General features: G+C 43.0%; 2 protein-coding genes and 1 pseudogene across 4 annotated transcripts in view; all 3 read right to left on the bottom strand.

Annotated features, from left to right (window-relative positions):
* Positions 1 to 26,355: 26,355 nt before the first annotated feature.
* LOC135546866 (rab3 GTPase-activating protein catalytic subunit-like) lies at positions 26,356 to 101,659 on the bottom strand (annotated as a pseudogene).
* An 18,545-nt stretch (positions 101,660 to 120,204) lies between these two features.
* Positions 120,205 to 129,887, bottom strand: LOC135547644 (cyclin-T2-like). 2 transcript variants are annotated; one of them, XM_064976825.1, is made up of 10 exons: positions 129,649 to 129,880; positions 128,922 to 129,003; positions 128,706 to 128,834; positions 128,325 to 128,385; positions 126,420 to 126,482; positions 125,724 to 125,769; positions 123,524 to 123,687; positions 123,274 to 123,344; positions 121,967 to 123,122; positions 120,205 to 121,860 (listed from the first exon to the last, which is right to left on the bottom strand). In XM_064976825.1, exons 1-10 carry the CDS (start codon positions 129,804 to 129,806, stop codon positions 121,793 to 121,795), a joined length of 1,998 nt encoding a protein of 665 aa, XP_064832897.1. In that variant the 5' UTR covers positions 129,807 to 129,880; the 3' UTR covers positions 120,205 to 121,792. The 2 variants fall into 2 exon arrangements, with proteins under 2 accessions (XP_064832897.1, XP_064832898.1); XM_064976826.1 differs by lacking the exon at positions 120,205 to 121,860 and having other exon boundaries at positions 122,744 to 123,122; positions 123,274 to 123,321; positions 129,649 to 129,887.
* Positions 129,888 to 135,099: 5,212 nt separating this feature from the next.
* The window catches only part of acmsd (aminocarboxymuconate semialdehyde decarboxylase), an 11,699-nt gene continuing 2,619 nt past the window's right edge, over positions 135,100 to 144,179 (bottom strand). Inside the window, exons 3-10 of one of the 2 annotated variants that reach the window (XM_064976823.1) lie at positions 139,186 to 139,282; positions 138,987 to 139,036; positions 136,656 to 136,892; positions 136,305 to 136,398; positions 136,099 to 136,194; positions 135,805 to 135,977; positions 135,534 to 135,632; positions 135,100 to 135,417 (exon numbers count right to left, since the gene is read on the bottom strand). In XM_064976823.1, coding sequence (XP_064832895.1) covers positions 135,355 to 135,417; positions 135,534 to 135,632; positions 135,805 to 135,977; positions 136,099 to 136,194; positions 136,305 to 136,398; positions 136,656 to 136,892; positions 138,987 to 139,036; positions 139,186 to 139,282 — 909 coding nt within the window. In that variant the 3' untranslated portion in view covers positions 135,100 to 135,354. The remainder of the gene's footprint in view (positions 135,418 to 135,533; positions 135,633 to 135,804; positions 135,978 to 136,098; positions 136,195 to 136,304; positions 136,399 to 136,655; positions 136,893 to 138,986; positions 139,037 to 139,185; positions 139,283 to 144,179) is intronic. The other variant, XM_064976824.1, reaches the window with a different exon arrangement.

The following is a 144,179-nucleotide window of genomic DNA, read 5'->3' as shown; positions in this document are numbered from 1 at the left end:
TTGACATCACCATAAACAACTTCAATGATGGCCGCCTCAGACTGAAGTATGTAGCGAATGATAGAGCGGTGGAAGAATTCTGCTTGAGGCGTCAGACAAGCGTATAAGTTAAAATACTACATAAGTAATTTTTTGGGGTATCTGTACTTTACTATTTATATTTTTGACTAGTTTTACTTTTACTACACAACCTTCCTGAAGTAAATACTGTACTTTTTACTCCATACATTTTCCCTGACACCTAAAAGTACTCCGTTACATTTTGAATGCGTAGCAGGACAGGAAAATTGTCTAATTCACGCACTTGTCAAGAGGACATCCCTGGTCATCTACTGACTCTCGATCTGACGGACTCACTAAACACAAATGCTTCCTTTGTAAATGATGTCTGAGTGTTGGAGTGTGCCCCTGGCTATCCTTTAAAATAACGGTGCCACCTGGTTTGCGTAATATAAGGAATGTGAAATTATTTATACTTTTACATTTACTTTTGATACTTAAATATATTTAAAACCAAATACTTTCCGACTTTTACTTATTTTTTAACAACTTTTACTTTTAAAGTAGGATTTTACTAGATGACTTTCACTTTCTCTTCAGTCATTTTCTAATAAGCTATCTTTACTTTTACTCATGTAAGACAATTGGGTACTTTTTCAACCACTACCTAAATGTCACATTTTTTTTTACATATTCTAGTGAAACCATGTTGCAACCATGAGTCAGGAAGACAAAAAGCATATATTTTTTTATCCTGTAGAGTGATATTCAGCATGCTGCCAAGTTAGAAAGTCAGGTAGTTTTTTATTTTCTTCATCTGTTCCTTAACAACCTGGCAGCTGAGAGACATCTGATTGGACAGTTCTTATCGCTGTGCTGATGCTGCAGCTGCGATATATTTTTAACCTAGCTACCTACACTGTGCTGAGACACCGAACGGAACCTGCGTGTGTGTCAATCACAAAGTTTTCCCTGTAGGGGTGTGATGAGGTGCCCTGAGCCCCAGCTAGTGCTACATTGTCTGTCTCTCTGTCACACCAACAGCCCTGTCAAGACACACCCTAATGAGCCAGGCTGAGCCTTACCGTTCACCACCAGTGAAAGCCCCTCATCCCTTATCTCACATATTGATGCAGAAGCGAGACTAACACTGAAAGTTGAATGATTTTATGAAAAACTCTAAGCCATCACGACACCTTGACACACATGACAGTGAGGCCCAAAGTTATACGTTTCAATTAAACTTCCTTTTCAAGACATCATTGTGTTGAACTATTCTCCCAGCTTTAATAACCAAGGTTGGAAAAGCCCCAAGGCATGTTTGCCAATAAAAAATGACAGGACGGATTTTGACACTCTGTAAAGTGAGGGGTGATTCCATACATGTCTCGCTCCCAGAAGATTACTCAAACAGCTACAGGAATAGAGAGAGACCTGTAGCCTAATGAACAAATGTAAGTCACCTTGGCTTAGGTGAGTGAATAATGGAATTGATAGCGGGCCTCGTTGGAACGTTATCTGTGGGTGTGTCTGAAATGATACTGTATTCCTTATAGTGTACTATTTTAGACCAGGGCCCATAAAGTTATGCTCAAAAATAGTGTGATATATTATAGATTGCTGTTTGGGCCGCAGGCTATGTGAGGCTGAACGTGGGGAGGACGTCTCCAGCTTATAGACAGACCTCCCGGGTGGTTTTGTCTGAAACAGGATCTCACACACGGCTCGGCTCTCACATGAAAGTGACCTTTGCATATCTCATGAACAGCTATCTGAGATGTTAATACAACTATTACTAGTATTTGGATGTTATGATATCTGGGAAATAGTGTATGTCTGTCTTTCATAAGACTGTATAGACTGGGGAATGCAAGGCTTATGGAATGGAACATTACATAGCTACTTGCGGTTGCTGGCCCGCCCTCTCTAACCTCTAGGCTACCTGTTGTCCATAAATCAAGTTTTATAACAATAGATATGATACAACCGGTCTGCAAACTATTCACTTAATGGGAGTGACTAATACATTACAGGGGTTAAAGTCTCTTAATTCTAACGGAACGTTACACACACAGGCCTAAATATAGAAAAAATAACGAAGGGCAATCTTTCTATTCTTCTAATCAATCAAAAATGTAAATTCTGAAAGATTTTTCAGTACTTTTGTATCTATTTTTACCAGTAATTCTGAAAAGTGGTCCCTGAAATTGAAAGAAGGATTTTTAGGTCTTGAGACATGGATTGTGTATGTGTGCCATTCAGAGGGTGAATGGGCAAGACAACATGTTTAAGTGCCTTTGAACGTTGTATGGTAGTAGGTGCCAGGCGCATCTCTTTGTGTCATCTCTTTTGTGTCAACAACAGCTCAGCTGTGTTTTTCACGCTCAACAGTTTCCCGTGTGTATCAAGAATGCTCCACCACCCAAAGGGCATCCAGTCAACTTGACACAACTGTCAGAAACATTGGCGTCAACATGGGCCAGCATCCCTGTGGAATGTTTTCGACACCTTGTAGAGTCCATGCCCCAACGAATTGAGGACGTTCTGAGGGCAAAGGGGGGGTGCAACTCAATACTAGGTAGATGTTCCTAATGTTTTGTACAGTCAGTGTATGTGCAGATATAGTTTATAAATAAAACATGTTTTATTTTCTATTTAATGTAACCTTTATTTCACCAGGTATAACTGAAAACATCTTCTAACTTACTCAGTTTCCTCCCCATCACTAGATAAGTTCTGAGGACAAGCATCCGTTCACTCTCTCAACACATGTTGGTGTTGCCGCGGCAGCGAGCGCTGGCAGAACTAATACTTGGATGTGAAGTTGCCGTCATGTTACTGAAGAAGAAGACAGTGGCAGAACAGAGCAGAGACGGCAGCCAGCTGTTACACCCTACTAACAACTCTCAACGGGCAACGCTCTTCTCCGCTACACCGTGTAGGTCAGGGAACTGAGGGTGCGTCACGTCTCAACTGACACCTATTCTACTGGCCCTGGTCAAAATTAGCGGACTATATAGGAAATAGGTTAACCATTTGGGTTTAACCATAGGTTAGCCAGCTCAATGTGATTGAAAAAACAGGCATCACTCAAGATTCACAGGTCTGATGTGTGTCGGCACGGTGATGACGCACAACATAGAAACAAACGACAGCAGGTGCTTCATAGCTGTAGGCATCATCACTTTGTGTAAATGTTCAGGCGTTAACTTGACTATATGCTTATTTTCACAGACGTAAGAACGTGGTATTGTTCACAGAAGGTGGTGTTTAGACTCATGATCACAAATCAATCAATCAAGCTGTGCACTTTGTTCAACTTTCTTACAGTCTCCTAGATTTCCACTTGCCATAGATGAATTGGCAGGCTAATTGTCTCCAGTTGTTTCTCACAATAGACAACCTTTAGTAACATCTTAGTAATCATACAGCTACCTATACATCCAGAGACAAGAGAAGTAACCTATTAAAGGGTTGAAAATAGAACCATTTGATATACCACATGAGTGAGTCATGTACCGCGGTCTCATGTTAAGTGTGAGTGAGAGAATGGATTTGTATAAAGAATATGATTCTTAGATTTCTTGGTAAAAGGCATGTCTTTGGAGGTTTCATCAGCCCAGGACTTGACAAATTCCTCCGATAATGAGTCCTTTTGTCTGCGGCTGATACGGCTATATAAATGAAAAAAAATGAGGGGCCAAGCGTTCCTGTATCAGCATCGTATCAGGCACTAGCTGGCGAAAGTGGTGGCTGGCTGGCACTAGGGAATGTAGAGGGGGGGACCCAAAACTCAGATGACATTTCATAAAATCCATATGAGTCCCTGGCCTTTTGAGAGACGGCTAGACGGCTTCTCGGGGTGGAAAAGACAATTAGCAGCATTTCAGAGGCGCAGCGCAGAAGAAAGGCACGGCGTGATTCTTTTGATTTCACATTGACCTCTGGAGGAAAATGTCCCCAGCCACTTAAAAGTCTGTAAGACATTACAGGGGTCATTGTCGGCCATGAGGGCTTGCTTCTTATAGGAACACCTACCATGAGAAGTCCCCACTTAGACCTATATTGTCAAATAATTAAAACGATGTTCATTTTTTAGACATATTTGCACATAAAGTGTTTAACCTCGACAGCTGAGTTACGTCATTATCTACAGTAAATCCTCCATGTTGTGAAAAGGTATATGAAAGCCAAATCTACTGTCTGTGTGTCTCTCTGTACATGAAGCTTGCATCTGCATAGACCTGTGTTATGGGCATGTTACAGCCATCCATCCACGCTGAATTGTCACACTGCTGTCAATCATCAATGAGAAAAACTGTCAATATTCCATCACACTTTGGGTCGTTATCTTTTGAAGGATATCACCTGTCTCCTCATCTCTCTCTCTCCCTGCAGACCAAATTAAGATATCTCTGCAGAACAAATTAAGATTTCTTCAAATATGGATTTCCACCGTCTCCCTCTCTTATTTACTATTCCATCCCTCCTCTTTCATTTCATCTGATGGTTACTGCAGGGTTTCATCACTACAGGCTAATAAAACAGAAAAGCTGTTCACAGAGCATACATCTATTTTTATGCATTACATCCATGCAATCAATTTCTGCCTGCATCCCAGATGGCATCCTATTCCCTACATGGTGCACTACATTTGACCAGAGCTTATGGGCCCTGGTCAAAAGTAGTGCACTATATAGGGATTAGGGTGCCATTTGGGACAAATCTCCGGACAGGAAGCAGGAAGCCTAGGAGTTGTATTTGATCATTTGATGCGATTGAGCAGAGAGGTGTCCTGATGGGTTTATGGATTGGTCTAGGAGCTAGGGCTAGCGTTTAATTCACAATCACACCTGAGGCATATGTCACTCCTTAATTACTGATTCCTGCTAACTGCTCCTTGTGGAGCAGCAGGCCGCAAATGACTCCATGTATTACCCATCTTGATTTTCCATTTGAGGAGGGGGAATCTTGATTTTCCATTAATTTGTACAAATATAAAAAATGGTACCAAGATATCCATCAAACTACTCATCAATAACATGATCACATTTCTAAGTAAACACAGTACAAAATAAATTATGGTAATTGAATTGCATGTGCAAGACATTTACTCCACAACATCAACACAGTTAGTAAAATTGGATGCAAATGAAGGAGGAAGCCTAGATTGTCCAGGGTCTCTTCATACGCACGGTGCTGAGGGGATAGGAACCATATGCTGCTCACCACAGCAGCTCGAGGTCAGGGTAGGTTGAGGAAAACAAGTTGGCAGTGAACCATCGAGTCAGCCTCATCCATACACCAACCACCATCAAAGACCCAGTGTCAACCCAGGAGAGAGACAGAGAATGAGAGAGAGAGATAGAGACAGAGAGAGAATCATAGCTTTCCGCATACCCCACCAGGAGCAGTGTAACACACCAATCAACACCCCAGAACCCCCTCCAGAATCCTCAACCCTCCTCCCTCTGGATGCCCTCTGAAACCTGATGATTTCTTTCTGGATGTTTTTGATCCTTGAAAGGAGCCAAAAAAAAAACTGGCAGCAATCAAACAGAGATCATTGGAATGGCAAAGGCTTGTTTATTTCTTTCATTTCTCTGCCTGCCTCCACTTCATCTCCGTGGAGAAAGAGGTCGGCGTGCCCTCTGAGAGCAGCTCTTAATGGCTGTTGATGGGGCTGTGTGATTACTGAGGCAGTACTGGTGCTTGCGTTCCTATAGGCCACTCTCCTGTACCAGTGCTTAATTCTCATAGGTTGTCAGTATCAATGCTACATTCTTATTGGCGGTCTCTCTACTCGCCAGCGGTGGCATGTCGGGGGTTAAATCTCAGGGCACAGCAGTGAGTCAGTTAGACTGGAGGGGGTCTGAAGGTTTTGAAACACTAGCTTGTTCACTAATTTGACCAGGGTCCCAACAAACGCTGTCCGTGAAAAAAAGGAGTGTTAGCAACACAACTTCCATTTTTAGCAACCTAGCAACGCCAACGTGGCATGGCAGCTCATTGGCTGCTTTCTCAATGTGTTGATTGGTCCTAAGGGTCCCTCGCTCATTTGTCTGGTCCTTCCATGGCTATTTCACATGTAGTGCACTACTTTTGACAGTAGCCCACTGGGTACACACCCTAGTTGAATCAACGTTGTTTCAACGTAATTTGTCAATGTATTTTGATGTGGAATCAATGTGGAAAATACATTGGATTTGAAAAAAGTCATCAACCAGGCATGTTTTCATCTAATTTCAAGCAATGTTGTAAACATTGAAATTAGGGTAAGACTTTGACTAACAGGTCATTACATCAATCTAATTTCAACATAATCATCAGAACTATTTATACCTTGACATTGCACTGAACAATCCACACACAAACTTAAAACATATTTTTCATCTTATATTCAATTTATTTGGGGTTGCGGAAATTATGTGAAATTTTAGATTGATTAGACATATTTAATTTGACCTGGTTTCAATGTTGATAGTTAAAAAAGTTTTAATCAACGTCATTGTTTAAACTTAATGCAGTCAACCTAAATAAAGAGGTATATTGAAATAAAATGTGAAGCCACAGTCCAACGATTTCTGTCTGAACAGTGACTCCTACTGGAATAGGAGGGGTGATGCACTTCAGTGTCTCATCCAGATGCTTAGCTTTGGAAACAAGCTGTGTTCATTTTAGCTGAGCTATCATGTCAATACATTTAGAAGGTGATCAGCTTACATACTAATTTGCATACACTACCAAAATAACATTGAATAATTAAAAGAAACTCCTCAAAGTTTTCTTACACAAGCAGTATGTGAAAGTAAATTAGGAGCGAGGTTGGGTTTATGTATGCTACATTGACATCTGATTTGCACAACAAAGAACACCATCATTTCAACGTGTAGCTAGTTATACTATCATTCATCTATGGTTGATTGGATCTCTGGAACTTTAGAAGTAGTTACTATTATCCCTATAAATTGAATGCCAAATTCATAATAATAATACACTTTGACCTTTGGATATTGTCTTGTATTTTTTATTTAACTAGGCAAGTCAGTTAAGAACTAATAATTATCTTACAATGATGGCCTACCCCCCCGGCCAATCCCTCCCCTAACCCGGGACGACGCTGAGCCAATTGTGCACCGCCCTATGGGACTTGTATATGAAGGATGGTTGGTTGTTTCAAATATTATTTACGAAACTCTTTGAAGAGGTAGGGTTTCAGACATTTGTGGAAGATGGGTAGGGACTCTGTCCTAGCTTCAGGGGCAAGCTCGTTCCACCATTGGGGTTCCAGGACAGAGAAGACCTTTGACTGGGCTGAGCGGGAACTGCCCTCCAGTAGTGGTGAGAGGGACAAGAGAACAGAGGTGGTAGAATGGAGTGCTCGGGTTGGGAAGTAGGGTTTGAGCATACCCAGAAGGTAGGGAGGGGTAGTTCCTCTTGATACTCCGTAGGCAAGTACCATGGTCTTGTAGTGGATAGTAATATACACTGTATCAAATCAAAGTTTATTTGTCATGTGGCCCCGAATACAACCTTACAGTGAAATGCTTACTTACAGACTCTAACCAACAGTGCAAAATAAGGTATGATGCCCCACGAGGTGAGATCTTGCATGGAGCCCCAGACCGAGGGTGATTGACCGTCATCTTGAACTTCTTCCATTTTCTAATAATTGCGCCAACAGTTGTTGCCTTCTCACCAAGCTGCTTGCCTATTGTCCTGTAGCCCATCCCAGCCTTGTGCAGGTCTACAATTTTATCCCTGATGTCCTTACAGAGCTCTCTGGTCTTGGCCATTGTGGAGAGGTTGGAGTCTGTTTGATTGAGTGTGTGGACAGGTGTCTTTTATACAGGTAACGAGTTCAAACAGGTGCAGTGTAAAAAAAGAGGATTTGGGGGGAGGCACACAATGTAAATAGCCATTTGATTACCTGTTCAGGAGTCTTATGGCTTGGGGGTAAAAAACTGTTGAGAAGCCTTTTTGTCCTAGACTTGGAACTCCGGTACCACTTGCCATGCGGGATTAGAGAGAACCGTCTATGACTGGGGTGGCTGGAATCTTCGAAAATGTTTAGGGTCTTCCTCTGACACTGCCAGGTGTAGAGGTCCTGGACGGCAGGCAGCTTAGCCCCAGTGATGTACTGGGCCATACGCACTACCCTCTGTAGTGCCTTGCAGTCAGAGGCTGAGCAATTGCCGTACCAGGCAGTGATGAAACCAGTCAGGACGCCCTCGATGTTGCAGCTGTAGAACCTTTTGAGGATCTCAGGAACCTTGCCAAATCTTTTTAGTTTCCCGAGGGGGAATAGGCTTTGTCGTTCCCTCTTCACGACTGTCTTGGTGTGTTTGGACCATTCTAGTTTGTTGTTGATGTGGAAACCAAGGAACTTGAAGCTCTCAACCTGCTCCACTACAGCCCCGTCGATGAGAATGGGGGCGTGCTCGGTCCTCCTTTTCCTGTAGTCCACAATCATATCCTTAGTCTTGGTTACGTTGAGGGATAGGTTGTAATTCTGGCACCACCCGGCCAGGTCTCTGACCTCCTCCCGGTGGGCTGTCTCGTCATTGTCGGTGATCAGGCCACTGTTGTGTCGTCTGCAAACTTAATGATGGTGTTGGAGTCGTGCCTGGCCATGCAGTCGTGGGTGAACAGGGAGTACAGGAGGGGACTGAGCACGCACCCCTGTGGACCTCCAGTGTTGAGGATCAGCGTGGCAGATGTGCTGCTACCTACCCCCACCACCTGGGGGCGGCCCGTCAGGAAGTCCAGGATCCAGTTGCAGAGGGAGGTGTTTAGTCCCAGGATCCTTAGCTTAGTGATGAGCTTTGAGGGCACTATGTTGTTGAACGCTGAGCTGTAGTCAATGAATAGCATTCTCACATAAGTGTTCCTTTTTTCCATGTGGGAAAGGGCAGTGTGGAGTGTAATCGAGATTGCATCATCTGTGGATCTTTTGGGCGGTATGCAAATTGGAGTCGGTCTAGGGTTTCTGGGATAATAGTGTTGATGTGAGCCATTACCAACCTTTCAAAGCATGGTGGTCTACTTGAAACATGTTGGTATGTTGACCCCGCAGCCTTGTATATGTTGACCAGTTTAAAGGTCTTACTTACGTCGGCTACGGAGAGTGTGATCACACAGTCGTCCGGAACAGCTGATGCTCTCATGCATGCCTCGAAGCAAGCATAGAAGTGATTTAGCTTGTCTGGTAGGCTCGTGTCACTGGTTTTGGTAGTGTCACTTATTTAGGTAGTGTATGAAAGCTGATCAAATGTGTTGACATGATAGCTCAGCTGAAACAAACACAGCTTGCTTCCAAAGCTAAGTACGGTACGTTGAGTCTGATATCTGGATGGTACATCACCCCTCATACACCGGTAGGAGTCAATGTTCAGGAAGTGTTAGACCATGGATTAAAACTGTGTATTTTTTGGGGGGGGGGATTTAAGGCATGAGGTTGATTCAAACATACCATTTAACTATTAACATTGAAACAATGTCAAATAAAATGTGTCTAATTAAACATGAATTTCAACTACCCAATACTCTCTAAATTGAATATAGGATGAAAATGTTTAAATTTCTACGTGGAATTATGTATACATAATAGAATTTAGATCAATGTAACAACCTGTTAGTCAGATTAAGTCAATGTATTTACAGTATGTTGAAATGTTACCCTAATTTCAATGTTTACAACGCTAGTTGAAATTAGTACTGGTTGACTTTTTTTTAAATCCAATGTATTTTCCAAGTTCATTCCATGAAATAATATGTCAACAATTTATGTTGAAACAACATTGATTCAACCAGCGTGTTCACAGTGGGAGGGTGCAATTTGACAGAAAAACCATGACATTTCTCCCTGGATTCAAATAGTACTCTGTTATTTTATTCAGGAGTCAATGGGTTGAATAACCAGGTTATAATCACATTCACTCACTATGGTCTCATGGAAATGTATGGTTGGAAGTTAACATGCACTATAAACAGGCGGTGGGTATAGGAAGCTACATCATGGCCAAACTAGAGAGAGATTGATCTTCACAGCTTTCTCTGTCACCTACTGGCCTTTTCTCTCACAGCTCCTGGTATTATTATGTGGAGGCTCTGTGACAGACATTAATGAACACCACCCCCATTCCCTCAGCACTACTTTCCTCTACAGCGGTGACAGGGAGCGGGTGGCGGGTAGGTCTTCTGCTGATGCCACCCTTCCCTCCCTGATTCGCCTCAGGCTCTGATGCCAGCAGGAAAACTGACAGGATCGGGTCTTTAGAATAGCAAGGTGGCAACGAACGGTGGAGGGGTCTGTGTTGCTGACACACAAATGCAAGAACGTACACTCACCCAAAGCAATCACTAATTTACCTACAGTATACGCACATGTAGTGAGCAAACACCGACACATGCAGCTACTGACATTAACACAGTCCTTCACAAATGCCAACATAAAACCATCAAGTACTTTGAAGAGTGAGAGACAGACGCAGTCAGAAGAGATATTTAGAATCTCTTGTATCCAACTAAATTGGGTTGATTCTGTGTCTGTCCTTATCTGGCACCCTGCAGATAGGAGAGGAGAGGAAGAGGGGACACGGTCCTCTAGCTAAAGCACTTAGCTGAAACTGAAACAAGCCGCTCAGCTCAGAAGAGACCTGATTTACACTGTGTCAGATTATCTTAATCCCGGGGGTATTGTTCAAGCCCCCTCTCACTCAGGGTTTATGTTTTCAGAGGGGATCTGTTTAAATCTGTAATGAGATTAGGGTTGATGAATGGAAAGGAAGATGATGCCAGGATAGGGTCTGGCGAAGCAGAGGAGAGAGCGAGAGAGGTATCAATATACAGTATGTCCTCTTCCCCCAGTCAATCATGTCAACCTCCATCACCTATTGATCGCCAAACTGCCAAACCATGCGCTATCATCCTGATTCCTGTCTCTAGACAAAATGCCTGCTCCTGCGCACTCTCTCTCTCTCAATACAATTTCAATTCAAGGGGGCTTTATTGGCATGGGAAACATATGTGAACAAAAGTGAAATAAACAATAAAAAGTGAACAGTAAATATTACACTCACACAAGTTCCAAAAGAATAAAGACATTTCAAATGTCATATTATGTCTATATACAGTGTTGTAATGATGTGAAAATAGTCTCTCTCTCTCTCCCCCCCTCTCAACCAACTTCAGTCAAGATTTTTTTAAAGCGTTAAAACCTGGTGGTTGGAAAACCCCAGTGAGTCAGAAACATCCATCCATTGATTGGCCATTTGATTAGCCATTTGATTGGCTAATTGATTGGCCATTTGATTGGCTAATTGATTGGCCATTTGTAAGTGATAGAAGGTAGGATAGCTTATATTCCTGTCAGGATGGAATTGGTTTTGGCTTCTGTGTGGGAGTGTGTATCATTAGGGGGTTTACTCGTTCTCCTCGCCCACCCGCTCGCCCGCCCACGCGCCGAAGGGGAGGGCAGAGCGGCTGAGTAGAGCTTTTATCCCTATGGATGAGCCGGTAGAGGCACTGTGGGAGGATGGAGAGAGAGAAGAGAAAGAGAAGTCTGACCTCCACCAGATCAGTGCACATGAAGTGGAGGATGAGCATTCATAGTTGTTGTTCTGAGTGTGTGTGTGTGTGTGTGTGTGTGTGTGTGTGTGTGTGTGTGTGTGTGTGTGTGTGTGTGTGTGTGTGTGTGTGTGTGTGTGTGTGTGTGTGTGTGTGTGTGTGTGTGTGAGTGAGTGAGTGAGTGAGTGAGTGAGTGAGTGAGTGAGTGAGTGAGTGAGTGAGTGAGAGTGATTCTGCGTGTGTTAAGCTTGCTGCTGTGAAAGAGTGCGCTCACAGCTTTCATGAGGAGGCCGCATCTACACCCAAGGCAGTGTGGGGTTTTAAGGAACACAACGGTTTCCACTTTCCACATATGATCTCTTTCAGCTTCGGCTCGATACAAAAACAACTGCAGGAGACAACGGTGAACCTTACAAGGAAACAGTGAAGAATTTAAAAACACTTCTGAAGTTCACACTCTTTTCAGTTGCCTTGGAGACATACAGCACCCCTTCCAAGATAACATGCTACTTATATACCCTTGTAAAGAACATGATATCCTTGTCTTTTACAGAAGTTTGAAAGCAGTTCAACAGAGTTGAGTGACCCTTAAACACGTGTGGAGTGTAGCTGTCTTTAGTCACACAACCTTATGTTTGGCTTCCCACTATTTCCCTGAAGGTACTGCCTTCCAGGTAGATAATAGGAGGAGGCCCCAGTGTCTCTTCACTCCATTAGTGACAGCATTGAGGGGGGAAACATGGCCATTAAAAGGTGTGAATGCTTGGAGGAACCAGCTCCATATGCAAACCTCCAGAGAGGTCACCTCTCAGTCCCCTACTGTTCATGTACGCAGGTGTCTCCCAAAATCTATTTGCACATTGCCCACCACCCCTCAACAAACACACACACCTCCTCCTATGACCCGATCCAAACCAAACTCTGTCAGGGTGGGACGAACCTTTCATGTGGTCCTTTTCATCCTCTCATCCATTCTTCCATCCCGCCACTTCACTGCTCTGTGCTGCTCTCTGCCACACACACACACACACGCACATACACACACACACACACGCACGCACACGCACACGCGCACACGCACACGCACACGCACACACACACACACACACACACACACACACACACACACACAGTCTTTGAAGAGGAGGCCTCCCTTTCATGCAGATGTTCTGGATAAAACGACGTGAACTGTCACACTGCCCCTTTTGATGTTGTTTCCCTTCATTTATTCACCCTCCATGAACTATGCATCCATACACACACACTGTCTCTCTCTCTCTCTCTCTCTCTCTCTCTCTCTCTCTCTCTCTCTCTCTCTCTCTCTCTCTCTCTCTCTCTCTCTCTCTCTCTCTCTCTCTCTCTCTCTCTCTCTCTCTCTGTGTCAGTATCTCTTTCCATCTCCCTCTCTCTCTGTCAACATCTCTTTCCCTCTCTCTTTTTGTCAGTCTCTCTCTCTCTGTTTCACACCTGGAAGTTTGGTGGATGGGACTACCAGCTCTGTAACCTTTGTAATGGTTTGTTTGTTTGTCAATTTGGGTGTGCAGGGTGAATACGTGGTCTGTCGTACGGTAATTTGGTAAAAAAACAATTTGATATTTGCAAGGGACATTGTTTTCACTTAGGAAATGTACGAGACTGCTGTTAATGATAATGCAGAAGATTTTCCCAAGGTTGCTGTTGACGCATATCACACAGTAGTTATTGGGTTCAAATGGATAGGTTTCTCAATTTCTTTCTTAGGTTTTTGCATTCTTCATCAAACCATTTGTCATGGTTGTTAATATTCTTTGGTTTTCTGTATGAAATGTTTAAATGTGATAGGGAAGCTGAGAGGTCAAATATACTGTTTAGGTTTTCTTTTTTCTTGTTGTTCTTTTTTGCGTGAATTTTACCCCCTTTTTCTCCCCAGTTTCGTGGTTTCCAATTGTTAGTAGCTACTATCTTGTCTCATCGCTACAAATCCCATACGGGTTCGGGAGAGACGAGGTTGAAAGTCATGTGTCCTCCGATACACAACCCAACCAAGCCACACTGCTTCTTAACACAGTGCTCATCCAACCCGAATCCAGCCGCACCAATGTGTCAGAGGAAACACCGTGCACCTGGCAACCTTGGTTAGCGTGCACTGCGCCCGGCCCGCCACAGGAGTTGCTGGTGCACGATGAGACAAGGATTTCCCTACCGGCCAAACCCTCCCTAACCCGGAAAACACTAGGCCAATTGTGCGTCGCCCCACGGACCTCCCGGTTGTGGCCTGTTAAGACAAAGCCTGGGCGCGAACCCAGAGTCTCTGGTGGCATAGCTGGCGCTGCAGTACAGCGCCCTTAACCACTGCACCACCCTGGAGGCTTTGTTTAGGTTTTCAACTGCCAAGTTTACACCTTCACCAATACAGTGAAACTTCCTGTCCAGGAAGTTGTCTAAAAGGGATTGAATTTGTTGTTGCCGAATTGTTTTTTGGTAGGTTTCTACACTACTTTCCTTCCATCTATGGCATTTCTTATTAATATTCACTTCGTTTGGCTTTGAAGCCTCATGATTGAGTATTGCTCTGTTCAAGCAGACTGTGATTTTGCTGTGATCTGATAGAGGTGTCAGTGGACTGACTGTGAACGCTCTGAGACACTGGGTTGAGGTCAGTGATAAAGTAATCCACAGTACCACTGCCAAGAGATGAGCAGTAGGCGTACCTACCGTAAGAGTCCCCTCGAAGCCTAACATTGACTATGTACAGAACAAACCCCATGTGTGACAGAGCTGCAGGAGTTGTGAACCTTTTTTGTTGGTTGTTTTGTCATAGTTGTGTCTAGGGGGGCACATTTGGGAGGGAATGCTGTCACCTCCAGGTAGGTGTTTGTCCCCCTGTGTGGTAAGAGTGTCAGGTGCTTGTCCAGTTCTGGCATTTAGATCGCCACAGACGAGTACATGTTCCTGTTTTGACTAATTTAATAGAGTGGGTTAGGTCTGGTCGATACCAAATTAGCATACCCCCTGAGTCTCTTCCCTGTTTCACACCTTTGTTGGATGGGATTACCAGCTCTCTGTAACCTAGAGGGCAACCAGTGGGTCCACTCCTATACACCATGTTTTTGAAGGATGACAATGTCTATATTTACAATTTCTATGATGAAGTCTGGGTTCCTGTTCTTTAGGCCAAAGGCAGATGACCTCAGACCTTGTATATTCCAGGACAGAAACAGTTGAAGTAAAGCAGTTGAAGTTTACATACACCTTAGCCAAATACATTTAAACTCAGTTTTTCACAATTGACATTTAATCCTAGTAAAAAATTCCCTGTTTTAGGTCAGTTAGGATCACCACTTTATTTTAAGAATGTGAAATGTCAGAATAACAGTAGAGAGAATGATTTATTTCAGCTTTTATTTCTTTCATCACATTCCCAGTGGGTCAGAAGTTTACATACACTCAATTAGTATTTGGTAGCATTGCCTTTAAATTGTTTAACTTTGGTCAAACATTTCAGGTAGCCTTCCACAAGCTTCCCACAATAAGTTGGGTGAATTTTTGGCCCATTCCTCCTAACAGAGCTGGTGTAACTGAGTCAGGTTTGTAGGCCTCCTTGCTCACACACACTTTTTCAGTTCTGCCCACAAATGTTCTATAGGATTGAGGTCAGGGCTTTGTGATGGCAACTCCAATACCTTGACTTTGTTGTCCTTAAGCCATTTTGCCACAACTTTGGAAGTGTGCTTGTGGTCATTGTCCATTTGGAAGACCCATTTGCGACCAAGCTTTAACTTCCTGACTGATGTCTTGAGATGTTGCTTCAATATATCCACAAAAATTTCCTCCCTCATGATGCCATCTATTATGTGAAATGCACCAGACCCTTCTGCAGCAAAGCACCCCCACAACATGATGCTGCCACCCACGTGCTTCACAGTTGGGATGGTGTTCTTCGGCTTGCAAGCCTCCCCTTTTTCCTCCAAACATAACAATTGTCATTATGTACCTGTTTCCTCCAGCATCATCACAAGGTCCTTTGCTGTTGTTCTGGGATTGATTTGCACATTTCGTACCAAAGTACATTCATCTCTAGGAGACAGAACATGTCTCCTTCCGGAGCGGTATGACGGCTGCATGGTCCCATGGTGTTTATACTTGCGTACTATTGTTTGTACAGATGAACGTGGTACCTTCAGGCATTGGAAATTGCTCCCAAGGATGAACCAGACTTGCAGATGTCAACAATTTTTTTTCTGAGGTCTTGGCAGATTTCTTTTGTTTTTTCCATGATGTCAAGCAAAGAAGCACTGAGTTTTGAAGGTAGGCCTTGAAATACATCCACAGGTGCACCTCCAATTGACTCAAATGATGTCTATTAGCCTACCAGAAGCTTCTAAAGCCATGACATTATTTTGGGGAATTTTCTGTTTAATGCTGTTTAAAGGCACAGTCAACTTAGTGTAAACTTCTGACCCACTGGAATTGTGATACAGTGAATTATAAGTGAAATAATCTGTCTGTAAACAATTGTTAGAAAAATTACTTGTGTCATACACAAAGTAGATGTCCTAACCGACTTGCCAAAACTATAGTTTGTTCTCAAGAAATTTGTGGAGTGGTTGAAAAATTAAATGTCCGACTCCAACTGTATATACACACACAACAGACACCTCTGGGGAGGGCTGTAGGTGGGAAGGAACGGACCCTAGGGGACATGGGGTCTGACCATAGGACCGATGGGAAGGATAATCGAGCTGCTACCCAGCTAAGTAAAGTCCACCTACTGTCCAATGTCCATCCACTTGCTTCAAGATACACAGGGTTTGACTCTGTAAACGGGTGGACGTATCAGAGCAGCATTCGGGAAGATTGTAATTATAAATCACGGTGACGTACACTGACGTTAACTGTCATCATCAAAAATGTAAACCACAGGAAAGATATGTTACGCGTCTGTCTACTGTGGGCTGTCATGCCAACAAAATAACTTTTATGTATCTGCATTTGGCAAATCAAATCACAGATCTTAACATCAATCACTGAGGTTGACTGCTTAAACAAGACTGACGGGAAACAACAATTGTGAGTGAAGGGTTCAGTAATTGTTTAACCAGGCTATCATTTAGGTGGAGCACAGAGAACATCTAAACAGCCGAGATATTAACTCACAATATATGCAAGCTGTGTTATCAACATAACATGAACTACGGAGGCCACCAAGGATCAACATTAATCACATAACATATCTTTACAAAGACCAATCATCTAAGACAACAAACCAAGTACCTACAATACCAAGTTTATATCCTGTGGCGCTCAATCTACTCTCTAATGGAAGGTAAATGCTGGTGGTCATAGTGACCATGGTTACAGAGCACTAAGAATAGACCTGATAAATAGAGAGATGACCCCATCTGCAATCTGCAGATAGAGAGCGGCTCTGCTGTCAAATCAAAACATTATCACCACCAGAGAATAGATATATTGTAATAATAATGAAATGTGAAACCAATGCTCCCTTCTCCAATATCATAGTGTTTGCTGAAGCAATTCCCCCTCCTCTCCCCCTGGTTCCCTCTCTCTGGGGGTTGTTCAGCTGGGTCTCCATATGGGTTTAGGACTCAAAGCAGAGGATACGATATCGCCTACAGACTGTTTGCTCTCCTGAGCCTTGCGGCGTTTAAAAAAACAATGTCGGGCGGGCAGCTCAGCTCCTGGAAGAAGAGTGGGTGAATGTTTGGCTCTGTGGGGGATGAGGACTTAATCCACTGTCCGAGAGCTGAGGCAGGTGGAGCTGGAACCTCATTGGCTGGTTGGTGTGGACGTTGCCTTGGGAACAGCGGTGGGCTTTGCATTGAGCGAAGAAGGTCCCGGTGAAGAGCAGCTGGGGCTTCTGGGTAGAGCAGGATCCCTTGGCGGGCGAAGCACGGGTCAACAGGCTCTTACTGGTGCACCATGTGATATGTCCTCCCCTCCACAGAGAAACAAGGCAGAGAGAGCCATGCAGATAGAGCTACTTGATGCCAGCTTAAGCGTCAACTTCTGCGGTGTGTGCGGTGTGTTAGTCGGCATTCCAATTCATCCCAAAGGTGTTTGATGGGGTTGATGTCAGGTCTCTGTGCAGGCCATTCAAGTTCTTCCACACCGATCTCAACAAACCATTTCTGAATGAACCTCGCTTTGTGCCCTGGGGCATTGTCATGTTGAAACAGGAAAGGGCCTTCCCCAAACTGTTGTCAGGAAGTTGGAAGCACAGAATCGACTAGAATGTCATTGTATGCTGTATCGTTAAGATTTCCCTTTACTGGAACTAAGGGAACTAGCCAGAACCATGAAAAACAGCCCCAGACCATAATTCCTGCTCTACCAAACTTTACAGTTAGCACTATGCATTGGGGCAGGTAATGTTCTCCTGGCATCTGCCAAAACCAGATTAGTCTGTCGGACTGCCAGATGGTGATGCGCAATTCATCACTCCAGAGAACCCGTTTCCACTGCACCAGAGTCCAATGATCGACGAGCTTTATACCACTCCAGCCGAGGCTTAGCATTGCGCATCTTAGGCTTGTGTGCGGCTGCTCGGACATGGAAACCCATTTCATGAAGCCCTTGACAAACAGTTTTTTTTGCTGACATTGCTTCCAGAGGCAGTTTGGAACTCAATAGTGAGTGTTGCAACCGAGTACAGACAAATTTTACGCACTTCAACACTTGGCAGTCCTGTTCTGTGAGCTTGTGTGGCCTACCACTTCGCGGCTGAGCTGTTGTTGCTCCTAGATGTCTCTACTTCACAATAACAGCACATTCATTGGACCGGGGCAGCACCAGCAGGGCAGAAATTTGACGAACTGACTTGCTGTGTGGTCGAGTTTATACACCAGTCAGCAGCGGATGTGGCTGAAATAGCCGGATCTAATCATTTGAAGAAGGGTGTTCACATATTTGGGATTTTGATACTGTTCACCTCCTTATCATATTGAACTCTGTCAATGTAATCTTCACGTTAACATAGAAATTACAATTATTATTTTTTAAAGCTGTGTAACAAAACTAAAAAAACTTTGGGTTGTACAACCGTTGAAACGCAGATTTACATAAGTATTACTCAAACCAACCAAGTAACTGAAAATAACAAGACTGAAACTTATTCATACAGCATGTCCATCACCACTCCAATGCTGTGGATGTTATGGAACAGCTAGCATGACTCATAGTTGAGACGAGGGTTAGCCTACATGTATTCTCTGCAATATCTGATGTCAAGAGTGAACTTCATAAAGCTACAGCTCTGTTCTACAGTTCTACTAAGCCTTTACAATACCCTACAAGCACCTGGGTGAAAAGAAAAGAACATATTCCAACCCCTCAGTTCCGCTGTAGCTTCTCTGTCCGCGGCAAAGCGTTACCTCATAAAGCGCCAGGAGAAAGACAAGGGCCGTCTCTGAAGCTGTCAAACAGTGCCATGGAGAGGGAGGGGGATGCGACACCAACACAGCCTGTCCCCCTCTCTCTCTCTCTCTCTCTCTCTCTCTCATCCCCTGCGATCTGTGGCTTTGTGCTGGGAGAAGATAAACGATTTGGAGCAGCGTGGGATACACTCACCCTGGAAGAGAGCAACAATGCCAAGATGCCGGCGGAGAGATGGCGGTGGTGGGGGTGCGATGGAGGGAGGGAGCGAAGGAGGGAGGTAGAAAGGGTGAGAGGAGGGTGGAGGAGAGGGGGTGGTGAGGGAGGGTTGGTGTCTAAGGGATGTGCAGATGCCTGTGGGCCTGTGAGATGCTTAGAGGAAATAGAATCCAGTCGCCGGGCGGAACTGGCATTGATTTCCCCCCGCAGCTCAGTGCCTGCCTTCAGCCACCACCCCAGCCCAGTGGCCCTCTAATACGGTTTGCCATTTTCCCACAGGAGCCCCTAGAGACCACTTCTCACAAATCAATGGCTGGCTTTTTGGCTGGCTAGACCTTCACCGTGACACAGAGGAAATAGCCAGGATAATAAATACTATCAGCAGCAAACATGATAAGTCCAATACAGTGGAGGTTCAGACCTCTTCTCCCTATAGAGTGGTGTACAGGGAGGGGACTGTCCAGATGTGTTAGTATTGGTCCCTGTTTAGGGGTAGGGTGTGTGTCTGTTTGTGTGTGTGTGTGTGTGTGTGTGTGTGTGTGTGTGTGTGTGTGTGTGTGTGTGTGTGTGTGTGTGTGTGTGTGTGTGTGTGTGTGTGTGTGTGTGTGTGTGTGTGTGTGTGTGTGTGTGTGTGTGTGTGTGTGTGTGTGTGTGTGTGTGTGTGTGTGTGCTTTCAGGTTGTTGGTCACTCATTTAACCAGTTAAATGTAATATACATAATCCCAAAAAGTAATTATTTATCATGAGATGGCCATAAACAATAACTAGTAGTGCTGCATACTCCAAAAAAGGTTACAATCTCATCTTCCAGGTAAAATAGTTATAAATGAATGAGGTGTAGTCACTTTGAGGACACAAGCTCAAGTACACAGTATAAATATGATACAAATACAAAATATTTGATATGATGTATTTTCTATTAAACAAAACTGTATGAATAAGGATTGAAATGACTATGCTTTCTAAATATAGTTTAGCAAACTATAAAATGACAAACTATAAGATTTCACCCTCCTTATAACTGTAAAATACATATTTGTATGTTTAGTGAAAATGTGCATATGTTCTTAAGGTCTCTCTTGCCCCCATCACGGTGAACGTTTAATAGAGTTTCATGAACTCGTTATAATCTCGCCTTTCATCTCATATTAATAATATCCGTCTATGACAACCTGGACGTGTTTTTTTTGTTCAAAATCTATTAATTATTTTAGATTAATGGCTATAAATTGATCACTGAATGTGCTACCGTGATGAAACCACTCTCTCCCACTGTGCTACGTTTTAATGATTGCAGGCATGTGCTTTGTCAGGAGTTGGTGGACATTCAGAAGAGCAAAATAAATGGTCGGAGGGACATCCCAGCTTCAAGTGGTTTCAGATTTCACTACATCACACAGGCTCAAAAAATATGAAACTGTGTACATCGTAACCAGGGCTATCGCTCAATGCAAGCCATCTCGATCTACGGTGTCCATAGATAGATTTCTAAGTGAAAATGACGGTCGGAACCGGTACCTGAACCGGTACCTGAACCGGTACCTGAACCACGCAGGTCTCCTAAATGTATTTACTTTGCCACCATGGGCTTTTTTTTTGCCTTTACCTCCCTTATCTCACTTCCCTTATCTCACCTCCCTTATCTCACCTCCCTTATCTCACCTCACTAGCTCACATCGTATATAGACTTGTTTATACTGTATTATTGACTGTATGTTTGTTTTACTCCATGTGTAACTCTGTGTCGTTGTATGTGTCAAACTGCTTTGCTTTATCTTGGCCAGGTCGCAATTGTAAATGAGAACTTGTTCTCAACTTGCCTACCTGGTTAAATAAAGGTGAAATAAAAAATAAAATAGGGGACTTTACATTAAGTGTCCTCTGGTTGTTCTCCAGTGCTGCTCAGCCCAGATTATTACTGTAGATGCACACTGAAATGGAGATGGATTTCTATGGCCAGACTCCCCCATGGGTGTCTCCACCTAAAGAGTCCAGAGGGCCCTCCAGGACTAGTCTGTGATTTTAAATACCAACATTTAACCTCATAAGCCACTTTGGGATTCTCTCTCTTTTTCTCTCCTGCTCAATCTCTCCCTAGAGTCCCTTGCCGTTTCTTTTTACTCAATATGCAACTGTTGTTTCATTTCGTGCCCTCCCTCTCTGAAATGTGGCATCTATTGAATCAATTATTATTACTATGCTGAGGGAACATTATTTGTTAAGCCAAGTCAATGCTGCCCTTCAGAAAGAAAGAGATTAGATCCTAACTTCAGACCAGACAGCATCTGCAATACATCATCAACAATCAAGGCAGTCATCACTAGCTAAAGGGTTAGCCCTCCGGAATAGAATATCGGAATAGAATGTCGGAATAGAGCGCTGTCTCAAACAGAGAAGAGGAGGACAGGTTATCTGAGGCCACTAAAGTTCTATGTACGCAGAGACAGAGAGAGAAAAGCTCCTTGCATGGTTTTCTTCTGTGAAATAATAGAGATTACAAAGACAGACTGACAATCCTCTGCAACAGACCTGAGACTTTATCCACATGACTGAATGAAATGGTCGCTCTGACTGGTGGACAGCATGTCAATAGAATGTTAGAAATAACTAACACAGAGGAAGGGCAACACTTGTCAAAAACTAGTGGCAACAAGAACCATGTGGGCTGTGTGAGTAAATAAAGAATAAAGAAATGCTATCCAAGTTCCCAATGACTTGACACAGAATATAAAGCAAGCGTCACAGTGAACTACAAGCAGATTCCATTAAAGTGGCCTTAAGCTGAATAAACAAGAGAACGTATTTAAATCACACATTAGGATTTTCTACACATAGAAACTGTTTTGATGGATCGATCAGCAAACTTTGGCAAAACAAATGGCACCAGTATTTTAGGAGCACAGCACACAATCCTTTCATAGAAGGGTTGTATAATAGTTTCATATTTACAGCGGTTGTATAACGGAGAGCATTTTGCTCCTCAGTTCAACACACTCCTATTTCACTGGAGGTGTTGTAACAAAATCCATAGCATTGCTTGCTTTCCCTGTTTAGAAGGAGCATCTATCCACCACCCACTCTGTCCTATCTCTCCCCATTCAGAAATCACTTTAATCCAGATCAGCCAGCCACACCGCACAGAGACACTAATCTGACTGTCTGCTTTTCACCACGGCCGGCAGGAAAGCAAGCTCAAGCTGCAGAATCTCTTAAACACAGTCAATCTAAATATCTAAACAAGAGTGTCAGGTAGAGGTAGATACAGGATACCAGTAAGGCCCTTTGCACCAAACACAACCTTCTCATCCTCATTCGTCAAGAGAGAAAAGTCTATTATTACCATTCTGTTGCCAAGCAAACATCGCCATCAGTGTAACTGTCAGAGTGCACCGTGTTGATTAGCCTATCATCTCCCATTCACACAGAAGAATCTGGTGGAAAGTGTGGAGAGCTACTTGAGACAGGAGAGCAGAAGAGCTACGACCCCAAAACGAACACCTCAACATTGATTGATACATTAATTAATATATCTTTCTGTTTTAAAGCTACTTTATACAGCTAATCTGAACCTTGGGGTGACAGCTATTTCAAGAGGTAGCTTGCTACATGCCCTCTGCCTTAGAGAGGTAATATGAAGAAAGAGAAGCAAGTTCCCCTAAAGTACTGAAACATGGATGTGGATAATCCACAGTTATCCGCCCTGTATTTAATTTCTACTCCCAGAACTGCAGCATAGTCGAGTCAGATTTGATTTATGACAAGATTATCTGGCTCAAGGAGGGAGAGAGGGGAGGGGTGGTGTAGGGGGGTAGGAGGGAAGGAGTGAGTGAAGGATGGGAGGGAGACAGGTGGGAGGGGGGAGGGGACGTTTAAAAGTGCCACAGCTATTTTAAGTGGTGCGAAACTTTGTGAAAAATGCCAGATGCGATGTCTTCTCGCTGCATATTCAAGTGTGCTCTCAAGTTTCACAAGAAAGTTCTCCTAACATCTCGTCTGTTTGGCTTTGTCACATTTGCGTGGAGGGAAAGGAAGCAGCCTTCACTATTAACACACCAAAAAGTCCCTCGTCTTCTCTTCTGCGCTCCAGCCGACCCTTTTATCTGTGCCATTTGAGCTTGTGAACTTCACAACATACAGTATTCATACCAAGGTATCTGCTCCATTGGGCTGCCATTGAAACAGAACAAAGGGGCATCAGAATTCTCAGGTGTGTGTGAAATATATTGTTCCCGTCTCAAAGATTAATACAGAAGTGTGTGTGAGTGTGTTTGCGTATCGCTGCTCACATAACAACCCATCCGAACTGTACTTTTGTGTTTGTGGCTGTATTACAGACAGAGTCCGTCGAGGTTGGGGGCAGGGGCTGGAACCAAAGTGCTGTGCGTCGCCATGGAAACAGCGACTGAGTGATAAGCTGCACTGCACTTGGAGTGTGAAAACGCTTCACAGCCATATTTCTGTTTATGGAAACGCTACGGAACCAGCTAGCAGCCACCGATCAAGCTGTGAACAGCTCTCCCACTGAACAGATCTCATTGTGCCATATCTCAAGCTGTCTCACACGCTCACACATTTAGCCGAGCAAGAATGAGACGAAGGAAAGAAATACCAGCAACTTGATAGGAAAACGTCTGGGAAAGAAAGTTGTGGCTTTCCTTTCAATCAGTCAGGGATGAGGCGTTTGAACAAGTTACAAGCTAAAAGCGCTTAGAAAGGAGGCGTCATTATCCTGTTCGTGTAGGGGAAAACTCCCTAAAACACTTAGAAACTGCGTATCATTATGTGGCTCAGTTATAATGTCCTTTGTGGTTGCTCATTGTAATATATTTTAGAACAGTGACTTGATCTAGTCAAGTTATCCCATTAATCTCTACTCCACAAGAAAGAATCCTACAGCTTTCATCAAAGAGATTCTTCATAGCCCAGAATTTCTTCAAAGTAAAAGCCTCTTTTCAGTGTAACAGATCAAATTAGAGCAAGGTCTGTCATTAATGTAGAGGAAGTCATGTTGCCCGGAATAATAACATGTTAATGGGGGAACACTTCAGTTGGCTAAAGGACATTAGGCGTACTAAAGAGACAGAAAGGAAGCCATTACAGCGAGGCTCGAGTAGTTACATCCCTCTTCTGAATGATGCACCAGCAGTGCATTGATGTGATAATGATTTTCACAGTCTGCTATTTACCTGCTGTTTACTTAGAAACCGCATTGTAAAATTGTTACCTAATAATCTTACTTAATAACTGCAGTTTAGTATCTTTGAGATTCAGTGGGAAAAAAGCACCTTTAGTACCGGAATCGTAAGGTGTGAGTTGAACACAACACATCAACACACCAATTAAATTATACATTTTTATTTTGTGTTGAATTAAAACTTTATTTATATATATATATAAATATATTTTTTACCAAAGTAACAGTACTAAACTTTGAGACATTTAGAACCGACATTGATTTGAACAGACTTTCGCTCCACATGTTGAATCATTCAAATACTGACAAAGTAGAAAAATATGTCCGCATTACTGAACAAGTCAAAGTTACTCAGTAATTTGACAACGAATAGCACTTGACATCATTCTTCATAGAAACAGCACTAACACCGTCAGCTAAGACACTGGTCTTTCTGCTGCTATTTGAAAGGCTGTGTCTTTACAATATACAAGATCTTTCAAAAGTTTTAGAACACCTACTCATTCAAGAGTTTTTCTTTTTCTACATTGTAGAATAATAGTGGAGACATCAAAACTATGAAACAACACATATGGAATCATGTAGCAACCAAAAAAGTGTTAAACAAATCAAAATATATTTTATATTTGAGATTCTTCAAAGTAGAATTGCCTTGATGACAGCTTTGCACACTCTTGGAATTCTCTCAACCAACTTCATCTGGAATAATTTTCCAACAGTCTTGAAGGAGTTCCCACATATGCTGAGCACTTGTTGGCTGCTTTTCCTCCGGACTCTGTGGTCCGACTCATCCCAAACCATCTCAATTTGGTTGAGTTCAGGGGACTGTGGAGGCCAACTGGAGGTCAACTGATGCAGCACTTCATCACTCTCCGTCTTGGTAAAATAGCCCTTACACAGCCTGGAGGTTAGTTGGGTTGTTGTCCTGTTGAAAAACAAATGATAGTCCGACTAAGCTCAAACAAGATCGGATGGCGTATTGCTGCAGAATGTTGTGGTAGCCATGTTGTTTAAGTGTGCCTTGAATTCTAAATATATATCACAGACAGTGTTACCAGCAAAGCTCCCCCACACCATTACACCTTCTCCTCCATGCTTAAAGGTGGGAAAAACACATGCAGAGATAATCCATTTACCCAGAATTTGGCTAATGTTCACCTCCGTCTCACAAACACATGCTGTTGGAACCAAAAATCTCCAATTTGGACTCCAGACCAAAGGACAGATTTCCACCAGTCTCATGTGCATTGCTCATGTTTCTTGGCCCAAGCAAGTCTCTTCTTATTATTGGTGTTATTTAGTAGTGGTTTCTTTGCAGCAAAATTGACCATGAAGGCCATTCACACAGTCTCCTCTGAACAGTTGATGTTAAGATGTGTCTGTTACTTAAACTCTGTGAAGCATTTATTTGGGCTGCAATTTCTGAGGCTAGTAACTCTAATGAACTTATCCTCTGCAGAAGGTAACTCTGGGTCTTCCTTTCCTGTGGTGGTCCTCTTGAGAGCCAGTTTCATCATAGCGCTTGACAGTTTTTTTGAATGCACTTTAAGAAACATTCAAAGTTTTTGAAATGTTCCGTATTGACTGACCTATATGTCTTTAAGTAACAACGGACTGTCTTTTCTCTTTGCTTATTTGAGCTGTTCTTGCCATAATATGGACTTGGTCTTTTACCACATAGGGATATCTGCTGTAAACCCACCCTACCTTGTCACAACACAACTGATTGGCTCAAATGCATTAAGAAGGAAAGAAATTCAACAAATTAACAGGTGTGCCTTGTTAAAAGTTAATTGAAGTGCATTCCAGGTGACTACCTCATGAAGCTGGTTGAGAGATTGCCAAGAGTGTGCAAAGCTGTCATCAAGGCAAAGGGTGGCTAATCAAAGAATGTATTTTGATTTGTTAACACTTTTTTGGTTACTACATGATTCCATGTGATATTTCATTGTTTTGATGTCTTCACTATTATTCTACAATGGTGAAAATAGTCACACACACACACAAAACAACTTTGAATGTGTAGGTGCTCTAAAACTTTTGACCGGTAGTGTATAATTGCACTTTCCACCAGGATTCAATACATTTAAGTGACAAGGGAAAACCTACAGTAATTGCATGTATATCAATAAGCATTGATATGGTGAGAAATTCTTTAAAGTGGCAATCAGCAGTTGAAACAATAATGTGTTTTCCCCGCCACTGTTTTGCTAAAAAGCTGAAGGATGGTGCTGGAGAAATGGAACCACTCTCACATTCATAGACAGAGCTATGAAAGTAAGAAAGTAAACAGATACAATTCAAGGGATTCCAAATAAGTGAAAATGTTCACAACACAGATATCAGACCAATACTTTCCTCTCGCTCACCAAACTGAACTACAATTAACTCAATTGGGGGAGAGACTTAAACCAGCATAGACAGTAGCCCTCTGGGAACCAACCAACAGTCTGATATGAGTTGTCTCACAGAGTGATAATGTCATGAGTATGGGCCACTCGCCGGCCTCCGTTCTGTTTCTCTGATGTTCCCAGGAGACCACTGAGATGGTGCGAGAGCCCTGAGATGGGTGGAGCTTTCAGTTTTGAACCAATCAAACCACATATTATCCCATAGCTCCACCCATAATGCAATGCAGCACACACAGCCTTACTTCAGTCACTGACCACAGAGCCCAAATGCACATCTGACCTACCAACAAAACCCCCTGGTTCATCTTCCAGACCAGTCCCTATCCCTCTCAGAAAAAGGAGGTGTCGGATGAGAAGGCCCCAACCAGTCTGAATTCGTCTCTCATCAGGACACAGATGAGGCATTGGATGAGGGCCTTGGAGTAGGGAGGGGGCCGCGGGACACATGTATGCAGCAGGATCTCACGCCCTGCAGGGGGAGGGATATCTGGCACACTGGCACCTCCCAATGGCTTTCTGTCATCAGTGCCACCCCCACGTCCTGTGTCTTCTTCCAATGGAGCCAATAAAGTAGCCTGTGAGGATGGGGCAAACAGAAGGGGGAAGTCAAGGTGGCTAACATTCAGGTTGACACAAAATGGAGAATGCAGAGCCCAATACACAGTAGACTTTCCATAGAAAAAGCCAAATAAAAATGTGGAACTGGGCCACAATATATTTTTAGGCAGCCTAAGCATGACCTTAGTAACATACTACACTCCACCAATGAGAGTATGACACCTGAGACTAAGGAAAACATACAACTCATTCTATTGCTCCATATTCTAAGTCATGGGGGAATGAAACAACCTTGACAGCGATCAGATCAGCGCAAGAGAAAGCGACTCTACTGGAAAACGACAGCGGCAAATTAACACAATCTATTTTTACTGAGCAGCAACAAATTACATAAATTAACAAGCTGATTACAAATTAACAAATGCCTGCTCACATCTCCCAAAATCTCGTTTAAGGCGAGGAAAGGTAAGGAGACATTTAGTGGGCTGGAGCGATGCGGTGCTTGCTTCCAGATCAATGTTTGCATTTGTTTCGGTTATCAAACACAACAAAGCCACACTATGCGAATATCTAAAGCCAACTGGTATCAAACACAACAAAGCCACACTATGCTAATATCTAAAGCCACTAGTATCAAACACAACATAGCCACACTATGCGAATATCTAAAGCCAACTGGTATCAAACACAACAAAGCCACACTATGCTACTATCTAAAGCCACTAGTATCAAACACAACAAAGCCACACTATGCTAATATCTAAAGCCAACTGGTATCAAACACAACAAAGCCACACTATGCTAATATCTAAAGCCAACTGGTATCAAACACAACAAAGCCACACTATGCTAATATCTAAAGCCACTAGTATCAAACACAACAAAGCCACACTATGCGAATATCTAAAGCCAACTGGTATCAAACACAACAAAGCCACACTATGCTAATATCTAAAGCCACTAGTATCAAACACAACAAAGCCACACTATGCTAATATCTAAAGCCAACTGGTATCAAACACAACAAAGCCACACTATGCTAATATCTAAAGCCACTAGTATCAAACACAACAAAGCCACACTATGCTAATATCTAAAGCCACTAGTATCAAACACAACAAAGCCACACTATGCTAATATCTAAAGCCAACTGGTATCAAACACAACAAAGCCACACTATGCGAATATCTAAAGCCAACTGGTATCAAACACAACAAAGCCACACTATGCTAATATCTAAAGCCACTAGTATCAAACACAACAAAGCCACACTATGCTAATATCTAAAGCCAACTGGTATCAAACACAACAAAGCCACACTATGCTAATATCTAAAGCCAACTGGTATCAAACACAACAAAGCCACACTATGCTAATATCTAAAGCCAACTGGTATCAAACACAACAAAGCTACACTATGCTAATATCTAAAGCCACTAGTATCAAACACAACAAAGCCACACTATGCAATATCTAAAGCCAACTGGTATCAAACACAACAAAGCCACACTACGCTAATATCTAAAGCCAACTGGTATCAAACACAACAAAGCCACACTATGCTAATATCTAAAGCCAACTGGTATCAAACACAACAAAGCCACACTATGCTAATATCTAAAGCCAACTGGTATCAAACACAACAAAGCCACACTATGCTAATATCTAAAGCCAACTGGTTTCAAACACAACAACCTACCAAAACACTTAACCAGCAGGCTAAAACTAGTATATACAGTGCATTTGGAAAGAATTCATACCCCTAGATCTTTTCCACATTTTTGTTCTAAAATGGATTAAATTATTTCCCCCCTCATCAATCTACACACAATACCCCATAATGACAAAGCAAAAACATTTTTATTTAAAATTTTGGCAAATTTAAAATAAATAAAAAATGAAATATCACATTCACATAAGAATTCAGACCCTTTACTCAGTACTTTGTTGAAGCACCTTGGACAGCGATTACAGCCATGATTCTTCTTGGGAATGACGATGCAAGCTTGGCACACCTGTATTTGGGGAGTTTCTCCCATTCTTCTCTGCTTATCCTCTCAAGCTCTGTCAGGTTGGATGACAAGCTTCGATACACAGCTATTTTCAGGTCTCTCAGGAAATGTTAGACGCTTGGCATTCAGGTCAAAGAGTTCAATCTTGGTTTTTTATCAGACCGGAGAATCTTGTTTCTCATAGTCCGAGAGTCCTTTAGGTGGCTTTTGGAAAACTCCAAGTGGGCTGTCATGTGCCTTTTACTGAAGAGTGGCTTCCCTCTGGCCACTCTACAATAAAGGCCTGATTGGTGGAGTGCTGCAGAGATAGTTGTCCTTCTGGAAGGTTCTCCAATCTCCACAGAGGAACTCTGTCAGAGTTACTATCAGGTTCTTGGTCACCTTCTTGGTCATGACATTGTCCTCATCCCGTCAGTAGAGGATGGCTGGTTATTCTTTAAAAGTTCCTTCCTCACCATCTTAAATAAGCATGCTCCATTCAAAAAATGTAGAACCAGGAATAGAAATAGCTCTTGGTTCACTCCAGACCTGTCTGCCCTTGACCAGCACAAAAACATCCTGTGGCGTTCTGCATTAGCATCGAATAACCCCCGTGATATGCAACTTTTCAGGGAAGTTAGGAACCAATATACACAGGCAGTTAGGAAAGCTAAGGCTAGCTTTTCAAACAGAAATTTGCATCCTGTAGTACAAACTCAAAAAAGTTCTGGGGCACTGTAAAGTCCATGGAGAATAAGAGCACCTCCTTCCAGCTGCCCACTGCACTGAGGCTAGGAAACACTGTCACTACCGATAAATCCACAATAATTGAGAATTTCAATAAGCATTTCTCTACGGCTGGCCACGCTTTTCACCTGGCTACCCCTACCCCGGTCAACTGCCCGGCACCCTCCACAGCAACCCGCCCAAGCCCCCACCATTTCTCCTTCACCGTTTCTCCTTCACCGTCATCGTCTGATATTTCCAAAGATTGGAAAGCTGCCGCAGTCATCACCCTCTTCAAAAGGGGGAGACGCTCTAGACCCAAACTGCTACAGACCTATATCTATCCTACCCTGTCTTTCTAAGGTCTTCGAAAGCCAAGTTAACAGATTACCGACCATTTCGAATCCCGCCGTACCTTCTCCGCTATGCAATCTGGTTTCAGAGCTGGTCATATACTTGACTGTGCCTTTAAACAGCTTGGAAAATTCCAGAAAATGTCATGGCTTTAGAAGCTTCTGATAGGCTATAGACCTCAGAAAAAAAATTGTAGACCTCCACAACTCTGGTTCATCCTTGGGAGCAATTTCCAAATGCCTGAAGGTACCATCTTTATCTGTACAAACAATACAATACAAGTATAAACACCACGGGACCATGCAGCCATCATACCGCTCAGGAAGGAGACGCGTTCTCTCCTAGAGATGAATGTACTTTGGTGTGAAAAGTGCAAATCAATCCCAGAACAACAGCAAAAGACCTTGTGAAGATGCTGGAGGAAACAGGTACAAAAGTGTCTATATCCACAGTAAAACGAGTCCTATATCGACATAACCTGAAAGGCCGCTCAGCAAGGAAGAAGCCACTGCTCCAAAACCACCATAAAAAAGCCAGACTACGGTTTGCAACTGCACATGGGGATAAAGATCATAATTTTAGGAGAAATGTCCTCTGGTCTGATGAAACAAAAATAGAACTGTTTGGCCATAATGACAATCGTCATGTTTGGAGGAAAAAGGGGGAGGCTTGCAAGCCGAAGAACAACATCTCAACCGTGAAGCACGGGGTGGAAGCATCATGTTGTGGGGGTGCTTTGCTGCTGGAGGGACTGGTGCACTTCACAAAATAGATGGCATCATGAGGTAGAAAAATGATGTGGATATATTGAAGCAACATCTCAAGACATCAGTCAAGAAGTAAAAGCTTGGTCGCAAATAGGTCTTCCAAATGGACAATGACCCCAAACATACTTCCAAAGTTGTGGCAAAATTGCTTAAGGACAACAAAGTCAAGGTATTGGAGTGGCCATCACAAAGCCCTGACCTCAATCCCATAGAAATGTGTGGGCAGAACTGAAAAAGCGTGTGTGAGCAAGGAGGTCTCCAAACCTGACTCAGTTACACCAGCTCTGTCAGGAAGAATGGGCCAAAATTAACCCAACTTATTGTGGGAAACTTGTGGAAGGCTACCCAAAACATTTGACCCAAGTTAAACAATTTAAAGGTAATGCTACCAAATACTAATTGAGTGTATGTAAACTTCTGACCCGCTGGGAATGTGATGAAAGAAATAAAAGCTCAAATAAATCATTCTCTCTGCTATTATTCTGACATTTCACATTCTTAAAGTGAAGTGGTGATCCTAACTGACCTAAGACAGGGAATTTTTACTCTGATTAAATGTCAGGAATTGTGAAAAAACTGACTTCACTGTATGTCACAACAATAGACAAACACAGTCTGCTTACGCTAATAACACACAAACAATTATACGTTTTCATGTCTTTATTGAACACACCGTGTAAACATTCACAGTGCAGGGTGGGAAAAGTATGTGAACCCTTGCATTTAATAACTGGTTGACGCTTTTTTTGGCAGCAATAAACTCGTTTTCTGTAGTTGCGGATCAGACCAGGAGGAATTTTGGACCATTCATCTTTACAAAACTGTTTCAGTTCAGTAATATTCTTAGGATGTCTGGGGTGAACCACACTCGAGGTCATGCCACAGCACTTTAAATCGGGTTGAGGTCAGGTCTCTAACTGGGCCACTCCAGAAGGCGTATTTTCTTCTGTTGAAGCCATTCATTGTTGATTTTCTTCTGTGTTTTGGGTTGTAGTCCAGTTGCATTACCCAACTTCTTTTGAGCTTCAATTTGCAGACAGATAGCCTTACATTCTCCTGCAAAATGTCTTGATAAAGTTGGGAATTCATTTTCTGTCGATGATAGCAAGCTGTCCAGGCCCTGAGGCAGCAAAGCAGCCCCAAACCATGACACTCCATCCACCATACTTTACAGTTGGGATGAGGTTTTGATGTTGGTGTGCTGTGCCTTTTTTTCTCTCCACACATAGTGTTGTCTGTTCCTTCTGTCATGATGTTGCCCTCTTTGGGTACAGCGACTACCCCTCCAGCGACCACCCCTCCCTCCATCCCCCTACCCCCTGTTGCTCTCAATTACAAGAGGACAAAAGGATGAAGACCAGACTGCTGAATCTTTTAATCATCCCATGTGGTTAAACTCTTAGACTATCGATACCGACAGAATAAGAACACGTCTTTGATATTAATTACTAGTCTGCAGCTAGGAATTCGGTATCATTGAATGCGAAGACCGACAACTGCCAAAACATCTATCCATGACAACATGAATGAATGTCACTCTGAACTATCAAATCAAATCAAATCAAATTTATTTATATAGCCCTTCGTACATCAGCTGATATCTCAAAGTGCTGTACAGAAACCCAGCCTAAAACCCCAAACAGCAAGCAATGCATGTCACGGTGGCTAGGAAAAACTCCCTCCAAAACCTAGGAAGAAACCTAGAGAGGAACCAGGCTATGTGGGGTGGCCAGTCCTCTTCTGGCTGTGCCGGGTAGAGATTATAACAGAACATGGCCAAGATGTTCAAATGTTCATAAATGACCAGCATGGTCGAATAATAATAAGGCAGAACAGTTGAAACTGGAGCAGCAGCACGGCCAGGTGGACTGGGGACAGCAAGGAGTCATCATGTCAAGTAGTCCTGGGGCATCCTAGGGCTCAGGTCAGTTGAAACTGGAGCAGCAGCACGGCCAGGTGGACTGGGGACAGCAAGGAGTCATCATGTCAGGTAGTCCTGGGGCATGGTCCTAGGGCTCAGGTCCTCCGAGAGAGAGAAGGAGAGAATTAGAGAACGCACACTTAGATTCACACAGGACACCGAATTGGACAGGAGAAGTACTCCAGATATAACAAACTGACCCCAGCCCCCGACACATAAACTACTGAGCATAAATACTGGAGGCTGAGACAGGAGGGGTCAGGAGACACTGTGGCCCCACCCGAGGACACCCCCGGACAGGGCCAAACAGGAAGGATATAACCCCACCCACTTTGCCAAAGCACAGCCCCCACACCACTGGAGGGATATCTTCAACCACCAACTTACCATCCTGAGACAAAGCTGAGTATAGCCCGCAATCTCCGCCACGGCACAACCCAAGGGGGGGGCGCCAACCCAGACAGGATGACCACATCAGTGAATCAACCCACTCAGGTGACGCACCCCCTCCAGGGACGGCATGAGAGAGCCCCAGCAAGCCAGTGACTCAGCCCCTGTAATAGGGTTAGAGGCAGAGAATCCCAGTGGAAAGAGGGGAACCGGCCAGGCAGAGACAGCAAGGGTGGTTCGTTGCTCCAGAGCCTTTCCGTTCACCTTCCCACTCCTGGGCCAGACTACACTCAATCATATGACCCACTGAAGAGATGAGTCTTCAGTAAAGACTTAAAGGTTGAGACCGAGTTTGACATGGGTAGGCAGACCGTGGAGCTCTATAGGAGAAAGCCCTGCCTCCAGCTGTTTGCTTAGAAATTCTAGGGACAATTAGGAGGCCTGCGTCTTGTGACCGTAGCGTACGTGTAGGTATGTACGGCAGGACCAAATCAGAGAGATAGGTAGGAGCAAGCCCATGCAATGCTTTGTAGGTTAGCAGTAAAACCTTGAAATCAGCCCTTGCTTTGACAGGAAGCCAGTGTAGGGAGGCTAGCACTGGAGTAATATGATCAAATTTTTGGTTCTAGTCAGGATTCTAGCAGCCGTATTTAGCACTAACTGAAGTTTATTTAGTGCTTTATCCGGAGAAAGTAGAGCATTGCAGTAGTCTAACCTAGAAGTGACAAAAGCATGGATTAATTTTTCTGCATCATTTTTGGACAGAAAGTTTCTGATTTTTGCAATGTTACGTAGATGGAAAAAAGCTGTCCTTGAAATGGTCTTGATATGTTCTTCAAAAGAGAGATCAGGGTCCAGAGTAACGCCGAGGTCCTTCACAGTTTTATTTGAGATGACTGTACAACCATTAAGATTAATTGTCAGATTCAACAGAAGATCTCTTTGTTTCTTGGGACCTAGAACAAGCATCTCTGTTTTATCCGAGTCTATCCATTCTAACCACGACAGAGAGGGTGGACAAACTCTCCAACAGAAACAAACTTTCAACAGAGACCCTGACGACACTCGTAGATGGAAAAAAGCTGTCCTTGAAATGGTCTTGATATGTTCTTCAAAAGATCAGGGTCCAGAGTAACGTCCTTCACAGAGCGATTCAACAGAAGATCTCTAAATATCCGATATATTGATTGCAATTGTTCCAGAGACCCTGACGAATGCGTGAGCGTTCCCGATGTGCAAAGGAAAGGATTAGCATTTCAATTGTTATAATTATCAACTGTGTGTTGTCTTATCTCAGTCGACCCCCACTTCCCTTTTGTACACCAAGCCTCCATGCCGGTTTAGCCCACTAGGGCACATTCCCCTATCATTTCGTGTAACCATATATACTTTGTTTGTTTGTGTGTGCACTTCTGTGATTGTTTAGTTAGTTAATAAATAAATAAATGATTTAAGAAAATTAATGTATGGATGACTCAGTGAATACTGGGTTTGTGCAGTTAACCAACCATTTACGACGTTTGGAATAAGAGTAATGTGAGGTAAAGAAGAATTCATTAATATGAAAATATCTGAAAAGTTATACACTGCTCAGAAAAATAAAGGGAACACTAAAATAACACATCCTAGATCTGAATGAATGAAATATTCTTATTAAATACTTTTTTCTTTACATCGTTGAATGTGCTGACAACAAAATCACGCAAAAATTATCAAAATTATCAACCCATGGAGGTCTGGATTTGGAGTCACACTCAAAATTAAAGTGGAAAACCACACTATAGGCTGATCCAACTTTGATGTAATGTCCTTAAAACAAGTCCAAATGAGGCTCAGTAGTGTGTGTGGCCTCCACGTGCCTGTATGAGCTCCCTAAAACGGCTAGGCATGCTCCTGATGAGGTCGCGAATGGTCTCCTGAGGGATCTCCTCCCAGACCTGGACTAAAGCATCCGCCAACTCCTGGACAGTCTGTGGTGCAACGTGGCGTTGGTGGATGGAGCGAGACATGATGTCCCAGATGTGCTCAATTGGATTCAGGTCTGGGGAACGGGCAGGCCAGTCCATAGCATCAATGCCTTCCTCTTGCAGGAACTGCTGACACACTCCAGCCACATGAGGTCTAGCATTGTCTTGCATTAGGAGGAACCCAGGGCCAACCGCACCAGCATATGGTCTCACAAGGGGTCTGAGGATCTCATCTCGGTACCTAATGGCAGTCAGGCTACCTCTGGCGAGCACATGGAGGGCTGTACGGCCCCCCAAAGAAATGCCACCCCACACCATGACTGACCCACCGCCAAACCAGTCATGCTGGAGGATGTTGCAGGCAGCAGAACGTCCTCCAACGCGTCTCCAGACTGTCGCGTCTGTCACATGTGCTCCGTGTGAACCTGTTTTCATCTGTGAAGAGTACAGGGCGCCAGTGGCGAATTTGCCAATCTTGGTGTTCTCTGGCAAATGCCAAACGCCCTGCACGGTGTTGGGCTGTAAGCACAACCCCCACCTGTGGACCCCGGGCCCTCATACCACCCTCATGGAGTCTGTTTCTGACCGTTTGAGCAGACACATGCGAATGGCCATTTGTGGCCTGCTGGACGTTATTTTGCAGGCCTCTGGCAGTGCTCCTCCTGCTCCTCCTTGCACAAAGGCGGAGGTAGCGGTCCTGCTGCTGGGTTGTTGCCCTCCTACGGCCTCCTCCACGTCTCCTGATGTACTGGCCTGTCTCCTGGTAGGGCCTCCATGCTCTGGACAATACGCTGACAGACACAGCAAACCTTGCCACAGCTCACATTGATGTGCCATCCTGGATGAGCTGCACTACCTGAGCCACTTGTGTGGGTTGTAGACTCCGCCTCATGCTACCACTAGAGTGAAAGCACCACCAGCATTCAAAAGTGACCAAAACATCAGCCAGGAAGCATAGGAACTGAGAAGTGGTCTGTGGTCCCCACCTGCAGAACCACTCCTTTATTGGGGGTGTCTTGCTAATTGCCTATAATTTCCACACGTTGTCTATTCGATTTGCACAACAGCATGTGAAATTTATTGTCAATCAGTGTTGCTTCCTAAGTGGACAGTTTGATTTCACAGAAGTGTGATTGACTTGGAGTTACATTGTGTTGTTTAAAACCTCTTGAAACTCCCCATCCCGGATCCGGGATCGTGAATAAAGCCTCAGGCTCATTAGCATAACGCAACGTTAACGATTTCTGAAAATCGCAAATAAAATGAAAATAATGCGCCTGCTCTCAAGCTTAGCCTTTTCTTAACATCACTGTCATCTCAGATTTTCAAAATATGCTTTTGAACCATAGCAAATCACTAATTTGTGTAAGAGTAGCATTTAGCACGCAACATTTTCACAAAAACCAGATAACCAAATAAATAAAATAATTTACCTTTGAAGAGCTTCAGATGTTTTCAATGAGGAGACTCTCAGTTACATAGCAAATGTTCAGTTTTTCCTGAAAGAATCTTTGTGTAGGAGAAATCGCTCCGTTTTGTACATCACATTTGGCTACCGAAACGAACCGAAAATTCAGTCACCAAAACGTCAAACTTTTTCCGAATTAACTCCATAATATCGACCGAAACATGGCAAACGTTGTTTAGAATCAATCCTCAAGGTGTTTTTTCACATATCTCTTCATTGATATGCAGTTCGTGGAAGCCTGCTGTCCCCTCAGAATCGCATGGAAAAATACCCGCAGCTGAAAAAGACGCACCAATTTCGACGGAGGACACCGGGCGGACACCTGGAAAATGTAGTCTCTTATGGTCAATCTTCCAATGATATGCCTACAAATACGTCACAATGCTGCAGACACCTTGGGGAAACGACAGAAAGGGCAGGCTCATTCCTCTCGCATTCACAGCCATATAAGGAGACAATGGAAAACGGAGCCTCAAAAATCCTGCTGGTTTCCTGGTTGCCGTTTCATCTTGGTTTTGCCTGTAGCTCCCGTTCTAGGGCACTCACAGACAATATCTTTGCAGTTCTGGAAAATTCAGTGTTTTCTTTCCACAGCTATCAATTATATGCATAGTCGAGCATCTTTTTGTGACAAAATATCTTGTTTAAAACGGGAACGTTTTTCATCCAAAAATGAAATTGCGCCCCTAGAGTTTCAAGAGGTTAAGTGTTCCCTTTATTTTTTTGAGCAGTGTATTAGGAAAATGATAACTTTGTAATCTGAATAGTTTCCTTGTTGCCCTGACTTCCTAGTTAAGTGCAGTTACATGATTAATTAGTTAACTTCTTGAAACTCCCCATCCCGGATCCGGGTTTGTGACTAAAGCCTCAGGCTCATTAGCATAACGCAACGTTAACGATTTCTGAAAATCGCAAATAAAATGAAAATAATGCGTCTGCTCTCAAGCTTAGCCTTTTCTTAACAACACTGTCATCTCAGATTTTCAAAATATGCTTTTGAACCATAGAAATTGACTAATTTGTGTAAGAGTATGCAAAGCTAGCATAGCATTTTGAGTAGCATTTAGCATGCAACATTTTCACAAAAACCAGATAACCAAATAAATAAAATCATTTACCTTTGAAGAGCTTCTGATGTTTTCAATGAGGAGACTCTCAGTTACATACCAAATGCGCAGTTTTTCCTGAAAGCGTCTGTGTGTAGGAGAAATCGTTCCGTTTTCTACATTGCGTCTGGCTACCGAAACGAACCGAAAATTCAGTCACCTACAACGTAAAACTTTTTCCGGATTAACTACATAATATCGACCGAAACATGGCAAACGTTGTTTGGAATCAATCCTCAAGGTGTTTTTTCACATATCTCTTCATTGATATTCGTGGAAGCTTGCTTTCCTCTCTGTATCGCATGGAAAAATACTGGCAGGTGACTTTTGCGCACCAATTTCGGCGCAGGACACCGGGCGGACACCTGGTAAATGTGGTCTCTTATGGTCAATCTTCCAATGATCTGCCCACAAATACGTCACAATGCTGCAGACACATTGGGGAAACGACAGAAAGGGTTGACTCACTCCTCTCGCATTCACAGCCATATAAGGAGACAATGGAAAACAGAGCCTCAAAAATCCTTGTCATTTCCTGGATGCCATCTCATCTTGGTTTTGCCTGAAGCTCACGTTCTAGGGCACGCACAGAGAATATCTTGGTATTTCTGGACACGTCAGAGTGTTTTCTTTCGAATGGTATCAATTATATGCATAGTCGAGCATCTTTTTGTGACAAAATATCTTGTTTAAAACGGGAACGTTTTTCATCCAAAAATGAAATAGCGCCCCCATAGATGTAAGAGGTTAATCATGAAATGCTAAATACAGAGAATCTTTGATAACAACTAAAAGTCTTAATGATAGTAAAGACACAACACTTCCAAACAACTCAACTTCAGTTTAATCTGTCCACAGAATATTTTGCTAGATGTGCTGTGGAACATCCAGGTGCTCTTTTGTGAACTTCAGACATGCAGCAATGTTTTTTTTAGAGTGCAGTTTCTTCTTCAGTGATTTCTTCCCATGAACACCATTCTTGTTTAGTGTTTGACATATCGTAGACTCGTCAACTGAGATGTTAACATGTTCCATGGATTTCTGTAAGTTTTTAGCTGACACTCTGGGATTCTTCTTAAACCTCATTGATCATTCTGCACTGAGCTCTTACAGTCATCATTGCAGGACGGACACTCCTAGGGAGAGGAGCAACAGTGCTGAACTTTCTCCATTTATAGACAATTTGTCTTACCGTGGACTGATGAACATCAAGGTAGAGATTTTTGTAACCCTTTCTAGCTTTTTGCAAGTCAACAATTCTTAATCTTAGGTCTTCTGAGATCTCTTTTGTTTGAAGCATGGTTCACATTAGGCAATGCTTCTTGTGAATAGCAAGCTCAAATTTTGAGAGTGTTTTTGTTTGGCAGGGCTTCTCTAACCAACACCTCCAATCTCGTCTCATTGATTGGACTCCAGGTTAGCTGACTCCTGACTCCAATTAGCTTTTGGGGTTCACATACGTTTGCCAACCTACACTGTGAATGTTTAAATGATGTATTCAATATAGACAAGAAAAATACAATAATTTGTGTGTTATTAGTTTAAGCACTCTGTTTGTCTATTGTTGTAAGATGAAGATCAGATCAAATTTTATGACAAATTTTTGCAGATATCCAGGTAATTCCAAAGGGTTCACATACCTTTTCTTGCCACTGTACATAACAAATCAGACAACAATCAAACCAGCAGTCGAGTGTTGTACTGTCAACATGGGTCAGATCATTCAAGGGGATGTGGGGAAGGACATTTCTCCTCCCTTCTGTCTCCCTCTCCCTCTTTTCCTATAAACTCACCTCATTTGATTGGCTGATGATTTTAACTGATTTACATATGCTGGGGATAATTACTAGCTTTCTATTTAGAGCTTGGCAACACACAGGCTATAATTTAACACTCAGACATCTTGACGGAATAAAAAGAAAGTGAGAGAGTTTCCTGAAATCCAACTCTTTTTCGCACAGTTTTTTCTTCCAACACACGGCACAGGGAAAGGAGCCAAGACAAACATTCATTCCCTGTTTGAGTTTCAATTATTCTAAGAATCAGATCTGGGTCTGGGGCCAAGGACTGAATCTGTTGATGAACTCTCAGCTCTCATCTCCGGAAGAAAACACATAAACACATTATTGGCTTTAAACTAACTTGAATGTTGAACAAAAAAAAGAAATGTGTGGTTGGATGTGCCAAGGTCAAAGCAGGCAGTATATTTCAATGTGTTACAGCCAAGCATACACTTACTTTCAGAACCAAGACAGGTGCAATTATACAGCACAATGCATGCAAGGGGTAATCTATCATCGCAAGTGCCTTTTAACTGATCATCTCAGACTATTCAGAACGGCATGAAGCACAGAATAGATAGACAGTAATTTAGTCCAGGTGTCCCTTTCTTTCCGTCATATCAAATCAGACTGAATAAAACAAAGACAACTGTTTTATTGTCTTTTTGCTTCTCATAACAGAGAGGACAGAAAACAGATTTCCATGTCTCTGTCTGGTGAATACAGTTTGTTTTATCTTTAAAACTACAGTGACTGGACCTTTGTCTGTCAAAGCCATTCTTTGACAGACGTTTTTCTTATACTCGGTATGAGTTGCATTATGTGATGGGCAAAAATATGGTTTGACTTAAACCCTTTTACTCTTTGAGGAAGAAGCAAGAAGAAAGTAATGATAAGTAAACACACTAGAAGACAGATTAGCAGCAGCATGCTTCTTCTTACTCAGGCAGGCAGGATGTCCAGGAGCCTCTCAGGGCCTGGAACAAGGGTGGGGGTGTAGGAGGGGATCAGTAGGGGGGAACATAACATCTCCTGCCTGGACTGTTAGGCCGACAGCAGGTGTCATGACTCTCTCTCCTTGGTGAGGATCAAAAGGACCCATCAGCTAGCCAAATGTTTGAGGATGACCAGACCCCCCTCTCTCTCCCACAGGAGAGGAGGGGGAGTTTAGCCTGTTTTGTAAATAATTACTTTGGAGAAACTCTCCCCAACTCTGCAGAAATGGAAGGCTGAAAATCCTTTGTTATAGAGAGACTTTGCCGTCAAAACTCCAACATCCAAAAGTGGATAATGAAACAATATTTCTAACATAAAGAATGTCTGAAATGGTCAGTGGGGATTTAAGGAGAAGTCTATCTTTAATTCTGTGAATAACACTAGTATCTTTTATCAATGTTTATTGTGATAAAATCACTGTTTTGGAATCAAAACATTACTGTATCTGAGATTTTTGTATATAAATATGCACATTATCGTTTATTGTGATGTCCTATTTCATCTGATAAAGATCATCAAATTAGGGATTCATTTTATCTATATTTCTGCTTTTTGTGACTCCTATCTTTGGCTGGAAAATGGCTTTTTTTTCGGAAACAAAATCATATGTTGTGCTTTAGCTGTAAAGCATTTTTTAAATCAGACACGATGAGTAGATTAACAAGAGGTTTATATTTCATTTGTTGTATTGGACTTGTTAATTTCTTATGGCTGGGGGGCAGTATTGAGTCGCTTGGATGAATAAGTTGCCCAAAGTAAACGGCCTGCTCCTCAGTCTCAGTTGCTAATATATGCAAATTATTATTAGTATTGGATAGAAAAAACTCTAAAGTTTCCAAAACGGTCAAAATATTGTCGGTGAGTATAACAGAACTGATATTGCAGGCGAATCCCTGAGGAAAATCAAACCTGGAAGTGGCTTCTATTTTGAAAACTCCATGTTCCATAGGCTGCCTTTGCTCCATTTTTAAAGGGATATCAACCAGATTCCTTTTCCCAGAGCTTCCTCAAGGTCTCAACAATCTTCAGACATAGTTTCAGGCTTTTATTTAAAAAAATGAGTGAGAAAGATGACATTGCATCATTGTTTGGCTGGGTGCCAGCAACGTTTTGTATGGGCAACAGAGTTTGGGCAGCCATTGCCTTTCTCTCTCCTACTTAAAAAGACAGTTGCGGTTGGTATATTATCGATTATATATTTTAAAAACAACCTGAGGATTGATTATAAAAAACGTTTGACATGTTTCTGTGGACATTACGGATACTATTTGGAATTTGTCTGCGTTGTCATGACCGCTCTTTCCTGTGGATTTCTGAACATAATGCGCTAAACAAACTGAGGTATTTTGGATATAAAAATAATCTTTATGGAACAAAAGGAACATTTATTGTGTAACTGTGAGTCTTGTGAGTGAAAACATCCGAAGATCATCAAAGGTAAACGATTCATTTGATTGCTTTTCTGATTTTCGTGAACAAGCTACTTTGATGCTAAGTGTTCATAATGTTTTGTCGAGCGACCGATAAACTTACACAAATGCTTGGATTGCTTTCGCTGTAAAGTATATTTTCAAAATCTGACACGACAGGTGGATTAACAAAAGGCTAAGCTGTGTTTTGCTATATTGCACTTGTGATTTCATGAATATAAATATTTTTAGTAATATTATTTGAATGTGGCGCTATGCAATTCAGCGGTTGTCGATGAAAATGATCCCGTTAACGGGATTGCAGCTATAAGAAGTTAATGTGTGAAAGTTACATATTTCTAAAAATATTTTGGAATTTCATGCGCTGCCCTTTCAGCGGAATGTTGTCAAGGGGTTCCGCCAGCGGAACGCCTGCCCTAGAAAGGTTCAAGAACAATCCTGTCAGAAGTGTATTATTTTGTGATATCATTAAGGATGGTATAACTAAATAACTGTATCTCTGAGGGTGTACACATTCTGGTTGTCAGGTTTGCATCTAAATGTTGAATAAAATATATGATGAAGTATGACAATATTTAAAAAAAAATAGAAATGGGATTTTAGCCTTCTAAATGAGATAATGGCTGTTCGTATAAAACTGGGCCCAGTCAGTAACCACGCCCACGTGAGCACAGACATTGTGTCGGCGTGTTGGAATGCCCCTAAGACCAGAGTGCTTAAATGGACTTGCTAACGAAATTGACATCAGACCAAAACATGCCGGGTTGCTGTCGCAATGTAAAGTGGTTTTAGCTGTACTCTGAATAATCAACCATTGAGACCAGAGAATGTGAGGATGTGGTCCACTTGTTGAAATGGTTAAAACTAAAAGACCAGAAAATGGTAAGACCCTCTGAAACTCTCAACGAGTAAAGAAGGTGAAGACTAGAAGACCAAATATTCACAGTCTGCAGCTGGGTAGGTGAAGTAGTCTAGGACAATTGACCAAAGACGTGAGGGAAGAACAGATCCCTCTCACCACTGTGGGGTACACCTGGAGGTATCCATTCTAAGAACACTCCAAGACATAGAAGCCTGCAACTAAGAAGGACATTGTGACCTCTGGTGGATAACTAGAGACTTACATCGAACTTCTCCCCATAGACGGATCGAGTGGTTTCAACAGAGAGACGACAGAGAAAGATATCTACGCGTAAATATATGTTGCATTTCTAATCCGAATGAGCGGTTGTTAGGGTGCTAAATATTCATATTTAGGGTGAGCGTAGTTTCCAAATGTATGTACGATAAGTCCACTCTATTTGTCTCTCCCAAGCTTTATCTTTCCCCACCCCCTATCCAATGTGTCAGTCCACTAGGGACCTGTTTTCATCGCATTATGTTAGTAATCAATAACCTATACCGTGTGTGTGTGTTTATGTATTTCTGTGTGATTATTTAGTTAGTTATTAAATAAATAATTTAGCCAATTTGTGCATCGCTGATTCATCACAGATTTATGAAGTCAACAACGTTCAGAATGAGACTGATATGAGGATATAATTAATAGTTGACTGTTATTGATGTAAGAGATATTCAGATAAACTCTAAATATTAAGTCGGGAGATAGTAAGTCGCTTAACAACTTTTCCCATGGTGCCCCAAATTCCTAATGAGTTAATTGTTACATGATTGATTTAATCAAGTAATACTTAAACGTAGCAGGTAATTAATCGTGAAATAGCAGTCATCAGATTAATGATAGTCATGACACAGGTAAGCTGATAGTGGCATGACAGCGTTTAGGACAGGCCCCTGTGGGAGACGGTGTGAGTTTGTCTGTTTCCCTGGGTGGTGGTGACAGTGTGTTTAACCCTCTGAGCGCTGACAAACAGCTTGTGAATGATGCTGCTGGCTGGACCGCACCCTGCACTGATCACAGACACCTCAGGTTCCTCCAGCAAAGATCTCACGAACCTGAGAGAGAGAAAAGAGAGAGAAAGAGAGGGACATAGAGAGAAATGCACAGAGATGAGGGAAGTGAGGGTCATTTCAGGGGAACATTGTCAGAAAACACACAGGTCAAAAACATTCTATTGAAAACATTATATATTTACTTTGGGAACAACAAGATGTTGGAAAACTACCTGCACAGTAAAGGTCTTCACAGGTTCAACAGACCCGACATTCTGAGATGCGACCTGGGACCCGAACGGGTCTCAGGTACTGTATGTGCAATTAAAATGAATTTACCTACTGGATCTGTCCTCTGTTAATTTACTGTTTGTGTGATGAGAACTGTGCAAACGTGTTATGTATGTCAGCCAAATGCAACAAAATAAAACACATAGCTTATGTCCAGCTGAAACTGGATCCAGCTGCTCACCTCACATGCCCCTGCTGCTTTATTTATTTTTAATTTTTATTTGTTATCAATTGTTTAGCCATTAATAATAATATTTATTATTATTATAGGCATGTTGTAAAATAAATAGCATTAGCCTATTACTGTCACAATACGGTAGGCAATCACACTTGTTGGTAATAGCTGCATAGGCTGTCACGTCTAATCAAGGTGGGTGGAATCAGGCGCAGAGAGCAGATAGCGATATAAAGTTTATTCTCCGGTGAACAAAAACAAACAACGGTCAACCCAAATACAGACAAGGTGAATATATCCAACACAGGATAAAGACTAACCGGAGAATAACAAACAGCAAACACCGACAGACAAAACGAAATTACAAAATAAACAATCCCGCACAAAACAAGGGCGGGACAACCTACATTAAATACAGACACTAATTAACTAAACAACACACAGGTGAAACCAATTAGACAAAACCAACAGATACACAAAAAAGGGATCGGTAGTGGCTAATAGGACGGTGACGACGACCGCCGAGCACCGCCCGAATGGGCAGGAGAGCCAACTTCGGCGGAAGTCGTGACATAGGCTTAGCCTTCTGTTGAGCCATTTTCATTGGCCAAATTAAGTTCCAGCTGTAATGTTGTGTTTGCCGCAATATAATAGAATTACCAGTAGGCCTTCTATGCTACTAGTGCTCAAACAATGAAAAGGAAACCCCAAAGAGGGCAAGATTTTTTTACTTATTTTCTTATTTAGTTTTGTACAGTTACATAATTTTTCATACTTACATTGTCCCATTGCTGCAACTCCTGTATGGCTCGGGAGAATCTTAGGTCGGGAGCCAGTCGTCCTCTGAAACACGACCCTGCCACGCCACATTGTTTGCTTAACCTTGGAAGCCAGCCACACCAATGTGTCGGAAGTAATACCGTACAGCTGGCGACCGAAGTCAGCGGCCCAACACAAGAATTCTCTAGAGAGCGATGGGACAAGGAAATCCCGGCCGGCCAAACCCTCCCCTAACCCGGACGATGCTGGGCCAATTGTGCACCGCATCATGGGTCTCCCAGTCACAGCCGGCTGTGACACAGCCTGGGATTGAACCCGGGGCTGTAGTGACACCTCAAGCAGTGCGAAGTAGTGCTTTTGACCGCTGCGACACTCGGGAGTTCCCACAAATATTAATTTCATGCCAAAATAACCTGTTCGTATTATCCCTATAAACAAGGAATTGACTTACTTTTGATGTTACCCTAATAAAGTTAAGGAACTTTTGTGAAGGTTTGGTGTGGTATGGCTATTATTAGGATTAGCTAAGCCTACCGCAGGCCTATGAAGGCAGCGCACACTGACTCCAACAGTTGAACTTGAGGTGAGGAAGAATGTTTAAGGCCTACCGGAGTTACTCCTTTAATATAACGCTTATCGTTGAAGACCTCTACTGCACAGTACTGTACACAAAATGTGAAGAGTGAAGACAACAGCCCTCTCCCCTGACACAACATCTCAGATACAAGACAGGACAAGCCGTTGGTTGTTAGACAGAGAAAGGACAGTTAGTGACTGGTGGCTGCATGGTGCTTCAGGCCAGCCCTGGGTGTCCTCTTAATGAGGCCTGACTGGCTCTCTAGCCTGGCTGCCCAGACCCTCAGAGGCCCCTAGAACTAATGAAGACTGGGGTCCTCCCTGATATAACCCCCATCTGTCTGTATCTCTGTTTCTCTCTTCATGCACCTGAGCCTATAACACTATATGCCAAAACCTTTACACATCTACACACACTGACTCCCTCAAATCACTCACTAACACACGTGGTCCATTCAAAACATGTCCCTTCCCAGTGTTCGCACACGCGTGTGTGTTTGCCTTACCTTTATTACCTTACAAAAAAGTATATGTTGTGGCAAATTTGCTGCAAACTAAATAGTGTGCCACAAAAAAATGTTTGCCATTAGTTATGAATCTGCAGCAACCATTGGCAACAATAATATTTATTGCCACTGGTGGCAAACAGTTCATAAGTTATTTTTTTTAAAGTAATCTGTGGCAACAATATTTATTCCCACTAGTGGAAAACAGTTTACGAGAAGCCGTTTCTGGTGAAAACATGTGTTCAAAGACCAGTAACTGTTGACAACCAGTCAGGTGGGGAAGAAAAATCAGTTGCAAATGCAAACAAAGTGATCTAGCTAACTAAATACCTAACTTAATAATTACACTTCACAATACACTTTAAAATCATGTTAGCTAATGGATGGTGGTAAGCAATGTCATTTTTTATGGGATAGAGTGAAACACATTTTGTTGCTATAGCAGTTTCAAACTGTCAGCACCACTAACTGGTTAGCTAGCTAGCGGCTAGTGCTTAGCTAACGTTAGCTATGATATTTTTCACAATTGATGTGATAGCTAGCTAGCTAACTAATGATCAAATCAAATTGTATTTGTCACATGCGCCGAATACAACAGATTAAATGTTTACTTCAAGCACTTAACCAACAATGCTGTTTTAAGAAAAATACCCCAAAAAACTAACAAATAATTAAAGAGCAGCAGAAAAATAACAATAGCGAGGCTATATACAGGGGGTACCTGTACAGAGTCAATGTGTGGGGGCACCGGTTAGTCGAGGTAATTGAAGTAATATATACATGTGGGTGGAGGTATTAAAGTGACTTATCATAGATAATAACAGAGAGTAGTAGCAGCGTAAAGGGGTGGGGGGCAATGCAAATACTCTGGGTAGCCATTAGATGTTCAGTAGTCATAAGGCTTGGGGGTAGAAGCTGTTTAGACGCCTCTTGGACCTAGACTTGGCGTTCCGGTACCGTTTGTCGTGCGGTAGCAGAGAGAACAGTCTATGACTAGGGTGGCTGGAGTCTGACAATTTGTCGGGCCTTCCTCTGACACCGCATGGCATAGAGGTCCTGGATGGCAGGAAGCTTGGCCCCAGTAATATACTGGGCCATACGCACTACCCTCTGTAGTGTCTTGCGGCCGATGTAGTGTCTTACCAGGCAGGATGAAATAAATAAAAGCTGAAATAAATCTCTACTATTATTCTGACATTTCACATTCTTAAAATAAAATTGTGATCCTAACTGACCTAAGACAGGGAATTTTACTAGGATTAAATGTCAGGAATTGTGAAAAACTGCGTTTAAATGTATTTGGCTAAGGTGTATGTAAACTTCTGACATCAACTGTATTATTCTCCTAAATATTAGGCATAACTAGGGCTGTGTCGGTCATGAAATTTCGTCAGCCGGTGATTGTCAAGAAATAACTGTCGGTTATTAATTAACAAACACATTCAGCATCCCCTGGCTTCCAAATCAAATCAAATGAAATTTTATTTGTCACATACACATGGTTAGCAGATGTTAATGCGAGTGTAGCGAAATGCTTGTGCTTCTAGTTCCGACAATGCAGTAATAACCAACAAGTAATCTAACTAACAATTCCTAAACTACTGACTTATACACAGTGTAAGGGGATGAAGAATATGTACATAAGGATATATGAATGAGTGATGGTACAGAGCAGCATAGGCAAGATACAGTAGATGGTATCGAGTACAGTATATACATATGAGATGAGTATGTAAACAAAGTGGCATAGTTAAAGTGGCTAGTGATATATGTATTACATAAGGATGCAGTCGATGATATAGAGTACAGTATATACGTATGCATATGAGATGAATAATGTAGGGTAAGTAACATTATATAAGGTAGCATTGTTTAAAGTGGCTAGTGATATATTTACATCATTTCCCATCAATTCCCATTATTAAAGTGGCTGGAGTTGAGTCAGTGTCAGTGTGTTGGCAGCAGCCACTCAATGTTAGTGGTGGCTGTTTAACAGTCTGATGGCCTTGAGATAGAAGCTGTTTTTCAGTCTCTCGGTCCCAGCTTTGATGCACCTGTACTGACCTCGCCTTCTGGATGATAGCGGGGTGAACAGGCAGTGGCTCGGGTGGTTGATGTCCTTGATGATCTTTATGGCCTTCCTGTAACATCGGGTGGTGTAGGTGTCCTGGAGGGCAGGTAGTTTGCCCCCGGTGATGCGTTTGTCAGACCTCACTACCCTCTGGAGAGCCTTACGGTTGAGGGCGGAGCAGTTGCCGTACCAGGCGGTGATACAGCCCGCCAGGATGCTCTCGATTGTGCATCTGTAGAAGTTTGTGAGTGCTTTTGGTGACAAGCCGAATTTCTTCAGCCTCCTGAGGTTGAAGAGGCGCTGCTGCGCCTTCTTCACGATGCTGTCTGTGTGAGTGGACCAATTCAGTTTGTCTGTGATGTGTATGCCGAGGAACTTAAAACTTGCTACTCTCTCCACTACTGTTCCATCGATGTGGATAGGGGGGTGTTCCCTCTGCTGTTTCCTGAAGTCCACAATCATCTCCTTAGTTTTGTTGATGTTGAGTGTGAGGTTATTTTCCTGACACCACACTCCGAGGGCCCTCACCTCCTCCCTGTAGGCCGTCTCGTCGTTGTTGGTAATCAAGCCTACCACTGTTGTGTCGTCCGCAAACTTGATGATTGAGTTGGAGGCATGCGTGGCCACGCAGTCGTGGGTGAACAGGGAGTACAGGAGAGGGCTCAGAACGCACCCTTGTGGGGCCCCAGTGTTGAGGATCAGCGGGGAGGAGATGTTGTTACCTACCCTCACCACCTGGAGGCGGCCCGTCAGGAAGTCCAGTACCCAGTTGCACAGGGCGGGGTCGAGACCCAGGGTCTCGGGCTTGATGACGAGCTTGGAGGGTACTATGGTGTTGAATGCCGAGCTGTAGTCGATGAACAGCATTCTCACATAGGTATTCCTCTTGTCCAGATGGGTTAGGTGTGCAGTGTGCAGTGTGGTTGAGATTGCATCGTCTGTGGATCTATTTGGGCGGTAAGCAAATTGGAGTGGGTCTAGGGTGTCAGGTAGGGTGGAGGTGATATGGTCCTTGACTAGTCTCTCAAAGCACTTCATGATGACGGAAGTGAGTGCTACGGGGCGGTAGTCGTTTAGCTCAGTTACCTTAGCTTTCTTGGGAACAGGAACAATGGTGGCCCTCTTGAAGCATGTGGGAACAGCAGACTGGTATAGGGATTGATTGAATATGTCCGTAAACTCACCAGCCAGCTGGTCTGCGCATGCTCTGAGGGCGCGGCTGGGGATGCCGTCTGGGCCTGCAGCCTTGCGAGGGTTAACACGTTTAAATGTTTTACTCACCTCGGCTGCAGTGAAGGAGAGACCGCATGTTTCCGTTGCAGGCCGTGTCAGTGGCACTGTATTGTCCTCAAAGCGGGCAAAAAAGTTATTTAGTCTGCCTGGGAGCAAGACATCCTGGTCCGTGACTGGGCTGGATTTCTTCCTGTAGTCCGTGATTGACTGTAGACCCTGCCACATGCCTCTTGTGTCTGAGCCGTTGAATTGAGATTCTACTTTGTCTCTGTACTGACGCTTAGCTTGTTTGATAGCCTTACGGAGGGAATAGCTGCACTGTTTGTATTCAGTCATGTTACCAGACACCTTGCCCTGATTAAAAGCAGTGGTTTGAGCTTTCAGTTTCACGCGAATGCTGCCATCAATCCACGGTTTCTGGTTAGGGAATGTTTTAATCGTTGCTATGGGAACGACATCTTCAACGCACGTTCTAATGAATTCGCACACCGAATCAGCGTATTCGTCAATGTTGTTATCTGACGCAATACGAAACATGTCCCAGTCCACGTGATGGAAGCAGTCTTGGAGTGTGGAGTCAGCTTGGTTGGACAGACCTCAGCGTGGGAGCTTCTGTTTTAAATTTTTGTCTGGAGGCAGGTATCAGCAAAATGGAGTCGTGGTCAGCTTTTCCGAAAGGGGCTCGGGGCAGGGCCTTATATGCGTCGCGGAAGTTAGAGTAACAGTGATCCAAGGTTTTTCCACCCCTGGTTGCGCAATCGATATGCTGATAAAATTTAGGGAGTCTTGTTTTCAGATTAGCCTTGTTAAAATCCCCAGCAACAATGAATGCAGCCTCCGGATAAATGGTTTCCAGTTTGCAAAGAGTTAAATAAAGTTCGTTCAGAGCCATCGATGTGTCTGCTTGGGGGGGATATATACGGCTGTGATTATAATCGAAGAGAATTCTCTTGGTAGATAATGCGGTCTACATTTGATTGTGAGCAATTCTAAATCAGGTGAACAGAAGGATTTGAGTTTCTGTATGTTTCTTTCATCGCACCATGCCTCGTTAGCCATAAGGCATACACCCCCACCCCTCTTCTTACCAGAAAGGTGTTTGTTTCAGTCGGCGCGATGCGTGGACAAACCCGTTGGCTGCACCGCTTCGGATAGCGTCTCTCCAGTGAGCCATGTTTCCGTGAAGCACAGAACGTTACAGTCTCTGATGTCCCTCTGGAATGCTACCCTTGCTCGGATTTCATCAACCTTGTTGTCAAGAGACTGGACATTGGCAAGAAGAATGCTAGGAAGTGGGGCACGATGTGTCCGTCTCCGTAGTCTGACCAGAAGACCGCCGCCGTTTCCCTCTTTTTCGGAGTCGTTTTTGGGTCGCTGCATGCGATCCATTCCTTTGTCCTGTTTGTAAGGCAGAACACAGGATCCGCGTCGCGAAAAACATATTCTTGGTCGTACTGATGGTGAGTTGACGCTGATCTTATATACAGTAGTTCTTCTCGACTGTATGTAATGAAACCTAAGATGACCTGGGGTACTAATGTAAGAAATAACACGTAAAAAAAACAAAAAACTGCATAGTTTCCTAGGAACGCGAAGCGAGGCGGCCATCTCTGTCGGCGCCGGAAATAAAAAAAACATCATCCACACATCCACTGATGCAGACCTTTGGAACATCTACATTTTTATAAAGCCTAATAAATCCATATAATATAGCCTATACCTTCACAATAAATCCATTATTTATTTTAGACAGGCCTAAAGAAGCACGATATGAAGAAAATGTAGTCTATTTCAGAACAGAATAGCTTACTTTGAGTTGTCCTTATGTTAGGTCCTGTCGTTCGTTTCATGACTATCTAAGGATAGAAGTCAGGCTGTTAGAGCCGATGGCATCCAGTCGGAGCCATTGGAGTTGGTTAAAGGGGTTCCACACGGTTCTCTACTTGGTCCATTACTGTTCACACTCTACATAAACAATATCGGTGATGAGATAAGAAAGTGTCAAATTCATGTATATGCTGATGACACTTACGTATGTACTCTATCGCTTCAATGGCTGACCAAGCATTATCATTATTGGAGATTGATTTTAAGATATTACAAGGGTCTTTTATACAGCTGAAACTAGTTTTAAATGCAAAGAAAACACATTTTATGATTTTTAATAGGTTCAAAAAGTTTGTTGAAAATACACTTGCACTTATGAGCTTAGATGGTTCTCAAATTAATCCGGTCTGCATATAAATACTTAGGGATAAGGTTGAATGATAAACTGTCTTTTAAAATGCATATTGACCAACTTTGTAAACGGCAAAACATCAAGCTAGGCTTCCTCTATAGAAACAGGACATGTTTGTCCTCTACAAATAGAAGACAAATTGTGCAAACTACTTTTATGTCTGTTATAGATTATGGGGATATTATTTACATGCATGCTACGGCATCAACACTTAAATCGCTGCATGCTACTTATCATTGCGCACTTAGGTTTATTATTACGGGTTCTAGCTACAGAACTCACCACTGTGTTTTATATCAAAATGTGGGTTGGACTTCGTTGTCCGTGAGACGAGAACAACATGCTCTCGTGTTTGTCTATAAAGCACTTCTGAATAAGCTACCTTCTTATTTATCATCACTCATCAATATTAGAATTAGAATTCCTAAAACCAGGTCTCAAGCATGGATTACACTTGAGGTCCATGTGATTTCAACAGAGTTGGGTATGGCTGCCTTTTCCTGTTACGCTCCTTGCCTATGGAATAGCCTGCAGACTAAACTTCAACTTGAGACTCTTGTCCCCCTGTCGCCCATTTGAAATATTTATTGGAGCATTTTTATTTTTGAATTGGGGCGGCAGAGTAGCCTAGTAAAGCGTTGGACTAGCAGCCGAAAGGTTGCAAGTTCAAATCCCCGAGCTGACAAGGTACAAATCAAGGTACAAATCTGTCGTTCTGCCCCTGAACAGGCAGTTAACCCACTGTTCCTAGGCCGTCATTGAAAATAAGAATTTGTTCTTAACTGACTTGCCTAGTTAAATAAAGGTTACATTTTATTTTATTTTATTGCTTGTAACTGTTTCGGGTAATGCAAGTTCTTGTGCTGTTAGGGGAATAACCTGTTAGGGAATAACCTGTTAGGGGAATAACCTGTTAGGGGAATAACCTGTTAGGGGAATAACCTGTTAGGGGAGTAACCTGTTAGGGGAATAACCTGTTAGTAGAATAACCTGTTAGGGGAATAACCTGTTAGGGGAATAACCTGTTAGGGGAATAACCTGTTAGGGGAATAACCTGTGTGTAAATGTAACAATCTGTTGCTGTATTTTTGTGTGTTATCTGTGATGGTTTTGTTTGTCTTGTGTAGTTTCTTAATCATTGTAGCTAAACTGTATGTGTAAACATGTATACGCAGGGCCCAGCTGTTAAAGAGACCGTGGTCTCAGTCTGTGTTCCTTGTTGAAATAAAGGTAGTATAACAATAATCTGTCTATGCCAAATGGCTGTGGGCTCCATTAGTTCATTTAGCAGACAGGATTTGCTTAGAATTCCGTGGCATTATTTTATAGTATGAAGAATACAAAATGAACAAAGCTGAATTAAATAGATGTCACACCCTGACCATAGTTTGCTTTGTATGTTTCTATGTTTTGTTTGGTCAGGGTGTGATATGAGTGGGCATTCTATGTTTCATGTCTAGTTTGTCTAGTTCTATGTTTGGCCTGATATGGTTCTCAATCAGAGGCAGGTGTGAGTCATTGTCTCTGATTGGGAACCATATTTAGGTAGCCTGTTTGGTGTTGGGTTTTGTGGGTGATTGTTCCTGTCCCTGTGTTACCCAGTATAGGCTGTTTCGGTTTTCGTTTATTTTTTTTATTTTTTTTTATTGATTCGTGTTTCCTTTGTTTTATTAAACATGAATCTAAATAGCCACGCCGCATTTTGGTCCGACTCTCCTTCACATAAAGAAAGCCGTTACAATAGAAAGGATCTTTTCTCCAAATAATGAGAAATTGCGCACATATGGCTATTCTGTGTTGAGAGGATAACAAAGAAATGGATATTATTAATGTAACTTTAGTTGTTCCATAAATGTTGGGATACATGTTTAGATGTTTAATTTGTACGGCTGCATGATGCAACTCTAACGATGATGAGAAAAAAGTAGCTTGAAAAAAAGGCATGAGCTCTGCTTTGTTTTTTTTGCGCAGGCTGTACACACTACATCGGTAACTCATTCACAATTTAATGCCTAGAATTTCACGGCGGCATCCCCTTTGTATGGCCGTAATGCACCCTAAAAAAAATCCATGCCTTCTGCGGCCAGTGGACATTGTGCCCTTCTCCCAGAGTGCTGAGCGCTCCAAATCACTGCTCACTTACACCACTCTCCATCAGCCTGTTTCTCACAGGCTACAAATGAAGACAGGCACATCGGGGACGCAACTGTGCGCGTCCTTATCCAATTCTGAGGTGCATATTGAAGATATTTGAAGAACTGTCCAGATTTAATTTTCATCAGCCAACAAGATGAGTAGGCCTAACAAACAGCAAAAGCACTAGCCTATGTCAATCAACTATCCCCATCGTACAAAAGTTTGAGATTGAAACATGGCACCCTTGGGATATGTTGTCGGACTCGGTACAGCCACAGGGTTCTTCATAGGTCGCGCCGACAGAAATAAACATCTCAAGATCATTGGCCACATTAATAAATGGATCAGTAGTCACTTTAATAATGTCACTTTAATAAAGATGTTTACATACTCATCTCATGTATATATACTGTATTTTATACTATCTATTGCATATTGCCTATGCCACGCTCAGTTATCGCACATCCATATATTTATTTATATGTACATATTCATGTTCCATCCCTTTAGATTTGTGTGTATTAGGTAGTTGTTGTGGAATTGTAAGATTACGTGTTAGATATTACTGCACTGTCGGAACTAGATCACAAGCATTTCGCTAAACCCCCGGTAACATCTGCTAACCATGTGTATGTGACCAATATGATTTGATTTGATTAGGCAAAAGGAATGGCAAATAAGTCGGGCTGCACAACCAATTGGCAAACCTACTGCAAATTTAGAAATCATGTGACTAAATGAAATAAAAAGAAAAGGAAACGACACTATTAAACAAAGGTAAATGACAATGGATGAGAGTAAAAAGCTTTGGAGCACCTTCAATGACATTTTGGGAAAAAAGGCAAACTCAGCTCCATCATTCATTGAATCAGATGGCTCATTCATAACAAAATTGACTGATATTGCCAACTACTTTAATGATTTTTTCATTGGCAAGATTAGCAAATTTAGGGATGACATGCCAGCAACAAATGCTGACACTACACATCCAAGTATATCTGACCAAATTATGAAAGACAATCATTTTAATTTTGAACTCCGTAAAGTGAGTGTGGAAGAGGTTAAAAAAGTATTGTTGTCTACCAATAATGACAAGTCACCAAAGTCTGACAACTTGGATGGAAAATGACTGAGGATAGTAGCGGACGATATTGCCACTCCTATTTGCTATATCGTCAATCTAAGCCCACTAGAAAGTGTGTGCCCTCAGGCCTGGAGGGAAGAAAAAGTCATTCCGCTACCTAAGAATAGGTAAGACCCCTTTACTGGCTCAAATAGTCAACGAATCAGCTTGTTACCAACCCTTAGTAAAATTTTAGAAAAAATTGTATTTGACCAGATACGAAAGTATTCACGCCCTTGGCATTTTTCCTATTTTGTTGCCTTACAACCTCTTTTTTTAATCATTTGATTTACACAACATGCCTACCACTTTGAAGATGCAAAATACTTTTCATTGTGAAACAGACAAGAAATAAGACAAAAAAACTGAAAACTTGAGCGTGTATAACTATTCACTCCCCCAAAGTCAATACTTTGTAGGAGAACCTTTTACAGCAATTACAGCTGCAAGTCTCTTGGGGTATGTCTATATAAGCTTAGCACATCTAGCCACTGGGATTTTTGCCCATTCTTCATGGCAAAACTTCTCCAGCTCCTTCAAGTTGGATGGGTTCCGCTGGTGTACAGCAAATCTTTAAGTCATACCACAGATTCTCAATTGGATTGAGGTCTGGGCTTTGAGGTCAGGCCATTCCAAGACATTTAAATGTTTCCCTTTCAACCACTTGAGTGTTGCTTTAGCGGTATGCTTATGGTCATTGTCCTGTTGGAAGGTGAACCTCCGTCCCAGTCTCAAATCTCTGGAAGACAAACAGGTTTCCCTCAAAAATTTCCCTGTATTTAGCGCCATCCATCATTCCTTCAATTCTGACCAGTTACCCAGTCCCTGCCAATGAAAAACACCCCCACAGCGTGATGTTGCCACTACCATGCTTCACTGTGGGGATAGTGTTCTTAGGGTGATGAGAGCTGTTGGGTTTATCCCAGACATAGCGTTTTCCTTGATGGCCAAAAAGCTCAATTTCAGTCTCATCTGACCAGAGTACCTTCTTCCATATGTTTGGGGAGTCTCCCACATGCCTTTTGGCGAACACCAAACGTGTTTACTTATTTTTTTCTTTAATCAATGGCTTTTTTCTGGCCACACATCCGTAAAGCCCAGCTCTGCGGAGTGTATGGCTTAAAGTGGTCCTATGGACAGATACTCCAATCTCCGCTATGGAGCTTTGCAGCTCCTTCAGGGTTATCTTTGGTCTCTTTGTTGCCTCTTTGATGAATGCCCTCCTTGCCTGGTCTGTGAGTTTTGGTGGGCGGCCCTCTCTTGGCAGGTTTGCTGTGGTGCCATATTCTTTCCATTCTTTAATAATGGATTTAATGGTGCTCAGTGGGATGTTCAAAGTTACAGATATTTTTTTATAACCCAACCCTGATCTGTACTTCTCCACAACGTTGTCCCTGACTTGTTTGAAGAGCTCCTTGGTCTTCATGGTGCCGCTTGCTTGGTGGTGCCCCTTGCTTAGTGGTGTTGCAGACTCTGGGGCCTTTCAGAACAGGTATATATATATATACTGATATCATGTGACAGATCATGTGACACAGATGGACTTTATTTAACTAATTATGTGACTTATGAAAATAATTGGTTGCACCAGATCTTATTTAAGGCATAATAGCAAAGGGGGTTAATACATATGCACGTACCACTTTTCCGTTTTACATTCTTTTCATTTAACTTTTGCAAGGCACTGTACAATGCTATTTTACACAGTACACAAATTGACAAGACTTTCAGCACCCTTATAGGGAACTACAATCAACAAGCACAGCAGTTATGACTGATGATTGACAGAGAAATTGATGATAAAAAGATTGTGGGGGCTGTTTTGATAGACTTTAGTGTAGCTTTTGACATTATTGTTCATAATCTGTTGGTGGAAAAACGTATATGTTATGGCTTTACACCCCCTGCTACATTGCGGATAAAGAGTTTCCTGTCTAACAGAACACAGAGGGTGTTCTTTAATGGAAGCCTCTCCAATATAATCCAGGTAGAATCAGGAATTCCCCAGGGCAGCTGTCTAGGTCCCTTACTTTTTTCAATCTTTAATAACAACATGCCACTGGCTTTAAGTAAAGCCAGTGTGTCTATGTATGCGGATGACTAAACACTATACATGTCAGCTACTACAGAAACTGAAATGACTGCAATACTTAACAAAGAGCTGCAGTTAGTTTCAGAATGGGTGGCAAGGAATAAATTTGTCCTAAATATTTCAAAAACTAAAAGCATTGTATTTGGGACAAATCATTCACTAAACCCTAAATCTCAACTAAATCTTCTAATATTGAGCAAGTTGAGGTGACTAAACTGCTTGGAGTAACCCTGGATTGTAAATGGTCATGGTCAAAATATATTGATACAACAGTAGCTAAGATGATGAGAAGTCTGTCCATAATTAAGCACTGCTCTACCATTTTAACAGCACGATCAACAAGGCAGGTCCTACAGGCTCTAGTTTTGTCGTGGTCAGGTGCCACAAAAGAGGAACTTAGGAAAATTGCAATTGGCTCAGAACAGGGCAGCACGGGCCTCCCGGGTGGCGCAGTGGTCTAAGGCACTGCATCACATTGCTAGCTGTGCCACCAGAGACTCTGGGCTTGAGCCCCCGGGAGGTCCATGGGGCGACACACAAATGGCCTAGCGTCGTCCGGGTTAGGGAGAGTTTGGCCGGTAGGGATATCCTTGTCTCATCGTGCACTAGCGACTCCTGTGGCAGACCAGGCGCAGTGCACGCTAACTAGGTCGCCAGGTGCATGGTGTTTCCTCCGACATATTGGTGCAGCTGGCTTCCGGGTTGGATGCGCGCTGTGTTAAGAAGCAGTGCGGCTTGGTTGGGTTGTGTTTTGGAGGACGACTGGCTTTCGACCTTCGTCTCTCCCAAACCCGTACGGGAGTTGCAGCGATGAGACAAGATAGTAACTACTAACAATTGGAAACCACGAATTTGGGGAGAAAAAGGGGAGGTAAAAAAAAGAACAGGGCAGCACAGCCTTTGGATGTACAATAACATTAATAATATGCATGTTAATCTCTCCTGGCTCAAAGTAGAAATTGACTTGTTGAAAGCACAGATCTGTCTGTTTAAATGACTAGCACACAGCTCAGACACCCATGCATACCCCACAAGACATGCCACCTGAGGTCTCTTTACAGAACAGACTATGGGAGGCGCACAGTACTACATGGAGCTATGACTACATGGAACTCTATTCCACATCAGGTAACTGATGCAAGCAGTGGAATCAGATTTTAAAAAACAGATAAAAATACACCTTATGGAACAGCGGGGTCTGTGAAGCAACACAAACATAGGCGCAATTTTAACATTTAATCCTAGTAAAAATGTTGTGATGTGCATCAGTCCTTCCTGCAGCAAAGCACCCCCACAACATGATGCTTCACGGTTGCGATGGGGTTCTTTGGCTTGCAAGCCTCCCCCTTTTTCTTCCAAACATAACGATGGTCATTATGACCAAACAGTTCTATTTTTGTTTCATCAGACCAGAGGACATTTCTCCAAAAAGTATGATCTTTTTCCCCATGTGCAGTTGAAAACCGTAGTCTGGATTTTTTTAATGGCGGTTTTGTAGCAGTGGCTTCTTCCTTGCTGAGCAGCCTTTCAGGTTATGTCGATATAGGACTCATTTTACTGTGGATATAAATACTTTTGTACCCGTTTACTCCATTATCTTCACAGGGTCCTTTGCTGTTGTTCTGGGATTGATTTGCACTTTTCGCACCAAAGTACGTTCATCTCCAGGAGACAGAACGTGTCTCCTTCATGAGTGGTATGACGCTGTGTGGTCCCGTGGTGTTTGTACTTGCATACTGTTTGTACAGATGAACATGGTACCTTCAAGCATTTGGAAATTGCTCCCAAGGATGAAGCAGAGTTTTCTGAGGTCTTGCCTGATTTCTTTTGATTTTCCCATGATGTCAAGCAAAGGCGAACTGAGTTTGAAGTTAGGCCTTGAAATACATCCACAGGTACACCTCCAATTGACTCAAATTATGTCAATTAGCCTATCAGAAGCTTCCAAAGCCATGACGTCATTATCTGGAATTTTCCAAGCTGTTTAAAAGGCACAGTAAACTTAGTGTATGTAAACTTCTGACCCACTGGAATTGTGATACAGTGAATTATAAGTGAAATAATCTGTCTGTAAATAATTTTGGGAAAAATTACTTGTGTCATGCACAATGTAGATGTCCTAACCAATTTGCCAAAACTATAGTTTGTTAACAAGAAATTTGTGGTGGTTGAAAAACGAGTTTTAATGACTCCAACATAAGTGTATGTAAACCTCCGACATTCAACTGTATCGAAATGTTGTTAATACACAAAGTAAGCAAAAAACGTATCTAATTTGCATATTCATAATGAGTTTGCAGCAAAATTGGCACAACAAAACAAATTTTTACGTGAAAATATGAGATTGTTCAGAAAATTGGCCAAAGAATTACCACAACTGTCTGACAGAAGCCTGATTTTTTTCGGTAAGGGTTAGCATTCCTACACATGCCCCTCCGAGCAGGGTGTATGATGAAATGAGAGCAGGCGTGTCATAGTTAGTGATAATTTTATTCATTTTAAACTTATTTTTATTCTTATTGTTGTCACATAGTTGACAGGTGTACCTGCAAGTAAGCATTTCATTGCACCGGGTACACCATGTGTATATGAAAAATAAACTTGATTCTATTTTGGATCCTATTTTGATATTAATGAAGAGAGAATGACGGAAGGTACACATGAGAGGACACAACCGAGGATTGGTGCCATGGAGGGATGGTTAAAATATGTCGGCTGGTTCTATGGGCTGTAGAGAAACTACAGGGGAGTTCTCTTACCAATACCTTAAGAGCACTGTCTGCATACCTGTCAATAACACTTAAGCAATTCATGTTTTCAATAGGTCTAACTTGCTAAAAGATAACTCAATTGGGCTAACCTGAATAGAAATTGATAGGTTTGAAGCAGTTGGATAGATTTACTTAAAATCTACAGGTATTTTTGTATCTCTACAGAGGTCTCTGGCCATACTGGTTAACATTACATTATTTCTCTCAGGGCATGCTGTTGTGTCCTACTGTACCTCTCCAGATCCTCTGTGTCTTTGCCCGGTTCTGCCTTCCCGATGCCAAACTTAGACTTCAGAGAGCGGGAGCGGGCAATGACCATCTCCACCGCAATCAGCTAGCTGATCACGTCCTGTTGGAGACAAATACAGTCACTGAGCACTGGGGTGGGTGGTAGGGGTTTGGGGTGCAGGATTGGAAAGGCATATCAACTTCAGGTGGACAGATCTTTGCCACTCACCTCCAGTTTCTTGAAGTCTGGGCTGGGGTGGTGCAACAGCTTATCAGCATGAGAGGTGGCCTGTTGGATAGCCTTTCTTGCAGATAGGATGTCCTCTTCGGACTCTGGACAGGATGGAGAGAATGAGAGAATGAGAGAGAGCGAGAGAGAGAGGGACCGAAAAAGAGAGAGGAAGATGGACATGGGGAAAGAGGGAGAGAGATGTTCAGCAGCTGTCACCCATCCTCCTCCTTTTCCTTGAGGATTGCAGCGTGGAGGATGCAAGGCAGGGGATGGCAGGTCAGGTCTGCTGGCTTCTGTACTGCCAAGTAGTGCAGCACCTAGGGGAGAGGAGGAATATAGAAAACAAACACTCTCTCGCTTACAGCCATTATGATTGCAGAGGTTGTCAGGGCAAGGTACTGGACATTTCAAAAGGCATTGCTCTATTATGGAACTGGTTCATCCGCTTCTTTTGACTTATAGAGGCTGCCTGCCATATAAATGCAACTGACCCATCGCTAAGCCCCGCTCCATAATTACGGACAACTAATCGCAGCTCTTGAATGGATAGCAACTGTCATAGAGTCCAACACCTCGGACAAGCTCACGTTTGAAACACATCAAAGGCATTACAAAAATGAATACTTTTCATCCAAAAACAAATTGTTTGAATGGCTAAATAATTGAACAGTGCAACAGGGGTACTTCCTGCTGTGATTGTTTAAAATGCAGAGCCTATACTTTTGTTATATTGTTTGCTAGCTCTTGACCACCCAACGTTGCTAATGCTAGCTAGCCAGTTAATATAACTAGCTTTTTCAAAATGTTAGCTAGCTAGCAATTTTGTCATGTTATGAATACAACTCTAGTCTGCTGTCGACATCAGAATGCGATTTCAGAGCACTAGTTAGATCCAAAAGTGTTTAGTAACTTTGGCTGCATGCTGACAGTGCATTCAGAGCCATCCAGTGGCTAGCCACACTTTAACCTTCATTTTACCAGGTTCCCGTGAAGCAATTGTAATGACAATGTCGTGTCTTTGGCTATGCCGGATTAAGTGATATGACATGCTATTCTATAAAATCATTTCTCTGTAATTAATATTACCTGATTGAGCTAATCATGTAAATAAAATTAAATAGAAAGTCGGGGCACCACAAAATAATATTTATAGAGCAGTTATCTTCCGAATAAACTCTTAAAGACCTAGTAATATTTTACATAAATAGCAGTCAATATTAATCGTCACCTTATTATTTCAGTCTCATCTGAAAGTTGTAAATTCTTGGATATCTTCACAAACCCTGGCTAACAAGTTGAATCAGCAATACAAAATTGGGTTTAATTATTTATTTACTAAATACCTAACTAATCACACAGAATTACATATACACAGAATGAATCATACCTTGATTACAAATGAAGTCATAAAGGAAATTTTCCCTAGCGGGCGGAACAGATATGACAAAGAAAAGGGGGCTGGGTTTGAATGAAAGAGCGGGAAGACTTGAGGAACAAAGGGAGAAGCGATGATTACCGCCCATTTGGAAAAGGAAAATGCAATAAATATTTACTTTGAGCTGCATTTCAGTAGGTTGGTGGTAGATGGAAGGCCTTTGAAGAATGTACCTGCTGTTAAATTGGTTACGTTGTAGTAACGTCGTTGTGTGGTAGACGGGATACTCTGTCTGTTCTTTCCTAGCCCACGTTTGCAGCTGCTGTTGCTAACTCAACGGCTAGGAGGTATCACTTCTGCAGTGAATAAGAGTTCAAAGTTCATACCATTCGCAACCAAATCTCTCATTTGGAAGCTAAAATTACATTTAATCTTTTCACCAATAATTTTATATTCAAACATTTAAATTGAACAACAATTCCATGTGAATCCGATAACTACAATGTGCAGATTTTCCACTGTAGAGTTTATGGGGGGAGAGGTATTTATGACTGTCATAAACCTACCCCCAGGCCAACGTCATGACAACGGTCCATTATAACATACCTGAGCATCTCCTGATAAGCAATCACTTTTGACCTAAATCTCATTTAAATTATACAATTTAACTACGACATTGTCTTGTCACCAGTCTGAAGTTTAGCCGTATCTAATGTCGTACATTTATAATTAGTAGGTTTTATTATCTGTTTTAACAAACCTTATTTATTTTTGTACTTAAGAATTGTATATCGCTTTTTCCTGGTGTGGTTTTCATATAAGCCCTTGTGCTTCCAGCCACACTTACACACCGTTTATATATTTATTTGTTTCGCTGTTTATCAACTGTTTTTCTTTAGCTCAAATAAATTAAACAACATTTTTATTAAAACAAAAAGTAGTCTGTATTTAATTTCATTATGTATTAAAACCACAGGATTTCGTCAGTGGTTAGAAGGGAGAATTGGGCTTCCCGGGAAAATGTTGTCGGAGGTTGCAACAGTAAAAAAGGGAGGCGGGGCTTGACGAAGGGTCAAATGTGTTGGTTAGAGGCAACTCTGCATTTTAATCCAACGCAGGGTCATTCGTTATTTTTTGTGTGAGTCGGTGATGAGATTCCAGAAACGCAATCTGATTTGGTATACCCTAATGACACACAACCATTCAGGCTCTGTTGCACTGGGATAGAACAAACGGCACAGTGTCACACTCTTAAGATATCGCAGAGTGACTTCCTTGTGGTGATGATCCTGACTGCAATCAGAGGAGTGTGGAATATAGAAGCACTCCTGTCATCTACCTACCTAAGAGGACAACTTAGTGGAGCAGCAAAAAAAGTGTCAATCAGAAAATTAATTCCAAACTAAATCGGTGCACCTGGAGTTTACCCAAAAGAGCCGGCTGGCTGGCGGCAGACGGATGAAGGACGCAGTGCTATAGGCTTGATGATGACCGACCTTCCAAGGCCCAGCAAGGTTCCCCTGAACTCAGTTTAAACTCTCAGCGAGGGTACCCGTGGCAGGGAGGGGAGGGACACCTGTGTGTGTGTGTGTGTGTGTGTCTCATAGCAGGGACACCTTGTGTTCTGACCTACTTCTACCAGCGCTGCGTGGTGATTGGCTGAAACAGGGACAAACAGGCAGAGTGTGTAGTGAACCTGGGAGGGGTCAGTTCTCTGAGCTGGCAGTCCTGAGCTTCAGGACAGGCGGAGCTGACATTCACTGAGTCTCAGTCGAGCAGCTCAAAATGGAAAAGTATTACCTGTCACAGTCAGAAGCCTTTTTCACCTGGTGACATAAAAAGATGATTGCCCCTAAAAAACAACAAATCCCTTTGAAAAAACGGCCTGTGGCATCAAAATGAGTCAGAAACATTTATTCTAGTGTAAAAATGTACTACAAAGTCAGTCAGTTTTGTCTAAAACAGAATTTGTAACCTGAGTGCATCACAATGAGTACATGAAGGTTGGGTTTGGATTACAGTTATGTCAGCAATTCATGCCCCTTTTTGCCTATTAACACGTGGTGGCAACGAGCTTTCTGGGAAAAGACTGGGTGAGTTCGCTTTGCGTGGCCCAGTGATAGTCTAGTATCATAGCAGCATAGCCAATGATACTGTGACGTAACTAGTTAAATACATAGCCTCTACGTAACACGTTATGTAAGAAGAAGATTTGCATAGCTAACGTTGCACCTGAAGACAAGTTTGATTCCTGATGTTAGCGAACTGGCTTATAATCAATCAAACCTGATGACATGCTTGATGCACGCTACCAGCTTCCATTCAATAATGTTTCAACACGAACTGGCTGACTATTGTTTGTTGTGATTGAATGGCAAAGACACACCCAAGAAACACCGACATCAAACCACACCCCCAAGACAACCCTTGTTTGCCTTCTGTCATGGCCGCTAGCAATTCATAATGAGAATTGATGGAAAAACAAGGCCAAATCAGGAAGTGCAGTTGACGTTTACATCATAGTCAGTGATTGACAATGCACGAGGGCTTTGGATAGAAGCTGCCCTTAGGCACAGCTCATCCTACCCAAACCCTAACCCTGGGGGGGGGGGGTCCAAACTGAACTTATCCTACCCTAACCCTGGGGGGATCCAAACTGAACTTATCCTACCCAAACCCTAACCCTGGGGGAGAATCCAAACTGAACTTATCCTACCCAAATTCTACTGCCTGACAACTCAAAGTGAATTAATCCACTGCTCTAAGTTCACTACATACTTCCGTCTGAGACTGCAATCGTTGAAGTCATTTGTGGTGATGTCAAAATGAGGGGTGTTGTACAAAACAAATTCATCAACGATTGGATCATCTCTAACCAATCAAAGTAACAAAACAAATGTCAAAACGCCGCTTTACCCACGTGTGTTCTGGCTCTGGTCCAACCCATCGGTTTCTGGGACCATTCAAAACAGTTAGAATGTGTTTGTATTCTAGAAATCGCCAGGGAGGTACTGAAATCCAGACTCATTGCAGAGAAAACTAACATCAGTGGGCATAGCATAGCGTTTGGCCGGAGCAAGGAGTTTGGGTAGCCAGGCAACAAATCCCAACCTTGGGGGGAAAACCCCAAACACAGCTTTTCCTCCCCAAACACAGCTTATCTTCCCCAAATCCTAACCTTTGTTGGAAAAATTGCAAACTCAGTTTATCCTCCCCAAATTCTTGGTGGGAAAAACACCAAACTGAACTCAAGTTAATATTGAGGGGCAACTTCATCCAAATCAAATTAATTTATATAGCCCTTCGTACATCAGCTGATATCTCAAAGTGCTGTACAGAAACCCAGCCTAAAACCGCAAACAGTAAGCAATGTAGGTGTAGAAGCACGGTGGCAAGGAAAAACTCCCTAGAAAGGCCAAAACCTAGGAAGAAACCTAGAGAGGAACCAGGCTATGAGGGGTGGCCAGTCCTCTTCTGGCTGCGCCGGGTAGAGATTATAACAGAACATGGCCAAGATGTTCAAATGTTCATAAATGACCAGCATGGTCAAATAATTATAATCACAGTAGTTGTTGAGGGTGCAGCAAGTCAGCACCTCAGGAGTAAATGTCAGTTGGCTTTTCATAGCCAATCATTAAGAGTATCTCTACCACTCCTGCTGTCTCTAGAGGGTTGAAAACAGCAGGTCTGGGACAGGTAGCACATCTGGTGAACAGGTCAGGATTCCATAGCCACAGGCAGAACAGTTTTGAAACTGGAGCAGCAGTACGGATAGGTGGACTGGGGACAGCAAGGAGTCATCATGCCAGGTAGTCCTGAGGCATGGTCCTAGGGCTCAGGCCCTCAGAGAGAGAGAAAGAAAGAGAGAAAGAGAGAGCATACTTAAATTCACACAGGACACCGGATAAGACAGGAGTACTCCAGATATAACAAACTGACCCTAGCCCCCCAACACATAAACTACTGCAGCATAAATACTGGAGGCTGAGACAGGAGGGGTCAGGAGACACTGTGGCCCCATCCGAGGACACCCCCGGACAGGGCCAAACAGGAAGGATATAACCCCACCCACTTTGCCAAAGCACAGCCCCCACACCACTAGAGGGATATCTTCAACCACCAACTTACCATCCTGAGACAAAGCCGAGTATAGCCCACAAAGATCTCCGCCACGGCACAACCCAGACAGGAAGATCACATCAGTGACTCAACCCACTCAAGTGACGCACCCCTCCTAGGGACGGCATGAAAGAGCACCAGTAAGCCAGGGACTCAGCCCCTGTAATAGGGTTAGAGGCAGAGAATCCCAGTGGAAAGAGGGGAAGCGGCCAGGCAGAGACAGCAAGGGAGGTTCGTTGCTCCAGAGCCTTTACATTCACCTTCGCACTCCTGGGCCAGACTATACTCAATCATACTGTATGACCCACTGAAGAGATGAGTCTTCAGTAAAGACTTAAAGGTTGAGACCGAGTCTTTATTTATGTATTTATATTTATTTTACCTTTATTTAACTAGGCAAGTCAGTTAAGAACAAATTCTTATTTTCCATGACGGCCTAGGAACAGTGGGTTAACTGCCTGTTCATTATGTTTTCGAATGACATCCCCAAGAGGTAAAATATATAGTGAATCCTACTTCTGTTCGGTGCTCATCGATGCCTACCTTCTAAGCCTACTAGACAATGCTTTCTCTGTTCATTAAGTTACAATGGACAATACTATTCTAAATGCTCCTATGTCCATACCTTCTCAGCTTCCTTGGTGTCGTCAAACAGGCGAGCAGGGGTGGTCTGTGAGCAGGGGTGGTCTTGGCTGTGGCACACGCCTCCATCCACATGTTCCCGGGGATCTTCATCCTGGCACTCAGGTCACCCCTGACCACCGTGTCCCCGCTCTCATCCACCACCTCCTCCTCAAAGTAGTCCCTGGGGGAGTACCACCGCACAAAGTCCTCCAGGGTACAGCCCGGATTCGCTGCCTGACACAGAATCAGACACAGGCAGGCATGTCAATGTTTCATTATGTTTCTGAGCTCTACACAGTCAATACGGTGCCTTCAGAAAGTATTCATACCCCTAGACGTATTCCACATTTTTGTTGGGTTACAGCCTGAATTCAAAAGGGATTAAATATTTGTTTTCTTCTTACCCATCTACACACAATAACCATAATGACAAAGTGAAAACATGTTTTTTGAAATGTAATGCACATTTACTGAAAATGAAATCCAGAAACATCTAATTTATATAAGTTTTCACACCCCAGAGTCACTACTTTGTAGAAGAACCTTTGGCAGTGATTACAGCTGTCAGTCTTACTGGGTAAGCCTCTAAGAGCTTTGGATTGTGCAACATTTGCCCATTATATTCTTCACAATTCTTCAAGCTCTGTCAAATTGGTGGTTGATCATTGCTAGACAACCAATTCTTAGGTCTTACCTTAGATTTCTAAGTAGATTTAAGTCAAAACTGTAACTCAGTAACATTCACTGTGTTCTTGGTAAGCAAATACAGTGTAGATTTGGACTTGTGTTTTAGGTTATTGTCCTGATGAAAGGTTAATTCATCTCTGTGTCAGATGAAAAAGTAGACAACCAGGTTTTTATCCTGAAAAACTCTCTAGTCCTTAACGATTACAAGCATACCCATAACATGATGCAGCCACCACTATGCTTGAAAATATGGAAAGTGGTATTCCGTAATGTGTTTTAATGCCCATGCAACTTATGTGACTTTTTAGGATACTTATTGAGTCAAGACATTTCAGGTTTTTATTTTGTATTAGTTTGTAAAAAAATCTAAAAACATAATTCCACTTTGGCATTATGGGGAATTGTGTGTAGGCCAGTGACACAAAATCTCAACTTAATCCATTTTAAAATCAGGCTGTAACACAACAAAATGTGGAACAAGTCAAGCGGTGTGAATACTTTCTGAAGTCACTATAAGATTGGTACAGAGGAGACCACTCAATCTCAGTGAAGCAACAGTAGATGGATTGATGACAATGAGGCTAAAGCATGAATAACTTGAGACAGGAGCTCTCCGCAGTAGCCTGGGGGCCCAGGACAGGACAAACAGAGACACAGACAGACAGGAGACTTCTCCTCTGCTGCTGTCCCCCTGCGGAATAAGTGTGTGTCTGTGTTTGTGTGTGCATGTGACGCGTGTGTGTGCACAACACACTGAGTTGAGGAGGGGGCTGGTATGTGCTGCATGGCTGTCATATTACCCAAAATTCATTAGCGGTCAATCCTCCCTGCTCTGCACCGTCAGGGACTGGGATAATTAAAGCTAAAATGCCAGATTATGCTTGGCTAAGCACAATTGCACACAGAGCCGGTTGGCCCCGGCCCCGAGACAGCTCACACTAAATTTAGAGGCCATTCTAACTCAACTAATCGCTATACCTGAGTACACAACATTCTTCTTCCTCTAGTTTATAACCTCCCTCCCTCCCTCCCTCTCTTGTCAGCTGTTGTTGGAGCTCAGAGAGGACAGAAGAAGAAGAGGTTGAGAAGAACATACTCCAAAGTAGAGCATTTAGTGGGCCAGTTAAAAACAGACCGGGGTAATGCGTCAAAAAGTTGCGACTGTGCCCCTCCGACGGAACACTATTTGTCAGCGTTTGTTACCGTTGGGAACAAAGGGGGTGGAGCCGGAAGTCCCATCAGAGACGTTTAAAGATGGTGACCTGATGTTCCGAACCTCTTGGGTCCAATAGCAAGTTAGCAGGTGAGGCTGAATGCTACTCAGCAGAAAAATGCGGTATGGTGACAACAGAGATTAATTCAGCTTTTTTTGGCCTGTTCCTATAACTTTAAGGGAGCTATTAAATGTAACTTGGCTAAATTCATTCAAGATGCATACATAGTGGGATTGTAAAGAGCTGTTTTGAAGATTTGTACTCATGACAAAGGAAGGAAATTGACTTTAATTTTCAAAAGCATTTTCAGTACCAGTCAAAAGTTTGGACACACCTACTCATTCAAGGGTTTTGTAGGATAATAGTGAAGACATGTAGTAACCAAAAAAAGTGTTAAACAAATCAAAAAGTATTTTATGAGTAGGCACCCTTTGCCTTGATGATAGATTTGCACACTCTTGGCATTTTCTCAACAAGCTTCATGAGGAATGCTTTCCCAACCGTCTTGAAGGAGTTCCCACATATACTGAGCACTTGTTGGCTGCTTTTCCTTCACTATGCAGTCCAACTAATCCCAAACAATCTCAATTGGGTTGAGGTTTGCTGATTGTGGAGGCCAGGTTATCTGATGCAGCACTCCATCACTTTCCATCTTGATCAAATAGCGTATACACAGCCTAGAGGTGTGTTTTGGGTGATTGTCCTGTTGAAAAACAATTTATTATCTCACTAAGCATTTATAGTCTCACTAATCACAAACCAGATGGGATGGTGTATCGCTGCAGAATGCTGTGGTAGCCATGCTGGTTAAGTGTCACCAGCAAAGCACCATCACACCTCCTCCTCCATGCTTTACGTGGGAACCACACATGCGTAGATAATTTGTTCACCTACTCTGCGTCTCACAAACACACAGCGGTTGGAACCAAAAATCTAAAATTCGGGCTCATCAGACCAAAGGACAGATTTCCACCAGTCTAATGTCCATAGCTTGTGTTTCTTGGCCCAAGCAAGTCTCTTCTTATTATTGGTGTCCTTTAGTAGTGGTTTCTTTGCAGCAATTTTACCATGAATGCCTGATTCACGCAGTCTCCTCTGAACAGTTGATGTTGAGATGTGTCTGTTACTTGAATACTGTGAAGCATTTATTTTGGCTGCAATTTCTGAGGCTGGTAACTTTAATGAACTTATCCTCTGCTGCAGGTAACTCTGGGTCTTCCTTTCCTGTGGCGGTCCTCATGAGAGCCAGTTTCATCATAGAGCTTGATGGTTTTTGAGACTGCACATGAAGAAACTTTCAACGTTTAACTTTTAACAAGGCACACCTGAAATGCATTCGAGGTGACTACCTCATGAAACTGGTTGAGAGAATGCCAAGAGTGTGCAAACCTGTCATCAAGGCAAAGCGTGGCTACTTTGAAGAATCTCAAATATATTTTAATTTGTTTCTCAATTTTGGTTACTACATGATTCCATATGTGTCATTATATAGTTTTGATATCTTCACTATTATGCTACAATGTAGAAAATAGTAAAAATAAAGAAAAACCCCTGAATGAGTAGGTGTTTACATGTTTTACTGGTACTGTATGTGTTGAGTTTTCTAGGTACCGTGTGGCTCAGTTGATAGAGCATGGTGCTCGCAATGCCTTCGATTCCCACGGGGTACCAGTATGAAAAAGTACCTAAATGTATACACTCACTAATGCAAGTCGCTCTGGATAAGAGTGTCTAGTAAATTGTAAAATGTATTAATCCTAATACGGTTACTGACATAACATCCACCACTATTATTCAACACTACGGAGGCTTCACATGGAGATACTTCCAAAATGAAATTATTTTAAGTGCATTTAGTACTAAAACAGACATCGCTACAGTACATCAGCTAAATAAGACCTCAATCAAATTTTCAATTGCACACCCAACATAATATCTAATACGAAGCATTTCATTGATATTGATAACACAATTAGCATGCCCTCCACTGTGCCACTGTGAGAGATGAGGGAGATTGTGAGAATCTAATCAAACGCCCCCCCGGTCTGACACACTGACTGACCGAGAGGTCTGAGACCACTAATAGGCTCCTGTGCCACTCACCCAGTCTGGGTGGCAGTGAGTGTGTGTGTTTGTGTGCCTCTCTGTGTGTGTGTGTGTGTGTGTGTTTGTGTGTGTGTGTGTGTGTGTGTGTGTGTGTGTGTGTGTGTGTGTGTGTGTGTGTGTGTGTGTGTGTGTGTGTGTGTGTGTGTTTGTGTCTCTCTCTTTGTGTGTGTGTGTGTGTGTGTGTGTGTGTGTGTGTGTGTGTGTGTGTGTGTGTGTGTGTGTGTGTGTGTGTGTGTGTGTGTGTGTGTGTGTGTGTGTGTGTGTGTGTGTGTGTGTGTGTGTGTGCCAGCGTTAATGTCAGGGTGTGTGTACTGTATTGTCGGTCTAGTTGTCAGTGTGGGTGTGTGAGGAGTTGTCTAGTTGTCAGGGTGTGGGTGTGTGAGTGTCCTCACCTTAAAAGACTCCATGTCTGAGAGCAGACAGGCACTCTGCATGCGAGCGCGGAGGTGGGCACCCTCGGCTGACGTGCCCAGTTTGGCCAACACCTCCGACTGCTCCTCCAGCAGGTCCTCTGTCATGGGCGCTTGGCTCCTATGGAGTGGGAAAGAGAACATTCAGTGTTTCAGTGTGTTTTAGGGGGTTAAGTGTATGTATGAAGTAGCATGGGTGTGTGTGTGTGTGTTGCTTTTCAAGACACGGAAGCCAGAAAACCAACCCTAAACATTTGACTATATGTGCCAGGAAATACAATACAGTACTTATTAGTGTGTGAGTGTGACACTAGGTTTGGCCCTGTCAGTTACTCTGAGCAGGACAGAGGACAGACTGACAGCTTGTCAGATTCATTAGGGCCCTGTGGAACACTGGAACACCTGAGGCACCTACAACCCTCTGCCAGAACACCCACAACCCCCTACCAAACCCCCATCAGCCCTGGCTAATGAACACTGCTTCTGTCTGGTAGAGCCATGTCCACAGTCCACAGTCCTGTCTGGTCTCCATGTTCCTAAAGGGCAACTGAACACTGCACAATGTTCTCTAAAGTCTGCCTCGGTTCCACAACTGGTAAGGCAAGTCATGATCACAGCCACTCAGGTTCATAAATCAAATGGTTATTTGAATTAACACAAAATACTGACTGTAGAGGGGGTCGGCCGAACTTGCTTGATGAGTTCCCTTGCTTGATGAGTTCCCTTGTTCTTGTGAGTCACACAGAAAACACAGGTTCAATCCCCAGAGAGTTATGTACAAGATTCACTAGTTCAGATAAAGCTGCTAAAAGAAAAGTCCCTCATTTCATAGAGAATAAAAATGGATTCTGATTCTGCACCCTGGCAAGGTCCCACTAATCACCCCAAACAGGCACCCAAAACAATGACAGCAAAAATAATCTAAGGACCAAAACAACCCCAAACAGGCACCCAAAACAATGACAGCAAAAATAATCTAAGGACCAAAAACAACCCCAAACAGGCACCCAAAACAATGACAGCAAAAATAATCTAAGGACCAAAACAACCCCAAACAGGCACCCAAAACAATGACAGCAAAAATAATCTAAGGACCAAAAACAACCCCAAACAGGCACCCAAAACAATGACAGCAAAAATAATCTAAGGACCAAAAACAACCCCAAACAGGCACCCAAAACAATGACAGCAAAAATAATCTAAGGACCCAAAACAACCCCAAACAGGCACCCAAAACAATGACAGCAAAAATAATCTAAGGACCCAAAACAACCCCAAACAGGCACCCAAAACAATGACAGCAAAAAATAATCTAAGGACCAAAAACAACCCCAAACAGGCACCCAAAACAATGACAGCAAAAAATAATCTAAGGACCAAAAACAACCCCAAACAGGCACCCAAAACAATGACAGCAAAAAATAATCTAAGGACCCAAAACAACCACAAACAGGTACCCAAAACAATGACAGCAAAAAAATAATCTAAGGACCCAAAACAACCACAAACAGGCACCCAAAACAATGACAGAAAAAATAATCTAAGGACCAAAAACAACCCCAAACAGGCACCCAAAACAATGACAGAAAAAATAATCTAAGGACCAAAAACAACCCCAAACAGGCACCCAAAACAATGACAGCAAAAATAATCTAAGGACCAAAAACAACCCCAAACAGGCACCCAAAACAATGACAGAAAAAATAATCTAAGGACCAAAAACAACCCCAAACAGGCACCCAAAACAATGACAGCAAAAATAATCTAAGGACCCAAAACAACCCCAAACAGGCACCCAAAACAATGACAGCAAAAATAATCTAAGGACCCAAAACAACCCCAAACAGGCACCCAAAACAATGACAGCAAAAATAATCTAAGGACCCAAAACAACCCCAAACAGGCACCCAAAACAATGACAGCAAAAATAATCTAAGGACCCAAAACAACCCCAAACAATGAGCACCCAAAACAATGACAGCAAAAATAATCTAAGGACCCAAAACAACCCCAAACAGGCACCCAAAACAATGACAGCAAAAAATAATCTAAGGACCAAAAACAACCCCAAACAGGCACCCAAAACAATGACAGCAAAAAATAATCTAAGGACCAAAAACAACCCCAAACAGGCACCCAAAACAATGACAGCAAAAAATAATCTAAGGACCAAAAACAACCCCAAACAGGCACCCAAAACAATGACAGCAAAAAATAATCTAAGGACCAAAAACAACCCCAAACAGGCACCCAAAACAATGACAGCAAAAAATAATCTAAGGACCAAAAACAACCCCAAACAGGCACCCAAAACAATGACAGCAAAAATAATCTAAGGACCAAAAACAACCCCAAACAGGCACCCAAAACAATGACAGAAAAAAACCCCAAACAGGCACCCAAAACAATGACAGAAAAAATAATCTAAGGACCAAAAACAACCCCAAACAGGCACCCAAAACAATGACAGCAAAAATAATCTAAGGACCCAAAACAACCCCAAACAGGCACCCAAAACAATGACAGCAAAAATAATCTAAGGACCCAAAACAACCCCAAACAGGCACCCAAAACAATGACAGCAAAAATAATCTAAGGACCCAAAACAACCCCAAACAGGCACCCAAAACAATGACAGCAAAAATAATCTAAGGACCCAAAACAACCCCAAACAGGCACCCAAAACAATGACAGCAAAAATAATCTAAGGACCCAAAACAACCCCAAACAGGCACCCAAAACAATGACAGCAAAAAATAATCTAAGGACCAAAAACAACCCCAAACAGGCACCCAAAACAATGACAGCAAAAAATAATCTAAGGACCAAAAACAACCCCAAACAGGCACCCAAAACAATGACAGCAAAAAATAATCTAAGGACCAAAAACAACCCCAAACAGGCACCCAAAACAATGACAGAAAAAATAATCTAAGGACCAAAAACAACCCCAAACAGGCACCCAAAACAATGACAGAAAAAATAATCTAAGGACCAAAAACAACCCCAAACAGGCACCCAAAACAATGACAGCAAAAATAATCTAAGGACCAAAAACAACCACAAACAGGCACCCAAAACAATGACAGCAAAAATAATCTAAGGACCAAAAACAACCCCAAACAGGCACCCAAAACAATGACAGAAAAAATAATCTAAGGACCAAAAACAACCCCAAACAGGCACCCAAAACAATGACAGAAAAAATAATCTAAGGACCAAAAACAACCACAAACAGGCACCCAAAACAATGACAGCAAAAATAATCTAAGGACCCAAAACAACCCCAAACAGGCACCCAAAACAATGACAGAAAAAAATAATCTAAGGACCCAAAACAACCCCAAACAGGCACCCAAAACAATGACAGAAAAAAATAATCTAAGGACCCAAAACAACCCCAAACAGGCACCCAAAACAATGACAGCAAAAAATAATCTAAGGACCAAAAACAACCCCAAACAGGCACCCAAAACAATGACAGCAAAAAATAATCTAAGGACCAAAAACAACCCCAAACAGGCACCCAAAACAATGACAGCAAAAAATAATCTAAGGACCAAAAACAACCCCAAACAGGCACCCAAAACAATGACAGCAAAAAATAATCTAAGGACCAAAAACAACCCCAAACAGGCACCCAAAACAATGACAGAAAAAAATAATCTAAGGACCAAAAACAACCCCAAACAGGCACCCAAAACAATGACAGAAAAAAATAATCTAAGGACCAAAAACAACCCCAAACAGGCACCCAAAACAATGACAGCAAAAATAATCTAAGGACCAAAAACAACCCCAAACAGGCACCCAAAACAATGACAGCAAAAATAATCTAAGGACCAAAAACAACCACAAACAGGTACCCAAAACAATGACAGCAAAAATAATCTAAGGACCAAAAACAACCCCAAACAGGCACCCAAAACAATGACAGAAAAAAATAATCTAAGGACCAAAACAACCACAAACAGGCACCCAAAACAATGACAGCAAAAATAATCTAAGGACCAAAAACAACCACAAACAGGTACCCAAAACAATGACAGAAAAAATAATCTAAGGACCAAAAACAACCCCAAACAGGCACCCAAAACAATGACAGAAAAAATAATCTAAGGACCAAAAACAACCCCAAACAGGCACCCAAAACAATGACAGCAAAAATAATCTAAGGACCAAAAACAACCCCAAACAGGCACCCAAAACAATGACAGCAAAAAATAATCTAAGGACCAAAAACAACCCCAAACAGGCACCCAAAACAATGACAGCAAAAAATAATCTAAGGACCAAAAACAACCCCAAACAGGCACCCAAAACAATGACAGCAAAAAATAATCTAAGGACCAAAAACAACCCCAAACAGGCACCCAAAACAATGACAGCAAAAATAATCTAAGGACCAAAAACAACCCCAAACAGGCACCCAAAACAATGACAGCAAAAAATAATCTAAGGACCAAAAACAACCCCAAACAGGCACCCAAAACAATGACAGCAAAAAATAATCTAAGGACCAAAAACAACCCCAAACAGGCACCCAAAACAATGACAGCAAAAATAATCTAAGGACCAAAAACAACCCCAAACAGGCACCCAAAACAATGACAGAAAAAATAATCTAAGGACCAAAAACAACCCCAAACAGGCACCCAAAACAATGACAGCAAAAAATAATCTAAGGACCAAAAACAACCACAAACAGGCACCCAAAACAATGACAGCAAAAATAATCTAAGGACCCCAAAACAACAACCAAAACAAACAGGCACCCAAAACAATGACAGAAAAAATAATCTAAGGACCAAAAACAACCCCAAACAGGCACCCAAAACAATGACAGAAAAAAATAATCTAAGGACCAAAAACAACCCCAAACAGGCACCCAAAACAATGACAGAAAAAAATAATCTAAGGACCAAAAACAACCCCAAACAGGCACCCAAAACAATGACAGCAAAAAATAATCTAAGGACCAAAAACAACCACAAACAGGTACCCCCAAACAACAAAAGCATCTAAAACAGTGGCCAAAAACAACCAGACCGCAGATTTTTCACACAGTCGGCCCGGGGATTTGAACCAGCAACCTTTAATTTACTGGCCCAACCGCTGGGCTACCTGGCACCCCACTATTATCACATTGTGATTCTTTGTGGTTGTTTTAGGTACTTTTGGGTATCCGTTTATGGTTGGTTATGGTTGTTTTGGGGTACTTTTGGGTTGTTTCGGGGTACCTGTTCGTGGTTGTTTTGGGTACTTTTGGATTGTTTTGGGTACCTGTTTGTGGTTGTTTCGGGTACCTGTTTGTGGTTGTTTTGGGTACCTGTTCGTGGTTGTTTTGGGGTACTTTTGGGTTGTTTTGGGTACCTGTTTGTGGTTGTTTTGCGTACCTGTTCGTTGTTGTTTTAGGTACCTGTTCGTGGTTGTTTTGGGGTACTTTTGTGTTGTTTTGGGTACCTGTTTGTGTTGGGTACTTTTAGGTTGTTTTGGGTACCTGTTTGTGGTTGTTTTGCGTACCTGTTCGTTGTTGTTTTGGGTACCTGTTCGTGGTTGTTTTGGGTACCTGTTCCTGGTTGTTTTGGGTACCTGTTTGTGGTTGTTTTGGGTAACTGTTCGCTGTTGTTTTGGGTACCTGTTTGTGGTTGTTTTGGGTACCTGTTCATGGTTGTTTTGGGTACCTGTTTGTGGTTGTTTTGGGTACCTGTTTGTGGTTGTTTTGAAAATTACAGGCCTCTCTCATCTTTTTAAGTGGGAGAACTCGCACAATTGGTGGCTGACTAAATACTTTTTTGCCCCACTGTACATACATACAGTACCAGTCAAAAGTTTGGACACACCTACTCATTACAGGGTTTCTTTATTTGTACTATTTTCTACATTGTAGAATAATAGTGAAGACATCAGAACTATTAAATAACACATATGGATTCATGTTGTAAAGCTTTTTCATTATTTGTCATCTCTTGCTCTGATATAAACTAGACTGTTTTTCAGGACTTCGAGCTTGGCTTAGTTTGATGAAATCGTTCATATTATACCTGTGTTTTGAAGGGATAGTTCACCCAACAACCGTATTCCCTATTTAGTGCACTACTTTTGACCTGAGAGCCCTATGGGCCCTGGTGAAATGTGTGCACTGTATAAGGTATAGGGTGCTATTTAGTACGCAGAAGAGTTTGGAGGTATAAATAGTGGAGAGGAGAGGCGGCCAAACACTTTACCCACTGAAGACTAATTCAACTCAGGGAAGGAAGGTGTGACTGCCGAGCAGAGCAAGTTTGTGTGAGCAGTGTGAAGCAGAGCCAATCCGCCTCATTACAAATGAAGTGGCATCGCCATGAATCTAAAACACCTATCTCTGCCTGCCCCCACTCTTCCCCTACCCTATCCCTGCTGTTTAAAAGACAGAGGGAGGGAGGAGGAGTGTGAGAGGAGAGAGGAAGATGGATAGGGAGAAAGAGAAAATGTGTTAGAGAAACAGAGAGAGCGAGGAAATGTCTGAAAGGGACTAGAAGAAAAAGCGGAGATGGAGACAGATTCAGACAGAGACATACAGACATACAGATAATGGATAGATGGATGTAGGAAGAGAGAGAGAGACAGATTCAGACAGAGACATACAGACATACAGATAATGGATAGATGGATGTAGGAAGAGGGACAGATTCAGACAGAGACACACAGACAATGGATAGATGGATGTAGGAAGAGAGAGAGACAGATTCAGACAGAGACACACAGACATACAGATAATGGATAGATGGATGTAGGAAGAGAGAGAGATTCAGACAGAGACATACAGACATACAGATAATGGATAGATGGATGTGGGAAGAGAGAGAGAGACAGATTCAGACAGAGACATACAGACATACAGATAATGGATAGATGGATGTAGGAAGAGAGAGAGAGACAGATTCAGACAGAGACACACAGACATACAGATAATGGATAGATGGATGTAGGAAGAGAGAGAGAGACAGATTCAGACAGAGACATACAGACATACAGATAATGGATAGATGGATGTAGGAAGAGAGAGAGACAGAGACACACAGACAATGGATAGATGGATGTACAGATTCAGACAGAGACACACAGACAATGGAAGATTCAGACAGAGACATACAGACATACAGATAATGGATAGATGGATGTAGGAAGAGAGAGACAGACAGACAGAGACACACAGACAATGGATAGATGGATGTAGGAAGAGAGAGACAGATTCAGACAGAGACACACAGACAATGGATAGATGGATGTAGGAAGAGAGAGAGAGACAGATTCAGACAGAGACATACAGACATACAGATAATGGATAGATGGATGTAGGAAGAGAGAGAGAGACAGATTCAGACAGAGACACACAGACAATGGATAGATGGATGTAGGAAGAGAGAGAGAGACAGATTCAGACAGAGACACACAGACAATGGATAGATGGATGTAGGAAGAGAGAGAGAGACAGATTCAGACAGAGACATACAGACACAGATAATGGATAGATGGATGTAGGAAGAGAGAGAGAGAGAGAGAGAGAGACAGCAGAGGAGAGAAAGTGTCATGGAGAGGACAGACAGCAAGAGAAAGACAAAAGAGAGGAAACAGACGTATTAAGGGATAGTGGGTGTGATATATGACTGATAGAGACACGTTTGGAGAAAGGTGTGTGGATGAGAGGGAGAGAGACAGATGAAGAAAAGACGAGTACAAAACTCTCCACATGATACACCAGCGTGTGTGTGTGTGTGTGTGTGTGTGTGTGTGTGTTTGTGTGTCTGGAGACGCCCATGCCCAGCCCACTAGAGGATCAGTCTTCTTGCCCTCTATTTCCTGTGTTTGAGGGGTGCAAAATCCACTTAAATATCACTGGGTTGATTGCTTTCATTTTACTCCTGCTCGTGCCTGTCTTGCTCGTGCCTGTAGTTTTTCCCCGATAACGTTACGACCGCGGAAGTGACCTGCCAAACACACCCCGGTAACGGCTGAAATGGGCTCAATGGAATACATTGTCTTTCCGTTGCATCTATAAGAACGCTAAAGCTTCGTCAGTGAATAAACACATCGTCCCGACACTTACATCACAAGGAGAAGAAAAATGACTTTATTTTCACGCACATTTATTTTTTTGTGGAATAGAAAAAATTGAATTTAATACAGTTAAAATGTTTAATAAATTAGATGAGCTGAAATGAAAGTAACTTCCGAAAATGAACACTCAGATTATAGTGATATATCTGACCTTGCAAACATTGTAAAGTATAGGTGTAATCTAGAGCCAATCGCGTTGATTTTTAACCCGAAGGTAATCTGCTATTGACACACTTGTCGAATTACGCAACAGAACGTGACAACGGTAATTTATGAGGCAGTCTAGACAGATCAGGTTAGTGCAGGTAGGCATGGACCGAGCACATTTTTGGTGGTTAACAGCCCTTTTCCACCCCTTTATGTTAATCTATCCCTATATATAGTCTACCATTATATTTATGCAAATTAGGCACATCTAACTTTCATTATTTTAATACAAAATATGTTTTACAAATACCTCATTTCATTACAAAATGTATATATAATCTAAGAAAAAAAAGTAAAATCTGATAATAAATGGAATACCCGAACTGTTATTATTTGTCTGTGCCATTAAAATGTTTTATGTGTCATAATTCAGTCAATACAGTATCTGATTCATTTTAGTTTGGAGTATCTTCATCCATTGTCCAACTGTTCTTTTTATTACAATTCTGTGTGCGTGTGTGTGTGTGTGTGTGTGTGTGTGTGTGTGTGTGTGTGTGTGTGTGTGTGTGTGATGGAGATTGTGCACGGCCCAGACAGCCACCGCAGCTGCAGCCTCAGAGCTTGTGTGAAGCCGTCGGCCCGTTCTGGAAGAAGTGCTGACACTCATCTATTTTACACTCACACCCTTCATCCATCTCTCCCTCACCGCTCCACACAGCACATGATCGTTCCGCTCTCTTAACTAGGCAAGGCATCCATCCTCGCCTCGCCTTTTTCCAACATCTGCTGTGTGTGTCCGGGGTCGTCTTTGTGTGTGTGGATAGAAACTGACATCAGACAGCCTGGGCCACACTCTCCCCTCCTCAGTGACCGGCTATCGCCTCGTGTTAATCATTGACGAGGGTCAGCCTCAACCCATTGCATTAATTAGCTCTACTTTTCAGCCCCATCTATAATTGATGAGGAGGAGAGGAGCTACAAATCACTCCAGGAGCTGGGCTCTGAGTTCACTCAAACAGCAGGGAGAGAGGGAGGGACGGAGGGACGGAGGGGGGGGGACACAGAGGGACGGAGACACGGAGGGAGGGGGGGAGACACAGAGAGGGAGACACGGAGGGAGGGGGGGACAAAGGGAGGGAGACACGGAGGGAGGGAGACACAGAGGGAGGGGGGGAGACACAGAGGGAGGGAGACACGGAGGGAGGGGGGGGGCAAAAGGAGGGAGTACACAGAAGGGAAGGACGCGGGTTGGGAGGGAGGAGACAGAAGGGAAGGACGCGGGTTGGGAGGGAGGAGACAGAAGGGAAGGACGCGGGTTGGGAGGGAGGAGACACTCACAGCATAGAGGCTAAATCAGTGGTGGTCACCACATTTGAGAAGACATTGCCTTTATAATAAGATGTATTATAGTAGCTATCTGCCCCCAAAAGCCTTTGAAAATTAGAGGCTGAGCACTAATGCTTTTGTGGAGTTGATTCTGTCAGTCTCGGTGTCACGTCATGCTTCTCATTACCATACTTATTAAGATCAACCCTTTATCTGTGACTTTTAAAGATAATTAGGGGTTTTATATTACAACTATGATTTATTACAAGTCTGTGAAAAATGAAATATGCACTGTGTGCATGTACTGAATTCGTCAGGTATTGCGTTAAAGTGATTTATGGTACCACAGTAACAATGAGTTACTGGATCGTTACAATATAGTAATGAATAGATCAATGTGTTAGACTGGTGCAGATTGTACAGTAATCAACAATGGCTGGCTGTGTGTCTAAACAGTGCCATTGATAACGATATGGTAGGTATTTGAACATACACTATATATACAAAAGTATGTGGACACTCCTTCAAATTAGTGGATTCCACTATTTCAGACGCGCCCGTTGCTGACAGGTGTATAAAATCAAGCACACAGCCATGTATTCTCCATAGACAAACATTGGAAGTATAATGGCCTTACTGAAGAACTCAGTGCCTTTCAACGTGGCACCGCCACAGAATTCCTTTCCAACAAGTCATTTTGTCACATTTCTGCCCTGCTAGAGCTTCCCCTGGTCAACTGTAAGTGTTGTTATTGTGAAGTGGAAACATCTAGGAGCAACAACGGCTCAGCCGCAAAGTGGTAGACCACACAAGCTCACAGAACGGGACCGCTGAGTACTGAAGCGCATGGCACATAACATTGTCTGTCCTCAGTTGCAACACTCACTACCGAGTTCCAAACTACCTCGGGAACCAACGTCAGCACAATAACTGTTCGTTGGGAGCTTCATGAAATGGGTTTCCATGACTGAGCAGCTGCACACAAGCCTAAGATCGCCATGTACAATGCCCAGAGTCGGCTGGGAGTGCTGTAAATCTCACCACCATTGGACTCTGGAGCTGTGGAAACGCGTTCTCTGGATTGATGAATTACACTTCACCATCTGGCAGTCCCACGGATAAATCTAGGTTTGGCAGATGCCAGGAGAACGCTACCTGCTCCAATGCATAGTACTAACTGTAAAGTTTGGTGGAGGAGGAATAATGGTCTGGGGCTGTTTTTCATGGTTTGGGCCACGCCCCTTAGTTCCAGTGAAGGGAAATATTAACACTACAGCATACAAGACATTCTAGATGTTTCGGTGTTTCCAACTTTCTGGAAACAGGTTTTTAGTGTTTCATCATGACTACAGTTTTTTTATTTATTTAATCTTTAATTAACTAGGCAAGTCAGCTAAGAACAAATTCTAACTTACAATGACGGCCTAGGAACAGTGGGTTAACTGCCTTGTTAGGAGGCAGATGACGGAGTTTTACCTTGCCAGCTCGGGGATTCGATCTTGCAACCTTTTGGTTACTGGCCCAACACTCTAACCACTAGGCTACCTGTGCACATGTTCCCCGTGCACAAATATCGAGGTCCATACAGAAATGGTTTGTTGCGATCGGTGTGGAAGAACTTGACTGGCCTGCACAGAGCCCTGACCTCAACCCCATCGAACACCTTTGGGATGAATTGGAACACGCCCAACATCAGTGCCCAACCACCCTAATGCTCTTGTGGCTGAATGGAAGTAAGTCCCCGCAGCAATGTTCCAACATCTAGTAGAAAGCCTTCCCAGAAGAGTGGAGGCTGTTATAGCAGCAAAGGGGGGACCAACTCCAACTTGCTTACCGCCCCAATAGGTCCATAGACGACGCAATCGCAACCACACTGCCCTAACCCATCTGGACAAGTGGAATACCTATGTGAGAATGCTGTTCATCGACTACAGCTCAGCATTTAACACCATAGTACCCTCCAAACTCGTCATCAAGCTCGAAATCCTGGGTCTCGACCCCGCCCTGTGTAACTGGGTACTGGACTTCCTGAAGGGCCGCCCCCAGGTGGTGAGGGTAGGTAACAACTTCTCCACCCCGCTGGTCCTCAACACTGGGGCCCCACAAGGGTGCGTTCTGAGCCCTCTCCTGTACTCCCTGTTCACCCACGGCTGAATGGCCACGCACGCCTCCAACTCAATCATCAAGTTGCAGAAGACACTACAGTGGTAGGCTTGATTACCAACAACGACGAGACGGCCTACAGGGAGGAGGTGAGGGCCCTCGGAGGGTGGTGTCAGGGAAATAACCTCACACTTAATGTCAACAAAACAAAGGAGATGATTGTGGACTTCAGGAAACAGCAGAGGGAGCACCCCCCTATCCACAATGAGGGGACAGTAGTGGAGAGGGTAGTAAGTTTTAAGTTCCTCGGCGTACACATCACGGACAAACTTAATTGGTCCACCCACACAGACAGTGTGGTGAAGAAGGCACAGCAGCGCCTCTTCAACCTCAGGAGACTGAAGAAATTTGGCTTGTCACCAAAAGCACTCAAACTTTTACAGATGCACAATCAAGAGCATCCTGTCGGCTGTATCACTGCCTGGTACAACACCTGCTCCGCCCAAAACCGTAAGGCTCTCCAGAGGGTAGTGAGGTCTGCACAACGCATCACTGGGGAAAACTACCTGCCCTCCAGGACACCTACACCACCCGATGTCACAGAAATGCCAAAAAGATCATCAAGGACAACAACCACCCGAGCCACTGCCTGTTCACCCCGTTATCATCCAGAAGGCGAGGTCAGTACAGGTGCATCAAAGCAGGGACCGAGAGACTGAAAAACAACTTCTATCTCAAGGTCATCAGACTGTTAAACAGCCACCACTAACATTGAGTGGCTGCTGCCAACATACTGACTCAACTCCAGCCACTTTAATATTGGAAAAATTGATGTAAGAAATGTATCACTATTCACTTTAAACAATGCCACTTAATATAATGTTTACATACCCTACATTATTCATCTCATATGTATATACTGTACTCAATACCATCTACTGCATCTTGCCTATGCCGTTCTGTACCATCACTCATTCATATATCTTTTTGTACATATTATTCATCCCTTTACACTTGTGTGTATAAGGTAGATGTTGTGAAATTGTTAGGTTAGATTACTCATTGGTTATTACTGCATTGTCGGAACTTGAAGCACAAGCATTTTGCAACACTCGCATTAACATCTGCTAACCATGTGTATGTGACAAATAAAATTAGATTTGATTTCATAGTTTTGATGTCTTCACTATTATTTTACAATGTAAAAAATAGTAAAAATTAAGAAAAACCCTTGAATGAGTAGGTGTCCCCAAACTTTTGACTGGTACTGTACATAATATACCCAAGTGACATGGGTGTACAGGGGTGTGGTGCTTGTATTACAGTGTATACGGTAATATACCTGAGAGAAAGAGATATATAGGGGTGTGCACTACATTATATAGAGTATTATAAACTGGGTGGTTCAAGCCCTGAATGCTGATTGGCTGATAAGCCGTGGAATATCAGACCGTATACCACGGGTATGACAAAACATATATTTTTACTGCTTTGACTACGTTGGTTTATAATAGCAATAAGTCACCTCAGGGGGTGTGGTATATGGCCAATATACCACGGCTAAGGGCTGTATCCAGGCACTCTGCGTTGCGCTGTGGTATATTGGCCATATACCACACCCCCTCTGGCCTTATTGCTTAAATATACCTGAGTGACAGGGATGTACAGGGGTTCCTTGGAGTTGAGCAGGGTCAACTTCCCGTGTGGGTGGAGCCGACCCTCCGGCTTGCCCGCCTTGGCCCCGTCCTCTTTAGCTCCGCCCTTCTTGCCGTCTGTAGAGGGATCGTCCTTCACCACCTCTGTGTCGCTCAGACACTCAGGGCCAATCTCTTTCTCTCAGGTATATTACCGTATATACTGTAATACAAGCACCACACCCCTGTACACCCATGTCACTTGGGTATATTATGTACAGTACCAGTCAAAAGTTTGGGGACACCTACTCATTCAAGGGTTTTTCTTAATTTTTACTATTTTCTACATTGTAAAATAATAGTGAAGACATCAAAACTATGAAATCAAATCTAATTTTATTTGTCACATACACATGGTTAGCAGATAATGTTAATGCGAGTGTAGCGAAATGCTTGTGCTTCTAGTTCCGACAATGCAGTAATAACCAATGAGTAATCTAACCTAACAATTTCACAACAACTACCTTATACACATAAGTGTAAAGGGATGAAGAATATGTACAAAAAGATATATGAATGAGTGATGGTACAGAACGGCATAGGCAAGATGAGGTAGATGGTATAGAGTACAATATATACATATGAGATGAGTAATGTAGGGTATGTAAACATTTTATTAAGTGGCATTGCTAGTGATACATTTTTTACATCAATTTTTCCAATATTAAAGTGGCTGGAGTTGAGTCAGTATGTTGGCAGCAGCCACTCAATGTTAGTGGTGGCTGTTTAACAGTCTGATGGCTTTGAGATAGAAGCTGTTTTTCAGTCTCTCTGTCCCTGCTTTGATGCACCTGTACTGACCTCGCCTTCTGGATGATAGCAGGGTTAACAGGCAGTGGGCTCGGGTGGTTGTTGTCCTTGATGATCTTTTTGGTCTTCCTGTGACACCGGCTGGTGTAGGTGACCTGGAGGGCAGGTAGTTTGCCCCCGGTGATGCGTTGAGAGAGAGAAAGGGAGCAGCGAGAGAGAGAGAGAGAGAGAGAGAGAGAGAGAGAGAGAGAGAGAGTGAGGGAGCAGCGAGAGAGAGAGAGCAGCGAGAGAGAGAGATAGAGCAGCGAGAGAGAGAGAGAGAGAGAGAGAGAGAGAGAGAGAGAGAGAGAGAGAGAGGGGAGCAGCGAGAGAGAGAGCAGCGAGAGAGAGAGAGAGCAGCAAGAGAGAGAGAGCAGCAAGAGAGAGAGAGCACAGAGAGAGAGAGAGAAGCGAGAGAGAGAGCAGAGAGAGAGAGCAGAGAGAGAGGGAGCAGCCAGGGAGAGAGAGAGGGTGAGGGAGCAGCGAGAAAGAGAGAGAGAGCAGCGAGAGAGAGAGAGAGAGAGAGAGAGAGAGAGAGAGAGAGAGCAGCGAGAGAGAGAGAGAAAGAGAGAGGGTGAGGTAGCAGCGAGAGAGAGAGAGAGAGAGAGAGGGAGCAGCAAGAGAGAGAGAGAGAGGGCGAGGGAGCAGCGAGAGAGAGAGAGAGAGAGAGAGCAGCGAGAGAGAGAGAGAGCAGCGAGAGAGAGCAGCGAGAGAGAGAGCAGCGAGAGAGAGCAGCGAGAGAGAGCAGCGAGAGAGAGAAAGCGAGAGAGAGAGCAGCGAGAGAGAGAGAGAGCAGAGAGAAAGAGAGAGGGTGAGGGAGAAGTCGAGAGAGAGATAGAGAGAGAGAGAGCAGAGAGAGAGAGCAGCGAGAGAGAGAGAGCAGAGAGAAAGAGAGAGGGTGAGGGAGAAGCGAGAGAGATAGAAAGAGAGATAGAGAGAGAGAGGGAGCAGCAATGAGAGAGAGGGAGCAGCAATGAGAGAGAAGAGAGGGACACAGTGCTGCTTGGAAGCCTCTTCCTCTTATTAAAGTGATTGCCGTTAAAGAGGCTCTCACTGCTCTCCGCCTCGACTTTCCAGAAAGATATTACCTCTCTTTCCCTCTCAACCTCCCACTCTCCCTGTCTCTCTGGGCATCTTTATTACCACCTCTCTCCCTCCTTCCCTCTTTCTATTCTTCTCTCTTTCTCTCTCCATCCTTTCCTCCCCCAGGTGAGGAGTGGGTGGCTGAATAAGAAAAGTGTTCATGGGTCTATCTGGGCTATCTGCAGACGTCTGGCAGAGCTGTGGGGCTAGGGAGTGCTCACTCTCTCCATCCTTCCATCTCTCCCTCTGCTCCCTGTCGACTCACTCACTCCCTCATCATCATCATCATAAGACATTAGTATCCGTTGGCTGAAGCTCACCATTCTGTTCTGACGTTCTTAAATCATCCTCTCCAGGATCAATTTACACTCTCTCTGAGGACAAATGTACCAATTCTGCACTACAAGTATCTCTGCCAGACTAATATGCAAAACAAAAAAAGAAAGATCCTGGTGTACAGTCGTGGCCAAAGGTTTTCAGAATGACACAAATATTAATTTTCACAAAGTTTGCTGCTTCAGTGTCTTTAGATATTTTTGTCAGATGTTACTGTGGAATACTGAAGTATAATTACAAGCATTTTATAAATGTCAAAGACTTTTATTGACAATTACATGAAGTTGATGCAAAGAATTAAAATTTGCCGTGTTGACCCTTCTCTGTAATCCGCCCTGGCATGCTGTCAATTAACTTCTGGACCACATCCTGACTGATGGCAGCCCATTCTTGCATAATCAATTCTTGGAGTTTGTCAGAATTTGTGGGTTTCTGTTTGTCCACCCACCTCTTGAGGATTGACCACAAGTTCTCAATTGGATTAAGGTCTGGGGAGTTTCCTGGCCATGGACCCAAAATATCGATGTTTTGTTCCTAGAGCCACTTAGTTATCACTTTTGCCTTATGGCAAGGTGCTCCATCATGCTGGAAAGGGCATTATTTGTCCCTGAACTGTTCCTGGATGGTTGGGAGAAGTTGCTCTCGGAGGATGTGTTGGTACCATTCTTTATTCATGGCTGTGTTCTTAGTGAGTGAGCCCACTCCCTTGGCTGAGAAGCCACCCCACACATGAATGGTCTCAGGATGCTTTACTGTTGGCATGACACAAGACTGATGGTAGCGCTCACCTTGTCTTCTTCGGACAAGCTTTTTTCCGGAATCCCCAAACAATCGGAAAGGGGATTCATCAGAGAAAATGACTTTACCCCAGTTCTCAGCAGTCCAATCCCTGTACCTTTTGCAGAATATCAGTCTGTCCCAGATGTTTTTCCTGGAGAGAAGTGGCTTCTTTGCTGCCCTTCTTGACACCAGGCCATCCTCCAAAAGTCTTCACCTCACTGTGCGTGCAGATGCACTCACACCTACCTGCTGCCATTCCTGAGCAAGCTCTGTACTAGTGGTGCCCCGATCCCGCAGCTGAATCAACTTTAGGAGACGGTCCTGGCACTTGCTGGACTTTCTTGGGCGCCCTGAAGCCTCCTTTTGTGGCAGGGCTGAAATGCAGTGGAAATGTTTTTTGGGGGGATTCAGTTCATTTGCATGGCAATGAGGGACTTTGCAATTAATTGCAATTTCTCTGATCACTCTTCATAACATTCTGGAGTATATGCAAATTGCCATCATACAAACTGAGGCAGCAGACTTTGTGAAAATTAATATTTGTGTCATTCTCAAAACTTTTGGCCACGACTATACAGGTAGCTTCTGCTAGCATCTTATTAATACATATTAATCCATTTGAATCCATTCTTCCTAAACAATTCATTTCGGCATTCAGATTGCTTATGTAGCTATTGTTCATGTTGGTGTGTTGGGCTTCATCAAAGACTTTGCAGAGTACTTTGCTGTTGTTGCAGGCCTTCAAGGGGGAAGAGGACATCTCAGCAGAGGAGGTGTGCAGAGGAGACAGCAGAGGAGGTCTGGGGGGCCACCGACCAGTCTGAATCAGAGGACAGAAGAGGAGGTCTGGGGGACCACCGACCAGTCTGAATCAGAGGACAGCAGAGGAGGTCTGGGGGGCCACCGACCAATCTGAATCAGAGGAGACAGCAGAGGAGGTCTGGGGGGCCACCGACCAATCTGAATCAGAGGAGACAGCAGAGGAGGTCTGGGGGACCACCGACCAGTCTGAATCAGAGGAGACAGCAGAGGAGGTCTGGGGGACCACTGACCAGTCTGAATCAGAGGAGACAGCAGAGGAGGTCTGGGGGATCACCGACCAATCTGAATCAGAGGAGACAGCAGAGGAGGTCTGGGGGATCACCGACCAATCTGAATCAGAGGAGACAGCAGAGGAGGTCTGGGGGATCACCGACCAATCTGAATCAAAGGAGACAGCAGCAGAGAAGGTGTGGGGGACCACCGACCAATCTGAATCAAAGGAGACAGCAGCAGAGAAGGTGTGGGGGACCACCGACCAGTCTGAATCAAAGGAGACAGCAGCAGAGAAGGTGTGGGGGACCACCGACCAATCTGAATCAAAGGAGACAGCAGCAGAGAAGGTCTGGGGGACCACCGACCAATCTGAATCAAAGGAGACAGCAGCAGAGAAGGTGTGGGGGACCACCGACCAATCTGAATCAAAGGAGACAGCAGCAGAGAAGGTGTGGGGGACCACCGACCAATCTGAATCAAAGGAGACAGCAGCAGAGAAGGTGTGGGGACCACCGACCAATCTGAATCAAAGGAGACAGCAGCAGAGAAGGTCTGGGGGACCACCGACCAATCTGAATCAAAGGAGACAGCAGCAGAGAAGGTGTCTGAATCAGGGACCACCACCGACCAATCTGAATCAAAGGAGACAGCAGCAGAGAAGGTGTGGGGGACCACCGACCAATCTGAATCAAAGGAGACAGCAGCAGAGAAGGTGTGGGGGACCACCGACCAGTCTGAATCAGAGGAGACAGCAGAGGAGGTCTGGGGGACCACCGACCAATCTGAATCAGAGGAAACAGGCATGATGATGATGATGATTCAGTGTACTGTCACAATGTATATCCTAAACCTCATTATTGATGGGATTCCAGTTCAGGTTCAATCCAATGTTTTTCTATTACAGAACCCTTCAGGAATTGACTGGGTGGATGTCTGAGTAGATGTCTATTAAAATGGACAAATTCCATATGAACTTAAATTGACAGGAATATAAATAGATTTGATGCCAATCGATGCTGTGCTTGTTACTGTGTCCCATTAGGTAGCAATCGAAGGTGTTATAATCTGGGTTCCTATTCATCGGGGCACACCGTAGCAAAAGGGAAAACAGAAAATATATAGTTTCTTACTGGACGAGTTCAGTCCATTTTCTTCTGTTTGTTGCGTAATGAATAGGACCATGTTCTCACCAGAAGACTAGGTAGTTTAGAATTGGTCCTAATGATAAATCTGTTGTTGTTTCCCCTATTGGGGAGTAATAGAAAGTGTAACAATCAGTCAATCCAGCTAAAATCTGTGTCACGTTCTGACCTTTATTTCCTTTGTTTTATCATTATTTAGTATGGTCAGGGCGTGAGTTGGGGTGGGCAGTCTATGCTTGTTTTTCTATGATTTGGGTATTTCTATGTTTCGGCCTAGTATGGTTCTCAATCAGAGGCAGGTGTCATTAGTTGTCTCTGATTGAGAATCATACTTAGGTAGCCTGGGTTTCACTGTGTGTTGGTGGGTGATTGTTCCTGTCTCTGTGTTTTCACCAGATAGGCTGTTTAGGTTTTCTCACGTTTATTGTTTTTGTTAGTTTATTCATGTATAGTGTCTTTATTAAAGTACCATGAATAACCACCACGCTGCGTTTTGGTCCGCCTCTCCTTCACCTCAAGAAAACCGTTACAATCTGGTTCTTCTCACCCATAGACGAGGTCGTTGTTCTCCCAACGGTATCTCATCCCCAGAACAAACTTCTGCCAGAGGTGAGCCACGGTAGAAGTTAACCAGACACAGAGCCAGGAGGTACGTTACACTGTTACTAGGAGCAGACTTCAGCTGGTTGTACAGGCTCTGAGGGGTGTGGGGGAGTACAATCATCACACAGTATTGCAGAAAATGACACTAATCAAATGACACTTTTTTTCTGACATTTTCTTGACAATTGGAAATTGTATTTCTGAGTTTAATCAGTTCAAGTATTTCAAAATGTTTCTCCAATGGCATAACTACTGAACACAGTCCTGGAGTGCAGTGTGTCTGACACAGTGACTATTGAACACAGTCCTGGAGTGCAGTGTGACACAGTGACTATTGAACACAGCCCTGGAGTGCAGTGTGACACAGTGACTATTGAACACAGCCCTGGAGTGCAGTGTGACACAGTGACTACTGAGCACAACCCTGGAGTGCAGTGTCTCTGACACAGTGACTATTGAACACAGCCCTGGAGTGCAGTGTGTCTGACACAGTGACTACTGAACACAGCCCTGGAGTGCAGTATGACACAGTGACTATTGAACACAGCCCTGGAGTGCAGTGTGACACAGTGACTACTGAACACAGCCCTGGAGTGCAGTGTGACACAGTGACTACTGAACACAGCCCTGGAGTGCAGTGTCTCTGACACAGTGACTATTGAACACAGCCCTGGAGTGCAGTGTCTCTGACACAGTGACTATTGAACACAGCCCTGGAGTGCATTGTGACACAGTGACTACTGAACACAGCCCTGGAGTGCAGTGTGACACAGTGACTACTGAACACAGCCCTGGAGTGCAGTCTGACACAGTGACTACTGAACACAGCCCTGGAGTGCAGTATGACACAGTGACTATTGAACACAGCCCTGGAGTGCAGTGTGACACAGTGACTACTGAACACAGCCCTGGAGTGCAGTGTGACACAGTGACTACTGAACACAGCCCTGGAGTGCAGTCTGACACAGTGACTACTGAACACAGCCCTGGAGTGCAGTGTGACACAGTGACTACTGAACACAGCCCTGGAGTGCAGTATGACACAGTGACTACTGAACACAGCCCTGGAGTGCAGTGTGACACAGTGACTACTGAACACAGCCCTGGAGTGCAGTGTGACACAGTGACAGTGTGGCAAAGCACAGACAGCAGACCTACATAGTCGTCGGAATCCTTCCCTTCTGGTTCCCCGTCGCTGTGTGATGGAGCAGCCTTTCTCTCGCTCTTCTCTGATGATGGTTTACCTATGGCTGCGTCTGGGAAGAGATACTGACACCATACACACACAAATATAAGCTTACATACTCTCGTACATGGGAACATCCATTTCCTTACCTTGACACAAAACATTTCTGAAGGAACAATACTGCTACGAACCGAGTGTCTGATTTGAATGTTTTATTTAACAACTGTCTGTCTTACCACTGAGCCTCTAACACAGGGCGGCAGCGTAGCCTAGTGGTTAGAGCGTGGACTAGTAACCGGAAGGTTGCAAGTTCAAACCCCCGAGCTGTCGTTCTGCCCCTGAACAGGCAGTTAACCCACTGTTCCTAGGCCGTCATTGAAAATAAGAATTTGTTCTTAACTGACTTGCCTAGTTAAATAAAGGGGAAAAAAATAAACACAGGGTTTCCTAAACTCGGTCCTACCCTAGCACTACACAAAGCTTGATGATATTGATATTTGAATCAGCTGTGTAGTGCTAGGGTAAAAAACAAAGCGGGGGCGCTAGGCCAATGCTTTGGGAAAACCTGGTCTAGGCCAATGGCAGTGTGAGCAATGGCTTCACAGCTGTTCACACAGCAGGAGTCTGGCTGAAGACTCTCCTCGTACCCAGTACGACGTCAGCCAGCCTAAATCACCATACGCCTTTAGAAGGTAAGAGTGTGTGTGTGTCTGTTGTCATGCCTGCTCTCTCACCAGCAGTATAGAGTTGAGCACGTCATTTCTGAGCGGTAATGCGGCGTTAGCGGGCGCTGTGCACCATGTTGGAGACAGACAGCTTGGGGATGGGCACGGCTGTGGGCTCCGTCAGTTTAGGCAGGGCTGATGTTGTCTAATGAGGAAAGAGTGGAGGGGGAGGGACAGAGAAGCCATTCACAGGGACGGTGTGAGGGTGGGCTCTGACTGAGAAGAGAGCGTAATTATTCTCCCTTCACAAGCAAACAACAAGCCAAGAGTCCAGATTGGCTTCTACTTCCCATCATCTGAAGTGACGTCTGCACAAATCCCCCTAGGGAATACACCATATTGGTGTCCACATCACCAACAAACTAACATGGTCTGTGCACACCAAGACAGTCGTGAAGAGGGCACAACAAAACCTATTCCCCCTCAGGAGACTGAAAATATTTGGCATGGGTCCTCAGATCCTCAAAAGGTTCTACATCTGCACCATCGAGAGCATCCTGACTGGTTGCATCACTGCCTGGTGTGGCAACTGCTCGGCCTCCAAACACAAGGCACTACAGAGGGTAGTGCGCACGGCCCAGTACATCACTGGGGCTAAGCTTCCTGCCATCCAGGGCCTCTATACCAGGCGGTGTCAGAGGAAGGCTCTAAACATTGTCAAAGTCTCCAGCCACCCTAGTCATAGACTGTTCTCTCTGCTACCGCAAGGCAAGCAGTACCGGAGCGCCAAGTCTTGGTCCAAGAGGCTTCTAAGCTTCTACCCCCCCCCAAGCCATAAGACTCCTGAACATCTAATCAAATGGCTACCCAGACTATTTGCATTGCCCCTCCCATCCTTTTACACCGCTGCTACTCTCTGTTGTTATCATCTATGCATAGTCACTTTAATAACTCTACCTACATGTACATATTACCTCAATTACCTCGACTAATCAGTGCCCCCGCACATTGACTCTGTATATAGCCTCGCTATTGTTATTTTACTGCTGCTCTTTAATTACTTGTTACCTTTATTTCTTATTCATATTTTTTTAAACTGCATTGTTGGTTAGGGGCTCGTAAGTAAGCATTTCACTGTAAGGTCTACACCTGTTGTATTCAGCACATGTTACTAATAAAATTTGATATTGGAAAATTAAAGAAAGAGATGTTAAGACTATTGAGATACACCCCAGTAGCCATAGAACACATTACCGTCCTCCTCAAATGGACCTCTTCCCAGAATCTCCTCTGACTCCTTGGAGCACAGCTCAAAGAACTCTGTCAGGAAGTCACCTGGGATGGAGAAGATGAGATCATCATTAGTTACCATAAACACATTACTGTCCTCCTCAAATGGACCTCTTCCCAGAATCTCCTCTGACTCCTTGGAGCACAGCTCAAAGAACTCTGTCAGGAAGTCACCTGGGATGGAGAAGATGAGATCATCATTAGTTACCATAAACACATTACCGTCCTCCTCAAATGGACCTCTTCCCAGAATCTCCTCTGACTCCTTGGAGCACAGCTCAAAGAACTCTGTCAGGAAGTCACCTGGGATGGAGAAGATGAGATCATCATTAGTTACCATAAACACATTACCTTCCTCCTCAAATGGACCTCTTCCCAGAATCTCCTCTGACTCCTTGGAGCACAGCTCAAAGAACTCTGTCAGGAAGTCACCTGGGATGGAGAAGATGAGATCATCATTAGTTACCATAAACACATTACCTTCCTCCTCAAATGGACCTCTTCCCAGAATCTCCTCTGACTCCTTGGAGCTCAAAGAACTCTGTCAGGAAGTCACCTGGGATGGAGAAGAAGAGATCATCATTAGTTACCATAAACACATAGTCATAAAACCCACTTATTTCTACAATTTATCTTCTTAAAATGTGATTTTAAACCTACTCCTAACCTAAACCCCTAACCAAACTGCTAACCGTTTGCCTAACCCTAACCTTAAAGATGCACTATGCAGACATTTTTACTTTCATACATTTTTAAGATATAGCCAATTTTGACTTTGTGGATGTGGTAGCAGGTGACAACCAGAAGATGATGTTTATTTCAAATTCAAAGAGCTTTTATTGTCCATCAAATTTGACATTGAGTAAGTCAACATCTGAGTGAGCCTTTGGAACTTCCTTTATATACATCTGATGGATGAGGGAGCATTTTAAACCACGTTACATGGACATTGATAGTATTCTATAGGATTTCTATAATATAGGATCAGTATTTCTGTGAGGGGGGGTCTAACTAACCGAGCAAAGCACGTGGGGTTGTCTGTGCTCCTGACTCGGACTGACAAAGGAGGGGCCTGGAGTGGGTCCAGGTCACTGTGAGGTCACACAGAGGGCACATAAGGTCAGACCACACAGGGGAGGGAGATAAACTAGCCCTGGATCAGATCAGTGGTTCACATTTACCATTATAGTAATGATTAGGCTTGAATATTGGCTATTAAACATGGGGCTCTGACGGAAAGAAGAGTCATTGTTATTGTGGTTTACTTTACAACCAGATATTGACCTGGTGTTCATTTAGAGACGATATAGTGGAAAATAATTACCTGATAATTATCTATTGACTTTTTGCTTTATTTTGGATCCTTGAAATAAGAACCACTGAGTATCAGTTGCCATATAATATCTATTACCCAGTCAGCCAGTCAGTCAGTCAGTCAGGGAGGGTACCATTTCAGGTGACAAGTTGATCCGAGGCAAGTCACATCTTCTCGAAACCCCCAAAATATTCTATCTAACATTTCTACCCCAGAACGCCCTAAGGGGATTCACCAATAAATGCAACCAGCAAAATAAACCCCAAAACAGTCTTTGAAAGAGGACCATCTTGTTTTTGACAGGCTAATCTAAATGTTTCTGCATCCAGGTGCAGAAATCTCTGATTCCCTTCAAAGAAACTCTTTATACAATGGAGCTCAAGCACATTTAGGATGGAGGGACTTGAAGAAAAACACCGTTAATATGAAGCGATGGCTCACTGAGCACCATTTCATCACTAAACTGAAAAGCGTAAAATCATTCAGCATGAATTAATTTCAGCTTTAATGCAGTTGAACGAGCGAGCGGTGTTGCTGGGGCTGAGGTACTTGTTATATCCTCTCCCACACACCTCCTCCACAATCGCCCTCTCAACACCTACACTGTCTGGCACACAGGATATTAATATGGGGAACAACCTTTCAGTGTTCCAAAGGTATGGAGAACTTGTTTCTTTCTTTCTCTCCATCTACCTCAATGCTCACTTGCTTTAGAAGCTCAACCTGGATAGTGATTCTATTTATTGAAAATGACACCTCTATATTTGCTGTCATTTGGTAAGAGGACAAACAATGTTCTTGATAGATGTTCTTGTTCTTGTTCCATCAATGTGTGTCAACCAGCAGGTCAGAGGGGAGGGAGGGAGTGTGGTGGTTGACACTCACGAGTACACATCTTTATCCACCATGAGCCCTTCTGTCAGGTGGAGTCAGGTGGTCAATAGGTGAAGCTCACTGAGACAACAATGAAAGAAAATACAAATTTGTTTGTTTTGCCTTATGAACGTCTCACTATAAGCTACAGTTTGGTCAATAATGAATTAAAGGCTCATGCCAAAGACATCAAGAATACACGTGAACAATGAGATAAATCTCTCTAAATCAAGCATGCTTTGACATGTCGTCATGGCTACATCAGTCCTACCTGATTGGATCCTCACACGCTCCAAACGGCAGCTTCCCAAACTCCACCCCTCCTACCTCCCTTCTGAGGAGACCGTCGATGTCTGGAAGCAACGGGAAAAAAACACACACAAAACACACTTTCACCTTTTACAGTTCAATCATGACTTTGATTCAACTCCCAATACTTTCACTTAGAGGTAGCAAGAAGAACCAAAACTGTGAACACTTCCTATGCTTTTTCATCCTCAATGCCTTGAAGGCAGGCAAATTCATAACAGTACAAACTAAAGGACCAAATATACTCTTGTGTCAAATATAAAAACCTCAAATTGACCCTCCACCCACTGCCATTCCTCTCAGGTCCCATTCAAGAGGAGCAGAAATATTGTCAGTTTGTGAGCCGTTTAAAAAGCTCTCCGACCTCCGACCTTGTACCGCCTTCCCTGCACCACTCAAAGACTCAAGCATCTATTTGCAACACTAAAATGTACCCCGGAGAGCAGCACTTAATATAACTGTGGGAAGAACCATCCACTATTGAATTTGGAGCAAAGAGAGAGTGAGTGGATTATATCAGTTTGCTAAAATGTTGGTCACGAGCACGTAGGCGTTGAACGACCAAAGCTTCCAAAACACCCTGTGGGCTAGCCTAGTGGGGTACGAAATTATTGATACTCTTGATAATGATGACTGTATAAACTGAATAATTAAAATACTGAGCTATAATGTATGCTATTTTGCTTCCACCGGTCCTGGGGCCCTAGTCAACAGCGTCATTGAAATTTACAGAGTACCAGGACATTTTAGCCAAAAACCTGGTTGCCTCTGCCAGGAGACTAAAATTGGACGCAAGTGGATCTTCCAGCAAGACAATAACCCCAAGCACTCATCAAAATCCACAAAGAAATGGTTAATTGACCACAAAATAACACATTTTGCAATGGCCATCTCAGTCTCTGGACTTGAAACCCATTGAAAACCTGTGGTTTGAATTGAGGAGGGCCGTCCATAAGTGCAGACGAATGATATCAGGCATCTGGAAGGATTATGTAAGGAGGAATGGTCTAAGATCCCACCCAACGTGTTCTCCAACTCATTAAACATTTGAGAAAAAGGCTCAGTGCCGTTTTCCTTGCAAGGTGAGCTATTGAAAGGTATTGAAAACAGGGGTGTCAATCATTTTGACCCCTCCCTTGTTGAGAGAGAAAAAGTATTATTTGTTAAACAAAATATTTTTCTCTGTATTAATATGCAATTCTATAATTTCCACTTTTTTTATTGCATACAATATAGGTCAGTATTTTTATGATTTATTTTATTCTGTAATTTTTTCTCATCTTTATGAAGAGTGTCAATAACTTCAGACCCCACTGTATGTCTAGCACCTTTTAGATTTCTGACTTGATATATCAGTTGCCCTCCAAACTCCTTCCTGTTTCATATTTTGTGGTTTTACTGAACAGATAGGATGTGGTTTTACTGAACAGATAGGATGTGGTTTTACTGAACAGATAGGATGTGGTTTTACTGAACAGATAGCAGACAGGAAAGGTAGGAGGAGTGCGACTGGGCTGGATTCAAACCCACATCGACTCTGGTATATAAGTGTGCCGGAGTTAGCGGCACGAATAACTAGACACATTCCTTCCTGTTTCGTGGGCTGAGTGGTTGTTGTGTGTACCTGGGGGCAGCTGAGGCCAGGAGTACTGCTGCCAGTCCTGCAGGATGGACGTGAAGCAGATAGCGATGTTGATGGGAGGAAGAGGAGACAGGGGACAGACCTGAAGAACAACAGAGGAAATAGAAACATAAATAGAGACAAGGTTATGTAATATCTTGTGCTATCCATCATATCTAGCAGGGGGCTGGGTACCCAGACAAAGGTTCAGCCTAGTGCTGGACAACAACAAAGAACATGCTTAATGAGGATTCGCCATTGAAATGAATCTTAGTCAAACACTAGGCTTACTCTCATTCAGGGAAACTGGACCTACAGTTAGTCTGGGGTGACCCATGTGAAAGAGCTAAAAGGTTCATGTTAGGCATGAAGTCAATTAGACCAGATCCTTCCATACTCACCGTCTTGGACTTAAAGATGTCCAGCAGGCCTGAGAGGTGGTTGTATTGTCTGGGCACCTTGCAGAGGTGGACCATCTCAAAGTCGGTACGCATCCCCGGTCCCTGGCACTCCCCATGGTACAGCCTCCTCCACTTCTGCTGTACCTGAACAAACATCGGCCCCTGGCTGTACGGCATCCACAAGGGAAATAGAGGACTTTAAAAAAGGTTAGGTCACTTCAAACTTTGATGTTTTGTGGGAGAGCAGCCACACGTTGAAATCCTGTGGCTACTGTAACTCTTGTCCGTTCTTGTGTCAAGATGAGTTCGTCACATGCCAAAGGCAGTTAATATCCGGCTATAGAAATATTTCCGATTTGACTAATCTTTCAATTGGTTTGGGATCGAGGCATACATTTGGACCTGCACAACAGATGACGTTTGATTTTGAAGTGATCCCTTTAACTTTAGAGACATGCAGCCACAGGACTGAAATCCTGTAACTCCCTCCACAACCCTATTCTACCACCACAGCTACACAGCAGCACCTGGTGCACAGTAGAGGAACTACAGACAAAACATACGCCACCTAGTGGATTGAACAAGTAAATCATTTAATAATAAGCTTTGTTCCATTTTTTTTACATTTAAGTTAGTCATTTAGCAGACACCCTTATGCAGAGCGACTTTCAGTAATGAGTACATACATTTTCATACTTTTTTCCACCCACATACTGACCTTGAATATTATTCTATTCAAAAGTATGAAATACTTTCTCTAATTTGAAGTCACAAAACAACATTATTTGTAATAAATGATACATGCATCAGTGACAGAACACGTGCTCATGAAGCTATGTGCTCATGAAGCTACGTGCTGATGATCTGATACATGCTTCCTCTTACTCTAACCAAGTGTTGTTAATGTCTCTCTGCTACACAGTAAACTCCCAGAGAGTCAGTGAGACCAGATGACCTTGCTACAGAGCCACAGAGCTACAGATCTACTGCTACCATCTTCCATTCAGCACAGTGTTGCCATGGATACCAGCTGACCTACCGCAATACGTGATGCCATGGAGGGCTGTACTCACTTCCCACAGTGTTGCTATTTTAAAACATGGCTTGTGACATTATACAGAAACACACACAAAGAGAATGTTGCAACTGGCTGTGTGAATGTGTAGGAACCTCAGCATAGATTCATGATTAGCTATAGGACACATTGGCAGTATCAGCTCTTCTTTAATTTGTCAAAGCAAATTCTGTAACAAATTTGAACTTGATTTTCCAAAAGAACATAAACAGTTGCTGTATAACTGTGACTTATAGCAGTTACTGTTCCCAAAGAGACAGGAATATAATATTAGCTGAATACAGTATTCACTGTTGCTACGGTCACCTACCAGTCTGTGTTGGCCAGAGAGATGGAGCTACGGTCACCTACCAGTCTGTGTTGGCCAGAGAGATGGAGCTACAGTCACCTACCAGTCTGTGTTGGCCAGAGAGATGGAGCTACGGTCACCTACCAGTCTGTTTTGGTAGGCGAGATGGAGCTACTGTCACCTACCAGTCTGTGTTGGCCAGAGAGATGGAGCTACGGTCACCTACCAGTCTGTGTTGGCCAGAGAGATGGAGCTACTGTCACCTACCAGTCTGTGTTGGCCAGAGAGATGGAGCTACGGTCACCTACCAGTCACCTACTACGGTCACCTACCAGTCTGCGTTGGTCAGAGATGGAGCTACGGTCACCTACCAGTCTGTGTTGGCCAGAGAGATGGAGCTACTGTCACCTACCAGTCTGTGTTGGCCAGAGAGATGGAGCTACGGTCACCTACCAGTCTGTATTGACCAGAGAGATGGAGCTACGGTCACCTACCAGTCTGCGTTGGTCAGAGAGATGGAGCTACGGTCACCTACCAGTCTGTGTTGGCCAGAGAGATGGAGCTACGGTCACCTACCAGTCACCAGTCACCTACCAGTCTGTGTTGGCCAGAGAGATGGAGCTACTGTCACCTACCAGTTGTGTTGGCCAGTCTGTCTGTTTTGGTAGGCGATGATGAAGCTACTGTCACCTGTCACCTGTCCAGTCTGTGTTGGCCAGAGAGATGGAGCAACAGTCACCTACCAGCCTGTGTTGGCCAGAGAGATGGAGACAGAGCTGAGGAACAGGTTGACCAGAGAGATGGAGCTACGGTCACCTACCAGTCTGTGTTGGCCAGTTGGTCAGTCTGTGTTGGCCAGAGATGGAGCATCTACCAGTCTGTGTTGGCCACTACGGTCACCTACCAGTCTCACCTACCAGTCTGTGGTCACCTACCAGCCAGAGAGATGGAGCTACTGTCACCTACCAGTCTGTGTTGGCCAGAGAGATGGAGCTACGGTCACCTACCAGTCTGTATTGACCAGAGAGATGGAGCTACGGTCACCTACCAGTCTGCGTTGGTCAGAGAGATGGAGCTACGGTCACCTACCAGTCTGTGTTGGCCAGAGAGATGGAGCTACTGTCACCTACCAGTCTGTGTTGGCCAGAGAGATGGAGCTACGGTCACCTACCAGTCTGTGTTGGCCAGAGAGATGGAGCTACAGTCACCTACCAGTCTGTGTTGGCCAGAGAGATCACCTGTTTTGGTAGGCGAGATGAAGCTACTGTCACCTGCCAGCCTGTTTTGGTAGGCGAGATGAAGCTACTGTCACCTTCCAGCCTGTGTTGGCCAGAGATGGAGCAACAGTCACCTGCCTGTGTTGGCCAGGAACAGGTTGCACTTGGACTCACTGATGACTGCCTCCCAGTTGGCCCCAGGGGAGATGACTACAAACTGTACCTGCAAACACAGACTGGATACTTAAAATGTGGCCATTTCCAAGTTGCAAAAATTCGAATAGTTTGCAGTCAGTTTATGTGACAAAACAAGCAGTCATTGTGTAGAGAATCATTGTACCATCTAAACCATTGTGAAATATATTTCCATAATATTAGCTGAATACAGTATTCACTGTTGCTACGGTCACCTACCAGTCTGTGTTGGCCAGAGAGATGGAGCTACGGTCACCTTCCAGTCTGTGTTGGCCAGAGATGATGGTCAGTCTGTTTTGGTAGGCGAGTCACCTACCAGTCTGTGTTGGCCAGAGAGATGGAGCTACGGTCACCTACCAGTCTGTGTTGGCCAGAGAGATGGAGCTACTGTCACCTACCAGTCTGTGTTGGCCAGAGAGATGGAGCTACGGTCACCTACCAGTCTGTATTGACCAGAGAGATGGAGCTACGGTCACCTACCAGTCTGCGTTGGTCAGAGAGATGGAGCTACGGTCACCTACCAGTCTGTGTTGGCCAGAGAGATGGAGCTACGGTCACCTACCAGTCTGTGTTGGCCAGAGAGATGGAGCTACAGTCACCTACCAGTCTGTGTTGGCCAGAGAGATGGAGCTACTGTCACCTACCAGTTGTGTTGGCCAGAGAGATGAAGCTACTGTCGCCTATCAGTCTGTTTTGGTAGGCGAGATGAAGCTACTGTCACCTGCCAGCCTGTTTTGGTAGGCGAGATGAAGCTACTGTCACCTTCCAGCCTGTGTTGGCCAGAGAGATGGAGCAACAGTCACCTACCAGCCTGTGTTGGCCAGAGAGATGGAGACAGAGCTGAGGAACAGGTTGCACTTGGACTCACTGATGACTGCCTCCCAGTTGGCCCCAGGGGAGATGACTACAAACTCACGCATGCCATACCTGCAAACACAGACTGGATACTTAAAATGTGCAATATGCAGAAATCGCTCTGCCATTTCCAAGTTGCAAAAATTCGAATAGTTTGCCTCATGTCAGTTTATGTGACAAAACAAGCAGTCATTGTGTAGAGAATCATTGTACCATCTAAACCATTGTGAAATATATTTCCATAACCAAAAATGTTGTATTTTCAGCTGTTTGAAGCTGGTGTCCCAAATGAAAGTAAAAGATACAAAAACTAAACTGAAAATTGGGAAGCATAAAAGCAGCACACATACAGTGAGCTCCTAAAGTAATGGGACAGTGACACATGTTTTGTTGTTTTGGCTCTGTACTCCAGCACTTTGGATTTGAAATGATACAATGACTATGATGTTAAAGTGCCACCTGTCAGCTTTAATTTTAGGGTATTTTCATTCATATCGGGTGAACCGTTTACAAATTACAGCACATTGTACATAGTCTGTCCGCATTTGAGGACCAAAGGTATTGGAACAAATTCCCTTATATGTGAATTAAAGTAGTAAAAAGTTGTGTATTTGGTCTCATATTCATAGCACGCAATGACTACATCAAGCTTGTGACTCTACAAATTTGTTGGATGCATTTGCTGTTTGTTTGTATTGTGTTTGAGATTATTTTGTGACCAATGGAAATGAATATTAAAGAACGTATTGTGTCATTTTGGAGACACTTTTACTGTAAATAAGAATAGAATACATTTCTAAACACTTCTACATTATTGTGGTGCTACCATGATTACGGATCATCCTGAATGAATCGTGAATAATGAGTGAGAAAGATAGACGCACAAATATCATACCTCCAAAAAATGCCAACCTCCCATGTTATTGTAATGGTGAGAGGTAGCATGTCTTGGGAGTATGATATTTGTACGTTTGTAACTTTCTCACTCATCATCATTATTCACGATTCATTCAGGATGATCCTGGAATCATGGTAGCATTCACATTAATGTAGAAGTGTTTAGAAAACATATTCTATCCTCACTTTTATTGTAAATGACTTATAAATGACACAATACATTATTTACCATTGATTTCTATTGGACACAAAGTAATCTGAAACACAACCAAAACAAACAGCAAATTAATCCAACAAACGTGTAGAGTCACGAGCTTGATGTAGTCATTGAGTGCTATCAATATGGGACCAAATACACACCTTTTTACTACACATGTGAATTTGTCAGAATACTTTTGATCCCCTATCATTTCTAAATGGTTATGGATGAAAATACCCTCAAATTAAAGCTGACGGTCTGCACCTTAACCGCAGTCATTGTATCATTACAAATGCAAAGTGTTGGAGTACAGACACAAACAACAACATAAAATATCACTGTCCCAATACCTTTGGAGCTCACTGAAGAACAGATCTAATGCTTCCTAGATTTAGAATGACATGTACAAAACTCACATTTCTATGTGAATATGGTCAGGTAGCCCAAAAATGACATATTGCTGCTTTAAAATGAGAGCAGACAGCTACTACACCATCTATCAAGTCAGGTCAAACTACAACCTCTATAATATATATTGTAAAACATAGCAGACAGATTTGGTGTTAACAAATATCAATAGCAGTAGTGAATGTCTGTCTTGAGACATTTTAATTCCCATCTTAACATAAAGATTTGTGGTAAAGGTTAGAGGTTAGGGAGAGGAGACCTGGATTACTGTACTCATTAGGGATGCACGATATATCGGTAAGCATATCGAAATAGGTCGATATTAGCAAAAATGCCAACATCGGCCCAATGTCTAGTTTGACGCCGATGTGCAAAACCGATGTCAAAGCTGACGTGCATAAGTTTATAAAGGAAGGTAGATGAAGTAATGACGCCACGGAAAAATACAGCACTACACAGAACACAAGCTAAACAAGTTCAAGTTGAGCAGTCATTTGAAAGTGCAAGACAACTCAAAGGCGAAATCCATTAACGCCAAGATAATGGAATTCATTGCCCTTGACAATCAATCATTCTCTGTCTTGGATGGTGTTGACTTTCGCCGACTGGTTGAGCACCTCGAGCCCCACTACACACTACCAAGTAGGCACTATTTTTCAGATGTTGCCCTACCAGAGTTACACAGTATTGTTGAAACACACATCCATGAGCTACTTGCTATGGGCGTCACTGCTATTAGCTTCACGGCTGACATTTGGACCAGCGATGTCAGCCCCGTGAGCATGGTGAGTCTGACAGCACAGTGGGTTGACGAGGATTTGTACTGAGGAAAGCCGTATTGCTCAAGAATGTGCTGGTTCTCATACCGCTGCTGCCATTTCAATGGCATATGAGAACATGCTTGAAACATGAACACACTCCTAGTGCCATTCGAACAACTGACTGGAGAAATAAGCTCATCAACTGCATCTGCAGCAGACGTGATACCCTCTGTCATGGCATTGAAAGGCCTGCTCAACAAAACTGCCCACACAGACAGTGGGGTTAAAACTTGGAAAAGTACTCCACAAGAGGCTGTGAACAAGCCATCCGGTGGCATTCTCTCTGAGCCTCTTTACTGTGTCGCCACCATACTCGATACTACGCTACAGGACTGTTTTGCTAGCACAGACTGGAATATGTTCCGGGATTCATCCAATGGCATTGAGGAGTATACCACCTGTCATTGGCTTCATCAATATATGCATCAACGACATCCCCACAACGACCGTACGTACATATCCCAACCAGAAGCCATGGATTACAGGCAACATCCACATCGAGCTAATGGCTAGAGCTGCCGCTTTCAAGGAGCGGGACACTAATCCGGACACGTATAAGAAATCACGCTATGCCCTCAGACAAACCATCAAACAAGCAAAGTGTCAATACAGGTTTAAGATTGAATCCTACTACATCGGCTCTGACCTTCGTCGGATGTGGCAGGGCTTGAAAACTATTACAGACTACAAAGGGACACCCAGACGCGAGCTGCCCAGTGACACGAGCCTACCAGACGAGCTGAATGCCTTTTATGCTCACTTCGAGGTAAGCAACACTGAAGCATGCACGATAGCACCAGCTGTTCTGGATGACTGTGTGATCACACTCTCGGTAGCCGATGTGAGCAAGACCTTTAACATTCACAAAGACCTTCAACATTCACAAAGCCACAGGGACAGATGGATTACCAGGACGTGTACTCAAAGCATGCTCGGACCAACTGGCAAGTGTCTTCACTGACATTTTGAACATCTCCCTGACTGAGTCTGTAATACCAACATGTTTCAAGCAGACCCCCATAGTCCCTGTGCCCAAGGAAGCAAAGGTAACCTGCCTAAATGATTACCGCCCTGTAGCACGCACGTCAGTAGCCATGAATCTTTGAAAGGCTGGTAATGGCTCATATCAACAGCATCCTCCCGGATCCCAAGACACACTCCAATTCGCATACTGCCCCAACAGATCCACAGATGACCCAATCTTAATCGCACTCCACACTGCCCTTTCGCACCTGGACAAAAGGAACACCTATGTGAGAATGCTGTTCATTGACAACAGCTCAGTGTTCAACACCATAGTGCCCACGAAGCACATCACTAAGCAAAGGACCCTGGGACTAAACACCTCCCTCTGCAACTGGATCCTGGACTTCCTGACGGGCCGACCCCAGATGGTAAGGATAGGCAACAACACGTCTTCCACTCTGATCCTCAACACTGGGGACCCTCAGGGGTGTGTACTTAGTCCCCTCCTGTACTCCGTGTTCACCCACGACTGAATGGCCAAACACAATTCCAACACCATCCTTAAATTTGCTGACGACACAACAGTGGTAAGCCTGATCACCGACAGCAATGAGACAGCCTATAGGGAGGAGGTCAGAGAACTGGCAGTGTGGTGACAGGAGAACTGTCAGTGTGGTGTCAGGACAACAACCTCTCCCACAATGTGAGCAAGACAAAGGAGCTGATTGTGGACTACAGGAAAAGGCAGGCCGAACAGGCCCCCATTAACATCAACGGGACTGTGGTGGAGCGGGTCGAGAGTTAAGTTCCTTGGTGTCCACATCACCAACGATCTATCATGGTCCAAACACACCAAGACAGTCATGAAGAGGGCACAACAAAACCCTTTCCCTCTCAGGAGACTGAAAAGATTTGGCATCGGTCCCCAGATCCTCAAAAAGTTCTACAGCTTCACTTTCGAGAGCATCCTGACTGGTTGCAACAAAGACCCCAGTCACAAAAGTCATAGACTGTTTTCTCTGCTACCGCACGGCAAACGGTACCGGAGCGCCTAGTCTAGGACCAAAAGGCTCCTTAACAGCTTCTATCCCCAAGCCATAAGGCTGCTGAACAATTAATCAAATGGCCACCGGACTATTACATTGACCCTCCCCCTCCATTTGTTTTGTACACTGCTGCTCCTCACTGTTTATTATCTATACATAGTCACTTCACCACTGCTTACATGTACAAATTATCTCTAACCTGTACCCCCGCACACTGACTCAGTACCGGTAACCCCTGTATAAAGCCTCGTTATTGCTATGTTATTGTGTTACTTTTTACTTAGTTTATTTGGTAAATGTTTTCTGAACTCTTCTTGAACTGCACTGTTAGTTAAGGGCTTGTAAGTAAGCATTTCATCGTAAGGTCTACACTTGTTGTATTCAGTGTACATGGCAAATAAAGTTTGATTTGATAGGTACAAGGACCGCTGCCTCGATGTAGACAAATAAACAGGGTTTACGTGAAATGATACAGACACAGCTGGACAATATGGAAACGGTGGCAGTGCACACCAAGAAAGAGAAGTCACGGACGGACAGGGCTTGATATGTATGATGAAATCCTGGATGAGATTGAACAAATAAACAAAGAAACAGCACAGAAAGAAATATGTTTTGATGATGTTTTACTGGTAATGGGGACATACGTAAATGCCAACAAAATAACTTTTTGATCAGTGTGGTGTGTGTGTTTCAACTACACTGCTCAAAAAAATAAAGGGAACTCAAAAATAACACATCCTAGATCTGAATGAATGAAATATTCTTATTAAATACTTTTTTTACATAGTTGAATGGGCTGAGAACAAAATCACACAAAAATTATCAATGGAAATCAAATTTATCAACCCATGGAGGTCTAGATTTGGAGTTACACTCAACATTAAAGTGGAAAACCACACTACAGGCTGATCCAACTTTGATGTAATGTCCTTAAAACAATTCAAAATGAGGCTCAGTAGTGTGTGTGGCCTCCACATGCCTGCATGACCTCCCTACAACGCCTGGGCATGCTCCTGATAAGGTGGCGGATGGTCACCTGAGGGATCTCCTCCCAGACCTGGACTAAAGCATCCGCCAACTCCTGGACAGTCTGTGGTGCAACGTGGCGTTGGTGGATAGAGCGAGACATGATGTCCTAGATGTGCTCAATTGGATTCAGGTCTGGGGAACGGGCAGGCCAGTCCATAGCATCAATGCCTTCCTCTTGCAAGAACTGCTGATACACTCCAGCCACATGAGGTCTAGCATTGTCTTGCATTAGGAGGAATCCAGGGCCAACCGCACCAGCATATGGTCTCACAAGGGGTCTGAGGATCTCATCTCGGTACCTAATGGCAGTCAGGCTACCTCTGGCGAGCACATAGAGGGCTGTGCGGCCCCCCAAAGAAATGCCACCCCACACCATGACTGACCCACCACTAAAACCGGTCATGCTGGAGGATGTTGCAGGCAGCAGAACGTTCCCACGGCGTCTCCAGACTCTGTCACGTCTGTCACATGTGCTCAGTGTGAACCTGCTTTCATCTGTGAAGAGTACAGGGCGCCAGTGGCGAATTTGCCAATCTTGGTGTTCTCTGGCAAATGCCAGACGCCCTGCACGGTGTTGAGCTGTAAGTACAACCCCCACCTGTGGACGTTGGGCCCTCATACCACCCTCATGGAGTCTGTTTCTGACCGTTTGAGCAGACACATGCACATTTGTGGCCTGCTGGAGGTCATTTTGCAGGGCTCTGGCAGTGCTACTCCTGCTCCTCCTTGCACAAAGGCGGAGGTAGAGGTCCTGCTGCTGGGTTGTTGCCCGCCTACGGCCTTCTCCACGTCTCCTGATGTACTGGCCTGTCTCCTGGTAGCGCCTCCATGCTCTGGACACTACGCTGACAGACACAGCAAACCTTCTTGCCACAGCTCGCATTGATGTGCCATCCTGGATGAGCTGCACTACCTGAGCCACTTGTGTGGGTTGTAGACTCTGTCTCATGCTACCACTAGAGTGAAAGCACCGCCAGCATTCAAAAGTGACCAAAACATCAGCCAGGAAGCATAGGAACTGAGAAGTGGTCTGTGGTCACCAACTGCAGAACCACTCCTTTATTGGGGGTGTCTTGCTAATTGCCTATAAGTTCCACCTGTTTTCTATTCTATTTGCACAACAGCATGTGAAATGTATTGTCAATCAGTGTTGCTTCCTAAGTGGACAGTTTGATTTCACAGAAGTGTGATTGACTTGGAGTTACATTGTGTTGTTTAAGTGTTCCCTTTATTTTTTGAGCAGTGTATATTTTGGGCCTGAGAAATAGGCAGTTTCATTTGGGTACGTTTTTCATCCAAACACTGCCCCCTACACTCAACAGGTTAATTACTTGTTACTTTTATCTCTTATTCTCATCCGTATTTTTTGAAACTGCACTGTTGGTTAGGGGCTCGTAAGTAAGCATTTTACTGTAAGGTTGTTGTATTCGGCACGTGACTAATAACATTTAATTTGAACCCTCAAAAGAGCCTCCAAAGCGAGACCACACAGACCTGGAGAGTTCGGTTCGCTTGATTTCCGTGGACCAGTTCTCTTATTTAAGACAATGTGAACGCAAAGCTCCCCAGGTTCACTTGTCATTATTCCAGCATCACACACTAAACTACTGCAGCACTGTTTCCCCTGCTATAACCCCTCACATTGGTGCCACAAAAGGGAGATGATGATGTGCAGGTTCTCTTAATTAAATGTGTGCTGTTTTTCGATATTAATTAGCGATTGTCAAGGGCACACAGACATTCCAAAATGTGTGGAGTTTTTAGTTCCATTGGGGTGATGAGAGTAGTGTACTATGATAATTTCATAAGAGTAGTAGGATGGTTTAACCTCTTGATGCTCTGGGGGCGCTATTTCATTTTTGGATGAAAAACGTTCCCGTTTTAAACAAGATATTTTGTCACAAAAAGATGCTCGACTATGCATATAATTGGTAGCTTTTGAAAGAAAACACTCTGACGTGTCCAGAACTACCAAGATATTTTCTGTGCGTGCCCTAGAACGTGAGCTTCAGGCAAAACCAAGATGAGACGGCATCCAGGAAATGAGCAGGATTTTTGAGGCTCTGTTTTCCATTGTCTCCTTATATGGCTGTGAATGCGAGAGGAGTAAGTCTGCTCTTTCTGTCGTTTCCCCAAGGTGTCTGCAGCATTGTGACGTATTTGTAGGCAGATCATTGGAAGATTGACCATAAGAGACCACATTTACCAGGTGTCCGCCCGGTGTCCTGCGCCGAAATTGGTGCGCAAAAGTCAGCTGCCAGTATTTTTCCATGGGATTCAGAGAGGAAAGCAAGCTTCCACGAACGATATATCAATGAAGAGATATGTGAAAAAACACCTTGAGGATTGATTCCAAACAACGTTTGCCATGTTTCGGTCGATATTATGTAGTTAATTCGGAAAAAGTTTGACGTTGTAGGTGACTGAATTTTCGGTTCGTTTCGGTAGCCAGATGCGATGTAGAAAACGGAACGATTTCTCCTACACACAGACGCTTTCAGGAAAAACTGCGCATTTGGTATGTAACTGAGAGTCTCCCCATTGAAAACATCCGAAGCTCTTCAAAGGTAAATGATTTTATTTGGTTATCTGGTTTTTGTGAAAATGTTGCGTGCTAAATGCTACTCAAAATGCTATGCTAGCTTTGCATACTCTTACACAAATTAGTCAATTTCTATGAAAATCTGAGATGACAGTGTTGTTAAGAAAAGGCTAAGCTTGAGAGCAGACGCATTATTTTCATTTTATTTGCGATTTTCAGAAATCGTTAACGTTGCGTTATGCTAATGAGCCTGAGGCTTTAGTCACGATCCCGGATGCGGGATGGGGAGTTTCAAGAAGTTAAAGAGTTCTAGATATTTGAGTCCGGACAGCTAATCAGCTGTACCAGTGATTGTCTGAGACGGGAGTTTGTTTTACCTCTCGTGTTGTTATTCAGGATTTGGACCACGGTGGACATGAGCTGCAGCTCGCCATCTCGCTGGTCTAAAGGAAGATGAGTTTATTTCTTCCCCTCGTGTTGAGGTTAAAATTTCCAACCATTTCAAACATGTTGCTCTCGCCTCACGTTTCCTGGTCTGATGTTCATTTCGTTACCAAACCTTTTATGCACTCTGGCCGAAAAGGGCGGTTCCATCAGTGTGACACGCTCTCTGACATCATCGTGGCGTGGCTACTTATACACAGATTATAGTGAATAGATTCTCTTATACTTCAAAGTCAAATTCCTATCTTAACAAAAATACTTTCATTTTTCCCATTCTATATGCACAATGTATTGGATGAAAATTTGACAGATAAACTGGATGTACTTTCCAAGTTACAGTATTTTGTCCACCCAGTTTTTAATGATATCACAAAATGAAAAACAATATGGCATTAGTTTTCTATAGCCCCCCACTAACCAGTCCCCACATGCTTATGTTAGAATTATTGTCCCAGTATTCACGTTTGACCATGTTAGTGTATCGCTGAAGAAAACATCTGTGAAACAAAGAACATTCCTTGGGTTAAATCCTGGAAGGGGAGAGAGTTTCCTTCTCCTGTAATCTACAACATGGGCGAGAGAGTGCCCATTGCCAAGCTGATCTGATCCATTCTGATCCTCACAGGACAGTCATGACTTATTATTATTATATATTTTTTTATACGGATAGCCAGGGGCACACTCCAACACTCAGACATCATTTACAAACAAAACATTTGTGTTTAGTGAGTCCGCCTGATTCGAGGCAGTAGATGACCAGGGATGTTCTCTAGATAAGTGTGTGAATTGGACCATTTTCCTGTCAAGTACTTTTGGGTGTCAGGTACAATGTTTTCTGCCGGAATGTAGTAAAATAAAAGTTTTAGTTAGATAGATAGATACCCAAAGAAAATACTTAAGTAGTACTTTAAAGTATTTTTCTTAAGTACTTTATACCACTGATCTTTAATCAGGTCAACATTCGCAAAGGGCACAGGGTCGAACGGTATTCCTTTGCGCGTTCTCAGAGCTTACGCAGAAAAGCTGGCAGGCATATTCAGGTCAACCTCTCCTTGTCCCGGTCTGTAATCCCCACATTTCAAGCTGACCATCATCATTGCTGTTCCCATGAACTCTAAGGTTATCTTCCACAATGACTACCGCCCTGTAGCACTCTGTCGTGTCTTTGGCTATGCCGGATTAAATTATATGACATGCTATTCTATAAAGATGCAATAAAGATTTACTCTGAGCTGCGCTTCGGTAGGTTGGTGGTAGATGGAAGGCCGTGTTGCCCAACCGAGTCCTTTGAAGAATGTCTCTGCTGGTAAATTGAATACGTTGTAGTAATGTCGTTGTGTGGTACTCTGTCTGGATACTCTGTCTGTTCCTTCCCAACCCTCGTTTGCAGCGGCTGTTGCTAACTCAACAGCTAGGAGGTATCACTTCTGTAGTGAATAAGAGTTCAAAGTTCATACCATTCGCAACCAAAGCTCACGCTGATGTTGGCTTCGTTCTGTAGTTATTCTCTGAACCATTCTGACATCGGATCGTCGTCCTCACATCCTCAGAACAGGGGGTTATATTGTCGCCAAGGGCTTATAAAGGAAGGGAGAGGAGGGCGTGTTTGAAATGTTTTATAGCCCATGTCCATTCACAGGGGCGGGCCACTGATTGAGCAGAGCCCTATCTTATGAAAACCCAAAACTCACATTTTAGAAGCTAAAATCACATTTCGTCACATCACGATTAATTTCATTTTCAAACATTTAAATTGAATGTGAATCCGTGTGAATCCGATAACTCTGATGTGTAGACTTTCCACTGTAGAGTTTGTCATCTTATCATTGATGAGAATGTTCCAGATGACAATCAAACTGACATCATATTCATCAAGTACCACCGCATATGTTCAGTTGGTCGGATTACCAGAATATAGTTCATTTCCCCCCACCTTCTGATGTTCCCAGAATTTCTAAGGGTTTTGCAAATGTAACATCAGTAGGGTAGAGAGAGGAAAAAGGGGAGAAGAGGTATTTATTCATAAACCTACCCCCAGGCCAACGTCATGACAACTCACATCTGTAATCATGAAGAGCTTTAAAAGGCTGGTTACGGTACACATCAACTCCATCATCCCAGACACTCTAGACCCACTCCAATTTGCATACCGCCCCAATAGAGCCATAGAAGAGGAAATCTCAATTGCACTCCACACTGACCAAGATAAGAGGAATACCTCTGTGAGAATGCTGTTCATTGACTACAGCTCAGTGTTCAACACCATAGTCCCTTCCAAGCTCATCACCAAGCTTTGGAACCTGGGAATGAACACTTCACTCTGCAACTGGATCATGGACATCACCTCTACCACACTGACCCTCAACATGGGGGCCCCACAGGGGTATGTGCTTAGTCTGCTCCTGTTCCCCCCCTTTGGTGTGGCATCATGACAATGATCACAAGAGCAGCTGCTCAACGATTTCATGGCTCCAATGTAGTTCCACCTCGGATACCACCAAAACATCAGCTTTGCGGGTTGATCTGAGTGAATCTAGGCCTAAGTGTATTTAGGTGTGTTGGGGCGTGCCCACTAATTGGCCACAACTGATCTTAATGAATGCGTCTGTCCTTTGAAATGGGGTCTGTTTGAATAGACAAAAATGAACAGTTTTGCGTAATAAAAAAACATAGCATGCTAGCTCCATCCTGGTGGCTCAGTGCACCAATTACATTAATATCACTGATGCTGTGTCACAATAAAACATAGGACATATGGGAGTTATTTTCCTATCTGTGCTTGGAGATTGGACAAAGTTTACTCAAAATAAGTTAGCAGTCTTATTAAAAGTCTTGAAACAATTCAGTGAAATTTAAGGACGTTATTCCAAAACCTCCAAACACCGTTCATTTCTGTTCTCAAAACTTGAATAGAACCTCCCAGGAGAATTTAAGGAACGTAAGGAACCAGAGTAAAACACTCTCAGAACCTCCCTGCAACCTAAAAATACATATTACCAAAAATGTCATTAAAGGTTGACATGTTTGGACTTTTAGGAAACATTCTGTTAAAGTAATGAAATACATATAGTACATACATACATATAGTTGAAGTCGGAAGTTTACATACACCTTAGCCAAATACATTTAAACTCAGTTTTTCACAATAACTGACATTTTAATCCGAGTAAAAATTCCCTGCCTTAGTTCAGTTAGGATCATCACTTTATTTTAAGAAGGTGAAATGTCAGAATAATAGTAGCGAGAATGATTTATTTCAGTTTTTATTTCTTTCATCACATTCCCAGTGGGTCAGAAGCTTATATACACTCAATTAGTATTTGGTAGCATTGCCTCTAAATTGTTTAACTTGGGTCAAACGTTTCGGGTAGCCTTCCACAAGCTTCCCACAATAAGTTGGATGAATTGTGGGTCATTCCTCCTGAAAGAGCTGGTGTAACTGAGTCAGGTTTGTCGGCCTCCTTGCTCGCACCCGCTTTTTCAGTTCTGCCCACAAATGTTTTATAGGATTGAGGTCAGGGCTTTGTGATGGCAACTCTAATACATTGACTTTGTTGTCCTTAAGCCATTTTGCCACAACTTTGGAAGTGTGCTTGGGGTCATTGTCCATTTGGAAGACCCATTTGCAACCAAGCTTTAACTTCCTGACTGATGTCTTGAGATGGTGCTTCAATATATCCAAATAATTTTCCTACCTCATGATGCCATCTATTTTGTGAAGTGCACCAGTCCCTCCTGGGTGACGATTAATAATTGACTGCAATTGATATAAAAGATCTTCAGATCTTGTGTAGGCCTTCATTGTAAATAATAATTTGTTCTCAACTGACTTGCCTAGTTGAAAAAAAATATATATAAAATTAAGAAAAGTTTTGACTGTACAGACTAACTGAGCATAGTCTTGCAATAGGCAGGCAGACATGCCTCTCAAGAGAAAGGCTGTGCCCACTGCCCATCACATTAGATGGAAAATTAGCTGCTCTTCCTAACCTCCTGCCAAATGTATGACCACCTTAGAGATACATATTTCCCACGGATCACAGGGACTCACAAGGAGTTTGGCTGTTAGGAGCAGTGGGTTAGTGGTTAGAGCATTGGGCCAGTAACCAAAAGGTTGCTGGATCAAATCCCCGAGCTGACGAGGTAAAAATATGTAATTCTGCCCCTGAACAAGGCAGTTAACCCACTGTTCCCCAGTAGTTAACCCACTGTCATTGTAAATAAGAATTTGTTCTTAACTGACTTGCCTCGTTAAACAAAGGTTACTTTAAAAAAATATATATATATATTTGGTGAAATACAGCAGTGTGCAATCACATCAGCAAGATTTGTGGCCTGTTGCCATGAGAAACAGGAAACCAGTGTGTAGAGAGTGAGGGAGACACTTAACAGCTAAGACCATTTTTATTTTTATTTATTTAACTAGGCAGGTCAGTTAAGAACAAATTCTTATTTTCAATGACGGCCTAGGAACAGTGGGTTAACTGTTCAGGGGCAGAACAACAGATTTGTACCTTGTCAGCTTAGGGATATGTTCATGCAACACTTTAAGTTACTAGTCCAACGCTCTAACCACTAGGCTACGCTGCTGCCCCATTTACAAACCCCAATTTTGTCTTCAGTGGACAGGGCTCAAGTGTGACATCTCACACTTCTCAAAAATATTTCCTACAGATCACACGGACCCACAAAGAATTTGAAAACAAATAAAAAATACTGCAGTGTGCCATCACAGTAGCAAGATATGTCTTGAGTGGTCAGGGGTCAAGTGTGACATCTCTTACTTCTCTAAAAAGTTCTAATCATTATTACTCCCTTACCTAATCCATGCACTGGGTTGTGGGGTATTAAAGACAATGCAATGCTAACTAGAGAAAATAGCACAACACATGATTGTGTGGCTCATGTTGCTTGCGATGCCAGGGGCGTGGGTTTGGTTCTAGCTGGGGCGCCCATGTGTAAATATATGCACACACTACTGTAAGTAATATAAAATAATTTGCTTCATGGAATTCACACGTGTATCAAAGCTGGGACCGAGAGACTGAAAAATAGCTGAAATCTCAAGGCCATCAGACTGTTACACAGCCATCACTAACACAGAGTGGATGCTGCCTACATACAGACATGAAATCATTGGTCACTAACAAATGGATCACTAGTCAGTTTAATAATGCCACTTTAATAATGATGTTTACATATCTTGCATTACTCATCCCATATGTATATACTGTATTTTATACCATCTACTGCATCTTACCTATGCCGCTCGGTCATTGCTCATCCATATATATGTACATATCCTTATTCCATCCCTTTACTTAGATTTGTATGTATTAGGTAGTTGTTAAGGAATTGTTAGATTACATGTTAGATATTACTGCACGGTCGGAACTAGAAGCACAAGCATTTCGCTACACTCACAATTACATCTCGTACCATGTGTATGTGACCAATTCAATTTGATATGATTAAAAGTCTGAAAAAAAAGTATGTTTTTCCTAAAACGTTAAACCGGAGGCTCAAAGGTGTTTTCTCTAAGGGGGAAGAGTTATCTATAGAATATTGTGTATATTATATGAAGAGGAGGATGGTGACAGGGGAGGAAAAAAAGGCCACATTCTCAATGTGTGACGTCAGTCTCAGAGGTGGTGAAAGAGAGAGCATGTGTGTGCATGCCTTGTGTCTGTGTAATAATAATAATCATAGATGGGTGACTATATTTGTCCTATTTCAAACAATCATGAAAATCTTATAAGAATTTTGTATGGCAGAAGAGTATTTGTACAAGCTAAGATTTTGTATGTCAGTGGTGTATGTGTTCATTTAATTACATTGTTGTTTTTTATGTTGACTAATAAAAAAACAATGAAGGAAATAAGGTCATATTCTCAACAAATACTTTTCTTATATTCAGAGATGAATCTTACACTTTATCTCAAATATATCATACCATATCTTTGTAGGAAATTCACCACAATCATGTATGGCATAAGGTACAGAAGTTAACACATACTGTACAGTACATGACCAAAGGAATGTGGACACCCGCTCGTCCAACATCTCATTCCAAAATCATGGGCATTAATATGGAGTTGGTCCCCCTTTGCTGCTATAACAGCCTCCACTCTTCTGTGGAAGGCTTTCCACTAGATGTTGCTACAGGGACTTACTTCCATTCAGCCACAAGCGCATTAGTGAGGTCGGGCCCTGATGTTGGGCGAGTAGGCCTGGCTCCCTGTCGCCGTTCCAATTCATCCCAATGGTGTTCGATAGGGCTGAGGTCAGGGCTCTGTGCAGGCCAGTCAAGTTCTTCTCCACTGATCAACAAACCATTTCTGTATGAATCTCGCTTTGTGCACGGGGGCATTGTCATGCTGAAACAGGAAAGGCACAAAGTTGGAAGCACAGAAACGTCTAGAATGTCATTGTATGCTGTAATATTAAGATTTTCCTACACTGGAACGAAGTGGCCTAGCAGGAACCATTAAAAAACAGCCCCAACCATTATTCCTCCTCCACCAAACTTTAATTTGGCACTATGCATTGGGGCAGGTAGCGTGCTCCTGGCATCCGCCAAACCCAGATTTGTCCGTGGGACTGCCAGATGAAGTGCGATTTATCACTCGAGAACGTGTTTTCACTGCCCCAGAATCCAATGGCGGCGAGCTTTATACCACTCCAGCCAACGCTTGGCCTTGCGCATGGTGACCTTAGGCCTGTGTAAGGCTCCTCGGCCATGGAAACCCATTTCATGAAGCTCACGACGAACAGTTATTGATGTTGCTTCCAGAGGCAGATTGGAACGTGGTAGTTGAGTCACAACCGAAGAGACAATTTTTACGCACGCGCTACAGCACTCAGCGGTCCCGCTCTGTGAGATTGTGTTCTACCACTTCGCAGCTGAGTCATCATTGTTCCTTTCCACTTCACAATAACAGCACTTACAGTTGACCAGGGCAGCTCTAGCGTAACCGATGTGAAATGGCTAGCTAGTTAGCGGGGTGTGCGCTAGTAGCGTTTCAAATCGGTGACGTCACTCGCTCCGAGATCTTGAAGTAGTTGTTCCCCTTGCTGATTAAAGAAGTAAATCTGGGGCGGCAGGGTAGCCTAGTGGTTAGAGCGTTGGACTAGAAACCGAAAGGTTGCAAGTTCGAATCCCCGAGCCAACAAGGTACAAATCTGTCGTTCTGCCCCTGAACAGGCAGTTAACCCACTGTTCCTAGACCGTCATTGAAAATAAGAATTTGTTCTTAACTGACTTGCCTAGTTAAATAAAGGTAAAAAAATAAAAATCTGCAAGGGCCGAGGCTTTTGTTGCGCGATGGGTAACGATGCTTCGAGGGTGACTTGTCTGTGTGCAAAGGGTCCCTGGTTCGAGCCGAGGTGAGGGACGGAAAGCTAAACTGTTACATTGATGCTGTTGACCAGGATCACTGGTTGCTGCGGAAAAGGAGGTCAAAAGGGGGGTGAGTGTAACCGATTTGAAATGGCTAGCTAGTTAGCGGGGTGCGCGCTAGTAGCGTTTCAATTGGTGACGTCACTTGCTGAGACCTTGAAGTAGTTGTTCTATATATATTCCATCCCTTTACTTAGATTAGTATGTATTAGGTAGTTGTTGAGGAATTGTTAGATTACATGTTAGATATTACTGCACGGTCGGAACTAGAAGCACAAGCATTTCGCTACACTCACAATAACATCTCGTACCATGTGTATGTGACCAATACAATTTGATATTAAAAGTCTGAAAAAAAGTATGTTTTTCCTAAAACGTTAAACCGGAGGCTCAAAGGTGTTTTCTCTAAGGGGGAAGAGTTATCTATAGAATATTGTGTATATTATATGAAGAGGAGGATGGTGACAGGGGAGGAAAAAAAGGCCACATTCTCAATGTGTGACGTCAGTCTCAGAGGTGGTGAAAGAGAGAGTGTGTGTGCATGCCTTGTGTCTGTGTAATAATAATCATAGATGGGTGACTATATTTGTCCTATTTCAAACAATCATGAAAATCTTATAAGAATTTTGTATGGCAGAAGAGTATTTGTACAAGCTAAGGTCAAAAGGGGGGTGAGTGTAACCGATTTGAAATGGCTAGCTAGTTAGCGGGGTGCGCGCTAGTAGCGTTTCAATTGGTGACGTCACTTGCTGAGACCTTGAAGTAGTTATTCCCCTTGCTCTGCAAGGGCCGCGGCTTTTGTGGAGCGATGGGTAACGATGCTTCGAGGGTGACTGTTGTCGATGTGTGCAGAGGGTCCCTGGTTCGAGTCCAAGTAGGGGCGAGGAGAGGGACAGAAGCTAAAGTGTTACACTAGCAAGACAGAAATTCGACAAACTGAGTGTCAGTGTTCTCCTTGCATTGTTCTAAATCTGTGTGAGGGGTGGCCCAATGCCTGACGGGGTCTCAGAGGACACCAAGGACTTTGTCTGTCTGACCAGGTGAGTTGATTTATGGTTCTGTACTTACAAGCAAACTTTTAAATACAATACTTTTAAAGGAATAGTTCAACCAAATAACAGTTTCCTTACCTTGAATGTAGTCTCTGGGTAAACAGAGACTGGAATCTACACTGACTAAAGTAAAACAAACCAAGTGTGGGTACACATTTCTATAACTGTTAATTATGTGCGTAACCGATGTAAGTCAAACAAGGGTAAATGTGACATCTCACCCAGTCAGTAAATCATAATAACTTGCAGCCAGGTTTGAATAACATTCGGTCCTCTTTGCAGTGACCAGAAACAGCGCCCATCCGCTGAACACCTATTGGGCCACCCTTTCTTTCCCAAGGATGTCATCTTTGTTTAGAACCTACACAACGCTGTTTGGCGCTATTTCCTGAGTTCATCAAGAAGGGGAAAGCCGTAACACCTATGAAGAATGTACACACACACACACACACATTTCAGAAGTTGTTTAGGGTCCCTTTGAAATGTGCTCGTTTGTCCATTAAAATATCAAATTGATCGGAAATAACATGTAGACATTTAATGTTGTAAATTACTATTGTAGCTGGAAATGGCTGATTTTTAATTGAATATCTATCTACATAGGTGTAGAGGCCCATTATCAGCAACCATCACTCCTGTGTTCCAATGGCCACGTTGTGTTAGCCTTTTATAATAATCTTGGATTAGCTAATTGATCATTAGAAAACCATTCAGCAATTATCTTAGCACATATGAAAACTTGCTGATTAAAGAAGTAAAACTGGCCTTCTTTAGACTAGTGGAGCATGATCATTTGTGGGTTTCGATCACAGGCTCAAAAAATGGCCAGAAACAAAGTCCTTTCTTCTGAAACTCGTCAGTCTATTCTTGTTCTGAGAAATGAAGGTTATTCCATGCGAGAAATTGCAAAGAAACTGAAGATCTCATACAACTCTGTGTACTACTCCCTTCACAGAACAGCACAAACTGGCACTAACCAGAATAGAAGGAGTGGGAGGCCCCGGTGCACAATTGAGCAAGAGGACAAGTACATTAGTGTCTAGTTTGAGAAACACATGCCTCACAAGTCCTCAACTGGCAGCTTCATTAAATAGTACCCACAAAACACCAGTCTCAACATCAACAGTGAAGAGGCGGCTCCGGGATGCTGGCCTTTTAGGCATCCCGGAGGCGTTTGTTTCTCAAACGAGACTAACGTACATGTTCCCTTGCTCAGTTCTGCACTGGGGCCTCCCACTCCTATTCTGGTTAGTGCCAGTTTGTGTTGTTCTGTGAAGGGGGCAGTACACAGTGTTGTACGAGATCTTCAATTTATTGCATGGAATAGCCTTCATTTCTCAGAACAAGAATAGACGGACGTGTTTCAGAAGAAAGGTCTTTGTTTCTGGCCGTTTTGAGCCTGTAATCAAAACCACAAATGCAGATACTCAACTAGTCTAAAGAAAGACAGTTTTAAACTGTGGTAACATAATTGCAAAAGGCTTTAAAAAAATGATAAACTTGGATTAGCAAACAATGTGCAATTGGAACACAGGAGTGGTGGTTTCTTATAATGGGCCTATGTAGATATTCCATTAAAAAAGCTGTCATTTCCAGCATTAAATGTCTACACCGAGTTTCTGATGAATTTGATGTTATTACAAAACCAAAGACATTAAGTGACCCCCAACTTTTGAACGGTAGCGTAAATCTGTCAAATTCGCATAATACACCGTATTTAAATTCCTTTTCAAATGTATTGCTTGAAACCTTTATTACCCTTGGAACGAGATCTTGCCGAGGATACAAATAGGGCATTTGTATAACATTTTGCTTCCATTCTCTTCATATAACATACAGTACATACCAATCAATCATACAACATAGGTCAAGTTAAGGTCGTGTCAACCTTAGGATTTATTTGTAGAACTTAAATAAAATAATAAAACTAGTTGTCAAGATTTGCACTTGCCTTCTTGTTATCAAAACCACTGTCTGTGCCCAAGAGTATAAGTACTGGTGGAACATTAGCATCTTGGCCTCAATACCAACTGTCTGCACACTGCAGTAAGAACTAACCAGTCAAAGAACAGTTCTTAGTTTGTGTCCACAATTGAGAACGATATCTGCCAAATCCAGTAGGAAACTGACCCGTTGAGAAGCAGACGGCACACGAGCCGCCGCACTGTATCAGCAACACTGACGGACCGTTAAGCCCAATAACCAGGCGACTCTTCTGCCACGTCACTGAACATTAACAATCCTACATTATTTACCATTACTGATTTACAGCTTTGCATCTATCGGCTACAGGGTCAAGCAAACATTTTATGTAAATGCACTTCACAGCAATGGTTAGGCTTGTAAACTATAGCACTAGTATTACTGTCCTCGTGTCCTTAGTTTTTTTGTTGTTGCGAGGCACAGCCTTTGGCATCCAGCTTTAGGTCATCTTGGAGGTCCCCCCTCCCCCAAAAAAATAGTTGTACAAATTGCATGGCCTCTGACAACATGCCAGGTGGTTGGTACTGTTTGTAGGGTCTGCACTGGAGGAAATCCAGACCCTACAAAGGGATGGAAAGGTCGAAGGTCGAGTGCACTCTACCGGCAGCCATGCGCAGTACAGGCTCTAAGCACAACAGTGGAACGCTGCAGTCAGAATCACCAATGATAGGACTCCTACATCAAGTTACAATAGTCTTTTTCTCCATCATATATAATATATATATATATCTTATACTTACAAGCAGCTCCAAACCTGAGTATTTATGGTATAGCTTTTTAAACATACAAAAATGTATGTACATTTATCTCCACTTTCTGTAAACAGCAGTCTGCATTCTGCTTTATCCCTTTGATGATAGAAACATGCGGATCATCGATACAGTATTGAGTATTAAAAAAACTCATTCAAAAAAATACTAAAAAAAAAATCCAGCTTCCATTGGCGGCCATGTTTGGCGTGCCTGGCCTTCCTTCTCTCCTACCGACTGACAAGCCCTCCAGTCACAAGAGGACCGCTTGCCTTGTTTTCTCACTGGATTAGTTGTGGAAATGCTGTTTTAATCATTATTTAAAAGAAAATAAATGGCATCTTTCATGCCTTTTCAGTGTAATATATATATATATATATATACACACATATATATACATACACACCTTTTCTCAACATTTAAACTAGGATGACCCCCTAACTCACATCCACATTTCAAGACCCATCCAGAGAATATGGAGAGGACTAAGCAGCAGATACAGATACAGAAACAGGCAGGACTATACCAGCACTGCCAAGAGATCAGATGATCGGGAAGCATAATAATTATATTTTTGTCCTACACTTTGCTTTATATTTTTTGCTTTACCTTCCATTGCCTTGCTATAAAGGGTTCATGAGTTTATTCCTTGGGCACTTAACAGGAAATGGGAGCATGTCAAAAGTGTCTTGTTTGGTGCTGGCAGTACCCCAGCCGGCGACCTCAGGGCCGCGGCTCTCCACTGGCTTCTTGTCCAGTTTCACTAGGGTGCTGAGATGTCCGTAGCCCACCTGGTATGTGACAGGGGGAGGAGGGGGAAGGGAAGGTTAAAACCAGAGCTGTGAGACGACACACACTGTGACTGCAGCTGAACAGAGGAACAATGAGAGGAACTACCTGCGCCGCCCTTGGAGCTTTTGCTCGTTTTGGAGGAGTGGTGGTTGTGGCCGGCAACGTTGGGGTGTGCCCTCTTGCGGGAGGAACTGGAAACAGAAGCAAGGGCCGGGCCCGCCAACCCCTCAACGCTCCCTAGCCCCAGGGGGCTCCGGAGGAGGGCCGGCCCGACACCTGCTGGCCCCTCAAGGCCCCCCCGGCCATTGCCGCTGTGCTGTGCTGCGTGGAGCTGAGAGTGTCCGTGCTGCTTGTGGTGGCGGTGGGCAGACTGGTCCCGATGCTTCTCCTTGCTCACCAGCGGGCTGGAATGTTTGCTTTTGGGCCCACCCTCATCAGAAGAGCTGTGGCGCTCAGAGGACACCTTGATTTTCATCTTCAGCTCCTCTTTGCTGGCCATGCCCCCCTGAGAAGGAACTGGGAGGCGGAGTTTGAGTGAGCCCCCCTTGTCCCGTTTGTCAGAGGGGAGCCTGTCTTGGCCTAAAACGGCCAGCTTCATTTTAAGAGGAGATGAAGCGGTGCTGCTGCTCCCTGGGTTAGAGTGGGGCTGCATGTGTTTCCTGTGGTCTGACTGGACAGAGGGTATATAGGCATCCCTGCCCTCAGGCTCCATAGCCTGCTGCTCTGTCTGTTTGCGTTTCTGCTGCACCGCCAGCTCGGCAGCGTGCTTCTCTCTGTACTTGTCCAGGGACATTTTCTGGGCAGGCGGGGGCTGCTGTTGCTGCTGCTGCTTCTTCCCCCCCCCCACTACAGCCTTGTGTTCATGTTTAATAGGGTTGAACTCCATGGTCTTATCTGGTCTGTGTGGGTTCAGAGAGCCATGCTGCAGAGACAGTGAAGCCCCCTGCTGGAGGCCTAGTGTATCTGTTTTGAGGGCATAGCCTCCTCCCTCCGAGCGACCCCCCATGTCCTGGGGCCAGTCGCTAGGGGCGGTGAAGGTGTAGGAGCTGCCCTGCATGGAGGCGATGGAGTCCAGGGAGAGGGGTCCACTGGCGTGACCCGGCAGTGGGACAGGGAACGAGGAGGCGGCTTTGGAGAAGGCTGAGTTGGAGACCCCAGGGATGCCGTCTCCCAGGGAATGTTCGTGGACCAGGGAGGGTCCTGGGTAGGGGTCGTTTGCCTGAGAGCCATCTCCCTTGGGCTTCTTGGCAGCTTGTGTGGCCTGGCATGGGGGAGAAGAGAGAATGATGACGTGGTAGTGAAGAGCATGAAACTACACCGAAATAAAAATCAGCAGACACCAAGGACAATCTACATATCAGAGTCAGTGAGAGGTCTTAATGATGATTGAACGGAGAATAACTTCTGCTTACCCTCCAGTTCCGTATCCTCTTCAACCTGCTTGGCGTCTTCTCCAGAATCTGAAGGAAGTCGTGTGTCAGTTCTGAAGGACAGGACACTTGGTTTTAACACCTAATATAAAATGGCAATAATAACATACACCCACACATTTCCCATTGACGAAAACAAAACGATTCTCCCAAACTAAAATATTGTAACTAAGCATTCTGCATGTCTTTCCGACTACGAGCGTGAACTAACAAACTGTAATCTAAGAGTCACCATCAAGAAGCTCCAGCGTGACAGAGTTGTCCACGTACTCCCACCAGTGTTTCCCGTCAGTGGAGACGGGGATCTCCCAGTTGGACCATTTACAGGCCAGGTGGATGCAGACGCAGGCGATGACTGTGGGCTTGTGCTGCAGGCAGAACGTGGTGAGGTGGAGGCTGCGCAAGGAGAGGCCGGAGCGCAACGACAGGTCACATGGAGAAGAGGGAAGAGAAGAGGGGGGGCAAACACGATAAGTCACAGGCGTTTTAGGACGAGGTAAACCATAGTACACAGTATTGACAACAGAAGAGGCATTGCAAAATAAATGGTATCATTGACACAGTTGCACACTTAACAAAAGAACAAACAATTACTGCCATGCAGAATAGATCAGGAGTCAGTTTCACGTTGCGGCTACCATCCTAGTGGTTACCAAAAGGAGCTGCAGATATAGCAATAACTTCAAATTCAAATAAAGACTAGTAGGTTTTTTGGTGGGAATGTGACCCAATTTCACCATTCAGACATCCACCACCAATAAATAACACTTGGTCAACATTTTATGGTCGTGTAGAAAATTAGCTACAAAAAATAGAAAATTCAAAAGAGCCACTCATTTACACTAACTGGTTGTGGTGAGAAACACACGGAAATGTCTTCTAGTCAACTGTAATACAAGTTGACTCAAGTTCTTTACAACTCAAGTTATGTAGAAATAGATTACGCTACAATATTGAACCTTGAACTATTTTTTTTTTTTTAAAGGGCCAGAGAGCTAGATAGTCATCCATTTGAAACACCATGGTAAAAGCTGGATGGTGTGCCACAATAAGTTAAACGCCTGGACATAATGCATATTAAAAAAGTAGAATATTTTTCTCCGGTATCACTGCGCTGCCTGAGACACGTCTGCACAATCCTGAAAAACATCAAATCTAAGAAGTAGTCACCACGGTGACTGTAACCCTAATAGAAGCCAAACCACAGAACACGAAAACATATTCCCATTCAAGTCAATTATATTTCTAAGACTTGGGTACCGTTTCCACTTTTTCCCCCTCACTGTTTAGTCTACAGGGTACAGTCAAGTAACCATGGCGAAATCTATTTTTAATGACCCAAACAAGGCCTTTCTGTGGCTGGTCACAGAGTTCAGGCATTAAGCAATTCATCCTCTAATTACCATGATGTCTACGGCACAGCGTCAAGCTCTAATTCTCTGTTTACTGTTCGCCATAAGCCTCTCCAGTTCTAATGGGTCAAATGAACAGGCAGTTTTTGGAACACAATGTTTTCTTTTAAACAAAAAAATAATAATTTTCATACGATTGCTGGATTGCATTAGCAGCAGCTTAATTATGACCAGGCCTAACTTAAAAGCATTTATCAAGATCTGTGTCCAGACATTGTAGTTAGTTTTGAGGGTTTTTTTTGGCTATGGGAAACAAAAAAGCGATATTAAATCCCAACCCAACATGACATGGCAAAACGAACCCTTCAGGTCAGGACCTTGTTCTGCCATAATTTGCAGAATATAAACTGTATGGTTGTAAGTAAAAATTCAAAAAACAAGACCAATACTTATGATGAAACAGATATTTTGCAATACAATGAAATGGTGTATTAAAACATGCATTCTTCTCTTCAAATTCAAAAACATGACATTTGAGTAGCTCCGAAAATGGGTTAACATCAAATTGTAATTAGCACTTCCATTTCTGTTTTTTGTCTCTTTTGTTATATATATAGATCTCTCTCGCTCTCATTACATGAAACATTTGCTTAACTGACTGAAAACGTTAACTGCGATTTTTTTTCAAACAAATAAAAAAGGTTCGCAGTACTTACCAGGATGACGTCTAGTTATGTTTACATCTGTGTAAACTTTAGCTGCTATTCAGGCTACCAAAGTCTCTTTTTTTAGACATATGCGCTTTTGCAACCGAGCAACCGTGAGGTTCAAGCCCACGACTACACTTCACATTGGGCATTCAACCCCACTGTGCCAACTCTGGTCCCTTGTACAATACACCGCACTGCGACCAGGGCCGGTACCGCCAACTACCCCACCCCGTGGAGGGGGCTAGCGTCCCAGAAGCCATCGGCGCATAGAGGGCCGTTGGACACAGAAAGGGTACCCTGCTTACAGGAAGCTATAGTGTGCAGTAGTCACAGTGCAACAAAAAGGCAGGGGGGGTGTCAGGATAACAACCTGTTGGTAGCCATGAAATAGGAAGTCTGTGCCAGATCCTTGCTTGCTGTAAGTGAAAGAGACAAGAGGGTTAAGGTTTTTGCCGACCAGTGTGCTCTGTTAGTAATTATAAGTTGACAAATGTTAGCTTTAAAGGTAGACTCATCGATATGATGCAGATGCTAGGGGTGTGAATGTTTAAACGTTAACGAAATGATCCTTAAGGCGACAAAAAAAATCCCTAACCTTTTTCCGCAACAACAAATTTGTTGAAGCATGAGGCTCAACTTCGCCACTGTTTTGGTCCCGTGGCTACCACGTTCTAACAACGTGAAGGCAACCCATGAGCATACGCAGATACTGTGTGATGCTGTGAGAGCCAAGTCTTGCATCTCACTCATCTCAATATCTGCAGTGCTGCTCATTTCGTTGTGTCTACATTTAATGTACTGTACGTCATGTTTAGTGAAAATGCAAAGGTCAACAACAATTTGTTACACAATCATGTCAGCATTTATCCTTCCACACGACAAGAGGGCCATGGCTAGAAGCGATCCAGCTTTTACCTAACATGCTCGTTCATTTTCCTAACCTGCTGCTTAAGTTCTCATAAGCTGCTACGAAAAGTCAAATCTGATATTAATTTGACAAAACCTGGATCCCTTCTAGTAATGACCTGACTAGAGGGCATGAAAGACCAAAGAAGGAAGCCTCTACCTCTCACTAGCTGGGAACATTTCACCACATCAGTGTGTGGATGTTCAATAGTTATTTCAAATCCTGGAACAAAATACATGACAGGTGAGTTAACAGTAACAGTTTTGTCAACGATGCATCAAAGTAATGTTCCATCAATGGTTCTTCCCCTCTATTCTTCAACACAAGAGCACAGTCAGGATTACATGTGGATTATGAAAGGCAGTTCCCCTTTCTGTACATCTAATTAAGGGTGAGTATATTGACGTTGTATAACAAAAAATGGCCGCAGATGGGTGGCAACATAATTGGAGTATTCCGTAGTTGTGGAGACCACAAATTGGAACATGGATGGGACTGCTGTTTGCCAACATCTGAGATTCATCAAAAAAGAGACCATTTTGACCTGCAGTAATAGAATATTGGCATTGAGGATTGTTTGACGTTACCGTGACATACAGTGCATTCGGAAAGTATTCACACCGCTGGACTTTTCCCACATTTTGTTACATTAAAACCTTATTCTAAAATGTATTAAATAAAAACAGTCATTTTAGAGTATTTTGTGTAGACCTAGCAAAACAGGTTTTAGATTTTTTTTTATAGCAAATGTATTACTAATAAAAAAAAACAGAAATACCTATATTACATAAGTTGAGACTCTTTCCTATTAAACTCTAAATTGAGCTCGGGTGGGTCATGTTTCCATTGATCATCCTTGAGATGTTTCCACAACTTGGAGTCCCCCTGTGGTAAATTCAATTGATTGGACATGATTTGGAAAGGCACACCCCTGTCGATATAAGGTTCCACAGTTGACAGTGGATGTCAGAGCAAAAACCAAGCTATAAGGTTGAAGGAATTGTGCCTAGAGGTCCCGAGACAGGATTGTGTCAAGACACAGATCTGGGTAAAGGCACCAAAACATTTCTGCAGCATTGAAGGTCCAAGAACACAGTGGCCTCCGTCAATCTTAAAATGGAAGAAGTTTGGAACCACCAAGACTCTTCCTCGAACTGGCCGCCGAGCCAAATAGAAGCAATCGGGAGAGAAAGGCATTGGTGAGGCGACCAAGAACCCGATGGTCACTCTGATAGAGCCCCAGAGTTCCTCTGTGGAGATGGGAGAACCTTACAGAAGGACAACTATCTCTGCAGCACTCCACCAATCAGGCCTTTACGGTAGTGGCCAGACGGAAGCCACTCAGTAAAGGGCACATGAGAGCCCACATGGAGTTTGCCAAAAGGCACCTAAAGACTCAGACCATGAGAAACAAGGTTCTCTGGTCTGATGAAACCAAGATTGAACTCATTGGCCTGAATGCCAAGCATCATGTCTGGAGGAAACCTGGCACCATCCCTATGGTGAAGCATGATGATGGCAGCATCAAGCTGTGGGGATGTTTTTCAGCGGTAGGGATTGGGAGACAAGTCAGGATTGAGGGAAAGATGAACAGAGCAAAGCACAGATCCTTTATGAAAACCTGCACCAGAGCGCTCAGGACCTCACCGGCGTGAAGGTTCACCTTCCAACAGGACAACAACTCTAAGCACACAGCCAAGACAACACAGGAATGACAAGTTTCTGAATGTCCTTGAACTTATGCAAAAGATATAGATAGATATATATATTTTACATTTGCTAAAATGTCTAGAAAAATATGTTTTTGCTTTGTCATTATGGGGTATTGTGTGTAGATTGAGGGAAAAAGCAATTTAAATCAAAATCAAATGTTGTAACAAAATGTGGAGAAAGTCAAGGGGTCTGATACTATCCGAATGCACTGTACCTAATTTAAATAACGGGAAAATGGAACACGAGGCAATTCATCAATGCCTGACAGCAACGGTCCAACAGAATATTCAAACATAACACTTTGTATACTAGATCAAGTTGTCGCTACACTCTCACTCAGTCATTACTTACCTAAAGTCTGCAGCACTATGGTTTCAAGTATCACCAGCTCTTGAGCTTGCTGGAGGTATGCCTGAAGTTCAATAGACAATCATTACATGACATGTGTAATGTGTCTATCGATACCCCTATTCCAAAGTAACAGTATGGGTTATTTCTTAGTGCCAGTTGTTTTAAATGTAGTCTTGCTACTAGGAATAATGTCACTAAGAACATGCCGAAACAGGACAGACATCCGTCTGACAAAGACTGCAAATTGCTTCTGTCATACTACTATCAGACTCAGCTTACATCTGGTGACACACCTCAAACTACACAAAAGCAAGTGTTGATGCCATTAACAAAAAAAGGGAGAATAGCAAAACCTACAATACCCATAGTACCCAGACTTACATTACTCTTCGTATCAAGCGGGGCCTCTTGAGGGTTTAGACAAGCATGTGAAACCTTAATGACATGCTCCAGTTTCCGAGGTTGCTCTTCAACTTTTGCAGCTAGGAATAATGTGGTTGGTGAAATGATCTGTAACAGAAGATAATTAATTGCAATACATTATGTAAACAGGTTGCATATTTAAGGAAAATACAGTCAGGCTGACTAAATACTTACATTTCTGTGGAATTTGGTGAAAGAGTGGTACATATAAAATCTATGCATGTAAACAATTGCTGTATTTATAGTAAGTTGTGAGCTGGAGAAAACGGGTTAAGGAATTCAAGTATGTTCAAATGTAATTTCAGCAAATACATGATTTGTTGTTGGGTAGATAACGCAACAGGGTAACAGTGCAAAAGAAAATGACAAGCCAAGCAATAATGCAGGTTCTTGCATTGCCATTGTTTGGGCCGTGGAACTAGCTCGCGCGAACTAGACAGAAAAACGCAATGCTGGTTTGCTAACGTTGGCAAAGGCATGCTGGGCAGCCGTCAATTGGCTATGTGGATATTCATAATAAAAACGAAAAAACACACATCAACGTTAGCTAGTTAACATTTCAATTAGGGGAACTAGCAGGGAAGATTAGTAAACTAAATGTTAGCTAGCTAACTTACTGCCAGGCTAACAGCATGCTAGTTGGCGCCAGATAGATGGCCTTCATGTTGTTGACGGATTATGTTTGCTAACTAGTCAATTTGGCTGTACCATTACTACACAACGCCGAATACATTAAAGCGACCACTGGCACATTTGTAATGTTCTGATATTACAAACGATGACTACTAACTGTGTCCCCAGCTCCCACACACGACACAGCACCCTTGGAAACGGGCCTACAAAGCACCATGTCTATGCTCCTTCCTTCGACATGTCTGATGATGGTTTATAAAAAGGATACACGTTGAGTCTCTGGCCCATATCTTGAATGAGGTTTGCCGCCTGCTGTCGGTAAGAAAGCTCTCTATCCGGCTCCACTCCCGTACGGCGGGACGGCGTGGCTTCAAGCTGCTCCCGGGTGAAAAACCATTTCGACGAGGATCCCCGGCACGCCGCCATAGCTCTCCAGCATTCGCACAGGACACCGATAACCGGATGGACGCAAGTACGCTGAAACCATGATCGTCACGTCCCGGAAACCACAATATTGTTTTTTTTCTTCTTTGATATATTTTTTTAGGCACGGCCAAACCAACTCGTCAGGCTTTATCGCCACCATTCGCCCTGGATTGTGATCTTCACAGAATGCTATTTCCTGGTTGCTAGCTAAAATTATAATAAGCTGTTTTCGAATACCCATACTAACATACTGTATACTACATACTATTTGTTCATTTTAGTATAATGTAAACAAACGGTATCGTTTCAGTTGAGAGTACTAGCGCATCGCCTGTCTACCAGAAGCGGATAACGTTGCTATGCAACCTATTGCTAGCTGGTTAGCATAACAAATTACTAGCTAAACATCTTACGATTTCGGGTGTGTTTGTAAATTCAATCTGGGGTGCCAGAGTGTGCTCTGGGCATTCATAAATCCAGAGTGTTTACAGGGTTGATCTGATCGTTCAACGGCAGTCAAGCACTCAAGCTAACTGGCTAACATTGGCTAGCTACGTGTTCTCGCTCTGACCATTTTACTCCCCCTTGCAGAGCTGATTAGACTGTTTTCGTGTTATCCAGAGCATAGATGACTGTAACTGTGTTGCTGTCAACAATTCCATTACTCTTTGACACCGCCATATACAACCTGTGTTGAGTGTTTGTAAATTCATCAGTTATTCTGCTGAGAGCGCTCTGATATCGGAGTAGATAGCCAGAATTAACAGTCTATTGAAACGAACAAAGACTATACCACTTAGCTAAGAATGATGTGAATAATCATGCCAATAAACATTGGGTAGTTAGACAGCAGATAGTTAATATACTGCCTGGCAAGTTCGATGTATTAGGTTACCGTACACAAATTGTCAGCCAACGTAACTTAACTTATTTGAAAAGTCATTACTTTATTACAGTTATCAACATTTTGTTAACATTTGTAATAATTAGTTAAAGCAATGAATTTGTATCCGCTCTCATTGAACTTCGCCTGCATATTTTACACCATTTTCTTAAAATCTGAAAACGTTGTGAAGCCACTCCCATTTTCTGAAGATTTGCAATATGGGCCCTAAAAGCACAGAAATAGTGTCCACTGAATGAATACTTCGTATTTTGGCGAATTTAGTACGACATCCGGGAACCTTTGGCATACTAACTTGGCATACTAACTAATATCCATACTATGACCAAAAAGTATACTATATACTTAATTCACGTCACTAATAGTGCGGTTAGTATGAGTATTCGAACACAGCTATAGATTCCCTTTTTTTCAGTTTATGTGACAAAACAAGCTAGTGTAGAGAATCATTGTACCATCTAAACCGCTGAGAAAAAATATTTTCCAGAACCACAAATATTGCATTATCAGCTGTTTGAAGCTGGTGTGCAAAACGAAAGTAAAACTGGAAGCAAAAAAATAGCGCACATAGAACCGATCTACCGCTTCTTAGACTTGCTTTCAATGAGACAGATAGATAGATCTATAACTAATAGTTCTTTGTGTATTTGGTTGGGTCGCCCAAAAAGTTACATATTGCAGCTTTAAAACTAGAATTCTTAAATTCTACATCCCTTTTGGACTTAAAAATGAATGATATATACCCATTGTTTATTGAACAATTTAACTTGTAAATGCCTCATGAGATGTCTTACCACATGATAACCCAAAATATAAACTTGTTTTCTTCTAATGTTTGTAAACAATACAAATGTATAGCCTTAAAACATGGTTAAAACTATAATTTTGATATGGATGGTCAGTCCTTACATCGATAGCTATGTCTATGAAGAGTGGTTACATTTCTCCAGCCCCACCCCTCAGCTTTTTACCAAAAAGGGTCAAGGAACCTTTGGTTATTGTTTCTTCTACTGATTGCATCATTAAGAACACCCCTTTTCAAAAAAAAAATTGTCAAAGACTCCAACCACTCGAGTCACAGACTGTTCTCTCTGCTATTGCACGGCAAGCAGTAACGATGCACCAAGTCTGGAACCAACAGGACTCTGAACTAGAGGTCAACCGATTAATCGGAATGGCCACCCATTAGATAAAATACGGAATGGTTCCATATTTCACTGAAAGAATAAACTTTTTGTTTTTGAGATGATAGTTTCCCGGATTCGACCATATTAATGACCTAAGGCTCGTATTTCTGTGTGATATTATGTTATAATTAAGTCTGATTTGATAGAGCAGTCTGACTGAGCGATGGTAGGCAGCAGCAGGCTCGTAAGCGTTCATTTAAACAGTACTTTTGTGCTTTTGCCAGCAGCTCTTCGCTGTGCTTCAAGCATTGCGCTGTTTATGACTTCAAGCCTATCAACTCCCGAGATTAGGCTGGTGTAACCAATGTGAAATGGCTAGCTAGTTAGCTGGGGGTACGCTAATAGCTTTTCAAATGTCACTCACTCTGAGACTTGGGGTAGTTGTTCCCCTTGCTCTGCAAGGGCCGCGGCTCTTGTGGAGCGATGGGTAACGATGCTTTGAGAGTGGCTGTTGTTGAAGTGTTCCTGTTTCGAGCCCAGGTAGGAGTGAGGAGAGGGACGGAAGCTATAATGTTAAACTGGCAATACTAAAGTCCCTATAAGAACATCCAATAGTCAAAGGTATATGAAATACAAATTGTAGTGAGAAATTGTCCTATAATTCCTATAATAACTACAACCTAAAACTTCTTATCTGGGAATATTGAAGACTCATGTTAAAAGGAACCACCAGCTTTCATATGTTGTCATGTTCTGAGCAAGGAACTTAAATGTTAGTTTTCTTACATGGCACATATTGCACTTTTACTTTCTTCTCCAAAACGTTGTTTTTGCATTATTTAAACCAAATTGAACATGTATCATTATTTATTTGAGGCTAAATTGATTTTATTGATGTATTATATTAAGTTAAAATAAGTGCTCATTCATTATTGTTGTAATTATCATTATTACAAATACAAAAAAATAAAAAAAAATCGCCCGATTAATCGGTATCGGCTTTTTTTTGGGGTCCTCCAATAATCGGTATTTGCGTTGAAAAATCATAATCGGTCGACCTCTACTCTGAACAGCTTCTATGCCCAAGACTGGTAAATAGTTAGCTAAATAGTTAACAAGTACCTGCATTGACTCCTTTTTGCTCAAACTTATTTTGACTCATCACATACGTTGCTACTGTTAACAATCTGTCAGTTTATTCCTAGTTATATGTACATATCTACCTCAATTGGGGCGGCAGGTAGCCTAGTGGTTAGAGGGTTGAGCCAGTAACCGAAAGGTTGCTAGAGCGAATCCCTGAGCTGACTTTGTAAAAATCTGTTGTTTAAAATATATATATATATATATATATATATATATATTTCATCTTTATTTAACCGGGTAGGCTAGTTGAGAACAAGTTCTCATTTGCAACTGCGACCTGGCCGAGATAAAGCATAGCAATTGTACACAAACAACAGAGTTACACATGGAATAAACAAAACATAGTCAATAATACAGTAGAACAAAAGAAAACAAAAAGTCTATATACAGTGAGTGCAGATGAGGTAAGATAAGGGAGTTAAGGCAATAAATAGGCCATGGTGGCGAAGTAATTATAATTTTGCAATTTCACACTGGAATGGTAGATGTGCAGAAGATGAATGTGCAAGTAGAGATACTGGAGTGCAAAGGACCAAGATAAATAAATAAATACTGTATGGGGATTAGGTAGGTAGATAGATGGGCTGTTTACAGATGGGCTATGTACAGGTGCAGTGATCTGTGAGCTGCTCTGTCAGCTGGTGCTTAAAGCTAGTGAGGGAGATTTGAGTCTCCAGCTTCAGAGATTTTTGCAGTTAGTTCCAGTCATTGGCAGCAGAGAACTGGAAGGAAAGATGACCTAAGCAGGAATTGGCTTTGGGGGTGACCAGTGAGATATACCTGCTGGAGCGTGTTCTACGAGTGGGTGCTGATATGGTGACCAGTGAGCTGGTGAGCGGGGCTTTACGTAGCAGAGACTTGACCTGTAGCCAGTGGGTTTGGCGACGAGTATGAAGCGAAGGCCAACCAACGAGAGAGTACAGGTCACAATGGTGGGTAGTGTATGGGGCTTTGGTGACAAAACAGATGGCACTGTGATAGACTGCATCCAGTTTGTTGAGTAGAGTGTTGGAGGCTATTTTATAGATGACATCACCAAATTCAAGGATCATTAGGATGGTCAGTTTTATGAGGGTATGTTTGGCAGCAAAGGTGAAGGATGCTTTGTTGCGATATAGGAAGCCAATTCTAGATTTCATTTTGGATTGGAGATGCTTAATGTGAGTCTGGAAGAAGAGTTTACAGTCTAACCAGACACCTAGGTATTTGTAGTTGTCCACGTAAGTCAGAGCCGTCCAGAGTAGTGATGTTGGACTGGTGCTAACAGGGATCGGTTGAATAGCATGCATTTAGTTTTACTTGAGTTTAAGAGCAGTCGTTCTGCCCCTGAACAAGGCAGTTAACCCACTGTTCCTAGGCTGTCATTGTAAATAACACTTGTTAACTGACTTGCCTTTTTAAATAAATAATTACCTTGTACTCACAGGAGGTTGGTGGCACCTTAATTTGGGAGGTCAGGCTCGTTGTAATCGCTTGAGCCAAATAAGTGGAATGGTTTCCACGGTTTCCATGTGTTTGATGCCATTCCATTGACTCCATGCAAGGCATTATTATGAGCCAACCTGTGTGTGCTAACCTTATGCAACTTCCCAAATACAGAAATCATCTCTGTAGGATGCATACAGGGATGATTTCTGTATTTTTAAAACTTGATTGCTGACAAGCAAAATATTTTTAGACTATGTCAACAATGGACTAATGAAACAAATACCCAAATATTGTTTTGGGGTGGAATTTTCCTTTAAATTAAGACCAAATAGACAATTTTCACTTTGTGGCTGTGGAATCTGTACAGATTGGAGGCCCAGCAATCTACGGTTCATTCGTTCATTCAGTTTCTCACCACTCTCTAATGGTCATGGCTAGAAGGGATACAGTTTGTCAAATTAACCTCAAACATTTTTAGCTAACCCTAACCCTTTTCCTAACCTTAGCCCAATTCTCCTAACCTAGTATTTTAATTTTCCTAACCTGCTGCATAAATTCTCCTAACCTGCTATGAAAAGACTGATCTGACAAAAGCTGTATCCCATCTAGTTAAAATCCTCTCTCACCTGCTGGCTTGTACAGCTGTTTGTTTGAATTCAAATGAACTTAATTGACTGAATATTTGAAGCTGTTTGAAATGAACATTCAATTTTATTTAGTCATAAACAGCAAAAAGAGTGTTGACCACAGATGACTTCCAACACTGTAAAACAAAAATCAAGATAAATTAGCTAAATAGATGAAAAAATATCTTCATTATTAAACATTTACATTTTGGTCACGCAATAGGTTGTATTTGTTTTATGGACCTGCCGATACTCAAGAGAAATTTGAAAGTCAAACATTGTTTTCCATTTTTGTTTTGACAATATCTTCATGCTGTAAATCACTGAAATTGTTCTCTTTTAATCCCCAGAAAGTCCAGTGCATTGCCTGCAAGCAGTTTGTCCTGAAAAGGAAAAGCAAACACATGAAAATTCATAAACCATCATGCTCCCTCTCTTATTCTTTTATCACAGACACTTTTTGCAAGAGAAAGAAAGCACATTCAGTGTGTTACCTTACCTTTAAACCACCATCAAACTCCTTTATGGACTCTATTAATGTTCCTGGCTGCAGCTCACCCAGTGGGAATGGATAGTCTGTTCCTAACATCACCTTATCCTATGGAAGAAAATAAGATCTGAGACCGTAATAAACTCTGCTGTAAACTCTACCATTACAAACTCCAAACCTTCAAGCCTTTTAAATGACTTAGTAATGAGAAATATCATTTGTCTAGATCAGTGAAGATAACTACATTGGCCATTTAGAAATTAGACTCATCACTGTATACCTTTCCAATCACATCAATAAGTAGCTTGAGGGCGATGGGGTCATGCACTAAGGAGTCAGTGTAGAATGAGCCCAGGTATTTCCGTGGGTTGACTTTGTTATCCACAGCACAGAGGTCAGGTCGGACCTGGAACCCATGTTCAATTCGACCAATAGTGAACGGGAAAGAACCCCCTTATGGAAAAAACGTTGCTTCACACGTCAATCTTTCAAGGGTGATTCTTGGATTCTCCTAGCTCACACTTTTACTGTTTATGAATGTAAATTATTTGTTCCTCTATATATTGTAAATTACCTCCATGAGCAAAGCAGACCTTCAACTTGGGAAATCTCTCAAAGACACCTCCGAAGATCATTGAGCAAATGGCCATGGTAGTCTCAGATGGCATACCTGTACAAAAAAAAAAAAAAATGTACTCATTTGTGACAACGTCATCCAGATAGGCTGTGACACGGCATTTGATTGATCAGAACAGAGCTGTCTTTACCCTTATCACTCACCCACTAACCAGGGGAGCCAGTACTTGGCCATCCTCCCATCGATCTGCATGTCCCATGGGTGTACAAACAAGGAACAGCTCAGTTCCTCAGCAGCCTATAGAAAAGGGGGAATATCACTCATGATTTTCATAATCAACATCATTACACAGTCATGATGAATTGATACTCGAACATCAAATGTGTCTAGTTCCACTAATATCCGGTCCACAAACTATCTTATGTTTAGTCTAGAAAGAGCAAGAGTATGATTTTCAGTAGTGTTTCTATCTGGCTTTGTAACACTATAGCTGGAATATCACTAGGAATATAGCGGCCCATTTAAATAAAGCAATTCACTTATATGGCTCTTACAGCATAGATTGGGTAGAGTTCGGGGGCGTTAAGATCCCAGGTGTTAATGTGGGAGCCGATCTGGACACCAGGGAAGCCCAGCTGCCTAACACAACGCTTCATCTCCAGCACAGCCAGGTCAGGAGCCTGCATGGGCAGGGTACCCAGCCCCACGAAGCGTCGGGGGTGGAGCGCCACTGTCTTAGCCAGGTCGTCATTCAGGATCCCACACAGGTCCAGGGTGTCATGAGGTTTGGCCTGTCACAACAGGGAAGTGAACCCAACACAACCAAAGCCTTAGTAATACATTGGCAGCTATGTTTACAGAGAAGTAAAAACATCAAAGTCTTAGAAAAGGGAGAAGTGATGTAAAAAAACAAAAACATGTCAGAGTTAAAAGTAAGGATTTGTAAAAAATAAATAAATTGCATTGTAACTTAAAAAAATACCATAATATATCTGGCACTAATAGTGGAATGATAGTGCTTCACAGTATTACTTACCCAACAGTGTTTATGATTGGCTGTAACATTAGTTTGTGGATGTCCATCACCTATTTCGTATGATAAATTGCGAATTATAATTTGTATGATATTGTCAGACATATGTGTATAGGTGGCAGGGAAGTCAGGTGCAGGAGAGTCAAACGGAGTGTAAAATGGAGTCTTTTAATAATGTCCTCGTAACATGCTCCATAACACTAAATAGGAAAAGGAGCATAAACAAATATGAGTACGAAGACCCGTCGCGCACCTATACAACAAAAACACTACACTGACGATAAACAATCTCTGACAAAGACATGAAGGGATACAGAGGGTTAAATACACAACAGGTAATGAATGGGATTGAAAACAGGTGTGTGGGAAGACAAGACAAAACCAATGGAAAATGAAAAATGGATCAATGATGGCTAGAAGACCGGTGACGTCGAACGCCGAGCACCGCCCGAACAAGGAGAGGCAACGACTTCGACAGAAGTCGTGTCAGATATTTTATATGTTATATGTTACGAATTTGCAAAATGTACAATATATTACAAATTTGAAAAACTTTCAATATGTTACAAATGTGCAAAACCTATGATAAGTTCCAAATTCTAGCTAGGTGGCTAGGTGGCCAACATCATTAGCTAGGCTAGGGGTTAGGGTTAAGGTTAGGACTAAGTTTAGGAGTTAAGTTAAATGGTTAAGTTTAGCGTTAGAGGAAGGCTTAGCTAAAAGAGTTAAGGTTAGCGTTAGGTGAAGGGTTAAGGTTAGCTAACATGAAAAAGTTGCTAATAAGGTCAAATGCTAAAGTTGTCCATGATGATATTTGACCTCACAACCTTTGGGTTGCTAGACATTCCAGTTATCTGCCCACCCATCCACCCCAACCTAAGTAACCCTCTGTCTTATGTAACCATACCAAACGTAACATATCGTACCAATGGGAATGTCTTGGATTCATGTACAGAATAAAACTGTATGTTTGTTTTACTCCATGTGTAACTCTGTGTCGTTGTATGTGTCGAACTGCTTTGCTTTATCCTGGCCAGGTCGCAATTGTAAATGAGAACTTGTTCTCAACTTGCCTACCTGGTTAAATAAAGGTGAAATAAAATAAAAATAAATAAAAAAACAAAATGCTCGGAGACCAGATTGGTGAGAAAACAAGCACTGAATAGTGTAGGGAATCATTGTACCATCTAAATCCTTGTGAAATATCTTTCAATAACAAAAAATATTGTTTTTACAGCTGTTTGAAGCAGGTGGACCAAAACCAAACGCTTCAAAAAGCCTTTTTGGTCCCCCAGCTTCAAACAGCGGTGAAAACTATATTTTTTGGTACAACGATTCCCTACAATATTCAGTGCTTGTTTTCTCACATAAACTGAAATTGAGAAAACAGTGTAGAATTGTAGCAACAAAGGAATGAGTGATTTCCACTAGATATCACAGCCACAAAGCCAGAACAGATTTCACAGTTTGACAACAGATGCTGCTCTGGCGGGAGAAATCAATAGGCGAGTTTCACAGCCAATCACAACACTGGCGGGTAAGTAATGCCGCATTCAAAACAACCTGGAACTCTGAGAAATAGGAGGTCAAATCATGACGTCAGTGATCTTCAGGTTGGAATTCTGAGTGGAAGCTAGTTTTTTCCAGAGTTCCCAGTTGTTTTGAACGCGCTGAGTTCAGAAGTCGGGGATTTCCGAGTTCCCATTTCCGAGATCCCAGTTGTTTTGAACGTGGCATAATAGTGTGAAACTATTAGCGCCAGATATATTATGTACATTTTCTGAAATATCCTATGTGAAGCACCTTTAACAAAAATCTGCTGTTTATTTTTTCCCCTTGCAGACAGACTTACCCAGTAGTTAAACATGACAGGCACTGTGGACAAGGCTTGGACCGTCACCCCTAAAGTAGAGCATCATCATCATCATCAAAACCCACAACATTACAATACAGACTTACTTTACAGGCAACATGAATGACTCTGCCGGCTTCAAAATATGCTGCCAAGAGGATTTTGACATGTGGATGATATTGGATATTTATGTATATACCATGTGCATCCATGTCCCGAATCCTTGCATCTGCATCCCAACAGTTCTCCTGGATCACACGGAACAACTTCCCGTCTTTCATCATTTTTGCTTCCCCCTAAAATATGGATTGGCACAAAACTCCAGAGAATGAAGGACACTTGATTTGTTATTTTTTTGGTTTCTATGCCTTCCATTGTCTTCATTACTTCATGCCTACAATTTCTGTTTGATGAGCAAGATGATGTGCCACTAGAGATTCTGGGTTCGAGTCCAGGCTCTGTTGCAGCCGGCTGCGACCGGGCGACCCATAGGGCGGTGCACAATTGGCTCAGCATCGTCCGGGTTAGGGGAAGGTTTGGCCGGGATCGATGTCCTTGACTCATTGTGCACTAGTGACTCCTGTGGCGGGCTGGGTGCAGTGCATGCTGACACAGTCCACAGGTGTACGGTGTTTTCTCCGACACATTGGTGCGGCTGGCTTCCGGGTTAAGTGGGCGGAGGATGCACGGCTCTCTACCTTTGCCTCTCTCGATTCCGTACGGGAGTTGCAGCGATGAGACAAGACTGTAACTACCAATTGTGGAGAAAAAGGGGTAATAAACAATAGAAAAGAAAAAAACAAGAACACTTTTATGTCATATAAGAAGCAAATCACTCAAGAGGAATTGAAATGTGTATGTGTAATCAGCCACCTGATGGCAGCAAAGAGAAACATTTGGAAACTAGAAAGGGAGTTGAAAATGTCTCATTGGCTATTACTTTACATTCAGGTGTCAACACACACAACAGCAAGTACTCACACACACACATAAACTGTGTTTACAAGCAGCCCAAGTCTGATCACTAATTGATCATTTAATCAATCCGATTAGCTCTGAAAAAGATCTGATGTGAAAAGATCTGATGTGATTGGTCAATTGGACCAATTAGGATAACAAATACTTCAACACAGTCATAGTGACACACAGGTATTGCTGGACCCAGTGGGTGTCAGTGTCTGTATGAAATCTTACTGTGCTACCCACTCACTACCCACAGGTGGCGCCAAGAGGGAGGGTTGGCTTTGTGTTAGCCTCGCCGAGAAACAGGCTTCGAGGCATGACAACGATGTGATTTTTGAGGTATGGCAACACTAGACTAGCTTTGTGTGAATGAGATCTTGTAGAGAGCCCAGGAGAGCCTGAGTAGAGGGCTGGCCTGCTCATTAGGCAGGATTAGGTGGTCGCCTACAGCCACAGATTGACACGGGTGGAATTTTCTGAGCTAAACTGACCATGATGCACCTCCAACAATACATAAAACCTCACATAATTCTGGCCAAAATCAACAACAATTTCTCTCAACCAGTGGTATATGGGTTTTTTAGGGGAGCATTGATGCCACGCTGTGATAAGCAGTGCCCACTTTGTCAAAGGCAGTGAGGCAAAATATTTATCTTGTCCATTCTCAACGTGCCTCTCCAGGGTCTTCTTGGAGAGACATATCGCTGCAGCGCCCTACCAACATTCCGTCAAGAAAAATAATGTAACATAAATCATGTAGCAGATATAGCACATGGTAGAAAAGAGTATGTGGAGATACAATGTAATGAGACGGACACTTTTTACATCATGCAGGTTTCTCCGACCAAATAGCCGAACCTAAATGATGCCCGATCAAATAAAAAATGTGCTGACATGTTAACAAACAACATATCCTAAAAACAGGACACGTCAAAGTAAAATGGACAATATGGGATGGACAATCAGGCTACTCAACTTCTGTCCAGGAGTTTCATCCCGAGAGCTAAAATATGATGTGGTTTCAAGTTTGTATCCTTACATTTTTTTACAAGCTGATCATAGCGAAAAATAAAATAATTTAGCATTTCTCACTGGGTAAACACATTGCAAATAGGCTCAGGATAACTCCTCCTGATAAAGTTGGGTAGCTGATATTCAGAGCTTAAATAGCCAAACTGATTACCGTAGTGTGGAATCAGGACCAATCAAACCAATTCACATTTTATTTTTCACTTGCGCACGAAAACAACAGGTGTAGACATTACAGTGAAATGCTTACTGACAAGCCCTTTAATCAACAATGCAGTTTTAAGACAAATAAGTGTTAAGAAAGTTTTTACAAAAAAAACAGAAGAAAAAATATATATATTGAAAAAATAAAAATAAAGAAGAAAAATAGAAAAATAACAATAACTAAGGATCATTAACAAAATAACAGTAGCAAGGCTATATACAGGGGGTACCGGGTCAGAGTCAATGTGCAGGGCACAGGTCAGTCGAAGTAATTGAAGTAATATGTACATGTAGGTAGAGGTAAAGTGACTGCATGGATAATAAACAGAGAGTAACAGCAGCGTAAAAATGGGGGTGGAGTGGGGGTGACAATCCAAATAGTCCGGGTAGCCATTTGATGACCTGTTCAGGAGTCTTATGACTTGGCGGAAAAAGCTGTTAAGAAGCCTTTTAGACCTAGAATTGGTGCTCCGGTATCGCTTGCCGTGCGATAGCAGAGGGAACAGTCTATGACTAGGGTGGCTGGAGACTTTGGCAATTTTAAGGGCTTTCCTCTGACACGCCTGGTATAGAGGCCCTGGATGGCAGGAAGCTTGGCCCCAGTGATTTTTCTGGGCCGTACGCACTACCCTCTGTAATGCCTTGTGGTCGGAGGCTGAGCAGTTGCCATACCAGGCAGTGATGCAACCAGTCATAAAGCTCTCGATGGTGCAGCTGTAGAACTTTTTGAGGATCAGAGGACCCATGCCAAATCTTTTCCGTCTCCTGAGGGGGGATAGGGGTTCTTGTGCCCTCTTCACGACTGTCTTGGTGTGTTTGGACCATGATAGTTTGTTGGTGATGATTTGCCAAATGGAGGGCGAGGGAGAGCTTTGTATGCGTCTCTGTATGTGGAGTAAAGATGGACTAAAGTTTATTTTTCTCTGGCTGCACATGTATCATGCTGGTAGAAATGAGGTAGAACAGATTGAAGTTTCCCTGCATTAAAGTCCCCTGCCACTAGGATCGCCGCCTCTGGATGAGAATTTTCTTGTTTGTTTATGGACTTATACAGCTCGTTGAGTGTCGTTTTAGTGCCAGCATCAGTTTGTGGTGGTAAATAGACAGCTATGAAAAATATAGATTAAAATTATTTTGGTAAATTGTGTGGTCTACAGCTTATCATGAGATACTCTACCTCAGGTGAGCAAAACCTTGAGATTTCCTTAATATTAGATTTCGTGCAACAGCTGTTATTTATAAATAGACACAGACTGCCACCCCTTGTCTTACTGGGGACAGCTGATTTATCTTGGACCAAAAACCCAGAGAGCAGTACATTATCCATGTAGTCGTTCAGCCACGACTCTGTGAAACATAAGATATTACCATTTTTAATGTCCAGTTTGTAGGATAGTCTTGATTGGATCTGATTCATTTTATTATCCAATGATTGTACGTTGGCTAATAGGACTGATAGTAAAGGCAGATTACTCACTTGCCGTCAGATCCTTACAAGGCACCCCGACCTAAGTCCCAGATATGTTTGTCTCTTCTTCATGCGAATGACAGGGATTTGAGCCTCATCGGTGTCTGAAGTAAATCCTTCGCGTCCGACTCGTTAAAGAAAAAATCTTTGTCCAGTACGAGGTGAATAATCACTGTCCTGATATCCAGAAGCTCTTTTTGGTCATAAGAGATGGTGGCAGAAACATAAGTTACAAATGACGTGAAAAAACACACACAATACCACAATTGGTTGGGAGCCTGTAAAACGGCAGCCGTCACCTCCTGCGCCATCTTCTCTATCCGGTCTGGACCAGCCTTGATCCATAATAAAGCCAATGCAAAAGTATTTTTTTTTTTTACAAACGGAGGGCCTACCACATGGATGGGCATTCATAAAATTCCATTGAGGGCTAACATGGTAGGCCACACACCAGTAAGCACGGGCCGACGTCTTTGGACCGGCATTCTTTTTTGTGTGTTTTGCAAATGGTAGGCCTACCACATATATGGGCATTCTTAAAATTCAATTTCAGGCGACACTGTAGGCTATACCTCAATAAGCACGGGCTGACGCATTCTGGACATCATTTGTTGGTCCTGTCCGGACGGCCTTGATTTCCATGTCCACGGACGTTGGTTTTTGGTACGATCCGACCCAAATCTGAACATATCATAGACGTCTTTGTTTGGTTCAGATTTTGTCCGGTCTGGACCAGCCTTGTTTTGTCCCAAACATAGACGTCTATAAATTACAGCTATTTAATTTTCTTTCAGAACTAAAAATGAACCTGATTTCAACGTCTGAAAAATACATATTTTCAACTTTCATTCAGAACTGAAAATGTATCTGATTTCGACATCTGGAAAATACATCTTTTCACTTTTAATTCTGATTGAAATTAAACCTAATTTCAACATCTGGAAAAGTACGTATTTTAGAAGTCTTTTCAACATAAGGTTTCTTACTGGTACTATTCTGGTAGGGGAGCCAATGTTTTTGAATGGCCAGGACCAGCCCTGCCTGTGTAGTAGCATTGCAGGTAACTGCTGTATGTGGCATTATCACATCTCATGGATCATGGGCAGGCAAGCTCTCATAACAAGGAGTTAGATCACATTTCAATTCAGTGAGAACAATGTACACCACATATACAAATGGCAAGTACACTACAGCTCCATTCAACTTTGAAAGCTTGCTGATACATGGACTAATTGGGCTGTATGCTTGATACACGGACAAATTAGGCTGTATGCTTGATACACGGACAAATTAGGCTGTATGCTTGATACACGGACTAAATAGGCTGTATGCTTGATACACGGACTAAATAGGCTGTATGCTTGATACACGGACAAATTAGGCTGTATGCTTGATACACGGACTAATTAGGCTGTATGCTTGATACACGGACTAATTAGGCTGTATGCTTGATACACGGACTAATTAGGCTGTATGCTTGATACACGGACTAATTAGGCAGTATGCTGTATAACGTGAAATCTGTTGCT

Source organism: Oncorhynchus masou, chromosome 10 (assembly GCF_036934945.1).
Source record: "Oncorhynchus masou masou isolate Uvic2021 chromosome 10, UVic_Omas_1.1, whole genome shotgun sequence".
Classification (NCBI taxonomy): domain Eukaryota; kingdom Metazoa; phylum Chordata; class Actinopteri; order Salmoniformes; family Salmonidae; genus Oncorhynchus; species Oncorhynchus masou.
This window is presented reverse-complemented; position numbering and strand designations above follow the sequence as displayed.

Bases quoted from the DNA above. Each gene is read 5' to 3' on its own strand.
- LOC135547644 (XM_064976825.1), bottom strand. From the start codon at position 129,806: ATGGCGGCGTGCCGGGGATCCTCGTCGAAATGGTTTTTCACCCGGGAG. The intron at 125,770-126,419 runs GTAGAGGCTTCC...TTTCACTTACAG, and splicing joins ATGTTCCCAGCTAGTGAGAG to CAAGCAAGGATCTGGCACAG. The intron at 123,123-123,273 runs GTAAGCAGAAGT...CCCCCATGCCAG, and splicing joins AGAGGATACGGAACTGGAGG to GCCACACAAGCTGCCAAGAA.